The sequence below is a fragment of the Taudactylus pleione genome, unplaced genomic scaffold (assembly GCF_031769625.1).
Source record: "Taudactylus pleione unplaced genomic scaffold, aTauple2 ptg002818l, whole genome shotgun sequence".
NCBI classification, from domain to species: domain Eukaryota; kingdom Metazoa; phylum Chordata; class Amphibia; order Anura; family Myobatrachidae; genus Taudactylus; species Taudactylus pleione.
The window spans coordinates 1-108,678 of NW_028287192.1; the positions used below are offsets into that span (position 1 = coordinate 1).

The 108,678-nt window shown below is 47.2% G+C and overlaps 1 protein-coding gene across 2 annotated transcripts; it reads left to right on the forward strand.

The window, feature by feature from the left end:
• The first annotated feature begins 650 nt into the window (after nt 1-650).
• Nucleotides 651-69,723, forward strand: LOC148431119 (collagen alpha-1(XXIV) chain-like). Of its 2 annotated transcripts, XM_088466322.1 has the most exons (16): nt 651-698; nt 9,425-9,478; nt 15,197-15,304; nt 19,152-19,259; nt 19,494-19,601; nt 19,677-19,730; nt 20,338-20,400; nt 21,130-21,183; nt 24,311-24,346; nt 29,232-29,267; nt 32,865-32,891; nt 47,075-47,140; nt 52,884-53,052; nt 53,380-53,489; nt 59,984-60,193; nt 68,524-69,723. In XM_088466322.1, exons 1-16 carry the CDS (start codon nt 660-662, stop codon nt 68,665-68,667), a joined length of 1,386 nt encoding a protein of 461 aa, XP_088322448.1. In that variant the 5' UTR covers nt 651-659; the 3' UTR covers nt 68,668-69,723. The 2 variants fall into 2 exon arrangements, with proteins under 2 accessions (XP_088322448.1, XP_088322449.1); XM_088466323.1 differs by lacking the exons at nt 651-698; nt 9,425-9,478 and adding an exon at nt 11,479-11,535.
• Nucleotides 69,724-108,678: the final 38,955 nt, after the last annotated feature.

The following is a 108,678-nucleotide window of genomic DNA, read 5'->3' on the forward strand; positions in this document are numbered from 1 at the left end:
TGCAGTGTGAGATGGGATAGTAAGGGGAGGGGGATGCAGTGTGAGATGGGATAGTAAGGGGAGGGGGGATAGTAAGGGGAGGAGGGATGCAGTGTGAGATGGGATAGTAAGGGGAGGGGGATGCAGTGTGAGATGGGATAGTAAGGGGAGGGGGATGCAGTGTGAGATGGGATAGTAAGGGGAGGGGGATGCAGTGTGAGATGGGATAGTAAGGGGACGGGGGATAGTAATGGGAGGGGGGATGCAGTGTGAGATGAGATAGTAAGGGGAGGGGGGATAGTAAGGGGAGGGGGGATAGTAAGGGGAGGGGGATGCAGTGTGAGATGGGATAGTAAGTTAGGTTGATGTTAGTAATTAGGAATAATGTGATTGGTGGACTGAGCTTTATATGTGACATAATTGGGAGTATTATTACGTATTATCATGTTATAATGTGTTTGTTCTATACGTTTCCTGTACATTAATCCCCTTATTGTCAGTACATTGAGGACTTGGAATCAGGCCCCTTGTTGTATTGTGTCCCTCTATACTGTACTGCAGAATAAGTCTTGTATATACAGTATATTAGCATGATATAAGTTTTGGTCACCCCCTAACATATATACTGTATGAGTAGTTACTTAGTAATTGATTTATTCCTGTAGGGGGCGCTGGGTGTTATGGGTGACGAGGGACATAAAGGAGAGATGGGATCAGCAGTAAGTATCCTCTTACACTTATATTATTACCATCTTTTATTGTAAATATATTATAAATATAAATGTTTTCAATTAGTTTCTCTTTAGTTTAGTCCTGTATTGTGTGTCACAGTCCTAGTCCTGCTTGTACTGCTTGCGTATTCTCACTGCGCTCGTTCCATGGCGCGGTGGTGGCGTCCGGCATTAGGTTTATGGCGACCGGAGCAAATAAAAAAATTATACTTGAAATCCTTTCTGTCTGAATTCTTATATTGTGTAATTAGATAATGTAAATGGGGGGAGCCCCCTAATCCTGACCCCACAAACCTAGTATACAACTTTCCCATGTTCTCACCAAGCCCAGCACTTCCAATAACCACCCAATCCTCCCGGATCCTGCGCCCCTACAGCTTATCTGCAACGTTACTTCTGTACCGCCTCTTACTGACACGTGTTACAGCCCTACCTATCTGACACCTGGGGCCTGCAGCGCACCATCACCGGGCTCTCCGGCACTTACACATGACTGTCACCTGGGGCCTGCAGCGCACCATCCCCGGGCTCTCTGGCACTTACACATGTCTGTCACCTGGGACCTGCAGCGCACCATCACCGGGCTCTCCGGCACTTACACATGTCTGTCACCTGAGACCTGCAGCGCACCATCACCGGGCTCTCCGGCACTTACACATGACTGTCACCTGGGGCCTGCAGCGCACCATCACCGGGCTCTCCGGCACTTACACATGACTGTCACCTGCGGCGCACCATCACCAGGCTCTCCGGTACTTACACATCACTGTCACCTGGGGCCTGCAGCGCACCATCCCCGGGCTCTCCGGCACTTACACATGACTGTCACCTGGGACCTGCAGCGCACCATCCCCGGGCTCTCCGGTACTTACACATGACTGTCACCTGCGGCGCACCATCACCGGGCTCTCCGGTACTTACACATCACTGTCACCTGGGGCCTGCAGCGCACCATCCCCGGGCTCTCCGGCACTTACACATGACTGTCACCTGGGACCTGCAGCGCACCATCCCCGGGCTCTCCGGTACTTACACATCACTGTCACCTGGGGCCTGCAGCGCACCATCACTGGGCTCTCCAACACTTACACATGACTGTCACCCGGGACCTGCAGCGCACCATCACCGGGCTCTCCGGCACTTACACATCACTGTCACCTGGGGCCTGCAGCGCACCATCACCGGGCTCTCCGGCACTTACACATGTCTGTCACCTGGGGCCTGCAGCGCACCATCCCCGGGCTGTTCGGCACTTACACATGACTGTCACCCGGGGCCTGCAGCGTACCATCCCCGGGCTCTCCGGCAGTTACACATGACTGTCACGTGGGGCCTGCAGCGCACCATCCTCGGGCTCTCCGGAACTTACACATTACTGTCACGTGGGGCTTGCAGCGCACCAAGCCCGGGCTCTCCGGCATTTACACATCACTGGCGCCTGCAGCGCACCATCACCGGGCTCTCCGGCACTTACACATGTCTGTCACCTGGGGCCTGCAGCGCACCATCCCCAGGCTCTCCGGCACTTACACATCACTGTCACATGGGGCCTGCAGCGCACCATCCCCGGGCTCTCCGGCACTTGCACATCACTGGGACCTGCAGCGCACCATCCCCGGGCTCTCCGGCACTTACACATGACTGTCACCTGGGGCCTGCAGCACACCATCAACGGCCTCTCCGGCACTTACACATCACTGTCACCTGGGGCCTGCAGCACACCATCACCGGGCTCTCCGGCACTTACACATGTCTGTCACCTGGGGCCTGCAGCGCACCGTCCCCGGGCTCTCCGGCACTTACACATCACTGGGACCTGCAGCGCACCATCCCCGGGCTCTCCGGCACTTACACATGACTGTCACCTGGGGCCTGCAGCGCACCATCACCGGGCTCTCCGGCACTTACACATGACTGTCACCTGGGGCCTGCAGCGCACCATCCCCGGGCTCTCCGGCACTTACACATGACTGTCACCTGGGGCCTGCAGCGCACCATCACCGGGCTCTCCAGCACTTACACATGACTGTCATCTGCGGCGCACCATCACCGAGCTCTCCAGCACTTACACATGACTGTCACCTGGGGCCTGCAGCGCACCATCCCCGGGCTCTCCGGCATTTACACATCACTGGCGCCTGCAGCGCACCATCACCGGGCTCTCCGGCACTTACACATGTCTGTCACCTGGGGCCTGCAGCGCACCATCCCCAGGCTCTCCGGCACTTACACATCACTGTCACATGGGGCCTGCAGCGCACCATCCCCGGGCTCTACGGCACTTACACATCACTGGGACCTGCAGCGCACCATCCCCGGGCTCTCCGGCACTTACACATGACTGTCACCTGGGGCCTGCAGCACACCATCAACGAGCTCTCCGGCACTTACACATGACTGTCACCTGGGGCCTGCAGCGCACCGTCCCCGGGCTCTCCGGCACTTACACATCACTGTCACCTGGGGCCTGCAGCACACCATCACCGGGCTCTCCGGCACTTACACATGTCTGTCACCTGGGGCCTGCAGCACACCATCACCGGGCTCTCCGGCACTTACACATGTCTGTCACCTGGGGCCTGCAGCGCACCATCCCCGGCACTTACACATCACTGGGACCTGCAGCACACCATCCCCGGGCTCTCCGGCACTTACACATGACTGTCACCGGGGGCCTGCAGCGCACCATCACCGGGCTCTCCGGCACTTACACATCACTGGGACCTGCAGCGCACCATCCCCGGGCTCTCCGGCACTTACACATCACTGTCACCTGTGGCCTGCAGCGCACCATCACCGGGCTGTCCGGCACTTACACATGACTGTCATCTGGGGCCTGCAGCACACCATCCCCGGGCTCTCCGGCACTTACACATCACTGTCACCTGTGGCCTGCAGCGCACCATCACCAGGCTCTCCGGCACTTACACATGACTGTCACCTGGGGCCTGCAGCGCACCATCCCCGGGCTCTCCGGCACTTACACATCACTGGAACCTTCAGCGCACCATCCCCGGGCTCTCCGGCACTTACACATGATTGTCACGTGGGGCCTTCAGCGCACCATCACCGGGCTCTCCGGCACTTACACATGACTGTCACCTGGGGCCTGCAGTGCACCATCCCCGGGCTCTCCGGCACTTACACATGACTGTCGCCTGGAGCCTGCAGCGCACCATCACCGGGCTCTCCGGCACTTGCACATCACTGGGACCTGCAGCGCACCATCCCCGAGCTCTCCGGCACTTACACATGACTGTGACCTGGGGCCTGCAGCGCACCATCACCGGGCTCTCCGGCACTTACACATGTCTGTCACCTGAGACCTGCAGCGCACCATCACCGGGCTCTCCGGCACTTACACATGACTGTCACCTGGGGCCTGCAGCGCACCATCACCGGGCTCTCCGGCACTTACACATGACTGTCATCTGCGGCGCACCATCACCGGGCTCTCCGGTACTTACACATGACTGTCACCTGGGACCTGCAGCGCACCATCCCCGGGCTCTCCGGTACTTACACATCACTGTCACCTGGGGCCTGCAGCGCACCATCACTGGGCTCTCCGGCACTTACACATGTCTGTCACCTGGGGCCTGCAGCGCACCATCCCCGGGCTGTTCGGCACTTACACATGACTGTCACCTGGGGCCTGCAGCGCACCATCCCCGGGCTCTCCGGCACTTACACATCACTGGGAACTGCAGCGCACCATCCCCGGGCTCTCCGGCACTTACACATGACTGTCACCTGGGGCCTGCAGCGCACCATCACCGGGCTCTCCGGCACTTACACATCACTGGGACCTGCAGCGCACCATCCCCGGGCTCTCCGGCACTTACACATGACTGTCACCTGGGGCCTGCAGCGCACCATCACCGGGCTCTCCGGCACTTACACATGTCTGTCACCTGGGGCCTGCAGCGCACCATCACCGGGCTCTCCGGCACTTACACATGACTGTCACCTGGGGCCTGCTGCACACCATCACCGGGCTCTCCGGCACTTACACATGACTGTCACCTGGGGCCTGCAGCGCACCATCCCCGGGCTCTTCGGCACTTACACATGACTGTCACCTGGGGCCTGCAGCGCACCATCCCCGGGCTCTCCGGCACTTAAACATCACTGTCACCTGGGACCTGCAGCGCACCATCCCCGGGCTCTCCGGCACTTGCACATCACTGTCACCTGGGGCCTGCAGCGCACCATCCCCGGGCTCTCCTGCACTTACACATCACTGTCACCTGGGGCCTGCAGCGCACCATCCCCGGGCTCTCCGGCACTTACACATGACTGATACCTGGGGCCTGCAGCGCACCATCCCCGGGTTTCTTGCACTTACACATGACTGTCACCTGGGGCCTGCAGCGCACCATCCCCGGGCTCTCCGGCACTTACACATCACTGTCACCTGGGGCCTGCAGCGCACCATCCCCGGGCTCTCCGGCACTTACACATGTCTGTCACCTGGGGCCTGCAGCGCACCATCACCGGGCTGCCCGGCACTTACACATAACTGTCACCTGGGGCCTGCAGCGCACCATCCCCGGGCTCTCCGGCACTTACACATGACTGTCACCTGGGGCCTGCAGCACACCATCACCGGGCTCTCCGGCACTTACACATGACTGTCACCTGGGGCCTGCAGCGCACCATCCCCGGGCTCTCCGGCACTTACACATGACTGTCACCTGGGGCCTGCAGCGCACCATCCCCGGGCTCTCCGGCACTTACACATGACTGTCACCTGGGACCTGCAGCGCACCATCCCCGGGCTCTCCGGCACTTACACATGACTGTCACCTGGGACCTGCAGCGCACCATCCCCGGGCTCTCCGGCACTTACACATGACTGTCACCTGGTGCCTGCAGCGCACCATCCCCGGGCTCTCCGGCACTTACACATGTCTGTCACCTGGGACCTGCAGCGCACCATCACCGGGCTCTCCGGCACTTACACATCACTGTCACCTGGGACCTGCAGCGCACCATCACCGGGCTCTCCGGCACTGGGGATAAATAGGGACATAATATATTGCACCTGAGAGAGGGCCATGGCCTCATGGGGAAGGGCCAGGGAAGAGATAGGAGAGGCCATGAGATGCTGGGGATAAATAGGGACATAATATAGTGCACCTGAGAGAGCGCCATGGCCTGATGGGGAAGGGCCAGGGAAGAGATAGGGGAGGCCAGGAGATGCTGGGGATAAAGAGGGACATAATATAGTGCACCTGAGAGAGGCCCATGGCCTGATGGGGAAGGGCCAGGGAACAAATAGGGGTGGCCAGGAGATGCTGGGGATAAATAGGGACATAATATAGTGCACCTGAGAGAGGGCCATGGCCTCATGGGGAAGGGCCAGGGAAGAGATAGGGGAGGCCAGGATATGCTGGGGATAAATAGGGACATAATATAGTGCACCTGAGAGAGGGCCATGGCCTCATGGGGAAGGGCCAGGGAAGAGATAGGGGAGGCCAGGAGATGCTGGGGATAAATAGGGACATAATATAGTGCACCTGAGAGAGGGCCATGGCCTCATGGGGAAGGGCCAGGGAAGAGATTGGGGAGGCCGGGAGATGCTGGGGATAAATAGGGACATAATATAGTGCACCTGAGAGAGGGCCATGGCCTCATGGGGAAGGGCCAGGGAAGAGATAGGGGAGGCCAGGAGATGCCGGGGATAAATAGGGACATAATATACTGCACCTGAGAGAGGGCCATGGCCTCATGGGGAAGGGCCAGGGAAGAGATAGCGGAGGCCAGGAGATGCTGGGGATAAATAGGGACATAATATAGTGCACCTGAGAGAGGGCCATGGCCTCATGGGGAATGGCCAGGGAAGAGATAGGAGAGGCCAGGAGATGCTGGGGATAAATAGGGACATAATATTGTGCACCTGAGAGAGGGCCATGGCCTCATGGGGAAGGGCCAGGGAAGAGATAGGGGAGGCCAGGATATGCTGGGGATAAATAGGGACATAATATAGTGCACCTGAGAGAGGGCCATGGCCTCATGGGGAATGGCCAGGGAAGAGATAGGGGAGGCCAGGAGATGCTGGGGATAAATAGGGACATAATATAGTGCACCTGAGAGAGGGCCATGGCCTCATGGGGAAGGGCCAGGGAAGAGATAGGGGAGGCCAGGAGATGCCGGGGATAAATAGGGACATAATATAGTGCACCTGAGAGAGCGCCATGGCCTGATGGGGAAGGGCCAGGGAAGAGATAGGGGAGGCCAGGAGATGCTGGGGATAAAGAGGGACATAATATAGTGCACCTGAGAGAGGCCCATGGCCTGATGGGGAAGGGCCAGGGAACAAATAGGGGAGGCCAGGAGATGCTGGGGATAAATAGGGACATAATATAGTGCACCTGAGAGAGGGCCATGGCCTCATGGGGAAGGGCCAGGGAAGAGATAGGGGAGGCCAGGAGATGCTGGGGATAAATAGGGACATAATATAGTGCACCTGAGAGAGGGCCATGGCCTCATGGGGAAGGGCCAGGGAAGAGATTGGGGAGGCCGGGAGATGCTGGGGATAAATAGGGACATAATATAGTGCACCTGAGAGAGGGCCATGGCCTCATGGGGAATGGCCAGGGAAGAGATAGGAGAGGCCAGGAGATGCTGGGGATAAATAGGGACATAATATTGTGCACCTGAGAGAGGGCCATGGCCTCATGGGGAAGGGCCAGGGAAGAGATAGGGGAGCCCAGGATATGCTGGGGATAAATAGGGACATAATATAGTGCACCTGAGAGAGGGCCATGGCCTCATGGGGAATGGCCAGGGAAGAGATAGGGGAGGCCAGGAGATGCTGGGGATAAATAGGGACATAATATAGTGCACCTGAGAGAGGGCCATGGCCTCATGGGGAAGGGCCAGGGAAGAGATAGGGGAGGCCAGGAGATGCCGGGGATAAATAGGGACATAATATAGTGCACCTGAGAGAGCGCCATGGCCTGATGGGGAAGGGCCAGGGAAGAGATAGGGGAGGCCAGGAGATGCTGGGGATAAAGAGGGACATAATATAGTGCACCTGAGAGAGGCCCATGGCCTGATGGGGAAGGGCCAGGGAACAAATAGGGGAGGCCAGGAGATGCTGGGGATAAATAGGGACATAATATAGTGCACCTGAGAGAGGGCCATGGCCTCATGGGGAAGGGCCAGGGAAGAGATAGGGGAGGCCAGGATATGCTGGGGATAAATAGGGACATAATATAGTGCACCTGAGAGAGGGCCATGGCCTCATGGGGAAGGGCCAGGGAAGAGATAGGGGAGGCCAGGAGATGCTGGGGATAAATAGGGACATAATATAGTGCACCTGAGAGAGGGCCATGGCCTCATGGGGAAGGGCCAGGGAAGAGATTGGGGAGGCCGGGAGATGCTGGGGATAAATAGGGACATAATATAGTGCACCTGAGAGAGGGCCATGGCCTCATGGGGAAGGGCCAGGGAAGAGATAGGGGAGGCCAGGAGATGCCGGGGATAAATAGGGACATAATATACTGCACCTGAGAGAGGGCCATGGCCTCATGGGGAAGGGCCAGGGAAGAGATAGCGGAGGCCAGGAGATGCTGGGGATAAATAGGGACATAATATAGTGCACCTGAGAGAGGGCCATGGCCTCATGGGGAATGGCCAGGGAAGAGATAGGAGAGGCCAGGAGATGCTGGGGATAAATAGGGACATAATATTGTGCACCTGAGAGAGGGCCATGGCCTCATGGGGAAGGGCCAGGGAAGAGATAGGGGAGGCCAGGATATGCTGGGGATAAATAGGGACATAATATAGTGCACCTGAGAGAGGGCCATGGCCTCATGGGGAATGGCCAGGGAAGAGATAGGGGAGGCCAGGAGATGCTGGGGATAAATAGGGACATAATATAGTGCACCTGAGAGAGGGCCATGGCCTCATGGGGAAGGGCCAGGGAAGAGATAGGAGAGGCCAGGAGATGCTGGGGATAAATAGGGACATAATATAGTGCACCTGAGAGAGGGCCATGGCCTCATGGGGAATGGCCAGGGAAGAGATAGGGGAGGCCAGGAGATGCTGGGGATGAAATAAGAGGAAGTTATAAGCAAGAATGATAATAAACAGAAATGTGACAGGCCCAAACAGCGCCCCCTGACCTGTGGTGCCCTGTGCGATGGCACCGGCCGCACTACCCTAGCTACGGCCCTGGTGCCTGGAGAGCACCTAGAAATCCTCTGCTCCACTGCAGTGGTTCAAGATGGCTCCCAGTAATATTATAGGAGGAGGGTCCAAAGACCACGTGACCATCGCCTTGCGCTTACACTAATGCTCCCATTTTGACCCTTTATCTTGTATAATAGATAATTGCACACACTTAGCAGGGAAGTAATTCTCTCCGTAATCTCACACGCTGCAACTCGTGGGCTCTGGGGGGATTCCAGGTCCCTTTGCACAGATTGAGGTGTATTCTGGGACCAGGGCTGGTTTTGTGCTGCACCTAGGGCATACTGCATGTACAGTTATATTATACTGTCTATTATAGAATACCTTAATAATAGTCATGTGACAAGTAACGCCATCACTCATCGCTAAATGGACGCAGACACATAATAATGACCCCTGTCATGTGGGTTCTCCTTCCCGTGCCCACTCTGTGCCCTAAGCTAATAGGTATCGGGTGAGAAGAATTTGTGCTGAACTTGTTTGAATTAACTCTATAAATGTTTGAATTTCAGGGCACAAAGGGGAAGAGCGGAATGAGAGGCGCAACTGGCAAACCGGGAATTCCTGTGAGTCACATCAATGCTTTATATTCAATATTATGGGAATGTCCCATCCTGATCGGCTGCGGTACCCCATGGCGGTACCCCATGGCGATACTGGGCTCACACTCATACAGGGCCTCATTAACAACAGATGTTACACTTGTAATCTCCAGTCACTGCCATGAAGTTTCACATAGTTTTCCAGCTACCGAAAAAAGTATATAGCATATACTGTGACTGCATGATTAGTTATTCATGTGACGCAGTGACACAGTCCTCTATAATCTCTTATTTGTATCATATACTCACATGTGTGTGTGTATATATATATATATATATTTATAGAGGGAGAGACTGGAAAATAACAGGTGGCACTCCTATTTCTTTCAAAACATGATACCGTATATTGATGAAGTCATTTCACATACAGCGTTTTCACACTTTTATGACTCCTGGTGAAAAGGTTTTAGGACCTTGAAACGTTGACTGTATTTCAAATGATTTGATCAATACACGACATCACGTTTTGAAAGAAAAAGGAGTGCCGCCTGTTATTATCCCCAGGGGGCTGTATGAGGTTCCAGCTGTCACGTTTGGTGTCTGAGAGTTACCTGACTCAGGTGATAAACTGGATTCAGCGGAGACCGGCATGTCAGGAATCACAGATGAGGTGAATAGCTCTATTGCAAAGACTTGTCTCAGTGAGAACTGCCTCTGATGATAAATGACAGGAACTTGGAACTTGACTCTGACTCCGGACTGGAGTAGAGAGGAATGGGTAACTGAAGAACTTGGGCTTTGACTCCGGACTGGAGTGACGTGGATTGAACTGAAGAACTTGGGCTTTGACTCCGGACTGGAGTGACGTGGATTGAACTGAATCCGGATTGGGATCGGAACGGGCAGAATCCGCGCTGGACTCAGAACGGGCTTAGAACTTGACTCTGGACTGGAATAATGTGACAATGGCTGAAGGGAAATCAGGTAAGGCTGAGACGAGGGCTAAACAGGGTAATCCGGAAATGCTGTGACAAAGGCTGGAACTCAGGTGCAGGCTGGATTGGGTAATTGGGAATACAAGGTTCAGGTAGGAGTGGGTAGGTAGAAGGAGCAAGAGTTGGTCCACAGCAGGAAGCAAGGCAGGGTAACACGGTGCAGGTTTCAGGGAGCCAGGGACTAACCAGGAGTAGGGCAATCAGCGGAGCACAAGACTCAAGAGCACAAGACTAAGGTCTTATAGCTGATGCTGAAACACACGAGTTGCACTGGCCTGGGAACTAGCAGGATTTCTGGATGCTCCAGGTATTGCTGTAGCAGGACTTCTGGATTGCCAGGTATTGCTGTAAGCAGGATTTCTGGATTTGCCAGGTATTCCTGTAAGCAGGATTTCTGGATTTGCCAGGTATAGCTCTAAGCAGGATTTCTGGATTTGCCAGGTATTGCTGTAAGCAGGATTTCTGGATTTGCCAGGTATTGCTGTAAGCAGGATTTCTGGATTTGCCAGGTATAGCTCTAAGCAGGATTTCTGGATTTGCCAGGTATTGCTGTAAGCAGGATTTCTGGATTTGCCAGGTATTGCTGTAAGCAGGATTTCTGGATTTGCCAGGTGTTGCTGTAAGCAGGATTTCTGGATTTGCCAGGTGTTGCTGTAAGCAGGGTTGCCAGATGAACTGGCCTAGGAACCAGCAGGAGCAGGAGCCTGGGATACCCTTGTACTCTGAAGTAGCACAAACTATACACCACAGGAAGTAACGAGATGTTCAGGCTCAGAATGCTATCAGATGAGGGTGTTTATAACCTGGGTCTGGCAGGAATTGGTGGATATGAACAGGTGGTCTGGTAGTGGCACCCTGAGTGGTGCAGGCACAACATACAGAGGGAGCAATTATCTCTGCAGTACTGAGAGTCAGAACTACACCTGCGATTCCAATCAAGGCCAACAGTGTTCACAGACAGAGGAGAGTCCAGGTGAATAATCACTGTGGAAAGGAAAGCACACAGAGATGCGCTGCAGCCAGGCATGACCAGAGCAGATCTCCCAGGCAGATTACACACACAGATCCATGAGACAGCTGGCAGGGGTAAGTCTACAGGCAAAAGGTGAAAACTAGACACGGTCGTGCACCAGCGGAGAAGCCTGTCTCTATACATTCATCTGGGAGGTCATCCTTTCATTACCTATCCTTCATCTACAGTATATATACTCACACACACTCTCATACATATGTGTAACTTTTCCACAATGGTTTGAAGGCACTGCTTGTTAGGTATCCAGACTAAAGCTGGCCACACACTAGACCAACTTTCATCCAACCATCCAACTAGGTGATTGGTTGCAATGAAGATCTGGTAACGTATGGGAGTAACTGATGATCAGCAATTTGCTCCTAAATGCCAGAAAACAGATGAAAATGGTGTCAGACAAGTTTGTTAAATGTTTGATCTAAACAATTTGTTAAACCAACAGTTTTTGTCCATTTTTCGGCGTTTGGGAGCAAATTGCTGATCATCAGTTACTCCCATACGTTACCAGATTTTCATTCCAACCAATCAACTAGTTGGCTGGTTGGATGAAAGTTGGTCTAGTGTGTGGCAGCTTTAGGGCTTCAGTTACTAACAAGTTTCAGGTGTTTAAACTAGTTTTTGATGGTAACAAGTGTTCCTGATATTAATTATAGCATGTATATGGTTTAGATACAGAAGCGCAATTTTTTAGCGTTTCCAATTAAATCCAGATGACAACCCTTATTTATGAACGAATGCTAATGAAAACTTACTGTTAATTTTCCTAAAACTTACTCTCCAGGCTCACAAGCGCTGTGGACCGTCCAGTCCATAATTCCCTCCAGTGTACAGCATCCGTTTTCTCCCCCGCTCTCCCCACCCATAGACAGCACCCGTTGGCTCCCACTCCCCCCCAATGTACATACCTGCAGTGTTCAGTCCCTGTGACATCACATAACATACCTGCAGTGTTCTCTCCCTGTGACATCACATAACATACCTGCAGTGTTGTGTCCCTGTGACATCACATAACATACCTGCAGTGTTCAGTCCCTGTGACATCACATAACACACCTGCAGTGTTCTCTCCCTGTGACATCACATAACATACCTGCAGTGTTGTGTCCCTGTGACATCACATAACATACCTGCAGTGTTCAGTCCCTGTGACATCACATAACATACCTGCAGTGTTCTCTCCCTGTGACATCACATAACATACCTGCAGTGTTCAGTCCCTGTGACATCACATAACATACCTGCAGTGTTCTCTCCCTGTGACATCACATAACATACCTGCAGTGTTGTGTCCCTGTGACATCACATAACATACCTGCAGTGTTCAGTCCCTGTGACATCACATAACACACCTGCAGTGTTCTCTCCCTGTGACATCACATAACATACCTGCAGTGTTGTGTCACTGTGACATCACATAACATACCTGCAGTGTTCAGTCCCTGTGACATCACATAACATACCTGCAGTGTTCAGTCCCTGTGACATCACATAACATACCTGCAGTGTTGTGTCACTGTGACATCACATAACATACCTGCAGTGTTCAGTCCCTGTGACATCACATAACATACCTGCAGTGTTCAGTCCCTGTGACATCACATAACATACCTGCAGTGTTCTCTCCCTGTGACATCACATAACATACCTGCAGTGTTCAGTCCCTGTGACATCACATAACATACCTGCAGTGTTCTCTCCCTGTGACATCACATAACATACCTGCAGTGTTGTGTCCCTGTGACATCACATAACATACCTGCAGTGTTCAGTCCCTGTGACATCACATAACACACCTGCAGTGTTCTCTCCCTGTGACATCACATAACATACCTGCAGTGTTGTGTCACTGTGACATCACATAACATACCTGCAGTGTTCTCTCCCTGTGACATCACATAACATACCTGCGGTGTTCAGTCCCTGTGACATCACATAACATACCTGCAGTGTTGTGTCACTGTGACATCACATAACATACCTGCAGTGTTCAGTCCCTGTGACATCACATAACATACCTGCAGTGTTGTGTCACTGTGACATCACATAACATACCTGCAGTGTTCAGTCCCTGTGACATCACATAACATACCTGCAGTGTTCTCTCCCTGTGACATCACATAACATATCTGCGGTGTTCAGTCCCTGTGACATCACATAACATACCTGCAGTGTTCTCTCCCTGTGACATCACATAACATACCTGCAGTGTTGTGTCCCTGTGACATCACATAACATACCTGCAGTGTTCTCTCCCTGTGACATCACATAACATACCTGCGGTGTTCAGTCCCTGTGACATCACATAACATACCTGCAGTGTTGTGTCCCTGTGACATCACATAACATACCTGCAGTGTTCTGTCCCTGTGACGTCACATAACATACCTGCAGTGTTCTGTCCCTGTGACGTCACATAACGTACCTGCAGTGTTTTGTCCCTGTGACGTCACATAACATACCTGCAGTGTTGTGTCCCTGTGACATCACATAACATACCTGCAGTGTTGTGTCCCTGTGACATCACATAACATACCTGCAGTGTTGTGTCCCTGTGACATCACATAACATACCTGCAGTGTTGTGTCCCTGTGACATCAAATAACGTACCTGCAGTGTTTTCTCCCTGTGACATCACATAACATACCTGTGGTGTTGTGTCCCTGTGATGTCATCACATAACATACCTGCAGTGTTCTCTCCCTGTGACATCATCACATAACATACCTGCAGTGTTGTGTCCCTGTGACATCACATAACATATCTGCAGTGTTCTCTCCCTGTGACATCACATAACATACCTGCAGTGTTGTGTCCCTGTGACATCACATAACATACCTGCAATGCTGTGTCCCTGTGACATCACATAACGTACCTGCAGTGCTGTGTCCCTGTGACATCACATAACATACCTGCAGTGTTGTGTCCCTGTGACATCACATTACATACCTGCAGTGCTGTGTCCCTGTGACATCACATAACATACCTGCAGTGCTGTGTCCCTGTGACATCACATAACATACCTGCAGTGTTCTGTCCCTGTGACATCACATAACACACCTGCAGTGTTCTCTCCCTGTGACATCATCACATAACATACCTGCAGTGTTGTGTCCCTGTGACATCACATAACATATCTGCAGTGTTCTCTCCCTGTGACATCATCACATAACATACCTGCAGTGTTGTGTCCCTGTGACATCACATAACATATCTGCAGTGTTCTCTCCCTGTGACATCACATAACATACCTGCAGTGTTGTGTCCCTGTGACATCACATAACATACCTGCAATGCTGTGTCCCTGTGACATCACATAACGTACCTGCAGTGCTGTGTCCCTGTGACATCACATAACATACCTGCAGTGTTGTGTCCCTGTGACATCACATTACATACCTGCAGTGTTGTGTCCCTGTGACATCACATTACATACCTGCAGTGCTGTGTCCCTGTGACATCACATAACATACCTGCAGTGTTCTGTCCCTGTGACATCACATAACATACCTGCAGTGCTGTGTCCCTGTGACATCACATAACATACCTGCAGTGTTGTGTCCCTGTGACATCATCACATAACATACCTGCAGTGTTGTGTCCCTGTGACATCACATAACATACCTGCAGTGTTGTGTCCCTGTGACATCACATAACATACCTGCAGTGCTGTGTCCCATTTCATGGCTGAGTTATTATGATGTTCCTTTTGTTTCTCAGGGAAAACCAGGCCCCCCCGGAGTGAGAGGTGCAGACGGGTTCCCTGGCTCTGACTCTGTTGTTGGAGTCCCTGGAAAGCCTGGTGTGCCCGGGAAGCCGGGGTTACCTGTGAGTATGTTACCTGGCATGAGTGCTGTGCGTCCTGTATTAGTGATAAACGGAGCATTAATAACCATGTGTGCCAGTCGCCTGCGTCTCTAAGGTGCGCGGTTGATTAGCACCTCCCTGTCCTCGCTGTACTGAACTCATGCAGGTATGCCTCTGACACCTATCTCCAAGCGCAAATGGCCACCAGTCTACAATACGCCTAACTCTAAAAACAGCCGCATTTTGTTGTGTTTGCGCAGTCTGGAAATACGTATGGTAGATATGAGTACAGCTTATGGAGCACGCTACCAATATCTAGTTATAGGGAACTACAGGTCCCAGAATGCTTTATAGTTCCACTTCTAATTGGACAGGTAAACGTCGTCTTCCTGAGTGTATTTCCTGTGTTGTATATATGACCCTATATATGCCCTGACATGGTCTCATTGTGCGTAATGAAGCCTCACGCTGGTCAGTGGTCTCTTTCTGTCCTATAGGGGGTAGCGATTGCTATCAGCTGCTCTCAGGTCATATTCCCCATACTGAGCCCCATACTGAGCCCCATACTGAGCAATCCGGAAACTGCAGGACGTACACAATCACACTGAGCGGCAGATTCCCAGCAGCTGGTAACATGCACTAAACTCCAGGCAGTATTGCAGGGATTGTTTATTTTATTCCTTCTTTAGCCCCAGAAGCTGAGACGCAGGTCTGACACGCATCCCCCATTCCACATACTCTTCTCTCTCCTTAGTGTCATCCAGAAATATATCAGTGGATATTTGATGTAGCGACAAAAATATAAGTTGTGGAAAAAGTTCCCCCTTTTCCTGACTGTTCTCTGCACAAACCAACTGCGGCTCTAGAGATGAACCAGATAATCTGAATATTACTATTTCTTCTTCAGGGTCCATAGGGTCCACAGGGAGACAATGGGGTGTAGGTGGGGCTTGGAGGACCGGACACCAACACTCCGGTCCTTCCCCCTGTACCCCGCTCACAGCCTGAGGGCAACTCAGTTTCGTTGGTGTCCGGCAGGAGCTGGGTCACCGTTAGACGTTGGGGCCGCTATTACGCAGCACAAGCTTTACCTTTATTTTACTTTTATTTTACTTTTATTTTACTTTTATTTTACTTTTATTTTACTTTTATTTTACTTTTATTTTACCTTTATTTTACTTTTATTTTACTTTTATTTTACTTTTATTTTACCTTTATTTTACTTTTATTTTACTTTTATTTTACTTTTATTTTACCTTTATTTTACTTTTATTTTACTTTTATTTTACTTTTATTTTACTTTTATTTTACTTTTATTTTACTTTTATTTTACTTTTATTTTACTTTTATTTTACCTTTATTTTACCTTTATTTTACTTTTATTTTACTTTTATTTTACTTTTATTTTACTTTTATTTTACCTTTATTTTACCTTTATTTTACCTTTATTTTACTTCTATTTTACTTTTATTTTACTTTTATTTTACTTTTATTTTACCTTTATTTTACTTTTATTTTACTTTTATTTTACTTTTATTTTACCTTTATTTTACTTTTATTTTACTTTTATTTTACTTTTATTTTCATTTATGTTACTACAGAGCAGCAGCGCTAGAGAGTCCTCTGGTCGTCTGCACTGCTGCTCCATCACCCCTCCGCGGCGCTGCGACACCAGCCCACGGCTAGGTACTCTCGGCGGGGGTCCGGGGGGACCTAGCTAGCAGGGCTACCCAGACTGCAGCCGGGACTGAAGGGAACAGGTAAGACGGATTCCCGCTTGTGGGGACCCGCGTCTATGCGCATTCTTGCCTCCAGTCTCAAGTGACAGAGCGGAGGCGCTGATGTGGACACCGGTCTCCACATAAGTCCGGGACTCCACTAGACCACCAGAGCATTACAATACTGGTGCAGGGCACAGATTAAGGCCAGGGACCCAGTGGTTAATGTCCTCGTAGGGGAGAAGGAGCGGTCCCTGCGGCCCCTCCCCCAGTTCAGGGCGCCATTCCCTTAATTCCACTATAACCCTGGCATACTAAGGGATAGGGGTTCATTGTACCTCACATCTAGCAATATATATACTAAAAGAGATCATATAATGAAGTGCACATACCATAAAGAAAATAATACAATTTATTAAAATGTTCACTTGTTAAATGACATTAAATGCCTGGGTCCTAGCATAAAAAATCTATAAAATAACATAGACAATGAATTTATATAAAGACAAATAATGTGCAAATATCATCACAAGACGGACCCTTACTCAAAATCCAGTAAATAGTATAGAATATTGGAGTGTAGATGTCCAAAGTTAGCAAATAATCCGGCATCACCACAGTTCCAAACAATGGATAGAATTATATAGGGATGTGAAGATGTTAATGTACGTAAGAGAGAGACAATTCTCTGATGATGGTAACTCCACTAAATTGCAACAAAGTAATAACATATATTCCAATGCAAGTGTGAGAAATATAGGAGATGGGCGTCATAGTAATGAGACTGAGTATCTGCATCTTGTGCTGCTGTCTCCGTGCGTCTGCTTTGATTAGCATATTCTCGCAGCGGGCGGGTGCGTGCGTCTGCATCCGTGCGTTCCTTGTGGAATCAGGCCCATAATGCGAAGCCTCGGATCTCATCCTTTTCGGTACTTTTGTCCTCAAGGAAAAGCTAAAGGTTAATCCTTTCCAAGGCATCAGGCATCCACTAAGGCCTCCAAGCCTAGAACCAAAGAGACCTGGGCTACTAGACATCCACCTACCAAACCTGAGGACAAGCTTTCAGCCTGATGGGGTGGGCCTCTCCCTAGGGGCTCCCAGGTTGAGAGGCCGACTTCTTCAATTCGCCCAGTTCTGGTGTCAGACCACATTAGATGCCTGGGTAAGAGAAGTGGTCTCCCACGGATAAGCCCTCTGATTCCTGAGGCGACCCCCCCCCAGCAGTTCTTTTGCACAGGACCTCCATCGGACCCAAACAAGGCCCTGCTGCTCCAAAAGGCCATTCAGTCCTTATTGCTCTCAGGAGTAATAATTCCGGTCCCCTCCTCACAGCGAGGGAAGGGCTATTATTCTGCCCTTTTCTTAGTTCAGAAGTCCAACGGGTATCATCGGCCTATCCTCAACCTCCAGTCTCTGAACAAGTTTATGAGGGTGACCTGGTTTCATATGGAAACACTCCGCTCTTTTGTACTGGCTATGGAGCCTGGCGACTTTACGGTGTCTCTGGCATTCAGGACACTTACCGACATGTACCTATAGCACCTTCTCATCAACATTATCTCCGGTCTACAGCTACACTACCAATTTCAAGTTCTAATAGAGCAGGAAGTCCACTATTGACATCACTAGTGATATCAGTAAGACCTCCCTACAACTGCCAGACGTACCTAAGGGAACGCCTGCGTTTGTCCAGCCACCCCCCTCCCCCCACCCGCCCACAACGGGGCGAGCTGTCACTCACCATCGACAGCCGCCCCGTTTTGTTGCGAGCCCCGTAGCGACTGAACTTCTGTTGCTCGGCGGGGCACGCGCACGCCGGATGTGGCGCATGCGCAGTGCCTAAACATCGGACCGCTTGCGAGCGGCTCTGAATCAGGGTCTAAATCTACTGTCCGGCGAGGCCGCCATCTTAAAGCTCCCTATCAAACGTGGGTCGGGATCAGCTGTCTTCTGGGGCCCATAGGTGTAATGTGCAGATAATCGGCCCTTTAGGTCCGAATCTTAGTCTTTATGGATAACGTAAATCTTTTCACATCACACAGAGCAGAGTAACACTGAAGGTCACATATGTAATATAAGTAATTATATTGGTGTCTTTTTGTTTCGCTGACAGTATAGTAATGTGCGATGTATGTATCTGATCACCTTAGGGTGAAAAGGGCAGCCCAGGCCTCCCAGGATTGGCGGGATTATCCGGTCGACCTGGCGTGAAAGGGACTTTTGGTAGTAAAGGCGAAATTGGTGCACCAGGACCTAAGGTATTTTAATGGCTGTCATACATTTATACATTCATACACGGTAGGGAATTGGTGATGTACAAAACCTATTATTTGGGGTAACGTGGCTGGGAATGTGCCATCACTCTGTCCCGGAGGTTTTATTTGTTCCCAGAAGTGATGTCTCTGGTTATGTACAGCTGATGTAATATGGGATGTGAAGGAATCAGGCCCTGTTCAGGCTGTAAATAAAATATTTTCCGTTTGCCATTTGAGGGGGAGCTGGGACTACGCGGATATCCAGGAAAATCGGGATTAAGAGGTTTCCCCGGATCTCAAGGTGACCAAGGACCAAGAGGCGAGTCTGGCCTAAAGGGTCTCCTGGTATGTCTGCTTCATTTATCATCCACACAATCCGTTATATAACGAGTGCAGGTTATTTATACACTGATCTTACAGGGAGAAGATGGGGACCAGGGTCTAATGGGGTTCCAAGGATTCCCAGGACCAAAGGTACGTCATACGTCGTCTCGCGCTCCCCGAGCACTAGCTCAGACAGTTATTGGAGGTCAGCTAGAGCTGCCCATGGCCAGTGCAGAGGGTGCCAAGGGTCCGTGTCCCATGCCACAATACATGCCACTGATTACGTTGGGCAGATCCAGTTTCTCGGTCCCTGGATGAAGACACTGGATGATATGGAGGCTGCTACAGATACCTGTTATCGGCCTTCATTAGTTCTGTCTATATAACAATGTGTCATTTAATATTTATGGAGCGCACGCTGTACCTGTGGCAGCATTAAGTCTCTGATAGGGAAGGGGCCCATCACTGAATTAGTTCCCGCCCCCTTCCCATACACCCACGAATCGCGCAGTTATGTCTGAGTGGGTGGGATTTCCATTGTCAGCCACTCAGACAAAGCTGTCTCCATATCAGAAGTCAGAGCTCTTCCATCAGAGGGGTCTTCTGGGTACTCCCCCTCCCCCTTCCGTGTGCTGCACCGGTTGCCCCAGCACATAGACGTTACTGGTCAGTGTGATATTACATAGGATAGATAATGTGCGCTATAGCAGCTTTTCCATGGAACGTCATCGATCTCAACAGAATTTATATGTTACAGGGTCCTACTGGTGACTTCGGTCTTGTTGGTATAGTTGGCCCCAAAGGTCCCTCAGGCCAGGCTGTAAGTATATCTTACGTTTCTACATCTATAGCATTATACCGATATCTTACATCTATAGCATTATACCGATATCTTACATCTATAGCATTATACCGATATCTTACATCTATAGCATTATACCGATATCTTACATATAGCATTATACCGATATCTTACATCTATAGCATTATACCGATATCTTACATATAGCATTATACAGATATCTTACATCTATAGCATTATACCGATATCTTACATATAGCATTATACAGATATCTTACATCTATAGCATTATACCGATATCTTACATATAGCATTATACCGATATCTTACATATAGCATTATACCGATATCTTACATCTATAGCATTATACCGATATCTTACATATAGCATTATACCGATATCTTACATCTATAGCATTATACCGATATCTTACATGTATAGCATTATACCGATATCTTACATATAGCATTATACCGATATCTTACATATAGCATTATACCGATATCTTACATCTATAGCATTATACCGATATCTTACATCTATAGCATTATACCGATATCTTACATATAGCATTATACCGATATCTTACATATAGCATTATACCGATATCTTACATCTATAGCATTATACCGATATCTTACATCTATAGCATTATACCGATATCTTACATATATAATTATACAGATATTATTTGCACATGAAATAGTTGATGAATTAATGTTGTAACTATTGTGTATTTTGTGCAGGGTAACAGTGGTCCCATAGGTCCTGGTGGTATGATAGGACCGGCAGGTAATCTGGTGAGTACGGCTTGTATAGAAGCCATTATGTGCAACCCCACAAGCCACAGTCCTTCCACCAGCCGAGGCACCTTCACACAGCCAAGGCACCTTCACACACACAGCCGAGGCACCTTCACACACACACAGCCGAGGCACCTTCACACACACAGCCGAGGCACCTTCACACACACAGCCGAGGCACCTTCAGACACACAGCCGAGGCACCTTCACACACACAGCCGAGGCACCTTCACACACACAGCCGAGGCACCTTCACACACAGCCGAGGCACCTTCACACACACAGCCGAGGCACCTTCACACACACAGCCGAGGCACCTTCACACACACAGCCGAGACACCTTCACACACATAGCCGAGGCACCTTCACACACACAGCCGAGGCACCTTCACACACACAGCCGAGGCACCTTCACACACAGCCGAGGCACCTTCACACACACAGCCGAGGCACCTTCACACACAGCCGAGGCACCTTCACACACACAGCCGAGGCACCTTCACACACACAGCCGAGGCACCTTCACACAGCCAGCCGAGGCACCTTCACACAGCCAGCCGAGGCACCTTCACACATGCAGCCGAGGCACCTTCACACGCAGCCGAGGCACCTTCACACGCAGCGGAGGCACCTTCACACGCAGCGGAGGCACCTTCACACGCAGCGGAGGCACCTTCACACGCAGCGGAGGCACCTTCACACGCAGCGGAGGCACCTTCACACGCAGCGGAGGCAACTTCACACACGCAGCCGAGGCACCTTCACACACGCAGCCGAGGCACCTTCACACGCAGCCGAGGCACCCTCACACTAATACGCTGATTAATTCTGGGTCCAGGGCGGCAGTGGCAACTTGTTTCATCCACTTCTGTGGGACTATACAAGCTGAACATGTTGTTGCCGCCCTCCAGGACTGAGCGCTATGTTCATCTATTATCACAAGACACGATACAGTATTACGTAGAGATTTGTTCCAGCAAAGGATACTGCAGCCTGTAAGGATAATATTGTTGCAATACTGTATATTACTTCAGCTTGGCATAATGCTTTGGGCTTACAAGGAGACTTTTATCCATATTGTCGTGTGTGTGTGTGTGGTTCATTTTATTTCTGATTGTGAATAATAATACTTTTATAATATATGTGCGGTCCATATTAGCGCATTCTCATTATAACGTCTTATTTGTGTGGGATTTGCGAGTGATCCCTTTATCAGAATCGCTGCAGGTGAACAAATGAATGAATCCATTAGAATGATTGGCTGACTAGCCTGTATGTACAATGCATGGTTCATTGTATATATGTAAGAGATAACATATTGCTATGTGCTGATCTGTGACTATAACGTGCTCATACTGTAGCTGAGACTTGGCAGGAATGGACTTTGGGGCTGATTCAGAGCCGCTCGTAAGCGGCCGTTCGCTTGTTCGGAGCGATGTTTTCATATGTGCGCATGCGTATGGATCATAATACGCATGCGCGAACCAGTCAGTGCGGCCGAAAATCGTTTGTTCGCTAAATAGCGAATGCCTGCTATTTTGAGTGACAGGAGGAGGCGTATGTGGGTGGTAACAGGGGAAGGTGCTTGAAAATGGGGAGTGGAGATCCGAACGCAGGCGTGCTTAAAGGTCAAAACGGGCGTTTTATGGGTGTGCATAATTAAAACAGCAGCGTCATTGACCACGTCACTGGGTTATTTTATAGCCAGAACTGCTCGCAAGATTGCGGTAGGAAAAACCAACCACAAGCACTGCGAGCAGTTCATACGCTGTTCGATGTACTCGATTAATCAAATAAATAGCGGACATGACGTAGGATGCGAGCGGCCAGGGGGAGTTTTTATCAAAATAGCGGCCGCTGGTTTTGTTCGCTCGTTCAGACATGGAGTCGTCAACAGACTGCAAAGAGCGAACGGTTCATTTCAATAGCCACCCCCTTTTCCTGAACGAACATCCGCAAATTGTGAACGGCTCTGAATCAGGCCCTTTGTGTCTGATTCATTACGGTTTGCAATTGCGATCGTAGCTGCGATTACGCACGCAGGTCCATTGCGAAAATATGCTAATGACTGCAATCGCAAAGCTATTATACAGACGCCCACAGCCAGCATGGGAAAGGCCATTACAGCTATCTCACATCCGTAATACATTGCAATACTGCGTATACATTGGGAACATGGAGTAACATCGGAGCCGCACGCACAATTACAGCAGCCCTGACCTTTCTCAGACATTGGTAACCTCGTCACACACAGTAAGTACACAAGCTGCGTAATGCGTCGCACTGACTAATTTATACACGCCCCTGTAATGGCGCTCAAACGGACAGGCACGCCTGCATTTCTCCGATCACTCCCACGTCACCACCGCCAAACGTTTACTTCCTGTCACTCACTCTGCGATATCTCTGCGTAGTCTCTGCGATCACAGTACAATCGCAGTTGGGCCTTCACGGACGCGCACTGCGATGCATGTGCAGTATGCAACAATTGACCGCCTGCATGCGTATTCGCAATAGCGATCCGTAATGAATTAGCCCCTTTCTCCGGATATAAGGAACTAAGGGCCTGTGTTGTACGCTATTCCCATGTTTACGGGGTTAACCGCGCATGTGTCTAAGTCGCAATGCACATTTGTCCATGCGTCAAGGCATATTTCCGTAGTCGCTCGCAGCAACTCTTTATTTAGAGTGTGATTGCCAGATGGGAGCATTTGCGGGAGGTAATGGGGACTGGCGGCAAAGAACGCAGACGTGCTGCGACCGGATAGGAGGCGTGTCTCACTCTGTGACTGCGAGCGTGCAAGCACGTAATATAACTCCAGCGTCTCCATTCCCAAAGCCATTCAGCGCGAACATAGTCACTCAGGACTGCAACAGTCTAATGGTCTGCGACCGATCCTGCGACATTTTACGCAGATTCTTACTGTACATCTGAGAGGCGCAGGGGGCGTGTCAGTACATCTCCCGGCGGCTGCGCCATTTGCATGTTGTCACATTGCAGCTGCGTACATACACATACATGCACAGCGGCAGCATTAGTGTACATCTCCGATCAGGACCCTAATAACTGATTCCTGTAGTTCTGTGTTATTGTCACTAATGATATTCTCTATGTACTTTTCAGGGCTTTCGTGGTGACAAAGGCTCTAAGGGGGAAATGGTAAGAAAATAGGGTCCTGGAGAGAAGAACTAAATGAAGGGATATATGTGATAGGGTGCGGACGGCAGGCACCAGCAAATCCCGTGTGAGACTGCCTGACGTTATAAAGTAGCAGTCATTCAAAAGGCAAAATCAACCTGGTTTAGCCATATACATGACTCTGCTACGTTACACCATTGGGCTGTCTCACACGGGACTCGCTGGTGCCTGCGGTCCGAACCCTGGGCCTCATTCAGAGCCGGATGCTCTTTCGGAGCGCTCGCTCTGAATCAGTGCCCTCCCTCTCTTTTTTTTTTTAGAGCGGCCTTCTGGCCACAGATATAGCGAGGGGCCAAAAAGATGGTCACGATGGTCAAGACCATCGCGACCATCGGGCTTGCGACGAGACCCTTGTGGTAGGGTCTCGTTGCCGCAAGCCCTGGAGTGCTTTTGGCTCTATCAGAGCCAAAAGCACTCCCACTGACATCACTAGTGATGTCAGTGGGGCCGGCCCCAGACGGTAGGCGTTCCCATGGGAACGCCTCCGTCTGGGCAGCCACGCCCCCTGTCACTCAACATCGACAGCACGCCCCCTTTGTAGCGAGACCCATAGCGACGGCTTGCCCGTCGCTATGCGGGTCTCCGCATGGGCACGACGGAGCCGGCTCCCTCATGCGCATTTGGCCAAAATCGACCCGCTTGCGAGCGCTCGCGAGCGGGTCTGAATCAGGCCCCCTATTACATATACCTCTACATGTACATTGGAGCATTTTTATTCATTTAAGTGGAAGTTGAGATATTCAGGATCACGTGTGTTATTCTTATATAGTAACAGTTCTATTAAGTGAAAAGGTTCATAAACACATTCAGATGTGCAGTAATAGCTCATGTGCCAGCTCCATACCCGCCCAGAGGGGCCCCGAACTTCATTACTGAGCGCATGTGCCAGCTCCATACACGCCCAGAGGGGCCCCGAACGTCCCTATTAAGCGCATGTGCCAGCTCCATACCCGCCCAGAGGGGCCCCGAACTTCCCTACTGAGTGCATGTGCCAGCTCTATACCCACCCAGAGGGGCCCTGATCTTCCCTACTGAGTGCATGTGCCAGCTCTATACCCACCCAGAGGGGCCCCGAACGTCCCTACTGAGCGCATGTGCCAGCTCCATATCCGCCCAGAGGGGCCCCGAACTTCTCTACTGAGCACATGTGCCAGCTCCATACCCGCCCAGAGGGGCTCCGAACGTTCTTACTGAGCGCATGTACCAGCTCCATACCCGCCCAGAGGGGCCCAGAACTCCTACTGAGCGCATGTGCCAGCTCCGTACCCACCCAGAGGGGCCCCGAACATCCCTACTGAGCGCATGTGCCAGCTCTATACCCACCCAGAGGGGCCCAGATCTTCCTTACTGAGCGCATGTGCCAGCTCTATATCCACCCAGAGGGGCCCCGAACGTCCCTACTGAGCGCATGTACCAGCTCCATACCCACCCAGAGGGGCCCCGAACGCCCCTACTGAGCGCATGTGCCAGCTCCATACCCGCCCAGAGGGGCCCCGAACGTCCCTACTGAGCACATGTACCAGCTCCATACCCCGAACGTCCCTACTGAGCGCATGTGCAGCCGCCTACACAAAGACACACGGACGCACACAACTAGCGATGGCCATCGGAAGAGTAACATGAAATGGTTCAATTTCAACCGCCATTGTTACCGTACATGCCTAACAAATGTAATGTACATCAGATAGTGATCTGTGGCCATACCACATAGTGGGCCGGACGCAGTGGCGCAATGTTTTCTGTATGCACAGGCGGCTTTGTCGCACTGCACGTGTCCCAATGGTATAGTACAGATTTGGACGCACGGTCTCTGAAATAAATGTGGCGTTCCTGTGCAGCGACTGAGAGGTAATTGGGGAGGAGCTAATCAGGCGCACACAGCGGTAGCGTCTTATGGGAGTGTAACAGGTGTCGCTGAAAATGATTGTGTACAGACCTGCTCACATAGGAGGCACCTACGATAGGGCTAAAGACGCACCATGCGGTATTTCAGCGTCTCTTTGCACATTGAGACACACGGATGACGCCAGGGAGTCTCAGGTGTGATTGCGGCAAACAACACAAGGGCGGCCGTGACCGAGTCTGACTCAGAATTTGACGCCAGTATGTTTGAGGGAATCAATAATTCTCAATTTCAATTGGGGAATGTATCCAAATAACATGTCTGCAGTGTGACGCTTCATGCCGCAGCTCTGACCGGTGTCTGCAGTGTGACGCTTCATGCCGCAGCTCTGACCCGTGTCTGCAGTGTGACGCTTCATGCCACAGCTCTGACCGGTGTCTGCAGTGTGACGCCTCATGCCGCAGCTCTGACCGGTGTCTGCAGTGTGACGCTTCATGCCGCAGCTCTGACCCGTGTCTGCAGTGTGACGCTTCATGCCGCAGCTCTGACCCGTGTCTGCAGTGTGACGCCTCATGCCGCAGCTCTGACCGGTGTCTGCAGTGTGACGCTTCATGCCGCAACTCTGACCCGTGCCTGCAGTGTGACGCTTCATGCCGCAGCTCTGACCGGTGTCTGCAGTGTGACGCTTCATGCCACAGCTCTGACCCGTGTCTGCAGTGTGACGCCTCATGCCGCAGCTCTGACCGGTGTCTGCAGTGTGACGCTTCATGCCACAGCTCTGACCGGTGTTTGCAGTGTGACGCCTCATGCCGCAGCTCTGACCGGTGTCTGCAGTGTGACCCTTCATGCCGCAGCTCTGACCGGTGTCTGCAGTGTGACGCTTCATGCCGCAGCTCTGACCCGTGTCTGCAGTGTGACGCTTCATGCCGCAGCTCTGACCGGTGTCTGCAGTGTGACGCCTCATGCCGCAGCTCTGACCGGTGTCTGCAGTGTGACGCTTCATGCCGCAGCTCTGACCCGTGTCTGCAGTGTGACGCTTCATGCCACAGCTCTGACCCGTGTCTGCAGTGTGACGCCTCATGCCGCAGCTCTGACCGGTGTCTGCAGTGTGACGCTTCATGCCACAGCTCTGACACGTGTCTGCAGTGTGACGCTTCATGCCGCAGCTCTGAACCGTGTCTGCAGTGTGACGCTTCATGCCGCAGCTCTGACACGTGTCTGCAGTGTGACGCTTCATGCCGCAGCTCTGACCCGTGTCTGCAGTGTGACGCTTCATGCCGCAGCTCTGACCCGTGTCTGCAGTGTGACGCTTCATGCCGCAGCTCTGACCCGTGTCTGCAGTGTGACGCTTCATGCCGCAGCTCTGACCGGTGTCTGCAGTGTGACGCTTCATGCCGCAGCTCTGACCGGTGTCTGCAGTGTGACGCTTCATGCAGCAGCTCTGACCGGTGTCTGCAGTGTGACGCTTCATGCCGCAGCTCTGACCCGTGTCTGCAGTGTGACGCTTCATGCCGCAGCTCTGACCGGTGTCTGCAGTGTGACGCCTCATGCCGCAGCTCTGACCGGTGTCTGCAGTGTGACGCTTCATGCCGCAGCTCTGACCCGTGTCTGCAGTGTGACGCTTCATGCCACAGCTCTGACCCGTGTCTGCAGTGTGACGCTTCATGCCACAGCTCTGACCCGTGTCTGCAGTGTGACGCCTCATGCCGCAGCTCTGACCGGTGTCTGCAGTGTGACGCTTCATGCCACAGCTCTGACCGGTGTTTGCAGTGTGACGCCTCATGCCGCAGCTCTGACCGGTGTCTGCAGTGTGACCCTTCATGCCGCAGCTCTGACCGGTGTCTGCAGTGTGACGCTTCATGCCGCAGCTCTGACCGGTGTCTGCAGAGTGACGCTTCATGCCGCAGCTCTGACCGGTGTCTGCAGTGTGACGCCTCATGCCGCAGCTCTGACCGGTGTCTGCAGTGTGACGCTTCATGCCGCAGCTCTGACCCGTGTCTGCAGTGTGACGCTTCATGCCGCAGCTCTGACCGGTGTCTGCAGTGTGACGCCTCATGCCGCAGCTCTGACCGGTGTCTGCAGTGTGACGCTTCATGCCGCAGCTCTGACCCGTGTCTGCAGTGTGACGCTTCATGCCGCAGCTCTGACCGGTGTCTGCAGTGTGACGCTTCATGCCGCAGCTCTGACCCGTCTCTGCAGTGTGACGCCTCATGCCGCAGCTCTGACCGGTGTCTGCAGTGTGACCCTTCATGCCGCAGCTCTGACCGGTGTCTGCAGTGTGACGCTTCATGCCGCTGCTCTGACCGGTGTCTGCAGTGTGACGCTTCATGCCGCAGCTCTGACCCGTGTCTGCAGTGTGACGCTTCATGCCGCAGCTCTGACCGGTGTCTGCAGTGTGACGCTTCATGCCGCAGCTCTGACCGGTGTCTGCAGTGTGACGCTTCATGCCGCAGCTCTGACCGGTGTCTGCAGTGTGACGCTTCATGCCGCAGCTCTGACACGTGTCTGCAGTGTGACGCTTCATGCCGCAGCTCTGAACCGTGTCTGCAGTGTGACGCTTCATGCCGCAGCTCTGACCCGTGTCTGCAGTGTGACGCTTCATGCCGCAGCTCTGACCCGTGTCTGCAGTGTGACGCTTCATGCCGCAGCTCTGACCCGTGTCTGCAGTGTGACGCTTCATGCCGCAGCTCTGACCCGTGTCTGCAGTGTGACGCTTCATGCCGCTGCTCTGACCCGTGTCTGCAGTGTGACGCTTCATGGCGCAGCTCTGACCCGTGTCTGCAGTGTGACGCTTCATGCCGCTGCTCTGACCCGTGTCTGCAGTGTGACGCTTCATTTCTTACAGAACTTGGTTACCCTCTGATCTTAGGAAGGACGCTATGAAGTGCCCATATCGTATATTAGAGTATCCAGGGAGAGGACACGTCAGCCCAGTATTCATGTATAAATCAATTAAGAAATAGAAAATAATATATAATTTAATTTTTTTTTTTTTCCCCGTAGGGACCTCAAGGACCAAGAGGAAACTCTGGCCCACCAGTAAGCATGAGTGGCACACGGGCACATCATTGTACATAGAGGGGCAGGATGCAGGAATGGCACACGGGCACATCATTGTACATAGAGGGGCAGGATGCAGGAATGGCACACGGGCACATCATTGTACATAGAGAGGCAGGATGCAGGAATGGCACACGGGCACATCATTGTTCATAGAGGGGCAGGATGCAGGAATGGCACACGGGCACATCATTGTACATAGAGGGGCAGGATGCATGAATGGCACACGGGCACATCATTGTACATAAGGGGCAGGATGCAGGAATGGCACACGGGCACATCATTGTACATAGAGGGGCAGGATGCAGGAATGGCACACGGGCACATCATGGTACATAGAGGGGCAGGATGCAGGAATGGCACAGGGGCACATCATTGTACATAGATGGGCAGGATGCAGGAATGGCACACGGGCACATCATTGTACATAGAGGGGCAGGATGCAGGAATGGCACACGGGCACATCATTGTACATAGAGGGGCAAGATGGGCACATCATTGTACATAGAGGGGCAGGATGCAGGAATGGCACACGGGCACATCATTGTACATAGAGGGGCAGGATGCAGGAATGGCACAGGGGCACATCATTGTACATAGAGGGGCAGGATGCAGGAATCGCACACGGGCACATCATTGTACATAGAGGGGCAGGATGCAGGAATGGCACACGGGCACATCATTGTACATAGAGGGGCAGGATGCAGGAATGGCACACGGGCACATCATTGTACATAGAGGGGCAGGATGCAGGAATGGCACACGGGCACATCATTGTACATAGAGGGGCAGGATGCAGGAATGGCACACGGGCACATCATTGTACATAGAGGGGCAGGATGCAGGATTGGCACAGGGGCACATCATTGTACATAGATGGGCAAGATGCAGGAATGGCACATGGGCACATCATTGTACATAGAGGGGCAGGATGCAGGAATGGCACACGGGCACATCATTGTACATAGAGGGGCAGGATGCAGGAATGGCACACAGGCACATCATTGTACATAGAGGGGCAGGATGCAGGAATGGCACACGGGCACATCATTGTACATAGAGGGGCAGGATGCAGGAATAGCACACGGGCGCATCATTGTACATAGAGGGGCTGGATGCAGGAATGGCACACGGGCAAATCATTGTACATAGAGGGGCAGGATGCAGGAATGGCACACGGGCACATCATTGTACATAGAGGGGCAGGATGCAGGAATGGCACACGGGCACATCATTGTACATAGAGGGGCAGGATGCAGGATTGGCACAGGGGCACATCATTGTACATAGATGGGCAAGATGCAGGAATGGCACATGGGCACATCATTGTACATAGAGGGGCAGGATGCAGGAATGGCACACGGGCACATCATTGTACATAGAGGGGCAGGATGCAGGAATGGCACACGGGCACATCATTGTACATAGAGGGGCAGGATGCAGGAATGGCACACGGGCACATCATTGTACATAGAGGGGCAGGATGCAGGAATAGCACACGGGCGCATCATTGTACATAGAGTGGCTGGATGCAGGAATGGCACACGGGCACATCATTGTACATAGAGGGGCAGTATGCAGGAAAGGCACACGGGCACATCATTGTACATAGAGGGGCAGGATGCAGGAATGGCACACGGGCACATCATTGTTCATAGAATGGCAGGATGCAGGAATGGCACACGGGCACATCATTGTACATAGAGGGGCAGGATGCATGAATGGCACACGGGCACATCATTGTACATAAGGGTCAGGATGCAGGAATGGCACACGGGCAAATCATTGTACATAGAGGGGCAGGATGCAGGAATGGCACACGGGCACATCATTGTACATAGAGGGGCAGGATGCAGGAATGGAACAGGGGCACATCATTGTACATAGATGGGCAGGATGCAGGAATGGCACATCATTGTACATAGAGGGGCAGGATGCAGGAATGGCACACGGGCACATCATTGTACATAGAGGGGCAGGATGCAGGAATGGCACACGGGCACATCATTGTACATAGAGGGGCAGGATGCAGGAATAGCACACGGGCACATCATTGTACATAGAGGGGCAGGATGCAGGAATGGCACACGGGCACATCATTGTTCATAGAGGGGCAGGATGCAGGAATGGCACACGGGCACATCATTGTGCATAGAGGGGCAGGATGCATGAATGGCACACGGGCACATCATTGTACATAAGGGGCAGTATGCAGGAATAGCACATCATTGTACATAGAGGGGCAGGATGCAGGAATGGCACACGGGCACATCATTGTACATAGAGGGGCAGGATGCAGGAATGGCACACAGGCACATCATTGTACATAGAGGGGCAGAATGCAGGAATGGCACAGGGGCACATCATTGTACATAGAGGGGCAGGATGCAGGAATAGCACATGGGCACATCATTGTACATAGAGGGGCAGGATGCAGGAATGGCACACGGGCACATCATTGTACATAGAGGGGCAGGATGCAGGAATGGCACACGGGCACATCATTGTACATAGAGGGGCAGGATGCAGGAATGGCACACGGGCACATCATTGTACATAGAGGGGCAGGATGCATGAATGGCACACGGGCACATCATTGTACATAGAGTGGCAGGATGCAGGAATGGCACACGGGCACATCATGTACATAGGGGGCAGGATGCAGGAATGGTACACGGGCACATCATTGTACATAGAGGGGCAGGATGCAGGAATGGCACACGGGCACATCATGTACATAGAAGGGCAAGATGCAGGAATGGCACACGGGCACATCATTGTACATAGAGGGGCAGGATGCAGGAATGGCACATCGGCACATCATTGTACATAGAGGGGCAGGATGCAGGAATGGCACACGGGCACATCATTGTACATAGAGGGGCAGGATGCAGGAATGGCACACGGGCACATCATTGTACATAGAGGGGCAGGATGCAGGAATGGCACACGGGCACATCATTGTACATAGAGGGGCAGGATGCAGGAATGGCACACGGGGACGGGCACATCATTGTACATAGAGGGGCAGGATACAGGAATCGCACACGGGCACGGGCACATCATTGTACATAGAGGGGCAGGATGCTGGAATGGTACACGAGCACATCATTGTACATAGAGGGGCAGGATGCAGGAATGGCACACGGGCACGGGCACATCATTGTACATAGAGGGGCAGGATACAGGAATGGCGCACGGGCACATCATTGTACATAGAGGGGCAGGATGCAGGAATGGCACACGGGCACATCATTGTACATAGAGGGGCAGGATGCAGGAATGGCACAGGGGCACATCATTGTACATAGAGGGGCAGGATGCAGGAATGGCACACGGGCACATCATTGTACATATAGGGGCAGGATGCAGGAATGGCACACGGGCACATCATTGTACATAGAGGGGCAGGGGCACATCATTGTACATAGAGGGGCAGGATGCAGGAATGGCACACGGGCACATCATTGTACATATAGGGGCAGGATGCAGGAATGGCACACGGGCACTTTTGATCAACACTTTGCAAGTTTTTATATGACAGAAATATTAAAATCTTTAAATATTTCTTTACAGGGTCCACCTGGCGCACCCGGCAGAACGGTAAGTGTAAAGGTCGCCTATAAATGACAGTCTCTCCTAGTGAAGCTCATTAGCACAGTCATTGTTTATTTGTAATGTTAGGACAGTTTATGCTGATATAAGACAAAAAGGTGCACATGAAAAACAACAGCATTCTGTTATATCAGTGACCATGCCTGTATGTTTATGTATGTAATCACCTCTTTGCAGAGCATTCTGTTATATCGGTGACCATGCCTGTATGTGTATGTATGTATTCACCACTTTGCAGAGCATTCTGTTATATCGGTGACAGTACCTGTATGTGTATGTATGTATTCACCACTTTGCAGAGTTTTCTGTTATATCGGTGACAGTACCTGTATGTGTATGTATGTATTCACCGCTTAGCAGAGCATTCTGTTATATCGGTGACCATGCCTGTATGTGTATGTATGTAATCACCACTTTGCAGAGTTTTCTGTTATATCGGTGACAGTACCTGTATGTGTATGTATGTATTCACCGCTTAGCAGAGCATTCTGTTATATCGGTGACCATGCCTGTATGTGTATGTATGTATTCACCACTTTGCAGAGCATTCCGTTATATCGGTGACCATGCCTGTATGTGTATATATGTAATCACCACTTTGCAGAGCATTCTGTTATATCGGTGACAGTACCTGTATGTGTATGTATGTATTCACCACTTTGCAGAGCATTCTGTTATATCGGTGACAGTACCTGTATGCGTATGTATGTATTCACCACTTTGCAGAGCATTCCGTTATATCGTTGACCATGCCTGTATGTGTATGTATGTATTCACCACTTTGCAGAGCATTCTGTTATATCGGTGACAGTACCTGTATGTGTATGTATGTATTCTCCACTTTGCAGAGCATTCTGTTATATCGGTGACAGTACCTGTATGTGTATGTATGTATTCACCACTTTGCAGAGCATTCTGTTATATCGGTGACCATGCCTGTATGTGTATGTAGTCACCACTTTGCAGAGCATTCTGTTATATCGGTGACAGTACCTGTATGTGTATGTATGTATTCTCCACTTTGCAGAGCATTCTGTTATATCGGTGACAGTACCTGTATGTGTATGTATGTAGTCACCACTTTGCAGAGCATTCTGTTATATCGGTGACCATGCCTGTATGTGTATGTATGTATTCACCACTTTGCAGAGCATTCTGTTATATCGGTTACCATGCCTGTATGTGTATGTATGTAGTCACCACTTTGCAGAGCATTCTGTTATATCGGTGACCATGCCTGTATGTGCATGTATATAATCACCACTTTGCAGAGCATTCCGTTATATCGTTGACCATGCCTGTATGTGTATGTATGTATTCACCACTTTGCAGAGCATTCTGTTATATTGGTGACAGTACCTGTATGTATGTATTCACCACTTTGCAGAGCATTCTGTTATATCGGTGACCATGCCTGTATGTGTATGTATGTATTCTTCACTTTGCAGAGCATTCTGTTATATCGGTGACAGTACCTGTATGTGTATGTATGTAGTCACCACTTTGCAGAGCATTCTGTTATATCGGTGACCATGCCTGTATGTGTATGTAGTCACCACTTTGCAGAGCATTCCGTTATATCGGTGACCATGCCTGTATGTGTATGTATGTATTCACCACTTTGCAGAGCATTCTGTTATATTGGTGACAGTACCTGTATGTATGTATTCACCACTTTGCAGAGCATTCTGTTATATCGGTGACAGTACCTGTATGTGTATGTATGTATTCTCCACTTTGCAGAGCATTCTGTTATATCGGTGACAGTACCTGTATGTGTATGTATGTATTCACCACTTTGCAGAGCATTCTGTTATATCGGTGACCATGCCTGTATGTGTATGTATGTATTCACCACTTTGCAGAGCATTCTGTTATATCGGTGACAGTACCTGTATGTATGTATTCACCACTTTGCAGAGCATTCTGTTATATCGGTGACCATGCCTGTATGTGTATGTATGTAATCACCACTTTGCAGAGCATTCTGTTATATCGGTGACAGTACCTGTATGTGTTTGTATGTATTCTCCACTTTGCAGAGCATTCTGTTATATCGGTGACAGTACCTGTATGTGTATGTATGTAGTCACCACTTTGCAGAGCATTCTGTTATATCGGTGACCATGCCTGTATGTGTATGTATGTATTCACCACTTTGCAGAGCATTCTGTTATATCGGTTACCATGCCTGTATGTGTATGTATGTAGTCACCACTTTGCAGAGCATTCTGTTATATCGCTGACCATGCCTGTATGTGCATGTATATAATCACCACTTTGCAGAGCATTCTGTTATATCGGTGACCATGCCTGTATGTGTATGTATGTAATCACCATTTTGCAGAGCATTCTGTTATATCGGTGACAGTACCTGTATGTGTATGTATGTATTCACCACTTTGCAGAGCATTCTGTTATATCGGTGACAGTACCTGTATGTGTATGTATGTATTCACCACTTTGCAGAGCATTCTGTTATATCGGTGACAGTACCTGTATGTGTATGTATGTATTCACCACTTTGCAGAGCATTCTGTTATATCGGTGACAGTACCTGTATGTGTATGTATGTATTCTCCACTTTGCAGAGCATTCTGTTATATCGGTGACCGTGCCTGTATGTGTATGTATGTATTCACCACTTTGCAGAGCTTTCTGTTATATCGGTGACCATGCCTGTATGTGTATGTATGTATTCACCACTTTGCAGAGCATTCTGTTATATCGGTGACCATGCCTGTATGTGTATGTATGTATTCACCACTTTGCAGAGCATTCTGTTATATCGGTGACCATGCCTGTATGTGTATGTATGTATTCACCACTTTGCTGAGCATTCTGTTATATCAGTGACAGTACCTGTATGTGTATGTATGTAATCACCACTTTGCAGAGCATTCTGTTATATCGGTGACCATGCCTGTATGTGTATGTATGTAATCACCACTTTGCAGAGCATTCTGTTATATCGGTGACAGTACCTGTATGTGTATGTATGTAATCACCACTTTGCAGAGCATTCTGTTATATCGGTGACAGTACCTGTATGTGTATGTATGTAATCACCACTTTGCAGAGCATTCTGTTATATCGGTGACAGTACCTGTATGTGTATGTATGTAATCACCACTTTGCAGAGCATTCTGTTATATCGGTGACAGTACCTGTATGTGTATGTATGTAATCACCACTTTGCAGAGCATTCTGTTATATCGGTGACAGTACCTGTATGTGTATGTATGTATTCACCACTTTGCAGAGCATTCTGTTATATCGGTGACAGTACCTGTATGTGTATGTATGTATTCACCACTTTGCAGAGCATTCTGTTATATCGGTGACAGTACCTGTATGTGTATGTATGTATTCTTCACTTTGCAGAGCATTCTGTTATATCGGTGACAGTACCTGTATGTGTATGTATGTATTCACCACTTTGCAGAGCATTCTGTTATATCGGTGACAGTACCTGTATGTGTATGTATGTAATCACCACTTTGCAGAGCATTCTGTTATATCGGTGACAGTACCTGTATGTGTATGTATGTATTCACCACTTTGCAGAGCATTCTGTTATATCGGTGACAGTACCTGTATGTGTATGTATGTATTCACCACTTTGCAGAGCATTCTGTTATATCGGTGACAGTACCTGTATGTGTATGTATGTATTCACCACTATCCTATGGTCTTCGAAGAAATAGAGTTAACAAAGTTTTGTCTACCATAACTCTTAATATTCTCCATAAAGCAGTACAATGAAAAGTAATGCTAGTGCTATAGACATATAACTACTTAGCACATTATAATTAATGCGCCCGCTGCTGTGATATACAACGTAATATCTGCCTGTTTGTATCTTCTCTCGGTCTCTCCCCCACTCACATCATGAGGGAAAATACAGAATAGATTAGAAGTCACTATCTGAGAACTTCTGTGACAATGTAGACTAGGGGTAAGCACCGGCCACTTTTCGTGTTTTGGTTTTGGATCTGGATCTTTCTTCGTGTTTTGGATCTGGATTGGTTTTGCCAAAACCACCCTTCCGTGTTTTGGGTTCTGGGTTTTGTGTTTTGGATCTGTATTTTTTTTAAAAAAAGCATAAAAACAGCTAAAATCACAGAATGTGTTGATTTTTCTGCTCCTATGCTATTATTAACCTCAAAAACCTTAATTTCCACTAATTTCCAGTCTATTCTGAACACCTCACACCTCACACCTCACAATAGTGTTTTTATGTCCAAAAGGTTGCACCGAGGTAGCTGGATGACTATGCTAAGCGACACGAGTGGGCGGCACAAACACGTGGCCCATCTAGGAGTGACAGAAACACGTGGCCCATCTAGGAGTGACAGTGGCAGACAGGATGGCAGTTTGAAAAACTAGGCCCCAAACAGTACATAATGCAAAGAAAAAAAAGAGGTGCAAGATGGAATTGTCCTTGGGCCCTCCCACCCACCCTTATGTTGTATAAACAGGACATGCACACTTTAACAAACCAATCATTTCAGCGCCAGGGTCTGCCACACGACTGTGGCTGAAATGATTGGTTCGTTTTGGCCCCCACAAAACAAGCTGGCAATTAATCTGTCCCTGCACAAACTGGCTCTACGGAGATAAGATGTCGTCCTCATCCTCCTCATCCACCGATTCCTCACCCTCTTCAGTGTTGTGTACATCCTCATCCTCACAGAGTATTAATTCGTCCCCGCTGGAATCCACCACCACAGGTCCCTCTGTACGTTCTGGAGGCTGGTCTCCCTGGTAGAGTTGATAATTCATTTTTATGAACATCATCTTCTCCACATTTTGTGGAAGCAACCTCCTACGCCTTTCGCTGACAAGGTACCCGGCTGCACTAAACACTCTTTCGGAGTACACACTGGAGGGGGGCAACTCAGGTAAATTAGAGCCAGTTTGTACAGGGGCCTCCAAATTGCCTCTTTTTCCTGGCAGTACAGGTATGGAATGTCTGACATGCCTACTTGGATGCTGTCACCGATGTAATCCTCCACCATTCTGTCAATGGTGACAGTATCATATGCAGTGACAGTAGACATGTCAGAAATTGTTGCCAGGTCCTTCAGTCCGGACCAGATGTCCAAACTTGTTCCTGCCTGCCCTGCATCACCGCAAGCGGGTTGCTTAGGATACCTAAGTTTTTTCCTGGCAGCCCCAGTTGCGGGTGAAAATGAAAAAGGAGCTGTTGACGTGTGACGTTCCACTTCAGCTGACAGTGTTTTCACCAGCAGGTCTTTGCACCTCTGCAGGCTTGTGTCAGCCGGAAAGAGAGACACCACATAGGCTTTAAACCTAGGATCGAGCACGGTGGCCAAAATGTAGTGATCTGATTTCAACAGATTGACCCCCCTGGAATCCTGGCAAAGCGAATGAAGGGCTTCATCCACAAGTCCCACATGCCGAGCGCAATCGCTCCGTCTTAGCTCCTCCTTCACTTTCTCCAGCTGCTTCTGCAAAAGCCTGATGAGGGGAATGACCTGACTCAAGCTGGCAGTGTCTGAACTGACTTCACGTGTGGCAAGTTTGAAGGGCTGGAGAACCTTGCACAACACGGAAATCATTCTCCACTGCGCTTGAGTCAGGTGCATACCCCCTCCTTTGCCTATGTCATAGGTGGATGTATAGGCTTGAATGGCCTTTTGCTGCTCCTCCATCCTCTGAAGCATATAGAGGGTTGAGTTCCACCGTGTCACAACCTCTTGCTTCAGGTGATGGCGGGGCAGGTTCAAGAGTGTTTGCTGGTGCTCCAGTCTTCGGCATGCAGTCGCTGAATGGCGAAAGTGGCCAGAAATTTTTCGGGTCACCCAAAGCGTCTCCTGCATGCCCCTGTCGCTTTTCAGAATATTCTGCATCATCAAGTTTATTGTGTGACCAAAACATGGGACGTGCTGGAATTTGCCCAGATGTAATGCCCGCGCAATATTGGTGGCGTTGTCAGATATCACAAATCCCCAGGAGAGTCTAAGTGGGATAAACCACTGGGCGATGATTTCCCTCAGTTTCTCTAAGAGGTTGTCGGCGGTGTGCCTCTTACTGAAACCAGTGATACACAGTGTAGCCTGCCTTGGAACGAGCTGGCGTTTCTGAGATGCTGCTACTGGTGACGCTGCTGTTGTTGCTGCGTAAGGTGATACATCTACCCAGTGGGCTGTCACAGTCATATAGTCCTTAGTCTGCCCTGTTCCACTTGTCCACATGTCCGTGGTTAAGTGGACATTGGGTACAACGGCATTTTTCAGGATACTGAGGACACTTTTTCTGACGTTTCTGTACAGTCTCGGTATCGCCTGCCTAGTGAAGTGGAATCTAGATGGGATTTGGAACCGGGGACACACTACCTCCATCAATTGTCTAAATCCCACTGCACTAATGGCAGATACCGGACGCACGTCTAACACCAACATAGCAGTCAAGGCCTCAGTTATACGTTTTGCTTCAGGATGACTGCTGTCGTACTTCATCCTCCTCGCTAAGGACTGTTGGAGTATCAATTGTTTAGTAAAAGTAGTGGTGTTCCTACTTCCACTCTGGGATGATGAACGACTCCCAGCAGCGGCAGCAGTAGGTGTAGCAATGCAGGATTCTCCGGAGGAATCCCGGATATGAGAGTCAGTCATGCCAGTGACATGGCCTGCAGGACTACTTCCGATCCTGACTAAGGAGGAAATTGACGAGGAGGGAGTTGATGGTGTGGTTTGCAGGCGCTTGGATACAACAGGACAACAGGATTTAGGTGTCCCTGGACTGCTTACGGTCTTAGCCAAAGTTTCTGAACTTGACAGTAACTTTTTATGAATACGCTGCAGGTGCCGTATAAGGGAGGATGTTCCTAGGTGGTTAACGTCCCTACCCCTACTTATTTCACCTTTACATATGGTACATATGGCAAGACAGTTGCTGTCCGGATTTGGATAGAAATATTGCCAGACCAAAGAGGTGGAATGTTTGGTCTTCTGCCCAGGCATGACCGTGATGGGCTTTTTCATCCCACGGACAACAACTGTCTCCCCCAGAGCCTGATTTAAACAAACCACATCACCATCAGAATCCTCCTCGCCAACTTCCTCCTCAGCGCCAGCTACACCAGTATCCTCATCCTGTTGTACTTCAACAGTGACATCTTCAATTTGCATATCAGCAAGTGGACTGTGGGTGCTCCTTTCAGCACTTGCAGGGGGCGTGCAAATGGTGGAAAGAGCCACCTCTTCCCGTCCAGTGCTGGGAAGGTCAGGCATCGCAACCGCCACCACACTTGGGGCTTCATTCAGAGGCGGCCGTACGGTCTACGACCGCACGGCTGCCTCGATCTTTGTCCAGTGCGCATGCGCACGAGGGAGCCGGCTCCTTCGTGCGCATGCGTGAGACCCACTACGACCGACAGCGCCGGTCGTAGCGGGTCTCTTTCCAAAGGGGGCGAGCTGTCGATGTTGATTGACAGCTCGCCCCGTTTGGAAGGCGGGCCGGGGGGGTGGCAACCCAAACGGAGGCGTTCCCATGGGAACGCCTGCCATTTGGGGGAGGCCCCACTGACATCACTAGTGATGTCAGTGGAGAGCTTCCGGCTCTGACAGAGCCAGAAGCTCTCTGGGGCTTACGACAAGTGAGACCCTACCCTAGGGTCTCGTCGTAAGCCCCGATGGTCGCGATGGTCCATTCCGCCTAAGTGTACTGTATGCAAGGTACCATTGGCAGAGGGTGATGGGAACTCTGATGGATTATGTAAGGCATGCCTGCGGTTGGCACGGCCGACTTCTGTCACTACACCTGTGCAGGAGCTACCATGGGCTTGTTTTGCTACGGCACTTACTATCCTGCTGGTCCAGTTAACAACAACCACTGCGTGTCCCCAGATGGGGGTCTCACAGCAGTCTATGGTGTCGTCCCCTATGCAGGGGTTTCCTAAACAGTTAATAGTACCTCAGAGTTTCCCGTTGTCGCCCCCTCAGGTCATCCATGAACCTGTTTCTGAGGGTTCCTCGGTTCAGGATGGAGACCCTGCGTTCCATTATTTTAGCAATGTAACCTGGGGATTTCATGGTGTCGCTGGATATTCAGGATGCTTACCTGCATATCCCTATTGTCCCAGCATACCAGTGCTTCCTCAGATTTGCAGTGGTGAAGGACCACTTCCAGTTTCAGGCTCTGCCCTTCGGTCTGGCTAGAGCACCTCGGGTGTTCACCAAGGTTATGGCCATCATGGCAGCCCATCTGCGGTTGCAGGGAGTCCGCCTGTTACCTTGTCTGGTCGATCTCCTGTTACTGGCAGAGTCCTCAGAGAAACTTCAGCGCCATCTGCAACTAACAGTCTCTGTATTGCAGTCTCTTGGCTGGCTGATTAATTGGAAGAAGTCCTCCCTAGTACCATCACAGAGGATGCTCCATCTAGGAGCTCTGTTGGATTCCCAACATCAGAGGATCTTGGTGACAGGAGAAAAGATCTCTGCGTTACAGGCAAAGGTCCATCTTTGCCTGCAGAGTCGCCGGGTGTCTATTCACTTGGCAATGAGGTTACTGGGATCCATGGTATCCATATTCGACATGGTGGAGTTTGCCCAGTTTCACTCGAGACCTCTGCAGAAGCTGATCCTCTCCAGATGGAATGGGTCGCCCCAAAGGATAAAGACAGAGACTATGGTGCTTCCCCAGGAGGTGCGATTATCTCTGGCCTGGTGGCTACAGACGGCTCACCTGAACAAGGGGCGCGGTGCCCCTTTTGGATCGCAGACTGGGCCCTTCTGACGATGGATGCCAGTCTCCGGGGCTGGGGAGCGGTGATGGGTCCACGCTTCTTTCAGGGAAGGTGGACATCGGTAGCAGCTGCTCTTCCAATAAACATATTGGAACTGCGGGCAGTATTCAAGGCTCTCCAGCAAGCAAGACAGGTCCTGCAGGGAAAACCTGTGCAGGTACAGTCGGACAACGCCACCATGGTGGCATACATAAACCGCCAAGGAGGGACTCGCAGTCAGGCGGCTCTGACAGAGGTGTCCCGCATTCTAGTATGGGCGGAAAAGCATCTCACCGCAATATCTGCAGTGTTCATACCAGGAGTTCTCCACTGGGAAGTAGACTTTCTCAGCAGTCAAGACGTGCATCTAGGAGATTGGATCTTCACCAGGTGGTGTGTCAGCTACTGGTGAACAAGTGGGGCCTTCCAGAGATAGATCTCATGGCCTCACGACACAACAACAAACTGCCGATGTTCGGGTCAAGAACAAGATACGCAAAGGCTTGTCTAATGGACGCTCTGGCAGTCAAATGGACCTTCCAGTATGCGTACCTCTTCCCTCCGTTCTCCCTTCTTCCTCGAGTGATATGCAAATTCAAGCAAGAAGGCTGCATGCTACTGGTGATTGCTCCAGCGTGGCCCAGGCGGCACTGGTACACGGATCTTCAGAGTCTCTCAGTGGACACTCCGCTGTTGTTGCCTCAATGTCAGGACCTGCTGTCTCAGGGTCCTTGCCTTCATCCGGACCTGAGTCGGCTGTCTTTGACGGTGTGTCTATTGAGACTGCCCTCATGAGGTCCAGAGGTTTCTCCAGCTCGGTGGTCAACACCATGCTGAGAGCTCGGAAGCCTTCATCTGCCAACAACTATTATAGAGTGTGGCGGGCTTTCTTCCAGTGGTGTCACACTAGAGGTTATGCTCCTCAGGTGTTCAGATTATCCAGGGTTCTGGCCTTCCTACAGGCGGGTTTAGACCAAGGTCTTGGCCTAGCTTCCCTGAAGGTACAGGTGTCTGCACTTTCAGTGTGGTTTCATCGTCGGATTGCTATGCTTCCTGATGTCCGCACCTTTATTCAAAGGGTGCTTCTTATTCAGCCTCCCTTTGTTCCACCTGTGGCACCATAGGATCTGGCTGTGGTCTTGAAGACTCTTCAAGGACCGCCATTTGAACCACTGGGCTCAGTGGATTTGAAATGGCTAACCATTAAGACTGTATTCCTTCTAGCTATTGCTTCGGCCAGAAGGGTTTCAGAATTGGGAGCTCTCTCATGTAGACCACCATTTCTGATTTTTCATAGAAACAGTGCTGTGCTGCGCACTCGTCCTGGGTTTCTTCCAAAGGTGGTATCTAGTTTTCATATCAACGAAGAAATTATTGTACCATCGGTTACTTCACCGGACCTTTCGGTTGGTGAGGCCACCTTGGATGTGGTGCGGGCCTTGAAAAATCTACGAGGACCGCACTTCTGTCTATAGGAAGTCAGACTCTTTGTTTGCCCTTTTATGGCTTCCATAAAAGAGGTTGGCCTGCCACTAAACAAACATTGGCAGGATGGATTCGACTGGCTATCTCTGAAGCTTTTGCTCACGAGGGCCTTCCTGTTCCATCTTCTGTTAAGGCTCATTCCACTAGGTCTGTGGGTCCTTCGTATGGTTTTGATACCTACGCCTTTCAGGATGCTCCCTTCGGGCGACGGATTCTCCTCTCAGCACAGGAGCGCCCCTACCCTTGAAGGATACTGCTTTGGGACATCCCCAAGGTATCCTGTGGATACCCTATGGAACCTGAAGTAGAAAATAAGAGATATGGTAAGAACTTACCCTTGTTATCTCTATTTCTACACGGTCCATAGGGTTCCACAGAACTCCGGCCCTGTCACACCTGTACTGCAGATGGGCTGTGGTTCTGGTCACCGGTTTTTCCGTCTGCTTCTGGTGAGAATGTGATTCTTGTGTGTTCCAGACTTTCTTCTCTCTCTCTTTATCCTCCTCCGGCCTATGGCTTGTGACGAAACTGAGCGCCTGAGGCTCGGGGGCGGGGTATAGGAGAGGGACCCCAGTGCATCCTGGGAGGATGGAGAAGTTTTTAACTCTGTGGTGCCTGGATGTCTGCCGCCATCGCCTATAACCCCAAGGTATCCTGTGGAACCCTATGGACCTCGTAGAAATAGCGATCACAAGGGTAAGCTCTTACCATATCTCTTATTTTTCCCGTCGTTTGCGCATGCACAGTACAGGGAAAATGGCCGCAGCAGCAATTTTCCCGGTGCCCTATGCATTCACATATAGACTCTGGACACACTCTAGTACCCAGAGTCTATAACTCTGGCGCTGGCCATGCACAGCTCAGAGCGCTACCGGGCGGAGAGGAGGGGGCCCATGTCGGATACTGCACATGGGCCCCCTCCTCTCTAGAAACGCCCCTGCTTGGCATATTATATATACAACTCTGCAGGGCCCCACTACAGCTCTCTTCAGCTGTAAGTGTAGATGTAACCGCTATGTGTACAAATCTACGTTGGCTGTACTTCATGCATTCAACTCCAGAGTGTGCACAGTGCTGCGCCATCAGCCTCACGTTCAACTCTGCGTCAGCCTCACAATGTTTGAACAATAACTGCTACTCCTCTGCTTCCTTATCCCTAAAATACCCCCCCGGGTGGTCATAAGAAGCTCCTTCACCATCTATGCACCAGGCCTACTCCTATTATCAGAGCTGTCATCGCAACACACAAAGCACTTACAACAAAAGTACTAAAATGTTTGCTTCTTTGTCAAAAATGACGTTGTGGATTAAAAGTAATAATGTTCTTTGGGGTATTAGAAATCACATCTATGACTTGTACAATTGGCTGAAATGTGTCTGTCACTTAGGTAGATTAAGGGGCATATTCAATTGCCTGCATAATTTTGGGCATATAAACTTATGCGGGCCTGGCAACTATTTTTCCAATACTGCTGCTATGCGAAGACTCCGGATAGCCGTGGTATTCAATTAAACAAAAAATGTTTGCAATTACAATACAAGCCCTTTGATAAAACCGCATGCTGACGGAGAAACTAGTTAGGGATCATCTATTTTGATATTCTTGAGATTCTGACTCTCCTACCATGATGAGACTTTTATGCTGATGGCTGGATGCTTAACGGCTATTACTCACGGTGAGAGCGGCATTACATCCTCCCCCTGCTCGGCTCCTGACGTTTACTAAGGATAAGCACAAAGTGATTACTGCCTTTACTTATTTGAATATTTATAAGCCTGCTGAGGCTACGTCAAACAGATTGCCTGATACGGGAGTGATTAACAAACTATCGTTCCGGACCAGCATATTTCCAGGGAATACATTGGAATCCAAGGCTGGGTAATTATACCGGAGCAAATTTATATAGGAACATTGTGCCTCACATTAGAAATATTGTATCTCTATATCCACAAGTATAAACTGGAGACTGATACTTAATAACACCTATGTGGTGTAATGGAACTTTGGTCTCCAATATAAGAACTAGGAGACATACACCACATACCAGAAGGATCAATTTAATAGATAAAAGTGCAGAATTGTTTTTATTGTTTTATATTATATAAGTTATTTGGTATGCAATTGTATCTTTTACAATATGTATATTCGTAAATAAATTAGATTTATTGGAGTGCACCCTTAGGTGAATGTGTTTATATTCACTATAGCATTTATGTGTAATTTTAACTAAGGTAATTGGAACCTTGGATTGGGTGGCAGCTATATTGAGGACAAAAAGTTTAAATATTTTTTTTATATAGTAGACCTGGTTTTATTAATTGTCTTGCGCCCGGTATTTACTATATGTATTTGTAAGCTGCAATTTTTTTTTTTACCTGAAACCCACGTGAAATGTCAAAAATAAATGAGGAACAGTCTGTTCCAACCCCCCCAAAACAAACAAAAAAAAACAATAGGTAACAGTAACAATGGTTATTAACGTCCCAAAGAAAAATAAATTGTTGATTCAAAGCAAAAAAAAATTGTTTTATTAAAAACAAATAAAATGAAAGATGCAAAAAAAGTAGAAAAATAGGTTATTTGTTTAAAAAAATGCTTAAAAAATATAGGATTAGGAGCATATCCAATTGCAGGTGAGGTTTACCCCACAAAATCTTGGGCGGGCATCCTGACCAATTTTTCTATTTCTATTGGTATGCGCACTCCCGATACCCACATTATCCAATAGAAAAGAAATCTGTTTAAAAATTATTTTGACCAAAAATGGATAACAAAAAAATGGGTAACAGTAATGATGGTTATGTTGTCCAAAAGAAAAATATATTATTTTAATAAAATGTATTAAATGGCTGATCTGTGCTTTTTTTTGAAAGTGAAAAAAATTATAAAAAAGCAAACGTTTTATTACAAAATATTAAACAAAAAATGCAAAAAAGTAGAAATGTTGGGATAATTTCAAGCCACTAAAATAATAATAAAGCAATTATTTTTCATTTTAAATAAATGCTTTCATTGAATTTTAGGTGCAAAAATTTTACGAAAAATAATTTAACAACCTATAATGACATGTAACTGTTGGACCACTTAGGCTAAATTAAAACATCAGAAAGCACTCTCACTTACAACAAAAAGACTAAAATGTTTGCTTCTTTGTCAAAAATGGCTGGTCGTGGATTAAAAGTAATAATGTTCTTCCAATTGCCTAATATGTCATGGGAAGTGTCCAAGGGGTTTTAGCTTAAAATAGTTTTTTTAGACCTGCTCTGGAGCTGCGAGAAAATAGCCATGGTAATTCCTATATAAATTACCACAACTGATTTTCTATGCGGCAATTAAATAGGAAAAACCTTGCGGCTGCTGGAAAAATAATTCCTTTAATTAAATGTAAGGTGCATAAATTAACAAAAAAATTGATTTTGGTGTAATTTGAATTCATTATTGGTTTTAAATACCAATAGTGACATGCAAATATTGGACTAATTAAGCTAATTGGAAACTTCCAAATACATAATTAGTCATTAGGGAGGGGGTATCCAAGGAGTTCAGAAACAAGTCCTGACAATTTTTCCTTAAAATAACAATTATAGTAAATATAAGGTAGTCAAAGAAAATGAGAGCTGCATGAAAAAATAAAAACCTTGCACCCAAATAGATACCAAAAATATTGTACCTGTGGGAAAAACCCAGCGGAGCAAGATTTTTGGGAAATTCGCTCCCAATTGAATATACCCCTATGAGACAAAAAAAATATATTCTCGGGAAAACTGAAATTGTCGGCCTCAATGAAACTGGGTGTGGTCTAGAAGGGGTTAAGTGCGCAGAAAGTGAAACATGGATGTTATTGTGTAGCACGGAGTGCTGCCTTTACGATCTGATTTTCTATGTACGGTTTTTATAGTGTATTATTAATTATTTTTCCATTTTATGACATAGAAATTGCTGGACATGAACTCTGCTATTCAGGCGCTGATGGAATCGCATGCGGCTCTACAGATGGAGGTAAGGCCTTAATTAATGTGTACCTGTTGTTTGCACAGCGGAAGTAGACATTTTAGGCCTGGCTTAGAGTTCCTGCACATTTGCACTTTGATAACCCAAATCTTATCTCTGGGTGACCCTGTGCAGCTTATGGAGTCACTAGGAACGATGCACCTCAGCTCTGGGTGGCCCTGTTCAGCCTATCGAGGCACTAGGAATGGTACACCTCAGCTCTGGGTGGCCCTGTGCTGCCTATCGAGGCACTATGGGCCGGAATCAGAGCCGGATGCTCTTTGAGAGTGCTCGTCCTGAATCAGGGCTTCCCTGTTTTTTTTAAAGATGGCCTCCTGGCCACTCGCTAAGCTGTGGGTGACCACCCACAGCTTTAGCGAGTGGCCAGGTGATGGTCGCGACCATCGGGACTTGCGACGACACCTTTGTGGTAGGGTCTCGTTCCCGCAAGCCCCAGTGAGCTTTCGGCTCTAATAGAGCCGGACGCTCACCCACTGACATCAATCGTGGTGTCAGTGGGGCCACCCCCTCTGCCCGCCTCCAAAACGTAACATATCCATTAAAAATACATATACAGTATTGTCAGTTTGTCCTAACGATAGAGAATCGTTGTTGCATAAATATCCTGGAAGCCTTTGACTTCAGTTACACACAGTAATCGTACAACACTGCATCTGTTCTTTACAATGGGGCTCATATCTAGCACTGGGATGTAGTTGGATTACCGACTGCTGGGATGCCGGCCGTCTGAATCCCGACAGTGGTAGCCCGACCTGGGACTAAAGTTAGGCGTGAAATCCCGACACTTATCTTTAGCCCCACGCCGACATTTCGACAGCCGGCATCCCGAATGAAGGTAATTGGGTCTTCTCAGGTCTCAGCCGTGTGGGGGAAGGGGGAAGGTTAGGTTTAGGCATCACCAGGGGGTTTTAGGGTTAGACACCCCCTGTGGAGGGTTAAGGTTAGGCTAGGGGGGGGGGTTAGGGTTAGCCCCCTCCACCAGGAGGGTTAGGTTTAGGGATGCGAAGGGGGAGTTAGGGGCCACCAGGGGGAGGTTAGGGTTAGGCACTGGGGGGAAGGTTAGGCACCACTGAGGGAGGGTTAGGGTTGGGGGGGGAGAGGGGTAGGGTTAGCATACTTGTCGGGACCTTCAGATATCGGGAAGCGCTGTCGGGATTTGAACCAGTGGCTATTGAGCCGTCTGTTTTTCATACCAATTCCCTAGCACCAACATGTACAGTATAAATATGTGATGTAATGAGGACTGGCTTATCTATGTAATTCTGTATGTAATAACATGATGTCATATAATGATACTAAACACTACATTTTTATGACCACTTTGGATGTGCTAACCTGTCATCCTTAGGGTCAGTTATGTGGTGAGGACAGGGATGTGCTGACCTGTCATCCTTAGGGTCAGTTATGTGGTGGGGACAGGGATGTGCTGACTTGTCATCCTTAGGGTCAGCTATGTGGTGACCTGTCATCCTTAGGGTCAGTTATGTGATAAGGACGGGGATGTGCCGACCTGTCATCCTTAGGGTCAGTTATGTGGTGAGGACAGGGATGTGCTGACCTGTCATCCTTAGGGTCAGTTATGTGGTGAGGACAGGGATGTGCTGACCTGTCATCCTTAGGGTCAGTTATGTGGTGGGGACAGGAATGTGCTGACCTGTCATCCTTAGGGTCAGTTATGTGGTGGGGACAGGGATGTGCTGACCTGTCATCCTTAGTGTCAGTTATGTGGTGAGGACAGGGATGTGCTGACCTGTCACCCTTAGGGTCAGTTATGTGGTGAGGACAGGGATGTGCCGACCTGTCACCCTTAGGGTCAGTTATGTGGTGGGGACAGGGATGTGCTGACCTGTCATCCTTAGGGTCAGTTATGTGGTGAGGACAGGGATGTGCTGACCTGTCATCCTTAGGGTCAGTTATGTGGTGAGGACAGGGATGTGCAGACCTGTCATCCTTAGGGTCAGTTATGTGGTGAGGACAGGGATGTGCTGACCTGTCATCCTTAGGGTCAGTTATGTGGTAGGGACAGGGATGTGCTGACCTGTCATCCTTAGGGTCAGTTATGTGGTGAGGACAGGGATGTGCTGACCTGTCATCCTTAGGGTCAGTTATGTGGTGGGGACAGGGATGTGCTGACCAGTCATCCTTAGGGTCAGTTATGTGGTGGGGACAGGGATGTGCTGTCATTCTTAGGGTCAGTTATGTGGTGAGGACAGGGATGTGCTGACCTGTCATCCTTAGGGTCAGTAATGTGGTGGTGACAGGGATGTGCTGTCACCCTTAGGGTCAGTTATGTGGTGGGGACGGGAATGTGCTGACCTGTCACACTTGGGGTCAGTTATGTGGTGGGGCGGGGATGTGCTGAGCTGTCACACTTGGGGTCAGTTATGTGGTGGGGGGGGATGTGCTGAGCTGTCACCCTTGGGGTCAGTTATGTGGTGGGGACAGGGATGTGCTGACCTGTCATCCTTAGGGTCAGTTATGTGGTGAGGACGGGATGTGCTGACCTGTCACCCTTAGGGTCAGTTATGTGGTGAGGACAGGGATGTGCTGACCTGTCACCCTTAGGATCAGTTATGTGGTGAGGACAGGGATGTGCTGACCTGTCACCCTTAGGGTCAGTTATGTGGTGGGGACAGGGATGTGCTGACCTGTCATCCTTAGGGTCAGTTATGTGGTGAGGACGGGATGTGCTGACCTGTCACCCTTAGGGTCAGTTATGTGGTGAGGACAGGGATGTGCTGACCTGTCACCCTTAGGATCAGTTATGTGGTGAGGACAGGGATGTGCTGACCTGTCATCCTTAGGGTCAGTTATGTGGTGAGGACAGAAATGTGCTGACCTGTCACCCTTAGGGTCAGTTATGTGGTGAGGACAGGGATGTGCTGAGCTGTCATTCTTAGGGTCAGTTATGTGGTGAGGATGGGGATGTGCTGAACTGTCACCCTTAGGGTCAGTTATGTGGTGAGGACAGGGATGTGCTGACCTGTCATCCTTAGGGTCAGTTATGTGGTGAGGACAGGGATGTGCTGACCTGTCACCCTTAGGGTCAGTTTTGTGGTGAGGACAGGGATGTGCTGACCTGTCACCCTTAGGGTCAGTTAGGTGGTGAGGACAGGGATGTGCTGACCTGTCATCCTTAGGATAAGTTATGTGGTGAGGACAGGGATGTGCTGACCTGTCATCCTTAGGGTCAGTTATGTGGTGAGGGACAGGGATGTGCTGACCTGTCATCCTTAGGGTCAGTTATGTGGTGAGGGACAGGGATGTGCTGACCTGTCACCCTTAGGGTTAGTTATGTGGTGGGGACAGGGATGTGCTGACCTGTCATCCTTAGGGTCAGTTATGTGGTGAGGGACAGGGATGTGCTGACCTGTCATCCTTAGGGTCAGTTATGTGGTGAGGACAGGGATGTGCTGAGCTGTCACCCTTAGGGTCAGTTATGTGATGGGGACAGGGATGTGCTGACCTGTCACCCTTAGGGTCAGTTATGTGGTGAGGACAGGGATGTGCTAACCTGTCATCCTTAGGGTCAGTTATGTGGTGGGGACAGGGATGTGCTGACCTGTCATCCTTAGGTTCAGTTATGTGGTGAGGACAGGGATGTGCTGACCTGTCACCCTTAGGGTCAGTTATGTGATGGGGACAGGGATGTGCTGACCTGTCATCCTTAGGGTCAGTTATGTGGTGAGGACAGGGATGTGCTGAGCTGTCATCCTTAGGGTCAGTTATGTGGTGAGGACAGGGATGTGCTGACCTGTCACCCTTAGGGTCAGTTATGTGGTGAGGACAGGGATGTGCTGAGCTGTCATCCTTAGGGTCATTTATGTGGTGAGGACAGGGATGTGCTGAGCTGTCACCCTTAGGGTCAGTTATGTGATGAGGACAGGGATGTGCTGACCTGTCATCCTTAGGGTCAGTTATGTGGTGAGGATAGGGATGTGCTGACCTGTCATCCTTAGGGTCAGTTATGTGGTGAGGACAGGGATGTGCTGACCTGTCATCCTTAGGGTCAGTTATGTGGTGGGGACAGGGATGTGCTGACCTGTCATCCTTAGGGTCAGTTATGTGGTGAGGACAGGGATGTGCTGACCTGTCATCCTTAGGGTCAGTTATGTGGTGAGGACAGGGATGTGCTGAGCTGTCACCCTTAGGGTCAGTTATGTGGTGAGGACAGGGATGTGCTGAGCTGTCACCCTTAGGGTCAGTTATGTGATGGGGACAGGGATGTGCTGAGCTGTCACCCTTAGGGTCAGTTATGTGGTGAGGACAGGGATGTGCTGACCTGTCACCCTTAGGGTCAGTTACGTGGTGAGGACAGGGATATGCTGACCTGTCATCCTTAGGGTCAGTTATGTGGTGAGGACAGGGATGTGCTGAGCTGTCACCCTTAGGGTCAGTTATGTGGTGGGGACAGGGATGTGCTGACCTGTCATCCTTAGGGTCAGTTATGTGGTGAGGACAGGGATGTGCTGACCTGTCATCCTTAGGGTCAGTTATGTGGTGGGGACAGGGATGTGCTGACCTGTCATCCTTGGGGTCAGTTATGTAGTGAGGACGGGGATGTGCTGACCTGTCATCCTTAGGGTCAGTTATGTGGTGTGGACGGGGATATGCTGACCTGTCATCCTTAGGGTCAGTTATGTGGTGGGGACGGGGATGTGCTGACCTGTCACCCTTAGGGTCAGTTATGTGGTGAGGACAGGGATGTGCTGACCTGTCATCCTTAGGGTCAGTTATGTGGTGAGGACAGGGATGTGCTGACCTGTCACCCTTAGGGACAGTTATGTGGTGAGGACAGGGATATGCTGACCTGTCACCCTTAGGGTCAGTTACGTGGTGAGGACAGGGATGTGCTGACCTGTCATCCTTAGGGTCAGTTATGTGGTGAGGACAGGGATGTGCTGAGCTGTCACCCTTAGGGTCAGTTATGTGGTGGGGACAGGGATGTGCTGACCTGTCATCCTTAGGGTCAGTTATGTGGTGAGGACAGGGATGTGCTGACCTGTCATCCTTAGGGTCAGTTATGTGGTGGGGACAGGGATGTGCTGACCTGTCATCCTTGGGGTCAGTTATGTAGTGAGGACAGGGATGTGCTGACCTGTCATCCTTAGGGTCAGTTATGTGGTGAGGACAGGGATGTGCTGACCTGTCATCCTTAGGGTCAGTTATGTGGTGAGGACAGGGATGTGCTGACCTGTCACCCTTAGGGTCAGTTATGTGGTGAGGACAGGGATGTGCTGACCTGTCACCCTTAGGGTCAGTTATGTGGTGAGGACAGGGATGTGCTGACCTGTCACCCTTAGGGTCAGTTATGTGGTGGGGACAGGTTTGCGCTTCTGTTTTTCCTCATATTATTTATATTACATTGACCATAAATAATTAGATTTTTTGCTGGACCACCAACCTGAAGCACCCCTGCAAGTGACCCGAGGCACCACAGGGTACCACGGCACACAGTTTGGGAACGACTGGTCTAGTTGATGTCTATGCACCACGACACCTTATCACACATTGCTGTAGAACAGGTTTTTTACATGTTCCATAAAATGTTTATTAAATATGAATTCTTCTTTTTCTTTCTTTCCCCATCATCTGTCCTCTCTCTGAACTATATTTCCCATGACCACAACTTTCCTCTAATTCTGTATATTTGTCTGTGACTGGTGCGCTCTTACCTGGCTATCCATGTTGTCGCTGCACGCTCATTATTAATCATGTTACTAACATGCAGAGCTATCAAAATACTGAAGTAACAATACTAGATTTTAGCGCAGAGATCTTTAAAACCCTTCACTACCTGGCGGATTTAATGCACAGTATGAAAAACCCACCCGGGACACGGGACAACCCAGCTCGCATTTGTCGCGACCTGATAGACTGTGAGCGGAAAGTGACAGACGGTATGTATACAAGCGACGTTTCTCCACAAACAGAATAAAGATCATTTATGCTATTATATGTCTATACCAGTAACTTATACATGAAGCCGGGGAGACCTACACTAGTAACATCTTTTACTTAGGGGATAATACAACGGAACTGCCCTCAGCGTCTCACCTGACCCTCACCTGCACATAGACAGTATCAGTCCGTCCCTCCCCCCACAATACATAGTCACGGTATATCATAAACTCTTTCTGTACAGGAGAAACATAATAACATTGTTGCAGTATTTGTTGTCTGTGCTGCAGCAATTCTCACAGGACATTGTGTATTGTGTCTTCCAGGAAAATATTGGATTGACCCAAATCTTGGATGCCCATCGGATGCCATAGAAGTCTTTTGTAATTTTACAGCTGGGGGGCAGACGTGCCTATCACCCATCACTGTGACAAAGGTACATTGTGTAACCCAGCAGTGAGAGGCAGCCTGATACACTTCTAACCTTCATAAGAGATGACTATTACCCGTCATTTCCATATAATAAAACAATACAATTAATTGGAATCGGTATGAATTACCACCGGGCACAAGTCCGGCAATTCAAATCCCGACAGCGGCTTCCCGACATGGGTGAAAATCCTGATTGTCCCTAAGTAAGTATTTACTAACCTAACCTCCCCCCCCCTAACCCTAACCCTCCTTAAGGGTGCCTAACCCTAACCTTCCCTAGTACCTAACCCTAATCCCCCCTCTAAGTGCCTAAACCTAACCCCCCCTTCCCCGCCGCCTAAACCTAATTCCCCCGGGGGGGGTGCCTAACCCTAAGTCCCTCCCGGGGGTGCCTAACCCTCCCTTCCCCCTAGCGTAACCCCTAACCCCCTCAGGAGCCCTAAACCTAAAACGCGGCTGTCCGCAGCGGTGCCCGGCATCCCTTCGATCAGGATGCCGGGTGACGGTCTCCCGCCGTCGGTAAAATGACAGGCGTCTAGATATAGACGCCTGTCATTTAACCCTCGCCGGGATAAAGCAGTCGGGAAGCCGGCCGTTGGGATTACGTCCGCCGGCTTTCCGACTGCATACCAGTTAATCAAATAAAGGTACACATGTGAGTAATAATATTTCTTCTTCGGGGTCCATAGGGCTCCACAGGGGGGACAATGGGGTGTAGGTGGGACTTGGAGGACCTGACACCAACAGCAAAGCTTTTCAATTCCAGGATGCTCCGGTCCTTGCCCCTATACGCCGCCCACAGCCTGAAGGCATCTTCGTTTCTTTGGTGTCCGGCAGGAGCTAGGTCACCGTTATAACAGTGGGGCCGCTATTAAGCTTATTTTTATGATTCAACTTTTTTTTGTTCCTTTGGACGTCTGCACTGCTGCTCCATCACCCTTCCACGGCACCTGACACCAGCCCTCGGCTAGGTACTCCCGGCGGGGCTTTGAGGGGGACCCAGCAAGCAAGGCTCCCCGGACCCCAGACTGCAGCTGGGACTCAAGGGGACAGGTAAGGCGGACCCCCGTTGGCGGGGACCCGCATCTATGCGCAGTCTTGCCTCCGGTCTCAGGAGACAGACCGGAGGCGCTCATGTGGACACTGGTTCATCCGGGACTCCACCAGACCACCAGGGCAATACAAGCACTGGCGCAGGGCACAATTTAAGGCCAGGGGACCCAGTGGTTAATGTCAGCACAGGGGAGAAGGCGCTCTCCCTACGGCCCCTTCCCCAGGTCAGGGTGTCATTCCACTGTGGTCTTGTCGCCCCTGAGCTGCTCCTCCCTCACCCTCCGCCCCCTCCGAGACCCACGGCAGCCAGTTTCTGCATTCAGGTCACCGGGAGATTGCTGGGTCTAGTCACCCTCTATACCTCTCCCAAAGGCCAGGTTATACAGCTCTATATCCTACCAGCCACTGCGGTCTGTGTAGTTTATTTTAGTGCCCACTGCAGTTATATTGTATACTCTGCATTGTGTGTGACTTGTGCTAGCGCTGTTTACTTTTTTCTATAACTGTCAGCTTATACTTTTCCCTTTATTTCACTATAACCCTAGCATACTAAGGTATATAGAGTTCATCGTACCTCACATCTGCCTATATTTGTGAGGGCTATCACATACTATACATTGCTGTTGCACACTACACTGTGCCATATTTCACATACATCTGGGTTGCTCACTGCACTGTGCCAGATTGTGTGTTACATTTTTTCTTGCAGCTATGTCTGGCAGGGGCTTGAGAGTTGGGCAAAGGCCCTAGAAGATACATTTCCCTATGATGCTTCGAGGGAACAGCTGTCCTACATATCTCACATTAGAGATGCAGCCTCCTATTTAGGTGAAGCAGCTCTTGATTCTGCTTTCCTAGATGCCAAGGCATCTGCCACTTCTGTAGTAGCCGCCGTATTGTTTGGCTCCGCTCATGGAAGGCAGATTCGCACTCTAAAAAGGCTCTGGAGTCTCTGCCTTATTCTGGGGATATCCTGTTGGCACAGAATTGGACAAAATTGTGACTACCTTGGTAGCTTCAAAGACGTCGTTCTTGCCCTCTGCATATAATGCGAAGCCTCGGATGTCATCCTTTCGGTTCTTTCATCCTCAAGGAAAAGCTAAAGGTCAATCCTTTCCAAGGCATCAGGCATCCACTAAGGCCTCCAAGTCTAGGACCAAACAGACCTGGGCTAATAAACGCCCACCTACCAAACCTGAGTACAAGCCTTCATCCTGACGGGGCGAGCCTCTCCCTGGGGGCTCTCACGATGGGAGGCCGACTTCTTCAATTCGCCCAGTTCTGGCATCAAACCACATCAGACACCTGGGTAAGAGAAGTGGTCTCTCACGGATATGCTCTCTCATTCCTGAGTTGACCCCCCCAGCATTTCTTTTGCACTTGACCTCCATTGGATCCAAGCAGGCCCTGCTGCTCCAAAAGGCCATTCAGTCCTTACTGCTCTCAGGAGTAATAATTCTGGTCCCCTCCTCACAGCGAGGGAAGGGCTATTATTCTTCCCAACGGGTCTCATTGGCCTATCCTCAACCTCAAGTCTCTGAACAAGTTTATCAGGGTGCCCAGGTTTTGTATGGAAACCCTACGCCCTATTGTCCTGGCTATGGAGCCTGGGGACTTTATGGTATCTCTGGACATACAGGATGCTTACCTATATGTACCTATAGCGCCTTTTCATCAACAATATCTCCGGTTTGCTATACTACATCAACATTACCAATTTCAAGCTCTGCCTTTTGGCCTTTCTACTGCTCCTTGGGTCTTTACCAAGATCATGGCAGTTATGGCGGCCTACCTTCATTGTCAAGAGATATGACTGCTCCCATACTTAGATTATATCTTGCTGTTGGCCAGCTCCCCAGAAATTCTTCACCGCCACCTACAGGTAACCATTGCCTTTCTATAAACGCACAGTAGGCTGATCAACTGGAAAAAGTCTTCCTTGACACCTTCTCTAAGAATGGTACATCTGGGAGCACTCCTAAACTCTCAGGTTCAGAGAATCTTCCTAACAGCAGAAAAAATCTCGGTATTACAGCACCGAGTGCGCAGACTACTACACAGTCGCCGAGTGTCAATTCACTCTGCAATGCAGACCCTGGGATCCATGGTGTCCACCGTCGACATGGTGGAGTTCACTCAGTTTCACTCCAGGCTCCTACAACACCTGATCCTCTCCAGGTGGAATGAGCTGCCCTATCTGCTCAGATTCCAGATGATGGGCCTCTCTCCGGAGGTTCGTCTGTCCCTAGCCTGGTGGCGACAGACCTCCCACTTGAACAAGGGGGCACCCCTTTTGGATCCCAAACTGGGTACTCCTAACCATGGAAGCAAGCCTCCCATGGGTGGGGTGCAGTGGCTGGCCAGCACTCCTTACAAGGATGCTGGACTCCAGCCAAGGCGATCTTGCCAATCAATGTCCTGGAACTCCGAGACATCTATAGAGCTCTTACTCTGGCTCAGGATATTCTTCAGGGCAGGCCAGTACAAGTACAGTCCGACGACACCAAGGCAGTGGCCTACCTCAATTACTAAGGAGGCACTCAAAGTCAGACAGCAATGGCAGAAGTGTCCTGCATTCTCAAATGGGCCGAACGCCATCTCCCAGTCATCATCCCAAGAATTCTCAATTGGGAAGCTGACTTTCTCAGCCGTCATAACGTGCATGCAGGGGAGTGGTCTCTACAACCAGAAGTCTTCAAGCTCGTGGTGGACAAATGGGGTCTACCAGATGTAGAACTCCATGGAATCACAACACTACAAACTTCAAGTGTATGGAGCCAGGACAAGGGACCCCAACGCTGCCTTCATGGATGCATTATCTGTGAGGCGGACCTTCTATTTGGCGTACCTCTTCCCTCCAGTCTCATTTCTTCCTCGGGTTCTTCAGAAGTTTAGACAGGAAGGGGGCACAGTCCTGTTGGTGGCTCCAGCTTAGTCCAGATGCCATTGGTACTCCCATCTTCAAAGTCTCTCCATAGATTCTCCCTTTCAACTTCCTCTACGAGCATACCTGTTGTCTCAGGGTCCCTGTCTACATCTGGACCTGTCCCACCTGTCTTTGGCTCTTGAGGCTAATTCCTAAGGTTTAAGGGATTTTCTAGCTCTGGTACAGACCATGATCAGAGCACGTAAATCAGCCTCTGATTTATCACCGGGTATGGCATACATATTTCCAGTGGTGTGCCCCTAGAAACTATGACCCTCAAGTTTTTAAGGTTTCTAGAATACTTGCCTTTCTTCAGGCTGGACTGGATCTTGGACTCCACCTAGCATCTCTGAAAGTGCAGGGTACTGCTCTCTCCATCTGTTTCCAGTGCATAATTGCTCTTCTACCGGATGCTCACACCTTCCTACAAGGTGCTCTACGTATACAATTCCCCTTTGTCTTTCCTGTGGCTCCGTGGGATTTGTCAGTGGTTCTCCACGCACTTCAGGAACTTCCATTCGAACCCCTGGAATCGGTAGATGTCAAGTGGCTCACTGCAAAGACTCTGTTTCTTCTGGATTTAGGGGCGCTGTCATGTTGCTCCCCCTTTTTGATCTTTAATAAGGACAGGGCTGTACTTAGAATGCGCCCTTGCTTCCTTTCCAAGGTGATTTCTCGTTTCCACCTTAATGAGGAAATTAATTTTCTGGCCTTTTAATCACCAGACCTCTCGGCAGGTGAGGCTTCTTAGGATACAGTCCGTGCTCTGAAGATCTAAGTGGACCGTTCTAGTTCCAACAGGAAATCAGACTCCCTCTTCATCCTATATGGATTCCATAAGAAGGGATGGCCAGGTAACAAACAGACTTTGGCCAGATGGATTTGCATGACTATCTCACAGGCTTACAAGCAGACTGGCCTTCCTGTGCCGGCTACAGTGTCTGCTCATTCTACTAGCTCTGTGGGTCCCTTGTGGGCAGCCCGTCGTGGTGCCTATTCTGAACAACTATGCAAAGCGGCCACGTGGTCTTCTGTCCACACTTTTCTTAGGTTTTATGCCATTGATACATTTGCCTCTCAGGGTGCTTCCTTTGGGCGGCGGCTTCTCGTCTCAGCTCAGGAACTTCCCCGCCCTTGAATAACTACTTTGGGTCATACCCATTGTCTCCCTGTGGATTCCTATGGACCCTGAAGAAGAAAAGGAGAGTTATGGTAAAACTTACCATTGTTAACTCTCTTTCTTCAAAGTCCATAGGGTCCACAGGGCACCCACCCTGTCACAACTGGCTTCTATGGGTTTCTTCTTCTGGTCACTTGTTTCCTTCTCTGTATGAGAGTGTAATTCCTCAGTGTACCAGTCTTCCTTCTCTCCTATCCTGCTCCTGCCTTGGGTTTGTTAACAAGGAGCATCCTGGGTTTGAAAAGCTTTGCTGTTGGTGTCCGGTTCTCCAAGTCCCGCCTACACCCCATTGTCTCCCCCGTGGACTCTATGGTCTTTGAAGAAAGAGAGTTAGCAAGGGTAATGGTGCATACACACGGTCAGATTTTTTTTTCAGATCTGAATGATAATGAATTAAAACATCGTTAATATCTGAAGGAAAATCTGACATATCTGACATGCCTGAATGATGGACGATGAACGATGCGCGTTCCCGACGGTCAGATAACGATATCTGACATTTGATGTTTTTGCAGTCAGACTTGGACGATTCCATTAATTTTAATGCAGCCAAAAATCGTTCAATCATTCAAATCTTTGGTAAAATCGTTCAATTGTTCATCTGACAGATCTGACCGTGTGTATGCACCATTAGTTTTACCATAACTCTCCTTCTCTGCAGGCTTTTAAATAAGTGCTGGAAGCTATAACAAACAGATCTGTGACTAAGGCAGGAAGGAACCGGGATGACTGCTTGGGGGGCCGCCTGTTGCCCATCACTAGTTTAGATTGTAAGATGTGTGGACCATTATGTCTTTCTTATAGAGTACGACCATATTTGCTGCCTCTCCCTCTCTGTGGAAAACAGCTAGTATAAAAGTATAAAAAGAACATTATTATAATAATAATAATAAAATGTTGTAACTTTTCCTGCAGTAACCCTAAATGTAATATGCAAATTATGAATTAATACAAAAAAATGTTCTTTATTAAAATGCAATAAAAATAACATTGTTACACAGTAATTTGGAAATATAGATGTGTCTGGGCACCTGTGGTCCCATTGAATATAAATAAGACGGTCTCTGGAGAAATCCAGCTGACATGCTCCTGCATAGCGTCAAAGAGAAGTGCCGGGTTCTGCTTTATGTAATGTGACTCATTTATATTCCTCGGCTGAGGCCCTGACAGAATCTTACTGATGTCAGACTAAAGGTGAATCTTACATTAATGGGGCCACATTTATCATCTGTACGTTATAGCAGCGATCTCCATACACTATTACATGTGTCTGCTGGCAGTACTCCTATCCCACTTGTTACTGAGAGTACTAACGCTCTGTTCTTCCTATGGGTACCAGCTGGAGTTCGGTGTGGGCAAAGTGCAGATGAACTTCCTCCATTTGCTGAGTTCAGAAGCCGTTCACACCATCACCATCCACTGCCTGAACTCGCCGGTCTTAGGAGCGCAGATCGGCCGAGAGGTGACGCCAACCTTCACCGGATGGAATGGCCACAAGTTTGAAGGAAAAAAATTACTTGAAAGAAATGTTCTTCTAGATGACTGCAAGGTGAGTTATATAGCGCTGCGCCTCTTATCACGCCAATGCACGGGGAGATAAAATATTGCGGTAAGCTGCACATAATGTAATTAGTGGTGAGTATCGATAATATAGTGATGTTACGCTGGACACATACGTGCAGACTTGGTTGTTCTGTATGGCTAGTTGTGACCAAATTGTCCGTCCAGATTCCACTGTTTAAAGGCCCCTTTATATCTGCGATGTATTGGGCCAAACCCCCGATCCCCTGTCGCCAGAGTATGGCATGGCATAAGTACCAAACATTCCAATAACACCATAGGCAAATTAGTGACCATCCCACTATATTGTGCAGCATATTGTATAGTAACTGTATGTAAAATATTTATGAAGCATGACGTGATTTTTCTATTGGCTGGTTTTTGTTTTTTTATAAAGAATGACTATTGCGAACTTGAACTAATAATAGCTCAAAAGTTTATTAACTTTGCAAAACAAATAGGCAGGTATCCTGTCCAGCTGTCACCTAAGCATGGCAGGGGCAGCCGATCGATTCAATAAGAACAACAGTCTCAGAAATACGTATATATATTGTGGTGAGAGGGGTGGTCTCTCACCTGAATTACCCACATTCTGGTGGAATCCGCTCCCTCCAGGAGGCTGTAGAGAACCTGTGTGTTCTGCGTTAGTAGTGGAGGTTTGGAATTCCAGGTTTTCACATTTACACAGACCCAGCTGGAATAATCACTGTAGCACAGGAAGGGTTAAATACTCCCACACACCTGATGCTACTGATGCTGGATAAGCTAGCCAGGTGATAGGCTGGGGGGGGGGGGGGGGTGGTTAGCTTTAGGGTGCCAGGACCTGGAAGGTCCACAGACATTAGTACAAGGAGTGCTGGGACATTTACTTTTATGTTTATTTGCTTGTTTTCTGTTATGTGCCTGTTTGTATCCAGGCCTGTGCTCACGTATGCTAAGGTGCATGACCCGTTCTGCGCATGATGACCCGTTCTGCGCATGTACAGGATGGGTCTGCGATCCCGTACTGAGGGCCTGATTCAGAGCTGAATGCTCTGACCAGAGCGCTCGCTCTGAATCAGGGACCTCCTACCTTTTTTGGAGCATCCTCATGGACGCTCGCATAGCTTTGCGTTACCACCCACAGCTATAGCGAGCATCCATGATGATGGTCGCGATGGTCTTGACCATCGCGACCATCGGGATTGTGACGGAGACCCTGCGGCAAGCCCTGGAGTGATTTTGGCTCTATCAGAGCTAAAATCACTCCCACTGACATCACTAGTGATGTCAGTGGGGCCGGATTCAGATGGTAGGTGTTCCCATGGGGACGCCTCCGTCTGGCAGGCACACCCCCGGCACGCCCACCAAAGGGGGCGTGCTGTCAATTAACATCGACAGCACTCCCCCTTTGGTGCGAGACCCGGAGCGACAGCTTGGCTGTCGCAGTCCGGGTCTCACGCATGCGCACGACGGAGCTCCCTCCGTCGTGCGCATGCGCAGTGGGGCAACATCGACCCGTTTGCGAGCGTCCTTTGCTCGCGAACGGGTCTGAATGACCCCCTGAGACTGGCAGCAGATTGTGGGTGGGGAGGAGGTGGCGATGCTCTCCGTGTCGGTACGTGTCACTGCCATTGGGGGGGGGGGGAAGCCAGGATATCCGTCGACTGACGGAGATTTCCTGGCTTCTTCCTCTCCTCTGCGGCAGATTGCTGCGTGACCCCATGGGTCACCCTAGCCAGCTGATGTTCCGCAGAGTATCCGATGCTGCGTTGGACAATGCAGCAGGAGGCGGGATGCAGCAGGAGGTGTGATGAGGTAGGAGGTGTGATGCCCCCTGCTGTATTACCATATCTGCACAGACGGAATTGCGGAGCTGAATCTGGCCCTGTCTCTCTTTCTCTCCTTGGGCCTCATTCAGCAAGGATCGCTATTCTGGTTATACGCACGCAGCGCAGTTACTAATATCAGCGGTGACATGTAAATGTTTGCATTCACATTACGATCGCAGCCTGACATAAGGACGCCCACTTCCCCTTACATCCGTATACTAGGGCAACATAGCGAAACAATCGGTAACATCGAGTAACATTGGACCCATACGCACAGTTAACAAAGCCCTGACCTCACTCAGGAATTGCTCACTTCTGCGCTCGCTATGAGGCCTCAGGAGGCGTCAGGTATCACAGTGGATAATTTATACACGCCTATGTAATGGCGTTGAAACACACAGGCACGTCTGCGTTCGCCCGACCACCCCCCACATACGTCGCTTCCTGTCAATCACTCTGCTCTGGGTCTGTGTAGCCTCTGTAAACGCAGTTTCCGTCGCAATTGCTAGTTTGCGCCCTGCGATGCATGCGCAGAATGCAACAATCAACCGATTGCGCGCGTTGTTGCAACTGCGTTCCTTGCTGAATCAGGCCCTGTGTCTCTTTCTCTCCTTATTCCCCCCCATACCTGTCCTGGGAGCCAGGTTATGTAGCACTATAGCCTACCAGCCTCTGATTTCAGTGCCCATTGCAGTTATAGTTATTTTCTGCATTGTATGTGACTTATGGTAGCGCTGCTGTCTCACTCTACTGTCAGCTTATGACTTTCCCTTTCCTTTCACAGGAAGGGGGTTCCCTGTACTTCACATCTACTTGTATTTGTGAAGTCTGTCACATACTGTGGTTACACGCTGCTCAGTACCATATTGTGTGCTGTACTGTTCTGTAGCTATGTCTAGCGAAGGTAAGGGTAACAAGCAGCTGCTGCACCTATACTGCTCTCTTGCAGGTTCTGTTCAGCAGGCTTAACCCAGGAGGATTTAATTCAGGATGTGCTATGTGCAACTTGTTATAATACACCAGGCCAACCAGCCCCTCCAACCCCTGCTGAGGAACCCCCCTGGGCTTCCTTCTCACAGGTGTTAGATACAATTGCGGACCACGTCCCTGCAGTAATTCCTCCTATAGGGTTACCACAACAGGTACCTGTACCTCCTGTGCCTCCTCCATGGGTAGACCTGCTTTCTGCTTCAGTGCAGAGTCTAGCGGCCACTTCTACAGCTTTTCAACAATTGTTGCAATGTGAGAGACCCCTACCCAGTAATACTACTAAGCGTCCTGTGCTATCCCCACAGTCTACTCAGCTCTCAGATTCTGAGGTGTCATCTGGGGAGGCAGAAGAAGCAGATCTCTCTCCCTGAGTCCCCCTCAGGGGAGGAGGATCCTCACTTTAAAGTGAATGTACCTGCACTAGTGAGGGCTGTTAAATCCTCAGATATAAAATGCTGAGCCCATTCCTCAAACAAAACAGCCACTTTTTTTTTAAGAGACAGAGGGCCTGACTCAGACCCGGACGCTATTTGTGGACGGTCGTTCCAAAAAAGGGGCCAGCTATTTAAATTGAGCGCTCGCTCTTTGCGGTTTGTTGGCGCCTCTATGTCTGAGCGAGCGAGCGAACGAAAAATGCGCTCGCTATTTTGTAAAGACGCCCCTTTGCCGTTCGCAACACACGTCATCTCCAGTATTTATTAGATTAATCGGGAACATTGAAAGGCATCAGAACTGCTCGCAGTGCTTGTGGTAGGATTTTCCTACCGCAATCACTGCGAGCAGTTCAGGCTAAAAGACAACCAAGTGACGTGGTCGAGGACGCTCCTTTACTAATTATACGCCCGTTTTACCGTTAAGCACGCCTGCGTTCGGATCTCCACTCCCCCGTTTTCAAGCACCTTCCCCTGTTACCACCCACAAACGGTACATTCTGTCAATCAAATTAGCAGCCCCTCGCTGTTTTGCGAGCGCACGATTTCCGACCGCAATGACTGATTTGCGCATGCGCATTACGACCCATACGCATGCGCAGTTGTGCGAACGTCGCTCAGAGCGAACGAGCGGCCACTTACAAGCGGCTCTGAATCAGGCCCGGAATTTCCTCACGCTGATCAGCTTTCTGAGCTCATGAGCAAAGCATGGAATGCGCCAAGTAAAACGTTTCAGCCCCCAAAACGCCTGGCTTCTTTTTACCCTATTCCAGCAGCTGATTGTGCTAAATGGGAAGTTCCCCCAGCGGTAGATTCCCATGTGACGCGTCTAGTTAAAAGCTCTGCTTTACCTTTCTCTACAGCCTCCTCCCTAAGGACCCGATGGATAGAAGGATTGAAACGTACCTCAAATCTGTGTATTCTCTTACAGGAGCTCTTACTCGTCCAGCCATGGCTACTGCCTGTGTGACCAAAGCCATGGAGAGCTGGGCAGATGCTCTAGAGGACACATTTCCCTCTGATGCCTCCCGGGAACAGTTGTCCTATATCTCCCACATCAGGGATGCAGCTTCTTATTTGGGAGAAGTGGCTTTGGATACTGGTTTATTGGCTTCCAAGGCATCTACTACTTTGGTGGTAACCCACCGCATCATTTGGCTTCGTTCACAGAAGGCCGACATGAACTCTAAGAAGGCCTTGGAATCACTGCCTTACACTGGGGAGATCCTGTTTGGCCCAGAGTTGGACAACATTGTGAGTACGTTAGTGGCCTCTAAGATGGATTTTCTACCCTCAGCATCTACATCAAGGCCTTGGATGTCATCCTTTAGGTCCTTTTGTCCCCAGGGAAAAGCTTTCCTCGGCAGTCGACATCCACAAAGGCCTCCAAGCTCAGGACCAAGCAAGCCTGGGCCACCACATGTCTAGCTACTAATCCGAGGACAAACCTTTTGCCTGGGGGACCCCAGCTGGAGGCCGACTTCTTCAGTTTGCCCAATTCTGGCGTCAGACCACCACAGATGCCTGGGTACAAGAAGTGGTCTCTCATTCCTGATATGTTCCCCCCCCCCCCCAGCAGTTTATACACAGGCCCTCCATCAGACCCGGGCAAAGCCATGCTACTCCAGAAGGCCATTCAGTCCTTGCTGCACGCGGGGATAATAATTCCAGTCCCATCATTACAGCATGTGTACGGTTATTATTCCATCCTTTTCTTGGTTCAGAAACCCAATGGGTCTCATCGGCCTATCCTCAACCTCAAGTCTCTGAACAAGTACCTCCAGTTTGCTGTCCTATAGTGACATTTCCAATTTCAGGCATTGCCCTTTGGGCTTTCTATAGCTCCGCGGGTCTTTACCAAAATCGTTGCAGTTATGGCAGCCCACCTGCGTCATCAGGGAATCGGGCTACTCCCATACTTGGATGACCTCTTGCTCGTTGTACGCTCTCCATAGTTCCTTCACTGCCATCTTCAGGTAACCATTTCCTTTCTACAGTGGCACGGCTGGTTGATCAACTGGAAACAGTTTTCCCTGACCCATTTACAAAGGATGGTATAATCAGGGAGCTCTTCTGGATTCTCAGGCTCAGAGAATTTTCCTGACCGCAGATCTCCGCACTCCAGCAACAAGTGCGCAGGTTACACCATAGTCTCCAAGTGTCAATTAACTCAGCAATCAACGTGGTGGAGTTCGCTCAGTTCCACTCCACGCCCCTACAACACCTAATCTGGTGGAATGGGCAGCCCCATCTGATCAGATCCAAGACGATGGTCTTCTCTACAGCAGTTCGCCTGTCCTTCTCCTGGTGGTTACAGACGTCCCACTTAAACAAAGGTTGCCCCTTTTGGATCCCAGAATGGGTACTCCTCACCACGGATGCAAGGCCCCGTGGGTGGGGCACAGTGACCGGTCAGCGCTCCTTCCAAGGACGCTGGACACCAGTCAAAGTGATCTAACCAATCAACGTTCTAGAACTCCAAGCCATCTACCAAGCCCTTACTCTGCCTCAGGATATTCTTCAGGGCAGATCAGTACAAGTATAGTCCGACAACGCCACAGCAGTGGCCTACCTCAATTACCAGGGAGGCACTCAAAGTTGGTCAGCAATGGCAGAAGTGTCACACATTCTCACATGGGCTGAACGCCATCACCCAGCCATCTCCCCTGGAATTCTCAATTGGGAAGCGGATTTCCTCAGCCATCACCACATGCACGCCGGGGAGTGGTCTCTACACCCAGAAGTTTTTCAGCTCCTGGTGTATTAATGGAGTCTATTCGACGTGAACCTCATGGCCTCATGACACAACCACAAGCTTCCAGTGTACAGGTCCAGGACAAGGGACCCCGAAGCAGCCTTTGTGGACCTTGTCAGTGAAGTGGACCTTCCATTTGGCGTACCTCTTCTCTATAGTTTCCCTTCTACCTCGGGTCCTTCGGAAGTTCAAGCAAGAAGGGGGCATGGTCCTGTTGGTAGCTCCGGCTTGGCCCAGACTCCATTGGTACTCCGATCTTCAAAGTCTCTCCATAGACGCTCCTCTCCAACTTCTTCAATGACCAGACCTGTTGTCTCAGGGTTCCTGTCTACATCCGGACCTGGCCCGTCTGTCTTTGACGTGGCTCTTGAGACATCCCTGCTAAGGTCCAAAGGGTTTTCTCGCTCTGTGGTCCAGATCATTGTCAGAGCGTGTAAACCGACCTCTGCCCGGATCTATCACCGGGTGTGGCATACATACTTCCAGTGGTGTGCTGCCAGAAGCTTTGACCCTCAGGTTTTTCAGGTTTCTAGAATCCTTGCCTTTCTTCAAGCTTGGATTGGATCTTGGACTCCGTCTGGCCTCTCTGAAAGTGCATGTCTCTGGTCTGTCCATCTGGTTCCAGCACAAAATTGCTTCACTACCGGATGTTCACACCTTCCTTCAGGGTGTCCTCCGTATTCAACCCCCCTTTGTCCCTCCAGTGACTCCGTGGGATTTGTCAGTGGTTCTCCAAGCACTTCAGGACCCTCTGTTTGAACCCCTGGAATCAGTAGACCTCAAATGGCTCACTGCAAGGACTCTTTTAATTAGGTTATCACATCTCCCTGTAAGGTGTCAGATTTAGGAGCACTTTCCTGTCACTCCCCATTTCTGATCTTTCATCAGGACAGGGCTGTTTTTCAGACTTGCCCTAACTTCCTTCCCAAGGTGGTTTCTCATTTCCACCTTAATTAAGAAATTGTAGTTCCAGCCTTCCTATCACCAGACCTCTCGGCAGGTGAGTCCTCATTGGATGTGGTCCCAGCTCTGAGGATCTACGTGGACTATATGAGTTCCATCAGGGATACGGATTCCCTCTTTGTTCTATATGAATTTCACAAGAAGGGTTGGCCAGCTAATAAACAGACTGTGGCCAGGTGGCTTCTCATGACTATCTCACAGGTTTACTCGCAGGCTGGTCTTCCTGTGCCGGCTACTGTCTCAGCTCATTCTACTCGCTCTGTTGGTCCCGCCGTGGTGCGTGTACCGAATATTGTGCAGCACGGCGACGTGGTCTACTGTCCACATCTTTCTTAGGTTCTATGCCTTTGATACATTTGCCTCACAGGATGCTTAATTTGGGCGCTGCATTCTCCTCAGGAGCATCCCCACCCTTCAACAACTGGTTTGGGACAACCCAATTGTCTCCCTGTGGAGCCCTATAGACCCTGAAGAAAAGAAGAGTTATGGTAGACTTAACTTTGTTAACTCTCTTTCTTTGAAGTCCATAGGGCACCCACCCTGACGCACCTAGCTTCTATGGGTTTCTTCTTTTGGTCACACTTTCACACCGGTTGTGTGAAAGTGTGATTCCTCAGTGTACCAGTCTTCCTCCTATCCTGCTCCTGCCTTGGGCTTGTTGATAAAACTGATTATCTCAGGCTGTGGGCGGGGTATCGGTGGGTAGGACCAGAGCATCCTGGGATAGCAACATTTTAACTGTTTGGTGTCCGCTGCTCCTATCCACCACCTACACCCCATTATCTCCTTCTAAGAAAGAGAGTTAACAAAGGTACGTCTACCATAACTCTCCTTTTCTTTCGCAACTCCCTCTCTATTTCACCCCCGGTCTCTCTTCTCCCAATTCTCTCTCCTTTTCCTCCATTGTTCTCTTCCTTCATCTCTTTCTCTTCCTAATTGCCACCTGCTAATCCCTCTCTATTTCTCTTCCTCCCTATCTCTCCCACTCTCCCTTCCCCCACTTCCTCTCTCTCCACCAGCTAATCCATATATCTCTTCCTCCCTATCTCTTTCTCCATCTCTCTACCTACCTCTTTCTTTATCTCTCTCCATTTCTTAATCCCTTCTCTCTCACTCACTCTCTCACTCTCTCTCTCTCTCTCTCTCTCTCTCTCTCTCTCTCCCTCCCTCCCCATCTTTCTCTCCCTTTCTTCCTCCTTCATTTTTACTCTCTCTCTAGTCCCGAATGTCTACCCCTCTTCCTCTCTCTCAGGTACAGAAAGTATCATTTATGAAAGTTGGTAAATAAGCTTATTCCGTCCAGTACAGGATTGGCTGAGCCCTATATAATCGTAGTGATGTCATAGAGTAAACTATCTCTCTGTTGCAGATACAGGACGGCAGCTGGCACAAGACACAGTTCATGTTTTCCACACAAGAAACAAACCAACTTCCAGTCGTTGACATCTCCAAGTTCTCTCCTCCCCAGAAAGGACAGCACTATTTGGAGAACGGCCCAGTGTGTTTCCTCTGAGACAGTTTGGATGACTGGGGGCAGCTGCTAAGTCTCTTTTTTTATAGAGAGCTGTATAATAAAGGAAGGTAGCAGTGTGTCAACTGCGTAAGTAATACGAACCAATGTTCTGGCGACATTGTAGAGATGCCGGAAGAGACTTCCTCCTAAGAAGGACGCTTGGCATTTATAAAGAAAAAAGGACTTTGATATTGATAGAGTATTTAATTTTTTTTAATAATCTTTTTTTATGTTTAAATCATTAAAACAGGAAAAATATCTGTTCATGAACAATTAAAAAGCACTGTACAAGTCACCTTCATGGAAGCAGCCAGCTTGTCGAGGAGAAGTACTGGTTACTACTCTGCCAAGTGCAAAAATGTGTCAGAAAGTGAATTTTCCTAATCAGTAACTCGCACATGTCCTGCGAGCACAAAGGGAGGAAGCCTGAAGGTGGAGTCTGGTCCTCTGCGGACATATACCTCTCGTTAGATGGTGCCCTACCTCTTCTACGTTGCCTGGTGCTCCTCCTGAACCAAGGTGCTAACTAACGGCCCTCGCTGAATTCTCCCCCTGTATGTACTGGCTGCATCATTTTTTATTTGTCATTGTTCATTCATAGATTTCATTATCCATTTATTTATGTGAACGGATTGAGCCACTTTCGGGATAGCCATACGTAGCACAGTGTATATGGTGCACAGAGAGCGCTTAGGTTTTCTGACTGTAACAGATGTTGCAGCACAATCTCTGACCTGTTTGGGACGTATTTTATTTGACCCCGGCATCCAGTGGCGTCCATGGTGTTATAGTGTGTATATATTTTGTAACATTTAATGAAAATTTTAATACAGCGGATATTTTAAAGTGCTGATGTTAAGTTATAATAATTGTAATCGTTTCAGAAGTTTAGCAGGCGTGTTTTGCGATATTAATAGGTGCTATTTTTATTTAATTCAAATTGTAAAATTGTTAAAAGAATAAAATGTTTTAGTAAAAAAAAAAAAAAAAAAAATTGTTGCAGAAAATGAGCATTACGGTCAGTCGCTAACAGCCGGCTTCTATTGTATTTGTTTCTTTTTCTATATTTTTAATCTTTCATCATAAAAAATTTAAAAGTTTGTCAGTTCTGGCGTTTTCTTTTACAACTGTAACAAAAAGACCTGGGGCAGCGTTACCTAATAAAGCAGTGCCATGCGCTATGGTACAGCGCTGTACACGACCAGGACTTGTATCTCTGGAATTGGGTTTTGTGCTGGAGTATTTACAGATGTACTCAGTTGGTTATGTGATTATACGTGGGATGTATCAAACACTTCATTAAGGATGTGATACATTTCACCACTTACTGCATGTATAGCGGCGTTATTAACCAACGCCGATGTGCGAGCCGCAGGGGGGCCTTGGAGGAACCCTTTTGGATCTCTCTCACGGAGATCATTGGGAAAAGCCCATAAGCTTCTGTTAGGGAGAGCCAGCTATAGACAGCATTGCCTACTGTGTACAAGCTCCGGAAAGTTTTGCTTTCAGGAGCTTTGTACATATGGGGAATGTGGCCGACTCTTTGAAAACTGCAGTTTTTGGAGTTTTGGACGCATTTTCTCTTTAGTACATCCTGCCCTAAATGTGTGGTGCTTATCTATGTGGCATAATGCTGGTGCCAAACATCCCAACTGCCTCCTTACTGTCGCCAGTCGTTTAAAGAGGACAAGTGGTAAAGGACATGTTAGAACATCTGATCACATGTAGGGCAGCCTGATCAGCAGGTCGGAAGTCCTGATTGCCATGTAAAGGGCACATGAGAACATCTGATCGCATGTACGGAAGCCTGATGAGCAGGTGGGAGGCCTGATGGCCATGTACAGGGCACATGAGATGTCTGATCACATGTAAAGAAGCCTGATGAGCAGGTGGGGAGGCCTAATGGCCATGTACAGGGCACGTGAGAACATCAGATTGCATGTAGGGAAGCCTGATTAGCAGGTGGGGAGTCCTGATGGCCATGTACAGGGCACATGAGAACATCTGATCACATGTAAAGAAGCCTGATGAGCAGGTGGGGAGTCCTGATGGCCATGTAAAGGGCACGTGAGAACGTCTGATCACATGTAAAGAAGCCTGATGAGCAGATGGGGAGGCCTAATGGCCATGTACAGGGCACGTGAGAACATCAGATTGCATGTAGGGAAGCCTGATGAGCAGGAGGGGAGTCCTGATTGCCATGTAAAGGGCACATGAGAACATCTGATAGCATGTACGGAAGCCTGATGAGCAGGTGGGAGGCCTGATGGCCATGTACAGGGCACATGAGATGTCTGATCACATGTAAAGAAGCCTGATGAGCAGATGGGGAGTCCTGATGGCCATGTAAAGGGCACGTGAGAACATCTGATAGCATGTACGGAAGCCTGATGAGCAGGTGGGAGGCCTGATGGCCATGTACAGGGCACATGAGATGTCTGATCACATGTAAAGAAGCCTGATGAGCAGGTGGCGAGGCCTGATGGCCATGTACAGGGCACGTGAGAACATCTGATCACATGTAAAGAAGCCTGATGAGCAGATGGGGAGTCCTGATGGCCATGTAAAGGGCACGTGAGAACATCTGATAGCATGTACGGAAGCCTGATGAGCAGGTGGGAGGCCTGATGGCCATGTACAGGGCACATGAGATGTCTGATCACATGTAAAGAAGCCTGATGAGCAGGTGGGGAGTCCTGATTGCCATGTAAAGGGCACATGAGAACATCTGATCACATGTAAAGAAGCCTGATGAGCAGGTGGCGAGGCCTGATGGCCATGTACAGGGCACGTGAGAACATCTGATCACATGTAAAGAAGCCTGATGAGCAGATGGGGAGGCCTAATGGCCATGTACAGGGCACGTGAGAACATCAGATTGCATGTAGGGAAGCCTGATTAGCAGGTGGGGAGTCCTGATGGCCATGTACAGGGCACATGAGAACATTTGATCACATGTAAAGAAGCCTGATGAGCAGGTGGGGAGTCCTGATGGCCATGTAAAGGGCACGTGAGAACATCTGATAGCATGTACGGAAGCCTGATGAGCAGGTGGGAGGCCTGATGGCCATGTACAGGGCACATGAGATGTCTGATCACATGTAAAGAAGCCTGATGAGCAGGTGGGGAGTCCTGATTGCCATGTAAAGGGCACATGAGAACATCTGATAGCATGTACGGAAGCCTGATGAGCAGGTGGGAGGCCTGATGGCCATGTACAGGGCACATGAGATGTCTGATCACATGTAAAGAAGCCTGATGAGCAGGTGGCGAGGCCTGATGGCCATGTACAGGGCACGTGAGAACATCTGATCACATGTAGGGCAGCCTGATCAGCAGGTCGGAAGTCCTGATTGCCATGTAAAGGGCACATGAGAACATCTGATAGCATGTACGGAAGCCTGATGAGCAGGTGGGAGGCCTGATGGCCATGTACAGGGCACATGAGATGTCTGATCACATGTAAAGAAGCCTGATGAGCAGGTGGCGAGGCCTGATGGCCATGTACAGGGCACGTGAGAACATCTGATCACATGTAAAGAAGCCTGATGAGCAGATGGGGAGGCCTAATGGCCATGTACAGGGCACGTGAGAACATCAGATTGCATGTAGGGAAGCCTGATTAGCAGGTGGGGAGTCCTGATGGCCATGTACAGGGCACATGAGAACATCTGATCACATGTAAAGAAGCCTGATGAGCAGGTGGGGAGTCCTGATGACCATGTAAAGGGCACGTGAGAACGTCTGATCACATGTAAAGAAGCCTGATGAGCAGATGGGGAGGCCTAATGGCCATGTACAGGGCACGTGAGAACATCAGATTGCATGTAGGGAAGCCTGATGAGCAGGAGGGGAGTCCTGATGGCCATGTACAGGGCACGTGAGAACATCAGATTGCATGTAGGGAAGCCTGATGAGCAGGTGGGGAGTCCTGATGGCCATGTACAGGGCACATGAGAACGTCCGATCTCATGTAAAGAAGCCTGATGAGCAGGTGGGGAGTCCTGATTGCCATGTAAAGGGCACATGAGAACATCTGATCGCATGTATGGAAGCCTGATGAGCAGGTGGGGAGTCCTGATTTCCACGTACACGGCATGTGAGAACGTCTGATCACATGTAAAGAAGCCTGATGAGCAGGTGGGGAGTCCTGATGGCCATGTAAAGGGCACGGGAGAACGTCTGATCACATGTAAAGAAGCCTGATGAGCAGGTGGGGAGTCCTGATGGCCATGTACAGGGCACGTGAGAACATCAGATTGCATGTAGGGAAGCCTGATGAGCAGGTGGGGAGTCCTGATGGCCATGTACAGGGCACATGAGAACGTCCGATCACATGTAAAGAAGCCTGATGAGCAGGTGGGGAGTCCTGATGGCCATGTACAGGGCACGTGAGAACATCTGATCACATGTAAAGAAGCCTGATGAGCAGGTGGGGAGTCCTGATGGCCATGTACAGGGCATGTGAGAACATCTGATCGCATGTAAAGAAGCCTGATGAGCAGGTGGGGAGTCCTGATGGCCATGTACAGGGCACATGAGAACATCAGATTGCATGTAGGGAAGCCTGATGAGCAGGTGGGGAGTCCTGATGGCCATGTACAGGGCACATGGGAACCTCCGATCTCATGTAAAGAAGCCTGATGAGCAGGTGGGGAGTCCTGATAGTCATTTAATGGGCATGACCATCTGCAGGAACACAAATGCTTCTAGGGTGAGTGAACATACTACTACAAAATAGAGGAAACACCTGGTAGAATAAGTGGAAATTGACTTGGTTTCTCTGTGCCGGCTGGTGGGGTTAGATCCCGCCGCTTAGAAGGAATAAGCATGGTAAGGGCAAAATTTACTAACACATCATGGCCAAAAAGTGTTTTATTAAAGTGCAAAAAAGTTAAATAAGAGCGAATGTGTGTATGGTTTTTATGATTATTCTTATATTATTATACATTGCACCAAAAAATGTATTTATGCTGCAAATTATTATCTAATATATATAATTTACACACATTATTTACACACATTATTCACATTATTATTTATTTACTACAGAACTGACACCAATTTACACACATGCAGATACACATTAGTAATTTATACGTTATACAATGCATCAGGTTTTTTCTTGTTATTGATTTGCTGTACAGGGTACAAAATGACAAGAGGCGCGCCATACTACTGTACGGTATGATTGGAGATTGCCTTCCAGCAGCCGCCGGTGGGACATGGCCACATCTGATGCCACCCTCCCACCACTGCAAGGACTGTGGATGGCAATATCTACACTACAATAATGTGCAGACTTGTATTACACCGAAATTGCACTAATTTGCTGTATAATGACAATGAACTTGGTACAATTTCTTCTTCCTGCCCCTTCTCTCTCTGTTCATCTTCTCCAGGCTCCTCATCTTCTTTCCTCTCTTCTTCGATAATCCTTGTTACATCTACTTTTCTACATGCACCTACTCTCTGTTCATGTTCTCACCGACTCTTCTCCTGCTTCCTCCTCTTTTCCACTCATCCTTGACACATCCCTTCCTCTTTACATGCTCCTCCTCTATCTACTGCCTCCTCATCTTCCCCCAGCTCCTCCACTCTATTCATCTCCCCCCAGCTCTTCCTCTCTACTCATCTTCACCCGGCTCCTCCTCTATCTACTGCCTCCTCATCTTCCCCCAGCTCCTCCACTCTATTCATCTCCCCCCAGCTCTTCCTCTCTACTCATCTTCACCCGGCTCCTCCTCTATCTACTGCCTCCTCATCTTCCCCCGGCTCCTCCTCTCTACTCATCTTCACACGGCTCCTCCTCTCTACTCATCTTCTCTCCTCCTCTCTACTCATCTTCCCCCGGCTCCTCCTCTCTCCTCATCTTCACCCGGCTCCTCCTCTCTCCTCATCTTCACCTGGCTCCTCCTCTACTGCCTCCTCATCTTCCCCCGGCTCCTCCTCTCCTCATCTTCCCCCGGCTCCTCCTCTATCTACTGCCTCCTCATCTTCACCCGGCTCCTCCTCTCTCCTCATCTTCACCTGGCTCCTCCTCTCTCCTCATCTTCACCCGGCTCCTCCTCTCTCCTCATCTTCTCCCAGCTCCTCCTCTCTCAACTTCACCCAGCTCCTCCTCTCTCAACTTCACCCAGCTCCTCCTCTCTCAACTTCACCCAGCTCCTCCTCTATCTACTGCCTCCTCATCTTCCCCCAGCTCCTCCTCTCTCCTCATCTTCACCCAGCTCCTCTATCTACTCATCTTCAATCCTCCTCTCTCCTCATCTTCACCCAGCTCCTCCTCTCTCCTCATCTTCACCCGGCTCCTCCTCTCTCCTCATCTTCACCCGGCTCCTCCTCTCTACTCATCTTCCCCCGGCTCCTCCTCTCTCCTCATCTTCACCCGGCTCCTCCTCTCTCAACTTCACCCAGCTCCTCCTCTATCTACTGCCTCCTCATCTTCCCCCAGCTCCTCCTCTCTCCTCATCTTCACCCAGCTCCTCTATCTACTCATCTTCAATCCTCCTCTCTACTCATCTCCCACCAGCTCCTCCTCTCTACTCATCTTCCCCGGCTCAAACTCTCGCCTCATCTTCCCCCGGCTCAAACTCTCGCCTCATCTTCCCCCGGCTCAAACTCTCACCTCATCTTCACCCGGTTCCTCCTCTCTACTCATCTTCACTCGGCTCCTCCTCTCTCCTCATCTTCACCCAGCTCAAACTCTCTTCTCTTTATTTAGCTTCTCCTCCCTCATCTAATCCTCTTCACCTGGGTCCTCCTCTTTCCTCTCCACCCAGCCTCCTCTCTCCTCCTATTCACCCGACTACTCCTATCTCCTCCACTCAACTCATCACCCGGCTCCTCCGATCTCCTCGTCTCTCCTTCACCCAGGTCCTCCTCTCTCCTCTTCACCTGGCTCCTCCACTCTCCTCCATCCAGTTCCTCCTCTCTACTCTTCACCTGCCTCCTCCTCTTTACCGGCTCCTCTCTCCTCTCCTGGCTCATCTCTCCAATCCTTTACTTCTACTGTTTGCATCCTCCTTGCCAGCCACTGCTAGATTTGTGTATAAAAGAAATACCAATACAAAGAAAAAGACTAAGAAATACAATAACATGAAATAACATTACAACATATGGTAGAAAATAAAACCAGACAACCATAGCATAAAAAATATCCACTGTACTGTGCTATAAGCCATCCTGAATACCAATACTGAGAAAAATACTTTGTGCAACAGAGAAATAACATGAAAAGATATGGTAGAATAAGACAATCAGTCATGATCATCATACAATACATCATATTTATAAAAAAAAAAAAAGATAAATTGTAAAGAAACAAAAGTCAGCATAACACAGTACATACCGTTACCGACACTGCAGATGATGTGTTTGACCAGCCCCTCCTCTCTTTGTACTGTACTGTATATATGTGGGCCTCAATACCAATTACCCCAAAAATCTAATCCTAACCCTAGGCTGAATGAAGTACTGTATGGTATGACGGACACTGGTAACGGTAATCAATAGCAAATTTTATCACACACGCAAGAGTGTCACATATATATATTTATATAAACTCTCCGGTAGGACCGGCACTTCTAACCATACAATCCACTGGGGTGCTAACCGCCCTCAATAGTGCTTAAGTGTTAGCATACAATTCTCAATCAGGCCCATAGTACTATCAACTTTCTACACAGCAGCTGTGCGTAATGATGCTAATGCAGCAGGAGGCAACTTGTGTAACTAGTCTCCTGTGATATGCTGCTGCGTCCGAGGACACAGTCATTGGATCACTTGCATGAAAATCGGCCATCTGACCCTCAGGTTACTCAGAATGGCCATTTATATCACGCTGCAGGGGCAACTGAAGACAAGGGCCTCGCAAAAACCATAAAACCAGGCTGATATTTCCTCGTTTTCTGGGAAGATGCCCATCACCGTTCTTTTCCTGGGCCATACGGCCACAGCGTATCAATCATCCTGCGGCTTAGGAGTCACCGCGAGCGATCTCACAGTACAAGTACTGCTCTGTGCACATGAACATCTCACAAGTAGAAGCTGACGTTTTGTTCTTCTGAGAGACCTTCATCAGGACAAGCCAGCACAGGGACAGAACCTACCCACATAACCTTATGTCTCTAACCCGGATGTGAAGTCATAATAAATGTGAATTAGCAACACAATCTTTATAATTACAACAAATCACATTACATAAGACTGCTAATGAAACATAAAAACAGCAAACAGAATAAAGCCAACCGAACAGCATTTCTGGCCTCTATCACTTCCCTTCTCAGCCAGATCCAGATATAACTCCTTCTACACAGCTACTCTCCAACATATGTGTTATTATATAGGCACTTATTCCATTACCTGTGAGACACGCCTACACCTTCCTTCCCTTCTCAGCCGGACCCAGGTATAACGCCTTCTACACAGCTACTCTACAACATATGTGTTATTATATATTCACTTATTCCATTACCTGTGAGACATGCCTACACCTTCCTTCCCTTCTCAGCCGGATCCAGCTATAACTCCTTCTACACAGCTACTCTCCAACATATGTGGTATTATATAGGCACTTATTCCATTACCTGTGAGACACGCCTACACCTTCCTTCACTTCTTAGATGGATCCAGGTATAATTCTTCTACACAGCTACTCTCCAACATATGTGTTATTATATAGGCACTTATTCCATTATCTGTGATACACAACTACAGCTTCCTTCCCTTCTCAGGAAGACCAAGGTATAACCCATTGTACAGAGCTAATCCCCATGTTATTATATAGGCACTTATTCCAACACCTGAGACACGCCTACACCTTCCTTCCCTTCTCAACCGGATCCAGGTATAACTCCTTCTGCACAGCTACACTCCAACATATGTGTTATTATATAGGCACTTATTCCATTACCTGTGAGACATGCCTACACCTTCCTTCCCTTCTCAGCCGGATCCAGGTATAACTCCTTCTACACAGCTACTCTCCAACATGTGTGTTATTATATAGGCACTTATTCCATTACCTGTGAGACATGCCTACACCTTCCTTCCCTTCTCAGCCGTATCCAGGTATAACTCCTTCTACACAGCTACTCTCCAACATGTGTGTTATTATATAGGAACTTATTCCATTACCTGTGAGACATGCCTATACCTTCCTTTCCTTCTCAGCCAGATCCAGGTATAACTCCTTCTACACAGCTACTCTCCAACATGTGTGTTATTATATAGGCACTTATTCCATTACCTATGAGACATTCCTACACCTTCCTTCCCTTCTCAGCCAGATCCAGGTATAACTCCTTCTACACAGCTACACTCCAACATATGTGTTATTATATAGGCACTTATTCCATTACCTGTGAGACATGCCTACACCTTCCTTCCCTTCTCAGCCGTATCCAGGTATAACTCCTTCTACACAGCTACTCTCCAACATGTGTGTTATTATATAGGCACTTATTCCATTACCTATGAGACATTCCTACACCTTCCTTCCCTTCTCAGCCAGATCCAGGTATAACTCCTTCTACACAGCTACACTCCAACATAAGTGTTATTATATAGGCACTTATTCCATTACCTGTGAGACATGCCTACACCTTCCTTCTCTTCTCAGCCGGATCCAGGTATAACTCCTTCTACACAGCTACACTCCAACATATGTGTTATTATATAGGCACTTATTCCATTACCTGTGAGACATGCCTACACCTTCCTTCCCTTCTCAGCCGTATCCAGGTATAACTCCTTCTACACAGCTACTCTCCAACATGTGTGGTATTATATAGGCACTTATTCCATTACCTGTGAGACATGCCTATACCTTCCTTTCCTTCTCAGCCGGATCCAGGTATAACTCCTTCTACACAGCTACTCTCCAACATGTGTGTTATTATATAGGCACTTATTCCATTACCTATGAGACATTCCTACACCTTCCTTCTCTTCTCAGCCGGATCCAGGTATAACTCCTTCTACACAGCAACACTCCAACATATGTGTTATTATATAGGCACTTATTCCATTACCTGTGAGACATGCCTACACCTTCCTTCCCTTCTCAGCCGTATCCAGGTATAACTCCTTCTACACAGCTACTCTCCAACATGTGTGTTATTATATAGGCACTTATTCCATTACCTGTGAGACATGCCTATACCTTCCTTTCCTTCTCAGCCGGATCCAGGTATAACTCCTTCTACACAGCTACTCTCCAACATGTGTGTTATTATATAGGCACTTATTCCACTACCTATGAGACATTCCTACACCTTCCTTCTCTTCTCAGCCGGATCCAGGTATAACTCCTTCTACACAGCTACACTCCAACATATGTGTTATTATATAGGCACTTATTCCATTACCTGTGAGACACGCCTACAGCTTCCTTCCCTTCTCAGCCAGATCCAGGTATAACTCTTCTACACAGCTACTCTCCAACATATGTGTTATTATATAGGCACTTATTCCATTATCTGTGATACACAACTACAGCTTCCTTCCCTTCTCAGGAAGACCAAGGTATAACCCATTGAACAGAGCTAATCCCCATGTTATTATATAGGCACTTATTCCAACACCTGAGACACGCCTACACCTTCCTTCCCTTCTCAACCGGATCCAGGTATAACTCCTTCTGCACAGCTACACTCCAACATATGTGTTATTATATAGGCACTTATTCCATTACCTGTGAGACATGCCTACACCATCCTTCCCTTCTCAGCCGTACCATACTGTATGGTATGACGGACACTGGTAACGGTAATCAATAGCAAATTTTATCACACACGCAAGAGTGTCACATATATATATTTATATAAACTCTCCGGTAGGACCGGCACTTCTAACCATACAATCCACTGGGGTGCTAACTCTCCAACATGTGTGGTATTATATAGGCACTTATTCCATTACCTATGAGACATGCCTATACCTTCCTTTCCTTCTCAGCCGGATCCAGGTATAACTCCTTCTACACAGCTACTCTCCAACATGTGTGTTATTATATAGGCACTTATTCCATTACCTATGAGACATTCCTACACCTTCCTTCTCTTCTCAGCCGGATCCAGGTATAACTCCTTCTACACAGCTACACTCCAACATATGTGTTATTATATAGGCACTTATTCCATTACCTGTGAGACACGCCTACACCTTCCTTCCCTTCCCAGCCGTATCCAGGTATAACTCCTTCTACACAGCTACTCTCCAACATGTGTGTTATTATATAGGCACTTATTCCATTACCTGTGAGACACACCTACACCATCCTTCCCTTCACAGCCAGATCCAGCTATAACTCCTTCTACACAGCTACTCTCCATCATATGTGTTATTATATAGGCACTTATTCCATTACCAGTGACACACGCCTACACCTTCCTTCTCTTCTCAGCTGGATCCAGGTATAACTCCTTCTACACAGCTACACTCCAACATATGTGTTATTATATAGGCACTTATTCCATTACCTGTGAGACATGCCTACACCTTCCTTCCCTTCTCAGCCGGATCCAGGTATAACGCCTTCTACACAGCTACTCTCCAACATATGTGTTTTTATATAGGCACTTATTCCATTACCTGTGAGACATTCCTACACCTTCCTTCTCTTCTTAGCCGGATCCAGGTATAACTCCTTCTACACAGCTACTCTCCAACATTTGTGTTATTGTATAGGCACTTATTCCATTACCTGTGAGACACACGCCTACACCTTCCTTCTCTTCTTAGCCGGATCCAGGTATAACTCCTTCTACACAGCTACTCTCCAACATTTGTGTTATTGTATAGGCTCTTATTCCATTACCTGTGAGACACGCCTACACCTTCCTTCCCTTCTTAGCTGGATCCAGATATATCTCCTTCTACACATCTACTCTCCAACATGTGTTATTATATAGGCACTTATTCCATTACCTGTGAGAGATGCCTACACCTTCCTTTCCTTCTAAGCTGGAATCAGCTTTAATTATTCTACACAGCTACTCTCCAACATATGTGTTATTATATAGGCACTTATTCCATTACCTATGAGACATGCCTACACCTCCCTTCCCTTCTCAGCCAGATCCAGGAATAACTCCTTCTACACAGCTACTCTCCAACATATGTGTTATTATATAGGCACTTAATCCATTACCTGTGAGACACGCCTACACCTTCCTTCCCTTCTCAGCCAGATCTAGGTATAACTCCTTCTACACAAGCTACTCTCCTACATATGTTATTATATAGACACTTATTCCATTACCTGTGAGATACGTCTACACCATCCTTCTCTTATTAGGCGAATCCATGTATAACTCCTTCTACACAGCTACTCTCCAACATATGTGTTATTATATAGGCACTTATTCCATTACCTATGAGACATGCCTACACCTTCCTTCCCTTCTCAGCCGGATCCAGGAATAACTCCTTCTACACAGCTATTCTCCAACATATGTGTTATTATATAGGCACTTATTCCATTACCTGTGAGACACGCCTATACCTTCCTTCAATTCTCAGCCAGATTCAGGTATAACTCCTTCTACACAGCTACTCTCCAACATGTGTGTTATTATATAGGCACTTATTCCATTACATGTGAGACAAGCCTATACCTTCCTTCCCTTCTCAGCCGGATCCAGGTATAACTCCTCCTACACAGCTACTCTCCAACATGTGTGTTATTATATAGGCACTTATTCCATTACCTATGAGACATGCCTACACCTTCTTTCTCTTCTTAGCCGGATCCAGGTATAACTCCTTCTACACAGCTACTCTCCAACATGTGTGTTATTATATAGGCACTTATTCTATTACCTGTGAGACATGCCTACAGCTTCCTTCGCTTCTTCGCCGGATCCAGGTATAACTCCATCTACACAGCTACTCTCCAACATGTGTGTTATTATATAGGCACTTATTCCATTACCTGTGAGACACGCCTAAACCTTCCTTCCCTTCTCAGCTGGATCCAGGTATAACTCCTTCTACACAGCTACTCTCCTACATATATTATTATATAGGCACTCATTCCTTTACCTGTGAGACATGCCTACAACATCCTTCTCTTCTCAGCCAGACCAAGGTATAACCCATTGTACAGAGCAAATCCCTGTATTATTATATAGGCACTTATTCCATTACCTGTGAGACACTCCTACACCTTCCTTCCATTTAGATCCAGATCCAGGTATAACTCCTTCTACACAAGCTACTCTCCTACATATGTTATTATATAGGCACTTACTCCATTACCTGTGAGACACGCCTACACCTTACTTCCCTTCTCAGCCGGATCAATTTATAACTCCTTCTACACAGCTACTCTCCAACATATGTGATATTATATAGGCACTTATTCCATTACCTGTGAGACACGCCTCCACCTTCCTTCCCTTCTCAGTCAGATCCAGGTATAACTCCTTCTACACAGCTACTCTCCAACATATGTTATAATATAGGCACTTATTCCATTACCTGTGAGACACACCAACACCTTCCTTCCCTTCTTAGCTGGATCCAGGTATAACTCTTCTACACAGCTACTCTCCAACATATGTGTTATTATATAGGCACTTATTCCTTTACCTATGATACATGCCTACACCTTCCTTCCCTTCATAGATGGATCCAGGTATAACTCCTTCAACACAGCTACTCTCCAACATGTGTGTTATTATATAGGCACTTATTCCATTACCTGTGAGACATGCCTACAGCTTCCTTCCCTTCTCAGCCAGATTCAGGTATAACTCCTTCTACACAGCTACTCTCCAACATATGTGTGTTATTATATAGGCACTTATTCCATTACCTGTGAGACATGCCTATACCTTCCTTTCCTTCTCAGCCGGATCCAGGTATAACTCCTTCTACACAGCTACTCTCCAACATGTGTGTTATTATATGGGCACTTATTCCATTACCTGTGAGACACACCTACACCATCCTTCCCTTCACAGCCAGATCCAGCTATAACCTTCTACACAGCTACTCTCCAACAGGTGTGTTATTATATAGGCACTTATTCCATTACCTATGAGACATTCCTACACCTTCCTTCTCTTCTTAGCCGGATCCAGGTATAACTCCTTCTACACAGCTACTCTCCAACATATGTGTTATTGTATAGGCTCTTATTCCATTACCTGTGAGACACGCCTACACCTTCCTTCCCTTCTTAGCTGGATCCAGATATATCTCCTTCTACACATCTACTCTCCAACATGTGTTATTATATAGGCACCTATTCCATTACCTGTGAGAGATGCCTACACCTTCCTTTCCTTCTAAGCCGGAATCAGCTTTAATTATTCTACACAGCTACTCTCCAACATATGTGTTATTATATAGGCACTTATTCCATTACCTATGATACATGCCTACACCTTCCTTCCCTTCATAGATGGATCCAGGTATAACTCCTTCAACACAGCTACTCTCCAACATGTGTGTTATTATGTAGGCACTTATTCCATTACCTGTGAGACATGCCTACAGCTTCCTTCCCTTCTCAGCCAGATTCAGGTATAACTCCTTCTACACAGCTACTCTCCAACATGTGTGTTATTATATAGGCACTTATTCCATTACCTGTGAGACATGCCTATACCTTCCTTTCCTTCTCAGCCGGATCCAGGTATAACTCCTTCTACACAGCTACTCTCCAACATATGTGTTATTATATAGGCACTTAATCCATTACCTGTGAGACACGCCTACACCTTCCTTCCCTTCTCAGCCAGATTTAGGTATAACTCCTTCTACACAAGCTACTCTCCTACATATGTTATTATATAGACACTTATTCCATTACCTGTGAGACACGCCTATACCATCCTTCTCTTATTAGGCGAATCCATGTATAACTCCTTCTACACAGCTACTCTCCAACATATGTGTTATTATATAGGCACTTATTCCATTACCTATGAGACATGCCTACACCTTCCTTCCCTTCTCAGCCGGATCCAGGAATAACTCCTTCTACACAGCTATTCTCCAACATATGTGTTATTATATAGGCACTTATTCCATTACCTGTGAGACACACCTACACCATCCTTCCCCTCTCAGCCAGATCCAGCTATAACTCCTTCTACACAGCTACTCTCCAACATGTGTGTTATTATATAGGCACTTATTCCATTACATGTGAGACAAGCCTATACCTTCCTTCCTTTCTCAGCCGGATCCAGGTATAACTCCTCCTACACAGCTACTCTCCAACATGTGTGTTATTATATAGGCACTTATTCCATTACCTGTGAGACACACCTACACCATCCTTCCCTTCTTCGCCAGATCCAGCTATAACTCCTTCTACACAGCTACTCTCCAACATGTGTGTTATTATATAGGCACTTATTCCATTACCTGTGAGACACACCTACACCATCCTTCCCTTCTTCGCCAGATCCAGCTATAACTCCTTCTACACAGCTACTCTCCAACATGTGTGTTATTATATAGGCACTTATTCCATTACCTGTGAGACACACCTACACCTTCCTTCCCTTCTTAGCTGGATCCAGGTATAACTCTTCTACACAGCTACTCTCCAACATTTGTGTTATTATATAGGCACTTATTTTATTACCTGTGAGACAAGCCTACACCTTCCTTTCCTTCTTAGACGGATCCAGGTATAACTCTTCTACACAGCTACTCTCAAACATGTGTGTTATTATATAGGCACTTATTCCATTACCTATGATACATGCCTACACCTTCCTTCTCTTCTTAGACGGATCCAGGTATAACTTTTACACAGCTACTCTCCAATATATGTGTTATTATATAGGCACTTATTCCATTACCTGTGATACACAACTACAGCTTCCTTCCCTTCTCAGGAAGACCAAGGTATAACCCATTATACAGAGCTAATCCCCGTGTTATTATATAGGCACTTATTCCATTACCTGTGAGACATGCCTATATCTTCCTTCCCTTCTCAGCCGGATCCAGGTATAACTCCTTCTACACAGCTACTCTCCAACATGTGTGTTATTATATAGGCACTTATTCAATTACCTGTGAGACACGCCTACACCTTCCTTCCCTTCTCAGCCAGATTTAGGTATAACTCCTTCTACACAAGCTACTCTCCTACATATGTTATTATATAGACACTTATTCCATTACCTGTGAGATACGTCTACACCATCCTTCTCTTATTAGGCGAATCCATGTATAACTCCTTCTACACAGCTACTCTCCAACATATGTGTTATTATATAGGCACTTATTCCATTACCTATGAGACATGCCTACACCTTCCTTCCCTTCTCAGCCGGATCCAGGAATAACTCCTTCTACACAGCTATTCTCCAACATATGTGTTATTATATAGGCACTTATTCCATTACCTGTGAGACACGCCTATACCTTCCTTCCCTTCTCAGCCGGATCCAGGTATAACTCCTCCTACCCAGCTACTCTCCAACATGTGTGGTATTATATAGGCACTTATTCCATTACCTGTGAGACACACCTACACCATCCTTCCCCTCTCAGCCAGATCCAGCTATAACTCCTTCTACACAGCTACTCTCCAACATGTGTGTTATTATATAGGCACTTATTCCATTATATGTGAGACAAGCCTATACCTTCCTTCCTTTCTCAGCCGGATCCAGGTATAAATCCTCCTACACAGCTACTCTCCAACATGTGTGTTATTATATAGGCACTTATTCCATTACCTGTGAGACACACCTACACCATCCTTCCCTTCTTCGCCAGATCCAGCTATAACTCCTTCTACACAGCTACTCTCCAACATGTGTGTTATTATATAGGCTCTTATTCCATTACCTATGAGACATGCCTACACCTTCCTTCTCTTCTTAGCCGGATCCAGGTATAACTCCTCCTACACAGCTACTCTCCAACATATGTGTTATTATATAGGCACTCATTCCATTACCTGTGAGACATGCCTCCACCTTCCTTCCCCTCTTAGCCAGATCCAGCTATAACTCCTTCTACACAGCTACTCTCGAACATATGTTATAATATAGGCACTTATTCCATTACCTGTGAGACACGCCTACACCTTCCTTCCCTTCTTAGCTGGATCCAGGTATAACTCTTCTACACAGCTACTCTCCAACATTTGTGTTATTATATAGGCACTTATTTTATTACCTGTGAGACAAGCCTACACCTTCCTTTCCTTCTTAGACGGATCCAGGTATAACTCTTCTACACAGCTACTCTCCAACATGTGTGTTATTATATAGGCACTTATTCCATTACCTGTGATACACAACTACAGCTTCCTTCCCTTCTCAGGAAGACCAAGGTATAACCCATTATACAGAGCTAATCCCCGTGTTATTATATAGGCACTTATTTCATTACCTGTGAGACATGCCTATATCTTCCTTCCCTTCTCAGCCGGATCCAGGTATAACTCCTTCTACACAGCTACTCTCCAACATGTGTGTAATTATATAGGCTCTTATTCCATTACCTATGAGACATTCCTACACCTTCCTTCTCTTCTTAGCTGGATCCAGGTATAACTCCTTCTACACAGCTACTCTCCAACATATGTGTTATTATATAGGCACTTATTCCATTACCTGTGAGACATGCCTACACCTTCCTTCCCTTCTCAGCCATATCCAGGTATAACTCCTTCTACACAGCTACTCTCCAACATGTGTGTTATTATATAGGCACTTATTCCATTACCTGTGAGACATGCCTATACCTTCCATTCCTTCTCAGCCGGATCCAGGTATAACTCATTTTACACAACTACTCTCCAACATGTGTGTTATTATATAGGCACTTAATCCATTACCTGTGAGACACACCTACACCTTCCTTCCCTTCACAGCCTGATCCAGCTATAACTCCTTCTACACAGCTACTCTCCAACATGTGTGTTATTATATAGGCACTTATTCCATTACCTATGAGACATTCCTACACCTTCCTTCTCTTCTTAGCCGGATCCAGGTAGAACTCCTTCTACACAGCTACTCTCCAACATATGTGTTATTATATAGGCTCTTATTCCATTACCTGTGAGACACGCCTACACCTTCCTTCCCTTCTTACCTGGATCCAGATATATCTCCTTCTACACATCTACTCTCCAACATGTGTTATTATATTGGCACTTATTCCATTACCTGTGAGAGATGCCTACACCTTCCTTTCCTTCTAAGCCGGAATCAGCTTTAATTATTCTACACAGCTACTCTCCAACATATGTGTTATTATATAGGCACTTATTCCATTACCTATGAGACATGCCTACACCTCCCTTCCCTTCTCAGCCAGATCCAGGAATAACTCCTTCTACACAGCTATTCTCCAACATATGTGTTATTATATAGGCACTTATTCCATTACATGTGAGACAAGCCTACACCTTCCTTCCCTTCTCAGCCGGATCCAGGTATAACTTCTTCTACACAGCTACTCTCCAACATATGTGTTATTATATAGGCACTTATTCCATTACCTGTGAGACATGCCTACACCTTCCTTCCCTTCTCAGCCGGATCCAGGTATAACTCCTTCTACACAGCTACTCTCCAACATGTGTGTTATTATATAGGCACTTATTCCATTACCTGTGAGACACGCCTACACCTTCCTTCCCTTCTCAGCCGGATCCAGGTATAACTCTTCTACACAGCTACTCTCCAACATATATGTTATTATATAGGCACTTATTCCATTACCTGTGAGACACACCTACACCTTCCTTCCCTTCTCAGCCGGATCCAGGTATAACTCTTCTACACAGCTACTCTCCAACATATGTGTTATTATATAGGCACTTATTCCATTACCTGTGAGACACGCCTACACCTTCCTTCCCTTCTCAGCCAGATCCAGGTATAACTCTTTCTACACAGCTACTCTCCTACATATGTGTTATTATATAGGCACTTATTCCATTACATGTGAGACAAGCCTACACCTTCCTTCCCTTCTCAGCCGGATCCAGGTATAACTCCTAATACACAGCTACTCTCCAACATGTGTGTTATTATATAGGCACTTATTCCATTACCTGTGAGACACGCCTTCACCTTCCTTCCCTTCTTAGCCAGATCCAGGTATAACTCCTTCTACACAGCTACTCTCCAACATGTGTGTTATTATATAGGCACTTATTCCATTACCTGTGAGACACGCCTACAGCTTCCTTCCCTTCTTAGCCAGATCCAGGTATAACTCCTTCTACACAGCTACTCTCCAACATGTGTGTTATTATATAGGCACTTATTCCATTACATGTGAGACACGCCTCCACCTTCCTTCCCTTCTTAGCCAGATCCAGCTATAACTCCTTCTACACAGCTACTCTCCACCATATGTGGTATTATATAGGCACTTATTCCATTACCTGTGAGACACGCCTACACCTTCCTTCACTTCTTAGACGGATCCAGGTATAACTCTTCTACACAGCTACTCTCCAACATATGTGTTATTATATAGGCACTTATTCCATTATCTGTGATACACAACTATAGCTTCCTTCCCTTCTCAGGAAGACCAAGGTATAACCCATTGTACAGAGCTAATCCCCATGTTATTATATAGGCACTTATTCCAACACCTGAGACACGCCTACACCTTCCTTCCCTTCTCAACCGGATCCAGGTATAACTCCTTCTGCACAGCTACACTCCAACATATGTGTTATTATATAGGCACTTATTCCATTACCTGTGAGACATGCCTACACCTTCCTTCCCTTCTCAGCCGGATCCAGGTATAACTCCTTCTACACAGCTACTCTCCAACACGTGTGTTATTATATAGGCACTTATTCCATTACCTGTGAGACATGCCTACACCTTCCTTCCCTTCTCAGCCGTATCCAGGTATAACTCCTTCTACACAGCTACTCTCCAACATGTGTGTTATTATATAGGAACTTATTCCATTACCTGTGAGACATGCCTATACCTTCCTTTCCTTCTGAGCCGGATCCAGGTATAACTCCTTCTACACAGCTACTCTCCAACATGTGTGTTATTATATAGGCACTTATTCCATTACCTATGAGACATTCCTACACCTTCCTTCCCTTCTCAGCCAGATCCAGCTATAACTCCTTCTACACAGCTACTCTCCATCATATGTGTTATTATATAGGCACTTATTCCATTACCAGTGACACACGCCTACACCTTCCTTCTCTTCTCAGCCGGATCCAGGTATAACTCCTTCTACACAGCTACACTCCAACATATGTGTTATTATATAGGCACTTATTCCATTACCTGTGAGACATGCCTACACCTTCCTTCCCTTCTCAGCCGGATCCAGGTATAACGCCTTCTACACATCTACTCTCCAACATATGTGTTTTTATATAGGCACTTATTCCATTACCTGTGAGACATTCCTACACCTTCCTTCTCTTCTTAGCCGGATCCAGGTATAACTCCTTATACACAGCTACTCTCCAACACTTGTGTTATTATATAGGCAATTATTCCATTACCTGTGAGACACACGCCTACACCTTCCTTCTCTTCTTAGCCGGATCCAGGTATAACTCCTTCTACACAGCTACTCTCCAACATTTGTGTTATTGTATAGGCTCTTATTCCATTACCTGTGAGACACGCCTACACCTTCCTTCCCTTCTTAGCTGGATCCAGATATATCTCCTTCTACACATCTACTCTCCAACATGTGTTATTATATAGGCACTTATTCCATTACCTGTGAGAGATGCCTACACCTTCCTTTCCTTCTAAGCTGGAATCAGCTTTAATTATTCTACACAGCTACTCTCCAACATATGTGTTATTATATAGGCACTTATTCCATTACCTATGAGACATGCCTACACCTCCCTTCCCTTCTCAGCCAGATCCAGGAATAACTCCTTCTACACAGCTATTCTCCAACATATGTGTTATTATATAGGCACTTAATCCATTACCTGTGAGACACGCCTACACCTTCCTTCCCTTCTCAGCCAGATCTAGGTATAACTCCTTCTACACAAGCTACTCTCCTACATATGTTATTATATAGACACTTATTCCATTACCTGTGAGATACGTCTACACCATCCTTCTCTTATTAGGCGAATCCATGTATAACTCCTTCTACACAGCTACTCTCCAACATATGTGTTATTATATAGGCACTTATTCCATTACCTATGAGACATGCCTACACCTTCCTTCCCTTCTCAGCCGGATCCAGGAATAACTCCTTCTACACAGCTATTCTCCAACATATGTGTTATTATATAGGCACTTATTCCATTACCTGTGAGACACGCCTATACCTTCCTTCAATTCTCAGCCAGATTCAGGTATAACTCCTTCTACACAGCTACTCTCCAACATGTGTGTTATTATATAGGCACTTATTCCATTACATGTGAGACAAGCCTATACCTTCCTTCCCTTCTCAGCCGGATCCAGGTATAACTCCTCCTACACAGCTACTCTCCAACATGTGTGTTATTATATAGGCACTTATTCCATTACCTATGAGACATGCCTACACCTTCTTTCTCTTCTTAGCCGGATCCAGGTATAACTCCTTCTACACAGCTACTCTCCAACATGTGTGTTATTATATAGGCACTTATTCTATTACCTGTGAGACATGCCTACAACATCCTTCTCTTCTCAGCCAGACCAAGGTATAACCCATTGTACAGAGCAAATCCCTGTATTATTATATAGGCACTTATTCCATTACCTGTGAGACACTCCTACACCTTCCTTCCATTTAGATCCAGATCCAGGTATAACTCCTTCTACACAAGCTACTCTCCTACATATGTTATTATATAGGCACTTACTCCATTACCTGTGAGACACGCCTACACCTTACTTCCCTTCTCAGCCGGATCAATTTATAACTCCTTCTACACAGCTACTCTCCAACATATGTGATATTATATAGGCACTTATTCTATTACCTGTGAGACACGCCTCCACCTTCCTTCCCTTCTCAGTCAGATCCAGGTATAACTCCTTCTACACAGCTACTCTCCAACATATGTTATAATATAGGCACTTATTCCATTACCTGTGAGACACACCAACACCTTCCTTCCCTTCTTAGCTGGATCCAGGTATAACTCCTTCTACACAGCTACTCTCCAACATATGTGTTATTATATAGGCACTTATTCGATTACCTATGATACATGCTTACACCTTCCTTCCCTTCATAGATGGATCCAGGTATAACTCCTTCAACACAGCTACTCTCCAACATGTGTGTTATTATATAGGCACTTATTCCATTACCTGTGAGACATGCCTACAGCTTCCTTCCCTTCTCAGCCAGGTTCAGGTATAACTCCTTCTACACAGCTACTCTCCAACATGTGTGTTATTATATAGGCACTTATTCCATTACCTGTGAGACATGCCTATACCTTCCTTTCCTTCTCAGCCGGATCCAGGTATAACTCCTTCTACACAGCTACTCTCCAACATGTGTGTTATTATATAGGCACTTATTCCATTACCTATGAGACATTCCTACACCTTCCTTCTCTTCTTAGCCGGATCCAGGTATAACTCCTTCTACACAGCTACTCTCCAACATATGTGTTATTGTATAGGCTCTTATTCCATTACCTGTGTGACACGCCTACACCTTCCTTCCCTTCTTAGCTGGATCCAGATATATCTCCTTCTACACATCTACTCTCCAACATGTGTTATTATATAGGCACCTATTCCATTACCTGTGAGAGATGCCTACACCTTCCTTTCCTTCTAAGCCGGAATCAGCTTTAATTATTCTACACAGCTACTCTCCAACATATGTGTTATTATATAGGCACTTATTCCATTACCTATGATACATGCCTACACCTTCCTTCCCTTCATAGATGGATCCAGGTATAACTCCTTCAACACAGCTACTCTCCAACATGTGTGTTATTATGTAGGCACTTATTCCATTACCTGTGAGACATGCCTACAGCTTCCTTCCCTTCTCAGCCAGATTCAGGTATAACTCCTTCTACACAGCTACTCTCCAACATGTGTGTTATTATATAGGCACTTATTCCATTACCTGTGAGACATGCCTATACCTTCCTTTCCTTCTCAGCCGGATCCAGGTATAACTCCTTCTACACAGCTACTCTCCAACATATGTGTTATTATATAGGCACTTAATCCATTACCTGTGAGACACGCCTACACCTTCCTTCCCTTCTCAGCCAGATTTAGGTATAACTCCTTCTACACAAGCTACTCTCCTACATATGTTATTATATAGACACTTATTCCATTACCTGTGAGACACGCCTATACCATCCTTCTCTTATTAGGCGAATCCATGTATAACTCCTTCTACACAGCTACTCTCCAACATATGTGTTATTATATAGGCACTTATTCCATTACCTAAGAGAAATGCCTACACCTTCCTTCCCTTCTCAGCCGGATTTAGGAATAACTCCTTCTACACAGCTATTCTCCAACATATGTGTTATTATATAGGCACTTATTCCATTACCTGTGAGACACGCCTATACCTTCCTTCCCTTCTCAGCCGGATCCAGGTATAACTCCTTCTACACAGTTACTCTCCAACATGTGTGGTATTATATAGGCACTTATTCCATTACCTGTGAGACACACCTACACCATCCTTCCCATCTCAGCCAGATCCAGCTATAACTCCTTCTACACAGCTACTCTCCAACATGTGTGTTATTATATAGGCACTTATTCCATTACATGTGAGACAAGCCTATACCTTCCTTCCTTTCTCAGCTGGATCCAGGTATAACTCCTCCTACACAGCTACTCTCCAACATGTGTGTTATTATATAGGCACTTATTCCATTACCTGTGAGACACACCTACACCATCCTTCCCTTCTTCGCCAGATCCAGCTATAACTCCTTCTACACAGCTACTCTCCAACATGTGTGTTATTATATAGGCACTTATTCCATTACCTATGAGACATGCCTACACCTTCCTTCTCTTCTTAGCGGATCCAGGTATAACTCCTCCTACACAGCTACTCTCCAACATATGTGTTATTATATAGGCACTCATTCCATTACCTGTGAGACATGCCTCCACCTTCCTTCCCCTCTTAGCCAGATCCAGCTATAACTCCTTCTACACAGCTACTCTCGAACATATGTTATAATATAGGCACTTATTCCATTACCTGTGAGACACGCCTACACCTTCCTTCCCTTCTTAGCTGGATCCAGGTATAACTGTTCTACACAGCTACTCTCCAACATTTGTGTTATTATATAGGCACTTATTTTATTACCTGTGAGACAAGCCTACACCTTCCTTTCCTTCTTAGACGGATCCAGGTATAACTCTTCTACACAGCTACTCTCAAACATGTGTGTTATTATATAGGCACTTATTCCATTACCTATGATACATGCCTACACCTTCCTTCTCTTCTTAGACGGATCCAGGTATAACTTTTACACAGCTACTCTCCAACATATGTGTTATTATATAGGCACTTATTCCATTACCTGTGATACACAACTACAGCTTCCTTCCCTTCTCAGGAAGACCAAGGTATAACCCATTATACAGAGCTAATCCCCGTGTCATTATATAGGCACTTATTCCATTACCTGTGAGACATGCCTATATCTTCCTTCCCTTCTCAGCCGGATCCAGGTATAACTCCTTCTACACAGCTACTCTCCAACATGTGTGTTATTATATAGGCACTTATTCAATTACCTGTGAGACACACCTACACCATCCTTCCCTTCACACCCAGATCCAGCTATAACTCCTTCTACACAGCTACTCTCCAACATATGTGTTATTATATAGGCACTCATTCCATTACCTGTGAGACATGCCTCCACCTTCCTTCCCCTCTTAGCCAGATCCAGCTATAACTCCTTCTACACAGCTACTCTCGAACATATGTTATAATATAGGCACTTATTCCATTACCTGTGAGACACGCCTACACCTTCCTTCCCTTCTTAGCTGGATCCAGGTATAACTCTTCTACACAGCTACTCTCCAACATTTGTGTTATTATATAGGCACTTATTTTATTACCTGTGAGACAAGCCTACACCTTCCTTTCCTTCTTAGACGGATCCAGGTATAACTCTTCTACACAGCTACTCTCAAACATGTGTGTTATTATATAGGCACTTATTCCATTACCTATGATACATGCCTACACCTTCCTTCTCTTCTTAGACGGATCCAGGTATAACTTTTACACAGCTACTCTCCAACATATGTGTTATTATATAGGCACTTATTCCATTACCTGTGATACACAACTACAGCTTCCTTCCCTTCACAGGAAGACCAAGGTATAACCCATTATACAGAGCTAATCCCCGTGTTATTATATAGGCACTTATTCCATTACCTGTGAGACATGCCTATATCTTCCTTCCCTTCTCAGCCGGATCCAGGTATAACTCCTTCTACACAGCTACTCTCCAACATGTGTGTAATTATATAGGCTCTTATTCCATTACCTATGAGACATTCCTACACCTTCCTTCTCTTCTTAGCTGGATCCAGGTATAACTCCTTCTACACAGCTACTCTCCAACATATGTGTTATTATATAGGCACTTATTCCATTACCTGTGAGACATGCCTACACCTTCCTTCCCTTCTCAGCCATATCCAGGTATAACTCCTTCTACACAGCTACTCTCCAACATGTGTGTTATTATATAGGCACTTATTCCATTACCTGTGAGACATGCCTACACCTTACTTTCCTTCACAGCCAGATCCAGCTATAACTCCTTCTACACAGCTACTCTCCAACATGTGTGTTATTATATAGGCACTTATTCCATTACCTATGAGACATTCCTACACCTTCCTTCTCTTCTTAGCCGGATCCAGGTATATCTCCTTCTACACAGCTACTCTCCAACATATGTGTTATTATATAGGCTCTTATTCCATTACCTGTGAGACACGCCTACACCTTCCTTCCCTTCTTACCTGGATCCAGATATATCTCCTTCTACACATCTACTCTCCAACATGTGTTATTATATTGGCACTTATTCCATTACCTGTGAGAGATGCCTACACCTTCCTTTCCTTCTAAGCCGGAATCAGCTTTAATTATTCTACACAGCTACTCTCCAACATATGTGTTATTATATAGGCACTTATTCCATTACCTATGAGACATGCCTACACCTCCCTTCCCTTCTCAGCCAGATCCAGGAATAACTCTTTCTACACAGCTATTCTCCAACATATGTGTTATTATATAGGCACTTATTCCATTACCTGTGAGACACGCCTACACCTTCCTTCCCTTCTCAGCCAGATCTAGGTATAACTCCTTCTACACAAGCTACTCTCCTACATATGTTATTATATAGACACTTATTCCATTACCTGTGAGATACGTCTACACCATCCTTCTCTTATTAGGCGAATCCATGTATAACTCCTTCTACACAGCTACTCTCCAACATATGTGTTATTATATAGGCACTTATTACATTACCTATGAGACATGCCTACACCTTCCTTCTCTTCTTAGCCGGATCCAGGTGCAACTCCTTCTACACAGCTACTATCCAACATATGTGTTATTATATAGGCACTTATTCCATTACGTGTGAGACACGCCTACACCTTCCTTCCCTTCTTAGCTGGATCCAGATATATCTCCTTCTACACATCTACTGTCCAATATGTGTTATTATATATGCACTTATTCCATTACCTGTGAGAGATGCCTACACCTTCCTTTCCTTCTTAGCCGGAATCAGGTATAACTTTTGTACACAGCTGCTCTCCAACATATCTGTTATTATATAGGCACTTATTCCATTACCTATGAGACATGCCTACACCTCCCTTCCCTTCTCAGCCAGATCCAGGAATAACTCCTTCTACACAGCTATTCTCCAACATATGTGTTATTATATAGGCACTTATTCCATTACCTGTGAGACACGCCTACACCTTCCTTCCCTTCTCAGCCAGATCCAGGTATAACTCCTTCTACACAGCTACTCTCCAACATATGTGTTATTATATAGGCACTTATTCTTTTACCTGTGAGATACGCCTACAGCTTCCTTCCGTTCTCAGTCAGATCCAGGTATAACTCCTTCTACACAAGCTACTCTCCAACATGTGTGTTATTATATAGACACTTATTCCATTACCTGTGAGATACGTCTACACCATCCTTCTCTTATTAGGTGAATCCAGGTATAACTCCTTCTACACAGCTACTCTCCAACATATGTGTTATTATATAGGCACTTATTCCATTACCTGTGAGACACGCCTCCACCTTCCTTCCCTTCTTAGCCTGATCCAGGTATAACTCCTTCTACACAGCTACACTCCAACATGTGTGTTATTATATAGGCACTTATTACATTACCTGTGAGACATGCCTACACCTTCCTTCCCTTCTCAGCCAGATCCAGGTATAACTCCTTCTACACAGCTACTCTCCAACATATGTGTTATTATATAGACACTTATTCCATTACCTATGATACATGCCTACACCTTCCTTCCCTTCTTAGACGGATCCAGGTATAACTCCTTCAACACAGCTACTCTCCAACATGTGTGTTATTATATAGGCACTTGTTCCATTACCTGTGAGACACGCCTAAACCTTCCTTCCCTTCTCAGCTGGATCCAGGTATAACTCCTTCTACACAGCTACTCTCCTACATATATTATTATATAGGCACTCATTCCATTACCTGTGAGACATGCTTACACCTTCCTTCTCTTCTCAGCCAGACCAAGGTATAACCCATTGTACAGAGCTAATCCCCGTATTATTATATAGGCACTTATTCCATTACCTGTGAGACACTCCTACACCTTCCTTCCATTCTCATCCAGATCCAGGTATAACTCCTTCTACACAAGCTACTCTCCTACATAAGTTATTATATAGGCACTTACTCCATTACCTGAGAGACATGCCTACACCTTCCTTCCCTTCTCAGCCGTATCCAGGTATAACTCCTTCTACACAGCTAATCCCAACATATGTGTTATTATATAGGCACTTATTCCATTACCTGTGAGACACACCTACAGCTTCCTTCCCTTCTCAGCCAGATCCAGGTATAACTCCTTCTTCACAGCTACTCTCCAACATGTTATTATATAGGCACTTATTCCATTACATATGAGACACACCTACACCATCCTTCCCTTTTTAGCCGGATCCAAGTATAACTCCTTCTACATAGCTACTCTCCAACATGTGTGTTATTATATAGGCACTTATTCCATTACCTGTGAGACATGCCTACAACTTCCTTCTCTTCTCAGCCAGACCAAGGTATAACCCATTGTACAGAGCTAATCCCTGTATTATTATATAGGCACTTATTCCATTACCTGTGAGACATTCCTACACCTTCCTTCCATTTAGATCCAGATCCAGGTATATCTCATTCTACACAAGCTACCCTCCTACATATGTTATTATATAGGCACTTACTCCATTACCTGTGAGACACGCCTACTCCTTACTTCCCTTCTCAGCCGGATCAATTTATAACTCCTTCTACACAGCTACTCTCCAACATATGTGATATTATATAGGCACTTATTCTATTACCTGTGAGACACGCCTACACCTTCCTTTCCTTCTTAGCCGGATCCAGGTATTACTCCTTCTACACAAGCTACTCTCCAACATGTTATTATATAGGCACTTATTTTATTACCTGTGAGACACGTCTACACCTTCCTTCCCTTCTCAGCCAGATCCAGGTGTAACTCCATCTTCACAGCTACTCTCCTACATTTGTGTTATTATATAGGCACTTATTCCATTACCTGTGAGACACGCCTACACCTTCCTTCCCCTCTCAGCCAGATCCAGGTATAACTCCTGCTACACAGCTACTCTCCAACATATGTGTTATTATATAGACACTTATTCCATTACCTGTGAGACACGCCTACACCTTCCTTCCCCTCTCAGCCAGATCCAGGTATAACTCCTTCTACACAGCTACTCTCCAACATCTGTGATATTATATAGGCACTTATTCTATTACCTGTGAGACACGCCTACACCTTACTTCCGTTCTCGGCCCGATCAATTTATAACTCCTTCTACACAGCTACTCTCCAACATATGTGATATTATATAGGCACTTATTCTATTACCTGTGAGACACGCCTACACCTTCCTTTCCTTCTTAGCCGGATCCAGGTATAACTCTTCTACATAGCTACTCTCCAACATGTGTGTTATTATATAGGCACTTATTCCATTACCTATGATACATGCCTACACCTTCCTTCCCCTCTTAGTCGGATCTAGGTATAACTCCTTCAACACAGCTACTCTCCAACAAGTGTGTTATTATATAGGCACTTATTCCATTACCTGTGAGACATGCCTACAGCTTCCTTCCCTTCTCAGCCAGATCCAGGTATAACTCCTTCTACACATCTACTCTCCAACATATGTGTTATTATATAGGCACTTATTCTATTACCTGTGAGACACGTCTACACCTTCCTTCCCTTCTCATCCAGACCAAGGTATAACTTCTACACAGCTACTCTCCAACATGTTTTATTATATAGGCACTTATTCCATTACCTGTGAGACATGCCTACAGCTTACTTCCCTTCTCAGCCAGATCCAGGTATAACTCCTTCTACACATCTACTCTCCAACATGTGTGTTATTATATAGGCACTTATTCCATTACCTGTGAGACACACCTACACCATCCTTCCCTTCACAGCCAGATCCAGCTATAACCTTCTACACAGCTACGCTCCAACATGTGTGTTATTATATAGGCACTTATTCCATTACCTATGAGACATTCCTACACCTTCCTTCTCTTCTTAGCCGGATCCAGGTATAACTCCTTCTACACAGCTACTCTCCAACATATGTGTTATTGTATAGGCTCTTATTCCATTACCTGTGTGACACGCCTACACCTTCCTTCCCTTCTTAGCTGGATCCAGATATATCTCCTTCTACACATCTACTCTCCAACATGTGTTATTATATAGGCACCTATTCCATTACCTGTGAGAGATGCCTACACCTTCCTTTCCTTCTAAGCCGGAATCAGCTTTAATTATTCTACACAGCTACTCTCCAACATATGTGTTATTATGTAGGCACTTATTCCATTACCTATGATACATGCCTACACCTTCCTTCCCTTCATAGATGGATCCAAGTATAACTCCTTCAACACAGCTACTCTCCAACATGTGTGTTATTATGTAGGCACTTATTCCATTACCTGTGAGACATGCCTACAGCTTCCTTCCCTTCTCAGCCAGATTCAGGTATAACTCCTTCTACACAGCTACTCTCCAACATGTGTGTTATTATATAGGCACTTATTCCATTACCTGTGAGACATGCCTATACCTTCCTTTCCTTCTCAGCCGGATCCAGGTATAACTCCTTCTACACAGCTACTCTCCAACATATGTGTTATTATATAGGCACTTAATCCATTACCTGTGAGACACGCCTACACCTTCCTTCCCTTCTCAGCCAGATTTAGGTATAACTCCTTCTACACAAGCTACTCTCCTACATATGTTATTATATAGACACTTATTCCATTACCTGTGAGACACGCCTATACCATCCTTCTCTTATTAGGCGAATCCATGTATAACTCCTTCTACACAGCTACTCTCCAACATATGTGTTATTATATAGGCACTTATTCCATTACCTATGAGAAATGCCTACACCTTCCTTCCTTTCTCAGCCGGATCCAGGAATAACTCCTTCTACACAGCTATTCTCCAACATATGTGTTATTATATAGGCACTTATTCCATTACCTGTGAGACACGCCTATACCTTCCTTCCCTTCTCAGCCGGATCCAGGTATAACTCCTTCTACACAGTTACTCTCCAACATGTGTGGTATTATATAGGCACTTATTCCATTACCTGTGAGACACACCTACACCATCCTTCCCATCTCAGCCAGATCCAGCTATAACTCCTTCTACACAGCTACTCTCCAACATGTGTGTTATTATATAGGCACTTATTCCATTACATGTGAGACAAGCCTATACCTTCCTTCCTTTCTCAGCTGGATCCAGGTATAACTCCTCCTACACAGCTACTCTCCAACATGTGTGTTATTATATAGGCACTTATTCCATTACCTGTGAGACACACCTACACCATCCTTCCCTTCTTCGCCAGATCCAGCTATAACTCCTTCTACACAGCTACTCTCCAACATGTGTGTTATTATATAGGCACTTATTCCATTACCTATGAGACATGCCTACACCTTCCTTCTCTTCTTAGCGGATCCAGGTATAACTCCTCCTACACAGCTACTCTCCAACATATGTGTTATTATATAGGCACTTATTCCATTACCTGTGATACACAACTACAGCTTCCTTCCCTTCTCAGGAAGACCAAGGTATAACCCATTATACAGAGCTAATCCCCGTGTTATTATATAGGCACTTATTCCATTACCTGTGAGACATGCCTATATCTTCCTTCCCTTCTCAGCCGGATCCAGGTATAACTCCTTCTACACAGCTACTCTCCAACATGTGTGTTATTATATAGGCACTTATTCAATTACCTGTGAGACACACCTACACCATCCTTCCCTTCACACCCAGATCCAGCTATAACTCCTTCTACACAGCTACTCTCCAACATATGTGTTATTATATAGGCACTCATTCCATTACCTGTGAGACATGCCTCCACCTTCCTTCCCCTCTTAGCCAGATCCAGCTATAACTCCTTCTACACAGCTACTCTCGAACATATGTTATAATATAGGCACTTATTCCATTACCTGTGAGACACGCCTACACCTTCCTTCCCTTCTTAGCTGGATCCAGGTATAACTCTTCTACACAGCTACTCTCCAACATTTGTGTTATTATATAGGCACTTATTTTATTACCTGTGAGACAAGCCTACACCTTCCTTTCCTTCTTAGACGGATCCAGGTATAACTCTTCTACACAGCTACTCTCAAACATGTGTGTTATTATATAGGCACTTATTCCATTACCTATGATACATGCCTACACCTTCCTTCTCTTCTTAGACGGATCCAGGTATAACTTTTACACAGCTACTCTCCAACATATGTGTTATTATATAGGCACTTATTCCATTACCTGTGATACACAACTACAGCTTCCTTCCCTTCACAGGAAGACCAAGGTATAACCCATTATACAGAGCTAATCCCCGTGTTATTATATAGGCACTTATTCCATTACCTGTGAGACATGCCTATATCTTCCTTCCCTTCTCAGCCGGATCCAGGTATAACTCCTTCTACACAGCTACTCTCCAACATGTGTGTAATTATATAGGCTCTTATTCCATTACCTATGAGACATTCCTACACCTTCCTTCTCTTCTTAGCTGGATCCAGGTATAACTCCTTCTACACAGCTACTCTCCAACATATGTGTTATTATATAGGCACTTATTCCATTACCTGTGAGACATGCCTACACCTTCCTTCCCTTCTCAGCCATATCCAGGTATAACTCCTTCTACACAGCTACTCTCCAACATGTGTGTTATTATATAGGCACTTATTCCATTACCTGTGAGACATGCCTACACCTTACTTCCCTTCACAGCCAGATCCAGCTATAACTCCTTCTACACAGCTACTCTCCAACATGTGTGTTATTATATAGGCACTTATTCCATTACCTATGAGACATTCCTACACCTTCCTTCTCTTCTTAGCCGGATCCAGGTATAACTCCTTCTACACAGCTACTCTCCAACATATGTGTTATTATATAGGCTCTTATTCCATTACCTGTGAGACACGCCTACACCTTCCTTCCCTTCTTACCTGGATCCAGATATATCTCCTTCTACACATCTACTCTCCAACATGTGTTATTATATTGGCACTTATTCCATTACCTGTGAGAGATGCCTACACCTTCCTTTCCTTCTAAGCCGGAATCAGCTTTAATTATTCTACACAGCTACTCTCCAACATATGTGTTATTATATAGGCACTTATTCCATTACCTATGAGACATGCCTACACCTCCCTTCCCTTCTCAGCCAGATCCAGGAATAACTCTTTCTACACAGCTATTCTCCAACATATGTGTTATTATATAGGCACTTATTCCATTACCTGTGAGACACGCCTACACCTTCCTTCCCTTCTCAGCCAGATCTAGGTATAACTCCTTCTACACAAGCTACTCTCCTACATATGTTATTATATAGACACTTATTCCATTACCTGTGAGATACGTCTACACCATCCTTCTCTTATTAGGCGAATCCATGTATAACTCCTTCTACACAGCTACTCTCCAACATATGTGTTATTATATATGCACTTATTACATTACCTATGAGACATGCCTACACCTTCCTTCTCTTCTTAGCCGGATCCAGGTGCAACTCCTTCTACACAGCTACTCTCCAATATATGTGTTATTATATAGGCACTTATTCCATTACCTGTGAGACACGCCTACACCTTCCTTCCCTTCTTAGCTGGATCCAGATATATCTCCTTCTACACATCTACTGTCCAATATGTGTTATTATATAGGCACTTATTCCATTACCTGTGAGAGATGCCTACACTTTCCTTTCCTTCTTAGCTGGAATCAGGTATAACTTTTGTACACAGCTACTCTCCAACATATGTGTTATTATATAGACACTTATTCCATTACCTATGATACATGCCTACACCTTCCTTCCCTTCTTAGACGGATCCAGGTATAACTCCTTCAACACAGCTACTCTCCAACATGTGTGTTATTATATAGGCACTTATTCCATTACCTGTGAGACACGCCTACACCTTCCTTCCCTTCTCAGCCGGATCCAGGTATAACTCCTTCTTCACAGCTACTCTCCAACATGTGTATTATTATATAGGCACTTATTCCATTACATATGAGACACACCTCCACCATCCTTCCCTTCTTAGCCGGATCCAGGTATAACTCCTTCTACACAGCTACTCTCCAACATGTGTGTTATTATATAGGCACTTGTTCCATTACCTGTGAGACACGCCTAAACCTTCCTTCCCTTCTCAGCTGGATCCAGGTATAACTCCTTCTACACAGCTACTCTCCTACATATATTATTATATAGGCACTCATTCCATTACCTGTGAGACATGCCTACACCTTCCTTCTCTTCTCAGCCAGACCAAGGTATAACCCATTGTACAGAGCTAATCCCCGTATTATTATATAGGCACTTATTCCATTACCTGTGATACACTCCTACACCTTCCTTCCATTCTCATCCAGATCCAGGTATAACTCCTTCTACACAAGCTACTCTCCTACATAAGTTATTATATAGGCACTTACTCCATTACCTGTGAGACATGCCTACACCTTCCTTCCCTTCTCAGCCATATCCAGGTATAACTCCTTCTACACAGCTACTCTCCAACATATGTGTTATTATATAGGCACTTATTCTTTTACCTGTGAGACACGCCTCCACCTTCCTTCCCTTCTCAGTCAGATCCAGGTATAACTCCTTCTACACAGCTACTCCCCAACATATGTTATAATATAGGCACTTATTCCATTACCTGTGAGACACACCTACACCTTCCTTCCCTTCTTAGCTGGATCCAGGTATAACTCTTCTACACATCTACTCTCCAACATTTGTGTTATTATATAGGCACTTATTCCATTACCTATGATACATGCCTACACCTTCCTTCCCTTCATAGACGGATCCAGGTATAACTCCTTCAACACAGCTACTCTCCAACATGTGTGTTATTATATAGGCACTTATTCCATTACCTGTGATACATACCTATACCTTCCTTCCCTTCTTAGATGGATCCAGGTATAACTTCTACACAGCTACTCTCCAACATATGTGTTATTATATAGGCACTTATTCCATTACCTGTGAGACATGCCTACAGCTTCCTTCCCTTCTCAGCCAGATTCAGGTATAACTCCTTCTACACAGCTACTCCCAACATGTGTTATTATATAGGCACTTATTCCATTACCTGTGAGACACACCTACAGCTTCCTTCCCTTCTCAGCCAGATCCAGGTATAACTCCTTCTTCACAGCTACTCTCCAACATGTGTATTATTATATAGGCACTTATTCCATTACATATGAGACACACCTACACCATCCTTCCCTTCTTAGCCGGATCCAAGTATAACTCCTTCTACACAGCTACTCTCCAACATGTGTGTTATTATATAGGCACTTATTCCATTACCTGTGAGACATGCCTACAACTTCCTTCTCTTCTCAGCCAGACCAAGGTATAACCCATTGTACAGAGCTAATACCTGTATTATTATATAGGCACTTATTCCATTACCTGTGAGACACTCCTACACCTTCCTTCCATTTAGATCCAGATCCAGGTATATCTCCTTCTACACAAGCTACCCTCCTACATATGTTATTATATAGGCACTTACTCCATTACCTGTGAGACACGCCTACTCCTTACTTCCCTTCTCAGCCGGATCAATTTATAACTCCTTCTACACAGCTACTCTCCAACATATGTGATATTATATAGGCACTTATTCTATTACCTGTGAGACACGCCTACACCTTCCTTTCCTTCTTAGCCGGATCCAGGTATTACTCCTTCTACACAAGCTACTCTCCAACATGTTATTATATAGGCACTTATTTTATTACCTGTGAGACACGTCTACACCTTCCTTCCCTTCTCAGCCAGATCCAGGTGTAACTCCATCTTCACAGCTACTCTCCTACATTTGTGTTATTATATAGGCACTTATTCCATTACCTGTGAGACACGCCTACACCTTCCTTCCCCTCTCAGCCAGATCCAGGTATAACTCCTTCTACACAGCTACTCTCCAACATATGTGTTATTATATAGACACTTATTCTATTACCTGTGAGACACGCCTACACCTTCCTTTCCTTCTTAGCCGGATCCAGGTATAACTCTTCTACATAGCTACTCTCCAACATGTGTGTTATTATATAGGCACTTATTCCATTACCTATGATACATGCCTACACCTTCCTTCCCCTCTTAGTCGGATCCAGGTATAACTCCTTCAACACAGCTACTCTCCAACAAGTGTGTTATTATATAGGCACTTATTCCAACACCTGAGACATGCCTACACCTTCCTTCCCTTCTCAGCCGGATCCAGGTATAACTCCTTCTACACAGCTACTCTCCAACATATGTGTTATTATATAGGCACTTATTCCATTACCTGTGAGACACGCCAACAGCTTCCTTCCCTTCTCAGCCGGATCCAGGTATAACTCCTTCTACACAGCTACTCTCCAACATATGTGTTATTATATAGGCACTTATTCCATTACCTGTGAGACACGCCAACAGCTTCCTTCCCTTCTCAGCCAGATCCAGGTATAACTCTTCTACACAGCTACTCTCCAACATATGTGTTATTATATAGGCACTTATTCCATTTCCTGTGAGACACACCTACAGCTTCCCTTCTGAGCCATTTCCAGGTATAACTCCTTCTACACAGCTACTCTCCAACATATGTTATTATATAGGCACTTATTCCATTACCTGTGAGACATGCCTACAGCTTCCTTCCCTTCTCAGCCAGATCCAGGTATAACTCCTTCTACACAGCTACTCTCCAACATGTGTTATTATATAGTAGAGATGAATATAAATTAGAGATGTGCGCCGACCCTCGCATTTTGGTTTTGGATCTCCCCTGGTTTTGCGTCTGGATTGGTTTTGCCAAAACCTCACCTCTGTGTTTTGTTTTCGTGTTTTGGATCTTTTGTTAAAAAATAAAAAAACAGCTAAATTCACATAAAATGGGCCTTTTTGTTCCTACAGTATTAATAACCTTAACAACACTTATTCCATGTCATTTCCAGTCAATTTTGACCACCTCACAGCTCAGTAGAGGATCAGGAAGCTTGATTTCCAAAATAGATAAACAATTGACTTAAATAATGCTTTGCAAATCTTCTATAAAGGCATTTCCCAACCTGTATCTGGACATAAAAAAAACAGTTAGTTAGTTGCCTTCAAACTGCCTTTGTTCCCACTGTCCACTTAACCATATGAGATATATTGTGAATAAGCGGAACAGAGCAGCAAATGCAACATTTCAGACCTAAGGTTTAAGTACTACGTTGTGTCTTTCTTGGGAATGCTTTCTTGAGCGCTATGCCTGCTTGCTGGGAGTTCATTTTTTTCATCCCAGAAGGGGCCCAGGAAGCGTGCTTTCCAAAAATAAATAGACAGTTGACTTAAATAATCCTTTGCAAACCTTCTGTTCTGTAATGGAATTTCCCAGCCTGTATAGGGACATTAAAAAAACAGAGTTAGTGGCCTTCAAATTGCCACTGTTCCCACTGTCCACTTCTCTTAGATATGTGAATGTTAGAAATGAATAGAATGTAGGCCAAACATTGGGTGGACCACACATGGCTGATTGATCAACCATGGCGACTGGATTGGTGTCATAAAGAAGAGGAGGCTGCAAACTGGGTGTCATGTTAGATGATTTGGCCATATGGGGTATGTTGCTGTTAATTGATCAGGCTGGTTATCAGTGGACACATTATTATTGTTGTTATTCTGGGTTGCCATCTCCTGAAGGGTGTTTACCAACAGAGACTCCCTATCAGCTCAGGCATAGACACTTCCTGAGGAATAGAGTTTTGTTCTCCGGAGGGAAGCCAAATAGGTGGGAGCCCCTGTTCTAACATCTGAAGCTCTTATCTCTTCACATCATCTATGATAGAAGAAAAAAAATGTCATAGGGGACATCTAGCTCCTCTTTCTGTACCCTGCTTACCCGTTTTGGACAGGAAGTCCAGGATGGATGGTTTGGAAGAAGAAGGCCTAGCAACAGATGGGGATGGTCATTATCAAGACCTGGTCCCTCCAGTGGGTGTAGTCTGGGAGGTATTGGTTGGCATGCAGGCAGCGGAATAACAAAGGTCTCCATGTTGTCTGTGCTTACTATTCCGTATTTCAGTTTGCTATTCAGGTAGGAATAAAGTGGGCTACAGAACACAGTGATAGAATCACTGGATGTCTTAGTGCATTCAGGCCAAATACAATCCATGAATTCCCAGACAGATTCCGGACAGATAAATCCTTTGCTTGTAATAAATCTTTGGTAATTCCTGGCAAAAGTGGGTGTTATAGCCGGACACTTTGAAGGCTGTAACTTTGAACTGTTTTATAGAAAACATGTGAATGAAACCTTTCCACACTGCAGAACTTGATGGAGAAATCCCTTGAAGTTCAGCACCTAGAGCATCTTTTTTCATGTTCTCTGAGGCCTCTCCTGAGTGTGAAGAAAGATTCTCCACACTGTAGTCTTCCATTGTGACTTTTTAATGGTGATTTCAATGTGGTCCACTGGCTGAGATCCAACTGATCTGAGGGTTGGGTTTTCCCCATGCAAATGAGACAATTCACATCCAGAAGGTGACTCTTATGTTTAGGCGTGGTGTCAGTCTTTCTTTTGGCAGAATTAGGCTTTAGTTTTTTACAAATATAGGCTTTAGTGTTTTAGAGCATATAACTTTATAAGCTGTTAGGATAACATTTCTGCTATGTTTAAGATTAAAAAAAAACCTTTTTGTAACCCAATAACGTAAAAAAAAGCTTTTCATTGCTATAGTCATGCAGCCCCTTTACAGACAGCAGCACAGCACCTCTGTGCAGCTATGCCGTTGACAGGTGTGGCTGACACACACAAAAAAAAAATTGTTTATTTATCATTTTGGGCAGCAGCCCCTCAACAGACAAGAGCACAGCACCCCTGCGCAGCTACGCTGATGACAGTGACAGCCAGGTGTAAAATTGATAATAAATTAATTAAAAAACAATTCATTGGGTGCAGCCCCTGGCTGTTAAATTGATCATAAATTAATTTTAAAACAATTCATTGGGTGCCGCCCCTGGCTGTTAAATTGATCAATTTAATTTAAAAATAAATCATTAGTTCCTAAACCAACCATAACATTAATTTAAAATGTCAGACAGCAATGCCCCAACCAGCACACAATGGAATAGTCCTTGGGCCCTCCCTCTACTCACTCTTGCATGGCAACGGGCACATATGGCTTGACAACTGTTGTCCGGATCGGGATGGAAATAATTCCAGACACGAGAAGTGGATTTTTTGTCTTTTGCCCCGGCATGACAACAATGGGCTTTGGCTTTTTCAAACCATGGGTAACAGCTGCTGCCTTACTTACACAAAGGACATCCTCGGCCTCAAAATCCTCATCACCAACATCTTCATCCTCATCATCCTTAGCGCCTTCAACTACCAAAATATCCTCCTCCTCCATGTACAATTCCACAGAAGCATCCTCAATGACTACGTGTGCAAGATGTTGACTGCCCTTCCCCACATTTACAGAGGGCACACAAATGTTGAGAATCCTCCAGTACACTAGTATTTAGGTTGGGCTCACACATGGCAACCGCGGACACGCTTGCACTCTCCTCGGGGATTTGTGATTTTGATTTCTCAGGGCACACAGTTGGTTTTCCTGGAGCTGTCTTAACAACTTTCACATTTTTACTTGGACCACCACCACCACTACTACAAGCAGAAGGGCTATCAGAACCAGCAGTCTTCATAAAGAAAGGCCAATGCCTTATCCTTTCCTTGCCACTTCGTGTAGTGAATGGCATATTGCCAATTTTTTGTTTATCTAAAGGTAACTTCAGTAAAATTAGCTTTACCATATCGATGGCATGACTTAAGCCCTGGGGCACGGGCCTTCATAGAGGACGAGGAAGTTGATGGCCTTGCACTGCTGGCGGCAGCTACATGTGGTTCTTGGCCTTGCTCTCCTGTCATGTGACAGCCCTCCATATTTTCTGCTGTCTAAAAGCAGTGTCACAAGCACCAATAGTGTATCTAAGGTGCGGTTACAAAATTCACGCATGTGCAGTCGTGTACACACACAAAAATATTAGAAAAAAAGACAAATGATGATTTTTATTTTG

Excerpts from the sequence above, each read along its gene's own strand:
- LOC148431119 (XM_088466322.1), top strand. The coding sequence starts at position 660 with ATGGGTGACGAGGGACATAAAGGAGAGATGGGATCAGCA. Across the intron at positions 53,053-53,379 it reads TGAGCGGAAAGTGACAGACG|GAAAATATTGGATTGACCCA; the intron begins GTATGTATACAA and ends TGTGTCTTCCAG. Across the intron at positions 60,194-68,523 it reads TTCTTCTAGATGACTGCAAG|ATACAGGACGGCAGCTGGCA; the intron begins GTGAGTTATATA and ends TCTCTGTTGCAG.